This window comes from Mustela erminea, chromosome 19 (assembly GCF_009829155.1).
Source record: "Mustela erminea isolate mMusErm1 chromosome 19, mMusErm1.Pri, whole genome shotgun sequence".
In the NCBI taxonomy this organism is placed as follows: domain Eukaryota; kingdom Metazoa; phylum Chordata; class Mammalia; order Carnivora; family Mustelidae; genus Mustela; species Mustela erminea.
Genome location: NC_045632.1, coordinates 3,784,576 through 3,911,337, shown reverse-complemented (window position 1 = coordinate 3,911,337; position 126,762 = coordinate 3,784,576). Strand labels below are relative to the sequence as shown.

At 52.6% G+C, this 126,762-nt stretch overlaps 4 protein-coding genes across 15 annotated transcripts; all 4 read left to right on the top strand.

Annotated features, from left to right (window-relative positions):
- Positions 1-15,530: 15,530 nt before the first annotated feature.
- ZNF541 (zinc finger protein 541) lies at positions 15,531-58,073 on the top strand. 6 transcript variants are annotated; one of them, XM_032326240.1, is made up of 17 exons: positions 15,531-15,610; positions 15,875-16,957; positions 27,633-28,030; positions 31,550-31,793; positions 33,327-35,163; positions 36,870-36,928; positions 37,204-37,363; positions 37,597-37,764; positions 38,641-38,965; positions 46,308-46,371; positions 47,000-47,142; positions 47,524-47,627; positions 48,661-48,736; positions 49,298-49,386; positions 56,707-56,847; positions 57,034-57,215; positions 57,349-58,073. In XM_032326240.1, the coding sequence occupies exons 3-17, from the start codon at positions 27,730-27,732 to the stop codon at positions 57,515-57,517; spliced, it is 4,062 nt and encodes a 1,353-aa protein (XP_032182131.1). In that variant the 5' UTR covers positions 15,531-15,610; positions 15,875-16,957; positions 27,633-27,729; the 3' UTR covers positions 57,518-58,073. The 6 variants fall into 6 exon arrangements, with proteins under 6 accessions (XP_032182131.1, XP_032182134.1, XP_032182133.1 ...); XM_032326243.1 differs by having other exon boundaries at positions 15,533-15,610; positions 16,806-16,957; XM_032326242.1 differs by lacking the exon at positions 15,531-15,610 and adding an exon at positions 15,661-15,747 and having other exon boundaries at positions 16,806-16,957.
- A 4,133-nt stretch (positions 58,074-62,206) lies between these two features.
- Positions 62,207-83,863, top strand: NAPA (NSF attachment protein alpha). Of its 2 annotated transcripts, XM_032324358.1 has the most exons (12): positions 62,207-62,458; positions 70,972-71,051; positions 73,450-73,566; positions 78,187-78,233; positions 78,947-79,024; positions 79,268-79,323; positions 79,410-79,494; positions 80,289-80,393; positions 81,535-81,603; positions 82,116-82,166; positions 82,278-82,357; positions 83,097-83,184. In XM_032324358.1, the coding sequence occupies exons 1-12, from the start codon at positions 62,361-62,363 to the stop codon at positions 83,098-83,100; spliced, it is 870 nt and encodes a 289-aa protein (XP_032180249.1). In that variant the 5' UTR covers positions 62,207-62,360; the 3' UTR covers positions 83,101-83,184. The 2 variants fall into 2 exon arrangements, with proteins under 2 accessions (XP_032180249.1, XP_032180248.1); XM_032324357.1 differs by lacking the exon at positions 82,278-82,357 and having other exon boundaries at positions 62,210-62,458; positions 83,097-83,863.
- A 2,657-nt stretch (positions 83,864-86,520) lies between these two features.
- KPTN (kaptin, actin binding protein) lies at positions 86,521-93,854 on the top strand. Of its 6 annotated transcripts, none has more exons than XM_032324355.1 (12): positions 86,521-86,568; positions 87,190-87,272; positions 87,369-87,466; positions 87,560-87,614; positions 88,987-89,062; positions 89,188-89,261; positions 89,614-89,723; positions 89,799-89,876; positions 90,557-90,632; positions 91,339-91,474; positions 91,567-91,749; positions 93,403-93,854. In XM_032324355.1, the coding sequence occupies exons 2-12, from the start codon at positions 87,193-87,195 to the stop codon at positions 93,556-93,558; spliced, it is 1,122 nt and encodes a 373-aa protein (XP_032180246.1). In that variant the 5' UTR covers positions 86,521-86,568; positions 87,190-87,192; the 3' UTR covers positions 93,559-93,854. The 6 variants fall into 6 exon arrangements, with proteins under 6 accessions (XP_032180246.1, XP_032180242.1, XP_032180241.1 ...); XM_032324351.1 differs by lacking the exon at positions 86,521-86,568 and adding an exon at positions 86,575-86,858 and having other exon boundaries at positions 87,382-87,466; positions 93,430-93,854; XM_032324350.1 differs by lacking the exon at positions 86,521-86,568 and adding an exon at positions 86,575-86,858 and having other exon boundaries at positions 87,382-87,466.
- A 2,135-nt stretch (positions 93,855-95,989) lies between these two features.
- SLC8A2 (solute carrier family 8 member A2) lies at positions 95,990-124,447 on the top strand. Its single transcript, XM_032325219.1, has 10 exons — positions 95,990-96,154; positions 100,698-101,387; positions 105,532-106,196; positions 112,062-112,484; positions 116,653-116,756; positions 116,909-116,926; positions 118,337-118,461; positions 118,771-118,870; positions 122,415-122,693; positions 123,945-124,447. Exons 2-10 carry the CDS (start codon positions 100,713-100,715, stop codon positions 124,319-124,321), a joined length of 2,766 nt encoding a protein of 921 aa, XP_032181110.1. The 5' UTR covers positions 95,990-96,154; positions 100,698-100,712; the 3' UTR covers positions 124,322-124,447.
- The last annotated feature ends 2,315 nt before the right edge of the window (positions 124,448-126,762 follow it).

Genomic DNA, 126,762 nt, shown 5'->3' with positions numbered 1-126,762 from the left:
CCCCCACCGCCATTAATCAAAGACATTCATGGCTGCTTCTTCCTGACGCCAGTCTAGTGTTAAAGAGTGCAGGCTCTGCAAGGAGGCCTCTGGCTTTGTTTCCCACCTCTGCCACCTACTGGCTGTGTGCCTAGGATAAGTCACCCACCTCTCTGTGCCTCAGTTTCCCCATCTGTAACAACTGTCCTCTGAGAACAGAGTGGATGTGAAGGGCTTGGGGATGGTACCTGGAGCTTTTGTGTCATTCTTAATGATAAGCCCTGTCGGGTAGGGGACACAGGAACCTAGGGGACACATGGTCCAGTCCTTACGGAACAAGCAGAGGAGATATGTTTAGTGCGTAGTTACACAGCGAGTGATTTAATTATAGTTAAAACCAGAATCTGATCACCTCTGTCCCTACTAACCGAGTCCAGGCCGCTGTTACCGCCTATATGGCAGGGTGCGATAGAATGTTGCTCCAGGTGAGGCTCACGCAGTGTCTGATGTTAAAAATCACTGGGGAGGGGCGCCTGGGTGGCTCAGTGGGTTAAAGCCTCTGCCTTCGGCTCAGGTCATGATCTCAGGTCCTGGGATGGAGCCCTACATCAGGCTCTCTGCTCAGCAGGGAGCCTGCTTCTTCCTGTCTCTCTCTGCCTGCCTCTCTGTCTACTTGTGATCTCTGTCGTCAAATAAATAAATAAAATCTTAAAAAAAAAATTTTTTTTTTAAATCACTGGGGAAACCTTGGTGGGGAGCTGGGTGTTCACAATCTCGAGGCACCCCCTCCCAACACGGGCTAAAGAGGAAAGGCTCCTTGGATGTTGAAATCCGTCTGTGATTTTCGGGTCCCCCTTCTAACCAGGGTGGAGACATTCCCATCTGCCTTTTTTCTTTTCTTTAAGATTTTATTTATTTATCTGACAGAAATCACAAGCAGGCAGACAGAGAGAGAAGAGGAAGCAGGCTCCCCACCAAGCAGAGAGCCCGACGCGGGACCCAATCCCAGGTCCCCGAGACCATGACCTGAGTCAAAGGCAGAGGCCCAACCCACTGAGCCACCCAGGCACACCCCCGCATCTGCCTTTTAGAAAGGACCCCAGCAGGTGGAGGTAAGGCTGGACTGTCCTGGGAGGTGGAGATGAGGGAGAAAGATAGGGAGAAGATGGAGAAGCTGATGTCAAATAGGGAGAGAAGTGGAAGGAAAGGGAAGAAGAGAGGAGGGGACGGAGAATGGGGATAACTTTGATCCAGAGGGGACGCAAGCCGGGGTTTGGGGGTTGAAAGGGAGGGGGGCACAGAAGGGGAAGACGATGAGGGGCTTGTGCACTGGGGATGGGCAACAAGGGAATCCGGCTTCATGACTTCAGTTTGCCCACAGGGAAGTGTGGGACAGGGTCATCAGCTGGAGGGCAGGTGGAGGGTGTGGGAGGACTGCAAGGACACCTTCCTCTTTTGAGCAAGCAGGCACCCGAGCCTATGGCGAGGATGCCCTGTGCCTGTGTGAGGTCTGTGATTTCTCCGGTTCAGGTAAAACCCGTTGGGCTGGCTGGGTGGTTTCTTCCCACCGCGTTCAGCTGGCGGAGAAGACAGATGGTTGGTGTTTGGCCAGGTGTGTACTGCCGAGGAAGAGGGGGCAAGGAGTGTGGAGGTGCTTGAAGGAAGTGAGTCAAACATGCAAAAAGGGGAGGAGGGCTGAGTCAAGCAAAGACGTGAAGAAAGGGTGGCGGAGTGGAGAAACCAGGGGTCAGGGTGGACCCCTCACTCCTTCTGGAAAGGCTTTTTCCTTGGCTTCACTGGGGTTCCTTCCACTTCCCTGCTTCCCCCCTTTGCAGTGTCCTCACTGACTGACCCCTCCAATGCCCTACACTTTTCCAAGTGCAAGTCAGCCACCTCGCCTCCCCTTTCCTGTGCCTTCCAAGGGTTCGGTGACCACAGATAACTTTGATCCCAAAGTGAGAAGCACTGTCCCAACCTGTTGGAAAGGTGGTCTGCAGGTAAGTGGGGGAGTGGTGGGAGGCGAAAGGACCATGGGGGCAAGCCTGTCCACCAATACCCCAGAGAGAGCGCGGGGAGGGTTTGACTTCAGAGACAGGAAGGTTTCCTGTGGCCATTGCAGCGACTTCCAAACCTGACTATACACCAGAGTTGCCCGGGCAGCTTAAAAACCGAAAAATGCTGGGGTGTCTGGGTGGCTCAGTCAGTTAAACGTCTGCCTTTGGCTCGGGTCATGATCTTGGGGTCCTGGGATGGAGTCCCACATCGGGCTCCCTGCTCAGCAGGGAGTCTACTTCTCCCCCTGCCCCTCCCCCTGCTTGTGCTCCCCCCCCTTAAATAAATAAATAAGAAATCTTTAAAAAACAAAACAAAAGAATGCCCAGGTCCACACCTGCTCAATTAGTTCACCATCTCTGGGCCTGAGACCAGGCTGGCCCTCGAACAGTGCACTTGCCTCCTTTGCCATTCTGTTTGGGGTTGGTTGTGCAAAATTTGGTCACACCAGGGAAGAAGCTATTGGAAGGTGGTGATTTTTCCCTCCCCTCCCAGATTCTCCTCTGCGATTATGTATAATCAACCTTGGGACAGCTCTCATTATCACCCAGCATATTATTAATATTAATATTTTTAAAAATATTTAATTTATTTATTTTAGAGAGGAGGGGAGGAGCTGAGGGAGAAGGAAGGAGAGAGAATTGCAAGCACACTCCGAAGCCCAACATGGGCTCAGTCCCCGGACCCGAGACCACGACCTGAGCCAAAATCAAGAGCTGCATATCCAACGGACTGAGCCAACTGGGCTCCCCTTAATATGAATATTTTTTTTATTAAGATTTTATTTATTTATTTGACAGAGAGAAATCACAAGTAGTCGGAGAGGCAGGCAGAGAGAGAGAGAGAGGGAAGCAGGCTCCCTGCTGAGCAGAGAGCCCGATGCGGGACTCGATCCCAGGACCCTGAGATCATGACCTGAGCCGAAGGCAGCGGCTTAACCCACTGAGCCACCCAGGCGCCCCCTTTTTTTTTTTTTTTAAAGATTTTATTTAATATGAATATTTTTAAGGTGAGATATTTGGAGGAAAATTGAGGAAATATGAATGTGGACAATATATTAGATAGAAACCACTGAATGAGTCTTAATATGCCCATTTATTTTCTGGTCAAGCCTGACCCAGAACCATACATGGAAGGAAAGTACGAGAAACGAGAAACGGGGCTCCAACAGAGCTAAGCTTCACGGTATGAAGCCACAGCAGGCCCAGAGGGGCATTTTTGTAAATGTTAATCAGATTGTGCCCCACCCTCCATGTGGCCTTTCTGTGTATGTGGTGTGAGCTATCTGAACCCCTTCCCAGGGCCCAGCAGGGGCCATCACCTGCCTCCCTAGCCTCAGACAGTACCCCTGACCTGCTTGCCAGAACCACTCCAGTCCTGGAGTGGCTGGAACTCCTCAGACCTCTTCCTGGTGTCATGACCTTTGGACTTGAAGTTCCCTTTGCCTGGAATTTGTGCTCTGCACGCTGCATGACTCTTTCAACCTTTGGGTCTCAATTCACATGCCACCTCCTCCAAGAAGCCTTCATGGGTCGCACTACCCAAGGCAGCATCTCTCAGCCTTCAAGGTGAACATGAATCCCATGGGAATCTTTCTAAAATAAAATGCAAGGCCTCCTAAATCAGGGGGTCTGGGATGGGGCTGAACTTGTGCCTTTCTAGTGCTGCTGCTGGTGTGCACACACTGGTTTGAGGAGCGAATGCTCTGAAGCTGTGTGTTTCTTCCTTTTATAGCTCTCACTGTACCCTGGAGTTAACCTGTTTCTTTTCTTGCTGATTTACGCCTACAACACAAGAACTTGAACCCAGGAGGCCGCAGAGAAGGTCTGCTTGTTCATAGCAGCGTCCTGGCACGGAGCAGGTGCTCCGTATTCATTAAATGCCTGACTGCAGGGGACTCAAGGATACAAAGAGAGGGTCCCCAACCAGAGGATAGTGAAGGGTAAACTCACACTTACAGTGAGATAACGGAGGTGTGGCAGAGTACCGGGAAGGCTTACCAACAGGTCATATTTCTTCTTAATTATTTTCTTAAGTAAATCTCTACATCCAACATGGGCCTCAAACTCAGGACGCTGAGATCAAGGGTCACACGCTTCACCAACTGAGCCTGCCAGGCACCCTGAGGAGGATTATTTTTAAAGAAGGCTAATCTTAACTTTGATACTTAATCTTTATTTTATATATATATATATATATATATATATATATATATATATATATAATTTTTAAGATTTTATTTATTTATTTGAGAGAGAGCGTGCGTGAGCAGAGGGGAGGGGTAGAAGGAGAGGGAAAAGCAGTCTTCCCTGTTGAGCAGGGAGCCTGATGCAGGGCTCAAACCACCCTGAGACCATGAGCTGAGCCGAAGGCAGACGCCCAACCGACTCTGTCTCTTTTTCTCTCTGAAGTCTCTCAGTCATAAAGTTGGAAAGGGTTGTCTTAGCCCATTTGGGCTGCCAGAGCAAAAAATATCATAATCTGGGTAGCTTACAAACAATAAACATGTACTTCTCACAGTTCTGGAGGCTGGGAAGTCCAAGGTTACGGTGTGGGCAGAGTTTCTGCCACTATTATCTCACGTGGCAGAAAGTGTGAAGGAGCTCTCTGGTGTCTCTTAAAAGGGCCCTAATCTCATCAGTGAAGCCTCAGCCTCCTGCTCTAACCATGCCCCGGGTCCCACATCCTGATACCATCATACTGCCGGAGTAGGTTTCAGCAAAAGAATGGGGGGGTACAAACATTCAGCCCAGAGCAGGGTGGGTCCTTTTCTCTCATCTCCTATGAGGTTAGCACATTACTGGAGGCATAACTGGACACCAGTAAATACGTGCTCAAATCATGTTTATTCATTAAGGTGCCTGAAGGTCACACTTGAAAAAAATTTAATAGCAAGTGATGGTTGAGCATTGTCGAAGGCAAATATCACGTGATCCTCTTTTAGTGCAATATCGTTGGTTTCCCCTCTCCCCTGCCCTCAACCATCCAGTTCATACAAACTCCCAGATGCCCCCATGCACAAATCCTGGGGGAGAGGGAAAAGCCTTGGGTCCAGGAGTCAGGACAGATGCACCTGGCTCTGTTTCTGCCACGGACTTGCTGTGTGACTTGGGGCAAGTCGCTTGCCCTCTCTGGGCCTCTGTTTCCAGATCTGTGCACATTGAAAATGTTGGACCCAAATGGCCTCTCTGCTCCTTTCCAGTTCTATGTCCTATTCCATTTTCCTAAACTGAAGTTAGTTTTCTCTGGCGGTTTTAGGGGAATTCTGAGGCTGTGCCTGGGAGAAGAGGACATGTCCTCAGGGTGGGAAGGACCCTGGCCTGAGGAGCTGACCCCCTAGAGTCATGCTGCCAGCCAGCACTACGAGAAGAGATCAATGACATACATTCAATATGATTCACTGAGGGCTTTCTACACAGTCTTCCCGTTTCCCTGAGACCTCCTACTCAAATGGGTCGCTGTCCTCAGTCTCTGGGGCAGAAACTGAGGTTTGCCTGAGGCCCATAGAGCCTGTGGGTCAGGGCCTGGGTTCAAATCCAGATCTTTGCAGCCTGACTCGTCCATTTACTAAGTTCAACTTTCTGGGCCTCAGTTTATGCATCTGGAAAATGGGGGTAATAATAGTTTCCGCTTCAGAGGGTGTGTATAAGGACTCAATGAGTTAATATATGTAAAGCATTTCAAAGATGGAGCTCGAGTGATCCCAGATCTCATGCCCCTTCTACCAGGCGTCCAGTCTCTGGTGGGAGGCTGTTTATCCCCTATGCTTTGAGCCCGAGCTCAGTCCTATCTTCTCACTCACCTCTCCGATCACCCCTTGTGCACCAGGCACTACGTTTGGTATCTTCACATACGTGTTGCAAGACTTGTCATGATTACAAGGGGATCATAACCATGGACCACAATCACGGGAAAATGTTATTTCCTTTAACACTTTAAAATTTCACTTAACTTAGGGGTGCCTGGGTGGCTCAGTGGGTTAAGCCACTGCCTTCAGCTCAGGTCATGATCTCAGGGTCCTGGGATCAAGCCCCACATCAGGCTCTCTGCTCAGCAGGGAGCCTGCTTCCTCCTCTCTCTCTGCCTGCCTCTCTGCCTGCTTGTGATCTTTCTCTGTCAGATAAATAAATAAAATCTTAAAAAAAAAGAAAACGATTAAAAATTTTTCATTTAACTTAGCTTTTTATTTTTATATTTACTCTATTTTAATTTAAATACTAATAAGGTTTAATCCAACAGCTGAATAGTAAGTTCACTTTCATGAGCACATTTTCATTTCATTTCAATCAATATTTCCAATTTAATTTTAATCAATGCACCTAAATTAATACCCTTTAATTTAATTTGACAGTGTGATTTGATGTAATTGTAATTAACAAGTTTTCATTTATTAATAGGTTTTTGCTTAATTAATAAGTGTTAATGTAACTTTAGTATGTTTTAATCATTATTCATATATGTTAGTGTAATTAACGCATTTTGGTTTCATTTAGTACATTTTATTTAAAATTTTAAAATTTTGTAGAAAATTGAAATCCTTACTGATTATGCTGACGTCCTCCTCCATCCATCTCCCATCCCAGTCCCCTCCTCGGAAGGAACCACCATCATTTCTGGGTCCTCTGACAGCCTTGTACGCATTCGCAAGCATCTAGCGCCCCCCCCCCCGTCCCCCCACACCCCTGCCAGAGCAAAAATAGTATCTTCAGTCGTAGAGGTGACAGATGCAGCTGGCTGCCCACCCCAGGGCCATCCCCGCCTTGTCTTTGCTTACAGAACCTCAGTTTTGTTTGGGGGCAGTAATCCCTGGACATCGATCCTGATTGGCCCAAGCCAATCAGCTCTGTCCCATTCCTCTTGCTTTCTCAGCCTCCATGCTCCTGTGTTTGGATATATGACCCTTCTTCCACAACCTACCCCTACCCTCTCACTCCCCCACCACCTCCCTGCTCTGTCCAAGACCGCTTGGAGGAGTTCCGAAAAATGCAAATCAGTTATCTACCGCCACTGTAATGCTGCGTGAAATACCACCACCCAACCTCAGTGGAATGCAGTATTAAGCATCGATTGCTCATGCTTCCGGAGTCTGCTGGGAATAAGCTAGGTGGTTCTGCTGATCACCGCGGGGCTCATGCGCATGTCTGGTGGCCAGTGAATGCTGAGCGGTGGACGCTGGATCAGGCGCCTAGAGCAACTTGACTGCTCCACGTGCCTCTCCTTCTCATCTTCTAGCAAGCTAGCCTGGGCATGTTCTCCTGGTGATGGCAGACGTTCGACAATGCAATCTCACATGCCCAGTTCAAACTTCTGTTGGTGTCACATCTGCTAATATCCCATTGGCCAGGGCAAATTCCATGGCAAAGGGCAGAGTGGGAGGGCACTACAAAGTCCACAGCAAGCACACAGGGGAGAGGAGGAGAATAGGGCAGTTGTTGCAATCTGCCCCAGCATATCTTCCCACCTAAAAATATTGAGTCTCTTAAGAAGACAACCATTTGCTCTTGCTCTTTGTCCTTCCCACTTGGGACAATGGAGTGAATATGTAACATGGAGAGCTACAGCAGCCACCTTGTGACCATGAGGCAACAACAAGGAGGATCAAAAACGCTGGTACTCTGAGGACAGCACACAGCAGAAGGATATGCAAATCTGTGAGGATATGCCCGAGCTGTGGAACCAAGTCACCTACATCCAGTAACTGGTAGCTGAATATTCTTTCTTCTTACAGATGAACTCATCCTAATGGAAATAGTTTGATTCCTGAGCTCTGAGCATGCCCCTTATCGAGAAACACCTACCTCTACCCCGCCTCTACCTCAACACTTGACATTCATATTTTCCAGATATAACCACAACACCATCTACCATCCTACACTCTTACAATCTCTGACAATGTGACTTTTGCTTGCTTCCTATTAACAGTCAGGTTTGTATGTTCCTTCCCTTTGGATCTGGGAAGGTTTAGGACTATAGCAGAAGTGATGTGTTATCCATTGAATTACATCCCCTCCCAAATTTCTCCACTGAAGTCACAACCCTCAGCATCTCAGAACAAAACTTTACTTAGAAATAAAGTTAGGGTGTGGTTATACTGGAGGAGGGGGGACCTCTAATCCAACATGACCAGTGTCCTTATGAAGAGGAAATATTTGGACACAGGCATGCACAAAGGGAGGGTACTATGTTAAGGTGAAGGCAGAGGTCAGGATGATGGAGAAGCAAGGAGCACCAGGGATGTCAGCAAACCCCCAGAAGCTGGGAGACACACAGGGACAGATCATCCCTTCCTCTTGAGGGTTACCCTACCAACACCTTGGTCTACCCTCTCGACATCTTGATCTTGGACTTCAAGCCTCTGGAATTTATAAGACAATAAGCACATTTTTGTGGCTTAAGCCACACTCTTTGTGGTCCTTCCTTACACCAGTCCTAGAAAACTAATACATGGATCCATGGGACTTTTGGGGAATGGTCATAAAAAGGCAAATAATATTTGTTTAGCTCTCTTGGGATGTGGCCTTTGGAGCCCTGAGCTGCCATGTACGAGGTTCCAGTGTCCTGGGGCCGCCATATTGGGAAGAAGCCAGACCACATGGAGAGGAAGTGTTGGTGTTCTGGGCCAACAGCCTCTGCGGGTCCTGGTCAATGCCAGCATCAAACACCAGCCGGCAGTGATTAAGCCTTGGAGACAACTCCAGCCCACCCACCATCTGACTGGAACTGCATGAGAGGTCCCGAGCCTGAATCCAGCCAATCCCCCCACATAAGACTTGTGAACGAAATAAATGATTGTCATTATTTAAGCCACTGGTTTGGGCAGTTTTAAAATTCGGTAATAAATAATCAGAACATTGGCTAACTCCTAGACTTCCTTAAAATGTCACTCAAATATCCCTGGCTAAGAAAACCTTTCTTGACCCTCCAGTCTTGACCAGATTCTCAAGGCACACCCTCTCCCTCTCATGGGTGCTCAGTTTCTCCTTTGTAGTGCTTGTCACCATCGTGATCAGCTGCATGATTATTTGTTTAATGTCTGTCTCCTCTGGGGGCTGTGTGGGCAGAGTCTGACAGACCTAGTTATTTACAACTCCAGGACCTAACTCATTGGGTCCAAACATGTCCAAAACTGAGCTCATGGCTGTCCCCCACTCTGCCATCTGTTCCCCACCTCCCGCTAGCACTCCCCTCTCTGTGGCTGGCACTACTCCTCATTCACCCAATTGCTTGGCTCGAAAATTCTGGAATCAGCATTGACTCATCTCATTCTCTGTCCTCAGCAAATCCTCTACCTTCGAAACCAGCCTCCCCTAGAAGTTAGAAGCAGAACTTCCATGGGACCTGGCAGTTCCACTCCTGGGTGTATGCCCAAAACAATGAAGACAGGTGTTCAAACAAACACTTGTACGTGAATGTTCATAGCATTGCTCTTCCTAGTCAAAAAGGCAGAACCAACCCATTGTTTTGAAGGCGCATCCATGTTGCAGCGCGTATCAAGCCTTCGTTCCTTCCTATTACCAATTAAGACCCACTGTATGGTTCCACTGTGTTTGTTATTCACTTATCAGCAGATGGCCATTGGGCTGTTTCCACCATTTGGCTTGGTTGAAAAACACTGCCATAAACATCTGTGTACAGATATCTGTAAGGACATTACTAGGGGTTCTTAAATAGGCAAGAGTGACAACATCAGGCCATGTTCTTAGATGAGAGGAGATGATGGATCTCGAAAGAACTTTTGGTGGCGGGCGCCATAGCTAATCAACTTTGAAATTCCAGGTCCCAGCACCGCAGTGACTGGGGGTACTCGGTGTATGATGGCGGAGGGCACTAAAGTCCAGAGAGGGGTGCATGAGCCTATAAGTGACTTCAGAACCATAAACTATTTACATATCAGAACTCCTTCTGGGAGCCAAGCATCTTGCAGGCTGCCCCCCACCCCCCGCCGTGGAGAAGTTGTGGGGGGCTGAGCTAATCTGACGTCACCATAGGTGTCGAGACTGGTGAACAAGGAAAGGATGTTTGTGTTGTTGCTGTGGGTTCAAATTGTACTTTGGACCTATTCACACAGGCACAGGGCTGGAGAGGAAGGAGCCTGGATTAAAAGACTGGAAAACGGGCTCCAAACCTTGCTCTGTTCTTGTATGGCATAGACTTAACTTGGTAGCCTGGGATGTTGCACGCTGTACAGGGTAAAGGGGGATTTAGCTCTTGTCCCTGGCTCCTAGGAGGTAAAACCTTTAAGCCCTTGGTCTGTCTGGCTTCAGGTTTTTTGTTTAACCGCGGTCTTAGCTCACCTGGAGGTAGCTTGACCTCTGGGGGAGCTGGAGACTGAGGTCAGGCATCCAGGAACGCTGCACGCCGAGGCTCAGTGGAGCTTTCCTAGTTGGCAACAGCTCATGCCTGTTGTCCCACATCGTGCCTGGGAGAAGTAAGCCCTGTCTGTTCCATTGCAAAGGACAGCTGGGAGTTTGTGCCTGGTGTCGCTTGAACCTGAGCTCCTTTTACTTTTTGCCTCTCCCTTCTACTGTCCCATGGTAACCATGGGTACAACAGGCTTGCTGGGTTCTGCCATCCTTCCAGCCAATCATTAAGCCTGAGAGTATCCTTGGGGACTCCTGGAGTCCAGTCCAGTCCTTAACATGCTGTGTCATCTCTTTCCCATTCACACCTGTCCATCCCACGGCCTCCCCATCCCCAAGCCCTGTGAGAAAGCTCAGAGTGATTTTTTTCCCCCCTCGGAAGACACTTGGCAAGGTCTGGAGGCAATATGCTTGTCACACTGTGGGGAGAATGTGCTCCTGGCCTCTAGCAGGGAAAGGCCAGAGATGCAGCCAAACATTCTACAGGACAGTCCCCAAAACGAAGAAGAACCTGACCCCCCCAAAATGACAACAGCACTGAGATTAAGCGCTCTGCTCAGGGAACTCCCCATGGCCTACAGAACACGGTCTGCAACTCCTCCACCTGTCACTTTCCATGCAAAGTCTTCCCTTCCATGAAACAAGGTGAGTCATGGTACTTGCATCTCGGGCTTAGTGGGAGGATGAAGTGAGATTTGCATATTAGAACGTAGAGAGGAAGGCTTGGTCCATGACACGCACTGTTGAAATATTTCTTGTTACGATTGCTGCTGTGGTTACTATTTATTATTATTACTATCATTGTTATTGTTATTATTATACCTTCAGTCTTGGAGCATCAGTTTGCGGCTACCGGATCTAAGTCTGGCCAGTCTTTGAGTTTCCCAGCCTCATTTTCCCTTTCTTACCCTTTGTCCAGGGAGATTTTCCCTTTTCCCCCAACCACACATCCTCCACGGGCATGTTTCAGCCAAGTGTCTGGTACATGGGAAGCAACTGATAGTTGCTGGGCCCACTGATTCCATAATTCACTGGTCCTTTAAGATGCAGATTAGGTCTGGGACTTTTTTTCCCGTTGGCTTCAGTCCTCATAACATTGTCTTTCCTCCTACAGCCCGTGGAAGCTCAGCTCCTCTGTTAGCAGTTAAGCAAATGCCGCTGGTGTTGTTCTTTGAACATTCTGAGCTGCGCGACGTCACATTGGTTTACGACAGGCGGGCGTGCCCAGCCCTGCACAGTTACAGAGATACAAAGATGAGTAAGAGTGTGTTCACTCTTCAACTAGATTTTATGGTCAAGTATGAAGGTACTAAGGATTCTCGATTTATTCTCTCAGTTGACAAATACTAAACACCTGTGGTGGTAAAAAGGATGGGTTTATTCCTGTGTCTGCCTCTTCCTAGCTGTGAAAACTTGAGCAAATTACTTAACCTCTCTGAGCCCATTTCCTTATGGGAAATGTTGTGAGGGTTAAGTTAATACAAGCAGAGCTTGATAAATGCTTTATATTTATATTACTCATTATAATTTGGGGGACCAATGGTCAAGCAAATTCCAGTTTGCTTGGAATTGAAGAGCTTCGGGAGGACATGTGGTTTTCAGGGCTGAAATCAGGAAAGTTCTGGGCACCTGGGACTGAGTTGGTCATCCTGATAGAATCCTGTATTTTTATTTTTATTTATTTATTTTTATTTTTTTTTAAAGATTTTATTTATTTATTTGACAGAGAGAAATCACAAGTAGATGGAGAGGCAGGCAGAGAGAGAGAGAGAGAGAGGGAAGCAGGCTCCCTGCTGAGCAGAGAGCCCGATGTGGGACTCGATCCCAGGACCCCGAGATCATGACCTGAGCCGAAGGCAGCGGCTTAACCCACTGAGCCACCCAGGCGCCCAAGAATCCTGTATTTTTAATAATAGTATTTATTATTATAGATGATAATGTCTAAAATAGCTTATATTTATTTATTATAGATGATAATGTCTGCTGAGTGATGCCAGACCACACTTTCAAAGAACATATAGTCTGGGAGGAGATGCAAAAGAATGACAAAAATAACACAAAATATTTAGTAACACATGAAAAAAGCTAGAAAGGTTACTCAAATAAAAATACCTACCCTAGGAGGCACCCCAAAGAGTGTTTCGCTCGAGCAGAGAGTCGAAAGTTATTTGTTGAATGACTTGCAAGATGGTCGAGCACAAATGGAGGGCTCCGTATTTATCGGGTCAAAGAAGCTGTTCTAGTCCCCTCCGCCCCGCTTTTTTTTTTTAAGTCAGAGGAATGGTGTTCTATTCCCATGGACTTGGATTTCCATGGCTAAATATTAAGAAGCAGGGATGTTTGCTTGCTTGTTTTTTTTTTTTTCCCCTCTCTTGGCATTAGGGTTGTTCAAGTCCTCATTTCAATGAGAAACATCTCGCCAGTATCCCCAAGTACTGTGTTTCAGGGTAGGGGAAAGCCAGTCATTTTGATCCTACAACAGCCCTCCCACTGATTCATTCGCTTCCCAAAGGTGAATGTGCACTGTGTTCAGAGCGCGGCCACCCTTCCCTTGAAAGTGTCTAACAGAGCACCCCCCAGTGTTAGATTCTTGGAACAAAAATAGTGATTCTCCAAGTGTGGCCTCCCACCCAGTAGCAGCCACATCACTGGAAAACTCATTAGAAATTTGCATTTTCCGGTCCCACATCAGACCTCCTGAGTCAGCCCTCCAGGTTCACTTTTGAGAAACACTGCGCCAGACAGAAGAAGCCAAAGGAAGTCTTCTGTGAAAGAGATGTAGGTGTGCTTTTTTACTCTCCAAAGTTTAAAAATACTGAGAAGTTCAGTTTTTATTTAATGAATTTTTTAAAAAAGATTTTATTTATTTATTTATTTGACAGAGACAGAGACTGGGAGAGAGGGAACACAAGCAGGGGGAGTGGGAAAGGGAGAAGCAGGCTCCCCGTGGAGCAGAGAGCCCGATGAGGGGCTTGATCCCCGGATCCCAGGATCATGACCTGAGGCGAAGGCAGAGGCTTAACCTACTGAGCCACCCAGGTGCCCCAGTGTGTTCACCTATTTTAATGTTAAACCTATTTTTGATGAATGAGTTAAGTCATGGTGCTTTAAGGTTAAGCACTTCACTCCTTGTATGGCTGGATCTTATTCCATTACCAGGATCTACCATGTTTAGCTTATCCACTCATTGGTCCTTGGACATTTGGTTGTTTCCACCTTTTGGCTATCCTGATGAGTGCCCACAGGGGCTTTTTAAGGCATCTTTATCTGGGAGGGTCATCTTGATGGGAAATGCCCTTCCACACACAAACTATAAACATCAGTCTCCACTAGAAAATGGGGACAAAAGGCCATCCGCCCAGATGCCAGCCTTTCCCCTAGAGAGAAGACAGCCATTCTGAGACGGGTTCTAAAGACCTTCCTCCCCTTAAAAAAAAAATGATAGAGACACGGTGAGAGAGGGAACATAAGCAGAATGAGTGGGAGAGGGGGAAGCAGGCTCCCCACCAAGCAGGGAGCCTGATTCAGGGCTCGATCCCAAGGCCCTGAGATCATGACCTGAGGCGAAGGCAGAGGCTTAACCCACTGAGCCACCCAGGTACCTCACTTTAACTATTTGTGAAAAAAATGAAATGTCCTAAATTGAAAGCAGGTGTTTAATTCCTGTCTTTGCAAATGGAGCCACATCTTCCTGCCTTAGGGCCTTTGCACTTGCTCTTCCCCCAAATATTTTTATAGATTCCTTTCCTCACTTCCTTCAGGTCGTTGCTCAGTGTAACTTCACCAGAGAGACCTTCACAGACCTGTATCAAATAGTATCCTCTGACAATCTCCATCCTCTTTCCTTATTTTTTCTTTCCACACTGCATTCTGAAAGTATTTGCCTGTCCTCAGTACTGGAGCCACTAGCTACCTGTGGCTAACCTTGAAATGCCACAGGTCTGGATTGAAATGTCCAGGGTTTCAAAAAAAAATAGGCAACTTGCTGAAAATTTTGTATTGGTTACATACTGAAATAACCTTTTGGGTTAAATTGTATTATTAAAGTTAATTTCATGTTTTTGTATTGTTTCATTAGGACAGCGCTACTCCAAAACATAAGCTAGAGCAGGGTTGTCTGTCTGACTCAGACGCAGGTCTAGCTTGGAAAGAAGCTCAATAAATATTTGCTGAACAAAGGAATCCAAAAGTAGAATGCCGGTCTTTTTCTTCTCCTTTCTGTTCTGTCTACCCCAGGGACCCATTTTCGAAATCAACTAAACTTTACTGAGGTATCATTTATGCAAACGTCACCCGTTTTAAGTGCACAATCCAAGAATTTCTAGTACATCCACCCTGTTGTACAACCATTGCCGTAACTCACTTTTAGAATCTTCCCATCACCCCAATCCGATCTCCTCGTGCTCAGGTACGGCGGATCCCCAGTCCCCAAACCCAGGCAACCGCAAAGCTATTTTGTGTCCTAGGATGTTCAGCGTTCACCTTCTAGGGTATGAATTCCCGTCTCCGCTCTTCCAAGGTTCAAACTCCTGGACCCGTCAGCGCCCTCTGGACACTGCTCACCCCGTTCCCACCCCTCCCTCAACACGGCCCAGCACCGTGCCGGACCCACAGACGGCTGGGAGCCGGCACGTCGAAGCGCGGCAGCCCCGAATCGTCCCAGCCCACTGAAGGGCCGGTCTCCGTGGCTCCCACTCGCGCAGTGGCTGCCTCGGGAACACAAGGGGCTGCCTCGCTGGGCTCCACTACCCGGCCAGGGTGGCCCCCGCCTCGGAGCTCCCACCGCCGGCCACCGCCTCTCGGAGCAGCCGCAGGGAGTCCGAGTGCCCTGCCACTGCGTTCTAAAGTCGCCCTCCAGGAACAATGGCCGGGGCTGCCGGCCTCCCGACCTCCCGGCCTCCGTGTGGGTGCGGGTGTTGGGGGGCCGGCCCCTCCCCCCGCCGCCCCTTCCCGGGCTCCGCCTTGACACTCTCCCGCCCTCAACGGCCCTCCTCGCAAAATGGCGACCAACCGCCTCCTTTCCCGCCCGCCGCTGGTCACCTGACCGCACCAAAGCCCCGCCCCTCGCGTGGCCCCGCCCCTCAGCGGAGGCCCAATAGCTGCGGAGACTTCGCCACCGGGCGGCACGCGCCGGGAGCCCGGGCGGCGCGAGGGGCGCGCGAGGCCGCCCTGGGCGTCGTGAGGCGACCCGCAGCCACGCACGCGCGCCCGCGCCGCGGGTGAGCCGGCCGCTCCGGGGGGCCGGCCGGGGTGCGCGTGCGCGCCCGGCCGGCGGGCAGCGCGAGGGAGGCAGGGGGCCGCTGGGAGGCCCGCCAGGCGCGAGGCTCGAGGCCGGCGCGCGAGCCCCCGGGGGCGGGTAAAACCCGGTTGCTGCTGCCCTTGCCCCTTCCCTTTCCTCCCTACCCCCCCCTTCCCGCCCCTCCTCACTTTTCAACCCCTCCCCCCCTCTTAAAATCTAATTCGTTTATATATTTGTTTTTTAGGGGGTCCATCTCCTTTTCGAGGAGCGCAGCAGGCGCCGCGGGCACCCCTCACCCCGCGTCACGCACGCACCTTCTGCACCCCAACAGCTCCGGGCCCCGCTGCACCCCCGCAGCCACTTCCCCCTTGGAGAAGACTCTCCTCTGGGGTCCCTGGTCCGCTGCATGCCCTTTCTTTCCTCCCCCGCCCCGCAGGCCCCAACTGCCCCCTCACAGCTCCCCAGCTCGCGCCTCGGGGCCCTACCGACCTCCGCACTTTTCTGCACCGAGGCCTTGCATTCACCCTAGCTTCCAGGCCTTCTGCTAAAAATCCCCTTTTTTCTGAATAGGAGACCGAGATTTGTTTATTTATAGGATCTTCCAGCAAAAACAAAAATCCCTCCTCTCTTATTTGATTATACCCCTCATCCTCCTTTTAGGAACTTCCTCTAGCCAAAAAAAAAAAAAAAAAAATACATATATATATATATATATATATATATATATATATGTATATGTATTTTTCATTTCCAGATTCTTCCTCCATTAAGGATCACTTTTCAACAAAAATTGTTTCTTCCCACCAAGAGTCCCCCTTTTTGTAGTCTCTTTCCACTGATAACAGACCAACTCGGTTCTTCCAATATCTCATGTGATATTTGTTTTTCCAACCCTTTTCAGCAAAAATCCTTTTTCATCACCAGTTCTACCCCAATTAGGCTTTTCCCGGCAAAACCCTCCAGGTCCCTTACCAAGGAAGGACAATAAGGAAAGGAAGAAAAAAATAGATTTCCCTTAACAACAAAGCCCCTGTACCATCTAGATTGCCCAGATTTAGTATTGCTTTCTTCCTTCTTCCAAATATTGCCCATCTTTCCCAATTTCACACCTGTGTGCTTGCTTCTTTGGGGACCCAAGTTCTGAATGCCTCTTCCTTTCCACCACCTGCTTTCAGGGCAAAAGAAGTTGGATGAGTGTCCTGAATTTACTACCCAGAATTCCAGGAGGAAATAGCCAGTGGTCTGCCGATTGCCTGAATCCCCTCTCTGAGGGGCTTAACCTGGGCCCTCCTGTTCCCTGGAGATTCACTTGTTTGCTCTTCTCCTGGTGAGTTTTCTTCTTTTGTCCTTGTCCAAAGATTGTCAGATGAATTCCTTTCTTTCTCAGAAGGGTTTCTAATCGATCCAAGAGTCTCTGTAGGGATGGTGAAACAATTACAAGTTGCTGCTTTGGGAAGTCAGATAAGGAAAAGGTTATTTGTAGTGCAAGCTGACTTCTCTGGAGGAATGTAGACATTTATTAAACTGATGTATGTTTCATTGTTGATTGCAAAAATGCTACCCCCCCAACCCCCTGCCATGGCTCAGGGTAGCAAGTTAGATACCTCCAGGGACAGGCAGGCAAAGGCCTGCAGTGTGGTAAGCCAGACTGTGTGCCCCATCTAAGTGATACCTACCAGTCAGTGCAAATGCCAGGACACTGTTGCCAGAACTTAATTTCGTTTTTTGTTGTGGTGGTGGTTTTTTGTTTTGAGACGAGACCAGAACATTTTCTTTATTTGAAGCCTTAAATGGTGATCATGAATTTCAAAGGCATTTAAAGACAGCGTGAAGCCCTTACAAAACATGCCACTGGCCATCACTATGGAATATTTGCTTTAGGGTTTCTTTCTGTGTTAGCCACATGTGCACATGCAGGACTTTTCCTTTTTAGAGCTGCAGTTCTCAAACTTTTTGGTCTTAGGAGCCCCTTATACTTAAAAATCATTGAAGACTCCAGAGAGGTTGTGCGTACAAACTATATATGCTGATATTTGGTGCATTGGAAGTTTAGTAAGTTTTTAAAATATTTATTCATTTAAAAATAACACTAATAAACTCATTGTATATTAACAAAGTTGATTATTTTAAAAAAATTTTTCAGAAGACTGTATTTCAGAACACAAAAAATTTGGTGAGAACAGTGACATTGTTTTATGCTTTTAGAATCATTTGGAATCTCATATCTGCTTCTGCATTCACCCTTTTGAGGTATTCCCTGTAGCTTCTGGAAAGTTTCACTGAGAATGAAAAAGGCAGATAATGTCTGAATATTATTATGAAAATAGCTGTGACCTTGAAGACTTGCTGGAAGGCTCTTGAGGACCCCAGGGCTCCCCACTCCCACCCACCTCCCTTTAAAAACTGCTGTTCTAGATGTTAATGCTTTTTTGCATTTTATGCTAGGATCAGCTTTTGGAATGAGAAGCTCTGAGGTCTCTTTTCCTCCCTTAGTTAATTCTCTGGTAAAAAATTTTCCTGGAAAGCATAGTCCTTGCCTTCTGATTCCTCCATGTCTTCTTTCTCTCTCCTGATAAATCTTCTTTTATTTTTTTTCTAAGGTTTTATTTATTTATTTGACAGACAGAGATCACAACTAGGCAGAGAGACAGGCAGAGAGAAAGAGGAGGAAGCAGGGTTCCTGCTGAGCAGAAGCCCTATAAGGGACTCGATCCTAGGGCTCTGGGATCATGACCTGAACTGAAGGCAGAGGCCTTAACCCACTGAGCCACCCAGGCGCCCCTAAATCTGCTCTTTTAATGAGCAATCAGAGGAGAAGAGTTAACCCTCTTGTTAGAATTATTTTGGTTCCATGGCCAAGGGGAGGGAGTGTCCTTTGGTTGGTCAGCTTAAGAAACTAGCTACAGAATGTAGGGCAGAAGTCCCAGGCTCGGGGACGGAATCCTCGTGTACAGAGTGGTTACCTGGCAGGGCTTTGACATCAGATTCCCCCGGGTAGTCAAAAACCTTGATTTTGAAAACAAAACAAAACAAAAAAACCCAAAACCTTGATTTTGGGCAAGTTACTTTACTTCTCTGGACTTAATTTTCCTCATCTGTAAAATAGGGTTAAAACGAGAGGATGTGCCCGAAAGGGGCGTTGTGGGGATTTGATGATCCACAAGTGATTGAAGGAGGGCCTGGCACATGGCAAAGCCAGGGAAGTGTCTGCTGCTATTGCTGGGGTTTGTGATGATGATGAAGATGACAGTGGCCAGGCAGGAAGAAATTGAGGACTGTGGCAATGTCTGTTAGGAGGAGGCAGTTGTCCCTCACTTCTCTCCTACAGAGAACTCTCAGGAAATGCAAAACCTAACAATTTTCAAGAGAAGCCAGACATTAATATATTTAGTTGAAATATCCCCATTAAGAAAAATGTCGGTGACAAACCCAATTGCAAAAAAGAAAGCACCACGTAGGCTGAACAGAACAGGCCTATAGTGGCAATAATGTTTGGGGTGGGAAAACAGGGAAAGAATTTGCACCCCCAGGGTAAAAGCTGCAAGTCGCTCTTATTTCCCAGCTTCGGGTATGATCACTTTCTTCGTGGTAACACTGATGCAGAGAGGGAAAGGAGAAAATGGTGCTTGGCGGGGGAAAGGAAGGAAAGAAGGAAGAAAAATAGGCAGAATAGCAGGTTGGAGCTTTTCAAAAAGGAGTGGGATTTTGTCACTCATTGGCAAAAGGAAAGCAGAAAGCTATCTTTGACCAGAGTTAGTTCCGTGCCAGGCAAGATGCTGTTGAAGGGTTTCATTTGGTAAAGCTACTCAGAGAGAGGTTAGTCCTAAGGAAATCAGGTCCTAAGGAAATCAGGGTCCTAAGGAAAGAGCTCTCCAGGGGCCTGGCAGGGCATAGAAATGAGTGAGGTGGGAGAGGGTGAGAGATTAGGTTTTGGTGGGGACCCTGGCAAACCGGACAGTGTCTGCTCAGTCCGAGCAGCTGCCCTTCTCAGCTCCAGCTGTGGCTTCATTGTAATAGCAAAGCTTCTCTTGAAAGTTGTTATTGCAATTGACAGAGCCTCAGGTTTTCGTTGTTGTTGTTTTAGCATTAAGACTTATTTATTTATGGTAAGCTCTATGCCCAACATGGGGCTTAAAACTCAGCCAGGAGATCAAGAGTCACGGTCCCCAAACTGAGCCACCCAGGCGTCCCCCTTCCAAGATTCTGAAATAGAAGTCGGAAAACATGCCTCCAGTAAGAAAACTGCAGAGCAGCACACGTCCAGTGTGGTAGCTGCCAGGCACTTGTAGCTGTGTACACTAGCATTTAATGACACTTCAATAAAATACATAATTTAGCTGCTCGGTTGCAGCTCCTGCATTTCTAGGCGCCCATCAGCGGCTTGTGGCTGGCGGCTGTCGTCACACAGCGCCAATGTAGACGGTTTCCATCAGCACACAGAATTCTTTAGGACAGCGAGGCTCAGTCCAAAAGAAGTCTACGGATTTTTCGACTTGATAACAAATAGAAAAATATTCAGATTAATTGTGGGTGAAATAAAATCCCTTCATACAGGCGGTGTTTAGATTGTTCCCTCCTTTCCATCCAAACGATGCCCCAGTAAATGTTCCTTACCAGAGTGTGTACCTGTTACTGCAGGCTAGAATGTATGGTAGACTAATTTCCCAAGAGGCTGTAGCTTTTCACAGGAGAATCCCTGTCTCCTTACGCTTCCTCCGGTCATAGAATGACAGGCCTTTTTAAAAAGAAAAACATTAAAATTGCTTCGTATCCCTAGTGTTGGCTTAAGTTGTTTTTTTAAACTATTAAACAAGGCATAAATGATGATAAAACAAGGCATATGTTCCTAAAGCTTACAGTTCTTGTGGCACCATAAAGCCAGAATCAATTTGCAAATTAAATGTAAAACAAAGCAACCAAACCAATGTAATTTAAATTACAAACATCAGTTTAGTGGGAGGGGTGCTATTTTGCTAAAACCGAACAGCTTTCTTGAAACAAACATCTTGTCGAAGGATGTACTGGGCCGCTGTGGGTTTAGCAGACCCTGTGATGTCTCAGGTCTCCTGTCCTTTTCCTCAGTTCAAACTGCCACAAGACCTCCATTTGTACCCTAATGTCTGTTAGCTTTTAGGTGACCCCAAAGACCTTGTTATGAGCTAAATCCACCTCTGTCCCCTTCTCATTAGCCTGTGGCAATTAAAATCATCCCTTTTGGCATTCATGCAATTATAAACATACCCCGGGTGTGGAAATCACATGGTAGTACTGGGTTATGAGGTAGTAGACCAATAATTCTCATAGACTGATTTTCTTCTCTTAGGTTGTTCTCTGAATGAAAACACTAAATTATAAAATTCTTGGAAAGAATTGGGAATGTCAGCAAGGTTCCAGGAGACCACAAACCCTGCCCCACAGGGATTAACAGGGAGCCCTGTATCTAGAAGGTGCTAAAACTTGTTGAATTGAATTTATCTGTTGACAGAACAAGAACAAGTTCAATATTGGCTGAGCAGGGGGTTGTTTTACAACCTGGAAAAGGATGTAAATATCAAAACATGGCCTTTGGACTTCGGGCATGCCTGCCCCAAGTGGTAATGAGACCAGTTTGTCCTGTGGACTATGGGAGTGTGCTGGAAAGCACATGACTTGGCCTGTGGGGAATTCTGCCCCATCCAGAACCTTTTGCGCTTTCTAGATTATTTGGTGTAATGCAGTGTAAATTTATTTATGATGAATTAGTATTGTGTAGTGGGTAAGAACACAAGCTATAAAGTCAGAATCTGGGTTTAAGGTCCAGCTCAACACCTCGTTAGACATGTGACTTTGGACAAATTACTCAGCATCTCAGAGTCCATCATGTCCTTTCCTTCTTTGTAAAATGGAAGTGATACAGCTCCAACCTCCAGGTTGTAGAGAGAAGAGAGTGAACTTGTGCATGGAAATCTCTGAGAAGGAGGAAAAATGCTTCATATTTTATTTTATTAAACATGGTTTCATGTTTATTTTAAACAACATTTTCTATTTTCTTTTATTAGCTCGTTTTTATTATTGGAATCTGAAAAGAAGAGATGGCTTCTTTCCTCTTTGTAGTGCTGAAGAAATTTGTTTTGCCTCAAAATATAAGTTTCTATGGCCCACACTCCCTTCTCTGCAATTTGGAAACCAGAAAAATTCTGACAATGCCACAGGGTCGCAGACCTACTGGGTGGGCAAACCTGAACTCACAGGTTACCTTTTATAGTATTTAAACTCTGTTCACTCAGAGTCATCACAGGTGTTGATGCAGAAATAGTGATTTGGTTACCAGGTGCTACCCCAGATCAACTGAAGTTTACTTAACATACAGTGTTTTTCATTGATTTACCCATATTCTGAATTCTAGAACTCACTTGGGTCGCAGAGTTGTACTCTTGTGGGCCTGTGTTCCCCTTTTGAGCTCCCCAATAGGCTCCACACCCAGATTGCAGGTAGCTGCATGAAATGCAGGTGTTCTGGGCATAGCTGTTCGACTACGTTTCAACCTGGAAAGTTTAAAAACAGTAGAAAACAATAGCCTAGGAGTCTGGACCCGAACTCCAGTTACTCTAGGATCTACCAGATTTGTTACCAGTGAGTCATCAAGGATTTCCTAAATGTTTAGGCGAGGATGGAATTATTCATAATAGCCCAAAATGGAAACAGCCCAAATACGCATCAACAGATGAATGGATGAAGAAAATGTGCTATATGCAGACGATGGAAAATTGTCTGTCCGCAAAGTCATGAAGTAATAGTGCACGCTGCAGAGTGATTTACTTTGAGAATGCTATTCTTCCTGAAAGCAGCCAGACGTAAAAGGCCAATACTGTTTGATTCCATCGTTTGTGTGAAACAGTTGGCCCTCTCATTGAGCCATACTTTGTTTGCCCACCTTGTAATTATTTTTGTTGAGAAAGTGGACATTTTTAATATTGTAATGTGGTGACTCTTGGAATCAGATTCTCCTTCCCCCTACCCCAAGTTTTGTTGCTGGCCACTCCTTATGAGTTATAATGTTTGGCTAGTGACTTTTGTAGACGCTCGCTGTAGACTGTATTCTTTGTCGTGCACGGTCAGCAAAGTCTCTGTTCTGTTAGTCTGCAGTCAGCTACGATTTGTCATAGATTTCCTTAAGTGCCTGGAGTCAAAATACATCTGGTCGTTGCAGTGGGGCTGTATGTTGAGAGTTGGGACACAACTTCTGTGCTCAGCAGGAGTTCACAGACCCAAAGTCAGCCAGAAGTAAGAGCTTAGAGCCTTCACAAGTGTTTTCTGAGCATGTGCCTGCCCTGGACACATGGCCTTCTTGATTCCTTGAAACATGTGGATGGTTTTTTGTTGTTGTTTGTTTTTCTGGTTTTTTAAAAGATTTTATTTATTTATTTGACAGACAGAGATCACAAGTAGGTGGAGAGGCAGGCAGAAAGAGAGGAGGAAGCAGGCTTCCTGCTGAGCAGAGAGCCCGATGTGGGGCTCGATCCCAGGACCCTGAGATCATGACCTGAGCCGAAGGCAGAGGCTTTAACCCAGTGAGCCACCCAGGCACCCCAATGTGGATGGTTTTTATTTATTTATTTTTTTTTTTAAAGATTATTTATTTATTTATTTGACAGAGAGAGATCACAAGTAGGCAGAGAAGCAGGCAGAGAGAGAGAGAGAGGAGGAAGCAGGCTCCCCACTGAGCAGAGAGCCCGATGCGGGACTCGATCCCAGGACCCTGAGATCATGACCTGAGCCGAAGGCAGCGGCTTAACCCACTGAGCCACCCAGGCGCCCAGGATGGTTTTTATTTTTAAAGTTTATTTTATTCTTAGTTAACTAGAGTCCGTAGTTTACATGAGGATTCACTCTTTGTGTTGTGCAGTTCTGTGGGTTTTGGCTAATGTATAATGTCTTGTACCTACTGTTACATGAATCACACAGAGTAATTTCACTTCCCTCAAAGTCCCGTCTTGCTTTACCTATTCATCCCTCCACCCTCCTCTCAAACCCTGGCAACCACCAGCCTCTGAGTGTCTCTATAGTTTTGTCTTTTTCAAAATGCCATATGGTTGGAATCATATAATATGTAGTCTTTTCAGATCAGCTTTTTTCACTTAGCAACATGCATTTAAGTTTCCTCCATGTGTTTTTGTGGCTCGACAGTTCCTTGGCTTTTTTTTTTTTTAAGATTTTATTTATTGAGAGAGAGAGTGTGAGCAAGCACAAGCTGCGGGGAGGGGGAGAAGGGCAGAGGGAGAAGGAGAAGTAGGCTCCCCACCAAGCAGAGAGCCCAGTACAGGGCTCAATCCCAGAACCTGAGCTGAAGACAGATGCTTAACTGACTGAGCCACCCAGGTGCCCCTAGCTCCTTGGTTTTTATTGCCAAATAACATTCCATTGTACACAGGTGCCAGAGTTTGGTTATCCGTTCTCCTATTGGGAGATATCTTGGTTGCTTCTAGTTGTTTGCAGTTACAGATAAAGCTCCTATAAACATTTGAGTGCAGGTTTTGTGTTGACATAAGTTTCCAGCTCACAGGCAGTTACGGAGGAGTGTGATGACTGGATTGTACAGTGAAACCATGCTTAGTTTTTTTTTTTGTTTTTTGTTTTTTTTTTTTTTAAGAATTTTATTTATTTATTTGACAGAGAGAGATCACAAGTAGGCAGAGAGGCAGGCAGAGAGAGAGGAAGGGAAGCAGGCCCCCTGCTGAGCAGAGAGCCCGATGCGGGACTCGATCCCAGGACCCTGAGATCATGACCTGAGCCGAAGGCAGTGGCCCAACCCACTGAGCCACCCAGGCGCCCCCATGCTTAGTTTTATAAGAAACTGCCAGCATGGAAGCTTTTCAGAGCCCTGACTCTTCAAAGCCTCTCACTGTCCAGCTCTTCCTCCCTGACTTTCAGTGGCAAATTTGTTTTTGGCTCTGATTAATATCCTTTGCCCTGGGCTGCAGCATCTGCCGCATTGTTTTTATTTTTTATTTTCTGAGCATTTTTTGTTGAAGTATAATTAATATACACTTATATTAATTTTGGGTGTACAATGTGACCTTTAATATTTTCAACAAATGCCATCCTCATGGCTGTTCTCTCCTGAGAAATTCCAAGTTAGGTAAAATCAAGGCAAGACCTCCGTGTTAGATCTCCATCTGACAGGTCAAGACAGACAAGCTCAGGTGTGAGAACAAGATCTATGCTGCCTTCTGCACTAGGATCCCACACCAGAATGTGGCTTCTGCCTTCAAAACCACAGCTGGTGGGGGGTGGGGGAAGGGGGATGAGACAGGAATAAGTTAAAATGCCACAGGACCATGTTTCATTCATCTTTGTCTTGCTAAGGGTTGGTTTGTTTGCAGTAAACCATTGGCTATTTTCCAGAGTTCCAATAAATCTGACTTTTTTCATTGTTTCTGCGGTGGCATGGGTAGGAAGTTTTTAAGTTACTAACTTAATCTTTTTCCTTCTTACAGGGCTATGCAGATAGTCTCTTTCCTCTTGGGTCAGTTTGGTAATTTGTGTCTTTTTAGAATCTGTCCATTTTTCTCCAAGTTACCTTCTTTGTTGGCATGCAGTTGTTCATAGTAATCTTTTATAGTCTTTTCTGGTTTTGTTTCTGCTTTAATTGCAAATTTTAGTCATTTGAGTCTTTTTTCTCTTTTTGGGTGTGGGTTAAATTCTACTAGTTCAGATGTTACATAGTTTATTCCTTTTCTTTTGGTAGTTAAACTTGGATCTTTTTTTTTAGCATGGGTAAAGTACAAAGTTAAACCTTGTCTTTTCTTTCCCAAATGGTTCAAAACCTGTATTAGCCTTTGAGCCAAGGTCTATGTGCAACCTCTTATGCCTTGTCTGAAAACGTCTTTGTTGCACACTCTTAATACTAGTTTCCCTGCATGTTGAGTTCTGAGCTGGCTCTCACCCTGCCTTCATCTGCTGGCAGTGCTATTCCTGGTCTCCTAGACTTTGCTCTTTTGAGATGTTTGCCAGCAGGCTAGTCATCATCCCTTTGTAGACTGTCTGCCTCTTCTTTCTGGTCCTTTGTAGGGTTTTCTCTCTGTCTTTAGTGGTCAGCAGTTCTACTGTTGTGGGTTGAGGAGTGAATTCACTTTTACTTATCCTGCTTGTCTTTGCCCCACTTGGTATTAACCAATTATCTTCAGGAATTATGAGCTTAATTCTGGTGTCCCTGCAATTCTGGAAACTTCTCCGCCAATATCTCTTTAAGATGTCATTTCTCCTGGGGCGCCTGGCTGGCTCAGTCAGTGGAGCCTGCCACTCTTCATCCTGGAGATGTTCGTTGTGAGTTCAAGCCTCACACTGGGTATAAAGATCACTTAAATACAAAATCTTTAAAAAATATATGTCATGTGTTCTGTGTTCTCTCCTCTTTGTGGGAGGGACGCCTATCAGACACTGTTAGTCTTTTGCATTTGCTTCTCTGTTTGTACTCTCTCAGCTTCCAATTTGTGTTTTCCATTTCTTTCTCTCTCTCTGCTGGATCCTGGGGGTACTTCCTCAGATTGCTCTGTCGATTCATTATTTCTCTCTTCAGCCCTGTTTCTTCTGCTGCTTAGCCCTTCTAAGTGAGCTCTTGGTTTAAATGTCTTCATGAGTGTTTCACTTGTTTCTTTTTAAAAATGTTTGGTCTTGCCCTGTACTGACTTACTCTTTTCTCATGCTGGGTTTTATTGTCTCTCATTGCCCATTTTCTTCCTGACTCTTGGGGGTACACTCTGGCTTGTGTGCAGATTTTTCTTCTTTTATTTTATTTTTTTAAGATTTTATTTATTTATTTGAGAGGGAGAAGCACGCTGAGCAGAATACCTGACATGGGACTCGATCCCAGGACCCTGGGATCATGGCCTAAGCCAAAAGCAGATGCTTAACCAACTGAGCTACCCAGGTGCCCCATGTGCAGAGTTTTTCTTTTTGATTGTGTAGTTTTCCCATGCATGGCTGGGCTCTTCCAAGGTCCCAGATCTCTACTTCCTGCAAGCTCAGGACCCTGTTTCCTTTTCTCCTGTGTCAGTTATGGCCCTGGGTTCCAGCTCCCTGGATAATGCTCTTTAATAGTGATATAATATGAATCATATATATAAAGTTTTTTTTAGGATCCACATTGAAAAACTAAATAGAAGAAGATGAGATTCATCTTATAACATATCTCACCCGCTGTATCCAAGATATTATCATTTTAACATGTAGTAATATAAAAACATACTAAACTTATTTTTTTTTAAATACTAAGTCTTGGGGTACCTGGGTGGCTCAGAGGGTTGGGCCTCTGCCTTTGGCTCGGGTCATGGTCTCAGGGTCTTGGGATCTAGCCCTGCATCGGGCTCTCTGCTCAGCAGGGAGCCTGCTTCCCCTCTCTCTCTGCCTGCCTCTCTGCCTACTTGTGATCTCTGTCAAATGAATAAAATCTTTAAAAAAAAATACTAAGTCTTCCAAATCCAGTGTGTGGGTTAGACTCATGGCATGTCTCAGTTTGGGCCAGTCCCATGTCACGTACTTCACAACCCTGTATGACCAGTTGCCACCATATTGGACAAGAGGCTTAGTATCAGAGTCTGACTTTGCCCTCTGGCTAACTTGAGCCTACACCTCTGAGTTTCCTTTGCATTTTCTCCCTGTTGCTGGCACATGGGGTTTTGCCTCTCTCTTGAGCTTGGCTACGTATTAAAATTTTTCTTTTGTCATATTTCTCTGTGTTTATAGCTGGAGAAAGAGGTCAGTTCTGTCCACCATGTTGCCAGAAATCCTTCCATTTATTCCTTACAATAACCTTATGATGGAGTTTCTCTTATGCCCAGTTTACAGATGAGGAAACTGGGGCTCGTGGAGCTTAAGTGATAACTTGGTGCCCAAGTTCCCATGGCTGTTAAGTGGCAGAGAACAGACCCAAACACAGGTCTGTTTGAACTCCCAAGTCCATGCTCCATCTGCCATGCTACATTGCCATCTCATAATTTTGATTCCTCCTCATTCATTTTCAGGAATTAGACAGCACCAAGAGCTTTTACTCCCTGACTCCTTACACAGCCTTGCTTGTCTGGAGAGTAGCTCTTGGCCAAGACCTGGCAGTGGAGAGCCATGGACCAGTACAGCTTCGGGGATGAGGGTGCCCTCCCTCCAGAGATGCATCTCCCTTCATTTTCCGAGAGCCTCAATTGCAGCGACACCCTCAACCGGGATCTGGGTCCCAGCACACGAGACCTGCTCTATGCTGGCCTGAGTGGTTTGGACCTGGACCCCAGCCTCCCAACGCCCGACATGACCAGTGAGGTGCTGGAGGACAACTTAGACACCCTGTCCCTCTACTCAGGGAAGGACAGTGACTCTGTGAAGCTGCTGGAGGAGTTCGCAGACCCAGAATCTCAGGCTTCCTTACAAGGTGAGGCTGTCTACCTGGGTCCGAGGGCCTCGAGGGTTGTGCGAAAGCTCCTGTGGCCAGCTAGGGGTTGCTTCTGCGTGGATTGGATACGAAAATTTGTATCCTCCACAGGTGACTAGGAAACAGGGGACAGTCAGTTTCTTTTTTAACTTGGGAATTGTTTCCAACTTCCTAGTCAAGGAACTAAACATTGATCTGGAGGAATAATGTTGAGAAACTGGGCCATTCGTGGATGTCCTGATCTTGTGTGTTGTGTGGGCAGACATTTGAGTTCACAGGAGATTTTCCCACTGATTACATCTCAGAGGCCCTTTTCACGTTTACAGTGTGACGTGGGATCCCGTCTGTCACTTGGTTGGCTAAGCTTCCCCAGCCCCAGTGTCTCATCTGTGAAGTGGAGGGATGATAGTGTCCACTCTGCTTCCCTGCAGAGTATCAGCAGTCAGAAGCAAGAAAAGAAAGGACTGGAAAATCACTGCACAGACTGTAGAGCACGAGACAGATAGCAGTCATTTCCATCAGTGTCAGTAGAGCTCATCTCAGACTCAGACAAGTCTTTCTCTCCAACAGCAGAGGAGCACAAAGAGAACAGATGCAATAGTTAAATGGCTTGGTGCAATTTTTTAGGTTTTTTGGTTTGCTTTCAGTCTTCCCCAACAAGATAAATCCAATTTTCAAAAATTTTTAAAAAGATGTATTTGTTTCTTTGAGAGAGGGCATGCGTGGGGAGGGGCAGGGAGAGAGAGAATCTCAGGCGACTCCCCGTTGAGCACAAAGCCCACCTCGGAGGCTCGATCTCACAACCCTGAGTTCCAGACCCAAGCCCAGACCAGGAGTCGGGTGCTCAAGTGACTGAGCCACCCAGGTGCCCCAAATTCAGTTTCTGCTAACTCTTCCACTGGCTCGTTGGTCAGTTGCTCAGATGGGTTGACTGAGCTAGATAGAGCCCTTTGGTGGTTCCATTCACACCACATGCATGGAAGGCCATGTCTGTGGTGGCTCTGCTGAGTAGGGATTCAGTGAACATCTGCTCCAGTAGCAGCTCAGGGAAGGTCCTGAGGACTTGCCAAAGTGAGAAAGTCCCAAAGCCCCTCTCCACACAAGACACAGTAGACAAGGGCTCAGCCTTGTCCCCTTGTTGGAACAATGGCCAAGGTGGACTCCTGGAATCATGGGACAGGTGCAGTGTTGTAAGCACAGGGCCAGGCCTGGGGGTGCTGCAGGAATTAGGGTTCTCGACTCCGGCCACAGAAACCACCTAAAGAATGCTTGTAGTGTGAATATGTGAGCATTTTGCTGGGCAGAGAAGTGGCAGCCTTCGCCAGGTTTTCAGGGGGTTCCGCATCCCTCCCTGCAAAGTGTGTTACCAATCATTAACCTAGTTCAGCTTTTCCTGATGCATTTAAAGAGGAGTCCATTGCCCATCATTACGTTCTGTCTCCTTATACTTCTCCAGCTTACATTCAGGACGATATAAATGCATACACTTGGTTTGTCGTCTTAATCAGGAAAGTAACACACAGTTATTAAAGAAAACTTAGGAAACAGAGAAAAGTCCCATCAGGAAAACTCCCTAGCCAGACCCCCACATGTAGATTTTGGGAAACACAAGTGAAGGAGCTCAGAAAAAGCCTAGCTTTGCATGGGGGCATCAAGGGTGTGATGCGATTAGAGGTTTTTTCAAACCGACCATATTCGCTTTCTTACGTGAGGTATTCCCTTGTCATCACACACTGCTCCATCGTACTTGACCGCACTCCTGCTCATTAGACCACTTGTGTTTCTGTAAACAACTTTTCACATGCTGCGCTTCCTTTTGGATGAGTTCTCTGAGCCCACTCCTCCAAGTAGGTCTGCCCATCAGAGAACGTACGTCCACCGTTTTCCAATACTCTCCTAACACTGCCTTCTGTGAAGATACGGCCATTTCCCAGGCCAGTGACCCTACCAGATTGTCCGTGTCTTTGCCAACTTTTTGAAACGATGTTTTGTTTTCCGGGTTCGTAGTTGCTGTAACAAGCATTTTTACAGTAGCTTGGCAGAGCTGAGGACTTCTCTGACAGGAATCCTTTTCTTCCGCATTTAACCTGCTGGGATTAGTCAAACACTTGCCGCAGTAATTTCTTACTCAACGAGGAGGAGAGCAGGCATGTTGCGGGACAAACAGTCCGGACAGAGCTGGGGGACTGTCATCCAGGCTCCTTCCTGCCCTCTCTCTCAGGTTGCATCTGCTGTGCTCGCTCCTGCCCCCAACAGCTCTCAGGAGAAGTGGCGGTTTCTTTTTTTTTTTTTTTTAATTTATTTTCAGCACAACAGTATTCATTACTTTTTCACCACACCCAGTGCTCCATGCAATCCATGCCCTCTATAATACCCACCACCTGGTACCCCAACCTCCCACCCTCCCGTCTCTTCAAACCCCTCAGATTGTTTCTAAACTTGCCATCTCATGAGGCAGTCCGATCCATCATGAAGACCAGTCTAAAGAGCAGGGATTTCTCCCACGGTTGGTCTGTCCACCAGATGACTGTGGAAGTGCCCGTGAGTGTGCTGGGAGGGAATTCCAGGCACTGGAGACGGCAGGAGCCCACAGCGTCCTTGCATCCATCACACCTGTGTTTCTGGTGATTTGAAATCTGCTTCTGTTCAGTCGGGCACAACCAAACCTAATCTCTGTCCCTTGGAGCAGGACAGAAGCAGGCTCTTTCCTCCCCACATGCTGCCCCTTGAGATGCTCTCCCATCCCTCTCTCGCCTGAGCATTCCCTGTCCCTTCTTGGGTCCTGGTGAATGGTTTGTAAACATTTTACCCAAAGGGATACAGAAAACACAGAAATGTAGTCAGATACACGAGAAAAGGAAAACAGAAGTGTCCCAGAGTCCTCCCAGCCAATGCCATGCTTTCAGCTTGTTTTCTATTCAAATTGTTTTGTCTCCTTCTGTTCTGTAACGGGTCGCTCTTCTCTCACTGAGTAGCACAGTGTGAATATCCATTCATGTCGTCAGATATTTTCCCCCAGTTTTATCTTAAATGCTGTGTCCTAGACCACTGAGAGCGTCCTGCCTGCCCTTTCATCAAATGCTAGGAGGTTTCTAACAGGAAAGGCAGTGCTGCTGTTAACTGCTTTGCCCGCTACGTTTTCGTACAAATCCATGTTTGTTCCCTTAACATCCCAGAAGTGGAATTGGCTGCCAGGAAGGATCTGTGCTTTGCTGAGGTCTTGGACTCTATTTTTCTGGCTTGGCCTTCTGAGAGCACCACGGATGGTCTAGCCATAAATCCTGGTCACCTTGTCCCAGAAGTGCTTCAGATTCCGCCGCCACCATCCCTCCAAGTGCCATCCCGGGGGTCCCTTCTCCCCCTCCCCCTTCTCTCTGTGCGCAAAGCTGCTGGAGTTGGATGACACAGACGTGGTCCCTCTGCCCCAGCAGGCTGCAGCCCCAAGACTCACTGAGTGCCTTACCCATGCCCTCTGACTTCCCCACATGTCCATAACCTGTGCTCTCTCCCTCTGTTTAGACCTTGGGCTTGGTGCCCTCAAGGTACCTAAGGAGGCTGATGATGGAGGCAGGGCCACCTGTGGGAGCGCCAGGAAAGGCAAGCGGCAGCACGCTTCCCCCCAGAACCCGCTCCTGGACTGCAGCCTCTGTGGGAAGGTTTTCAGCAGCGCCAGCTCCCTGAGCAAGCACTACCTGACGCACAGCCAGGAGAGGAAGCATGTCTGCAAGATCTGTGGCAAGGCCTTCAAGCGCCAGGACCACCTGTATGTCGGAGTGTGGTCAGGGGGCTGGTGGGGAATGGGCGAGCTGCTCCTGGGTCCCCCTTACCCCAGACCAGGCCCCCCAGCCAGTCGTCCAGCTCCCTGGATGGCTGGGAGCTGTGCACGGACGCCCCTCTGTTCTTACACTGCCCGCTGTGGAACGTGGGGCCCACACAGCCTGGGACAGGTCCCTCCGCCCAGCCGGCATGTTCCCACCGGGATGGAAACCGCTGCCTTGATTGCAGGCAGGACCCTTGTGGGTTTCAAGACATATACGGGTTCGCTCCAAGGCAATTTTGTCATGCAGGGAATTGGGCGAACTATATAGAGAAATGCTCGGAGTCCCCAGCAGGTGTCCAAGGAGGACAGATCTGTGTCTCATGAGGCATGTGTGTGGGACTAATTCAGGGGCATGAGAGATTCCGAAATGCCTGTTTCTAGAATATGGCAATGGAGCATTGTTTTTTCTTACTCCTTTAAAAACAAACAAACAAACAAACAAACTCTTGATTTAAAAAAAAATAAAGCCTCTTGTAAGAGTTAGAAGCCAGAATTCCTTTGTTCTCAGTATCTTGGAAATGATGAGCCTTTCTTGCTAGCGAGACAGGACAGACTTTTTTCAAACCCAGAGACTTGACAGTGGGAGATGGCAAGCCCTTGCATTTTTAGGAGGCTCCTAAACTCCTTCTCTTCAGCTTCCCTCAGAAGGGTTTCGGGAGGAGGGCTTCTAGAGATAACCCTATGTGCCATGCGGTTACTGTCCAGGTTAGGGCTGTTGGGAACCTAGGGCAGGACTGACTGACTTACTTGTTCATGCTTGTAATATGCTAACATAGCCAGAAGTAGGATGTAAATGTAGAAATTACAGGAGGCACATTGCTAGAAAGTTTTTACCGATGGGGCATCTGTAATCTTTTTTCCCCGGGGCGTAGGCTCCAGGTAGCAGTCTCCTTGGAGGAGTGCTAGGAGAAAGCAATGACTCTTGGGCTAAAGGAAGGGTTGTGGGGAAGTAAGCATCTCCTTGAGCATATCCTGCAGAACCTTAGTCCTTAGGGACGCTACAAGAGGCTATTTGAATAAACGCTTCTGTGGACAAATAAGTCCGAGAGACATAGGAGGTGAAAGAGGGGTTTGTCTCCCTACTGTGTGGCTTTCAAATTTGCTGCTCTGATCCTCCAAGGAGCAAATAGTGTTTGTTCAAAACTTGCTTGCCAGCTGAGCCCACGTCCTCAGGGAGCCACTCTGGGGGACTGGTGTTCCTTGGGAACTCACTTTGGGGAACGCAAGTCGGCCTTTCATTGATTTTTTTTTTCCCCTCCGACGAAGAGTCTGCTTAAGGGTGAGGGACAGGAGTGCCCCTTGCATTTGGCCATCAGTGGCCGCTTGGGTCTCTCCTCATGGGGGCGGGGGGCAGAGCATGTATAGCTTCTGATATGGCCGCACCACTGCCCCCTGGGGACACCCTTGGGGCCCCCGGGGAGCGGCAGCCGAGGCAGCCGCTGACTCACTGCCCCCCCCCCCACCGTGTGGCTGCAGGACCGGGCACATGCTCACCCACCAGAAGACCAAGCCGTTCGTGTGCATGGAGCAGGGCTGCAGCAAGAGCTACTGCGACTACCGCTCCCTGCGCCGCCACTACGAGGTGCAGCACGGCCTGTGCATCCTGAAGGAAGCCCCCCCGGAAGAGGAGGCCTGCGGGGACTCCCCGCACGCCCATGAAGCAGCCAGCCAGCCTGTGCCCGCTGGCCTGCGCACCCCAGCACCCCCGGAAGCCCGGTCCCCCGGCTCCCTCTTGCCCAACCGAGACCTCCTGCGCTGCATCGTCAGCAGCATCGTCCACCAGAAGATTCCCTCGCCAGTCCCGGCCGCCGCAGGGCCCGCAGACGGCGGAGAGGGCAGGACTGTGGCCTGTCTCTGTGCACCCTCTTCCGGGGCCTCCTCCTGCACCTCAGCAGGCATCCCTGCGGCTCCTGGGAACCTGGGCACGGACGTTCCGGAGGAGCCTCGCCCCCTGCGGAAGGAGCCTGCCGCTGCCATGTTCACGGCTGTGCACTCGAGAGGCGTGGAAAACGGCGGCTCCGACTCCACTGAGTCCGAGCCGGTGCTCCCACTGCCGCCCAGCCTGGAGGGCTGGCCTGAGGGTGGCCCCCTGCCTGCCTGCCTACCTCTTTTCCGAGGCCAGACTGTCCCTGCCAGTTCCCAGCCAGCTGGCCACAACTTCCAGTGGCTCCGGAACCTGCCTGGCTGCGCCAAGAGCAAAGGGAACAACGTGTTCATGGTCCACAAGACCCCGTCGATGCCGTCCCGGGAGGGTGGCGAGTCAGGCCCGGGGCCTAGCAGCATCTCCCCCACAGGGGAACCCTCGCCCAGCCCAGGGACCGTCAATCTTGAGGACACATTGCCCTTCCCTGCCACACTCTTGAAGGCGCCTGGGGAGGCCTCCGGTGATCCCCGATACGCCGGCGGGGAAGACGACACCTGGGTTTCCAAGAAGAGCAAGTTTGACTGTGACTCCTTCTCGTGGCAAAACCCCGGGGAGCCGGGCCTTCAGGATGCCCAGAAGCCGAGTGGGCTCCCGTCGGACGGCACGCCTCTCTTCCGGCAGCTGTTCCTGAAGTCCCAGGAGTCTCTGGTGAGCCACGAGCAGATGCAGGTGTTCCAGATGATTGCCAAGTCCCAGCGGATCTTCTCCCAGCTCCCTGGGTCCGAGGGCAAGCAGGCCGCCCTAAAGCCCCTGCCGGGGCCCTGGCCGCAGCAGCCAACGCCGCTGGCACCCCCCGTCGACTCTCTCCATGCTGGCCCCGGAAACCCGGAGCCAGAGGGGTCCCCAGCCCGCAGGAGGAAAATCACGCCTGTGTTCCCCAGGGAGGCCTCCCCAGCCAGCACCAGACGGGACTCAAAGGGAGGACCCAAAGGGGCCATCGCTCCACCGTCCCTCACGGCCTCATCGTTGGACACCCCCGGCAATCCAGACATCTCCTCTCTGGCCAAGCAGCTGAGATCCACAAAAGGGACCTTGGACCTGGGGGACATCTTCACCCCTGGGGGCACACGGCAGACCCAGTTAGGTGGGGAGGAACCCCTCGGAGCCCCGCTCCCAGGGAAGCAGGCCCAGGCAGAGAACAGCACGTCATTAGGGGCCACAAAAGGGGAAAAGAGCCAGGCCTGCGCCCGGGGCGGAGGCTACAGGCTCTTCTCCGGCAACCCCAGGTCCCAGCGCTTCTCAGGCTTCCGGAAGGAGAAGGTGAAAATGGATATGTGCTGCACAGCCTCCCCGAGCCAGGTAGCCATGGCCTCCTTCTCCTCGGCCGGGCCCCCAGCAGAGCCACCCCAGGACTCCAAGTCCAAGCTGACCATATTCAACAGAATCCAGGTACCTGGGCTCTCCCTCACGAGACCCAACACCTGCCTGTGCTCCAGCCCGGAGTCTCATTCCTGACTTGCTCCCGCATTTACTGGTTGGTCGGGCATCATGTTTCATCTCGGGGGTTCCTCCAGGGCAGGTTTAGAGAGGCGGAAAGGAACGTTCGTGGAGACTGTGGTCCCTCCTGCCCCCTGCCCCCCAAAGAGCTGAGAACGAGGTCTTTCGAGTTGTCAGATGCTTTCTCCCCAAAGCTTTTCCTGCTTGCTTGCTGTTTGCTTTTCACTTCCTTTTGGATTGGCCTCCTTCAGTTCTTCAGAGGATATAAAGGTAGAGAGCCTGCCCCCGTAAATATTTCTGCATGCAATACCGTCTCTCTCCTGATGAGAGTCATGGTCACGACCCCGGCTGGCCCTGCCGAGCAGTAGTAGCCTGGTTCTTGCTGGTCCTTGCGGATGGCGCAGGGTCTGGGCACAGAGAGGGGGGCCGCTCTGTCTTACCCCGGCCCGAGGTGCAGCACCCTTCCCGCCACCCCCACAGCTGCCTTTTTTTTTTTTTTTAAAACAGCCTGTATCATTTAACTCACCATTTAAAGTGTATCCTCCAGTGGCATTCAGTATATTCCAAGGTTGGGTGTCTGTTATGGCTCTTCGCCAGAACGTTTTTGTCACCCCCAAAGAGGCCCTGGACCCTTCGTTGTCCTGCCCAATCTCTCCATCCCTCCTGGCCCCTGGCAACCATGAACCTATCTTCTGTATCTGCAGATTTGCCCCTTCTGGGCATTTCGTGTAGTTGGAGTAGTTGAAATCACACACCGTGTGGCCTTCTGTGCCTGCTTCTCACGCTTAGGCTGGTGTTTTCAAGGCTCGTCATGCTGTGGCACCTCTTGGTGCTTTGCTCCTTTTTGCGGCTGAGTGACACTCCCCGTACGGCTGGGTCATGTTTTGTGAATGTGTCCGTCAGCTGTCGGGCGTTGTTCCCGCAGCTCAGTCTGTGTGACTGCTGTGAACATTCCAGGTCATACAAGGTCAACATACAAGGTCCACGTGCACGTAGGTTTCCCTCTCTCGGGAAATACCGAAGCGGGGCATCGCTGGGTCATATGGTGACTCAGTCTGAGGGACTGTGGGACTTTTCCAGAGAGGCCACACCACTCAGTGTCCCCACCCACAGCACAGGAGGGCGCCAGCCTCACGGCCTCATCAGCCCCGCTTGTGCTCCAGTCTTATTCACCCAGCCGTGCTTGCGGCTGTGACTTGGCACCTCGGTGCCACTTGCCCCGGCGACTGAAACTGCCCAGCACCTTTTCATGTGCTTAGTGGCCATTTGGAAAGCCTCTTGGGTTATGTGTCTTTCAGATCCTTTGCTCATTTTTAAGTTGCGGTGTTGGACTTTTCATTGCTGAGCTGTGTAGGAGTTCTTTATATGTTATGAATACAAGTCCCTTGTCAGGTCATGACCTGCAGCGATTTTCTCCCATTCCAGGGCCGTCTTTTCCCTCTCTTGATGGGTCCTTTGACGCATGGCAGTTCGGACTTTTGATGAAGTTGAATTGTCAGTTCTGTCTTTCTGGTTCAGTGCCCCCCACCCCCGGGGCACTGAGTCCTCCTCCAAGGTCACGGAGAATTGTACCTGGGCTTTTGTCTCAGAGTCTGACCGTTGGAGGTCTTGTAGGCCTCCTTTCCAACATGGTGGCTCAGATGTGTTTTCATCTTCAGGGTGGAAATATCTACCGGCTCCCCCATCCGCTGAAGGAGGAGAACGTGGCAGGTGGATGGTAAGTTCAGAGGACACACCCCGCCCGGCCTGGGGGAACTCAGGCCCTCCGATTCCTCTGGTGGCTCTTGTGTGCTGGGCCTGAGTCACCAAGTTCTGGATGCTTCAGTCCTGAAGAGGTATGCATCCGGCCATGAAGATCGGGGCACCCCCTCTCCACTTCCCAGGGTTTATCAAGTGTTAGCAGGGTATCAGACTTAAATAAACAAAGAGAAATTAGTGATGGGGGCCGAGTCTCTTTCTCCTGTTCTTCCCTCCTGCCGTGTTTCCCCACAGTAACCAGCAAAATGGGGGCCCTGCAGACTGGGCAGAGCCAAGGAGCACTTATGTCTGCAAGAATTGCAGCCAGATGTTTTATACAGACAAAGGGCTGAGCAGCCACATGTGTTTTCACAGCGACCAGTGGCCATCACCTCGAGGGAAGCAGGAGCAGCAGGTGAAGTGTTGCGCAGTTGGCTCTGTGCTGCTGGGGCTTCTGGGAGGTTTTCAGGGGGTAGGCGACCGACCAGACGTCACTTATCTCAGGATGGAGGTGTGCCCCTTGGGGGAGCCTGGGCAGGGGGCCAGGAGTCAGGTCTGGGCTGCTCTGGAGCGGCCTAGCTGGAGGCGCTCTTCTTCCTGTCCTGCCCACCAGTGAAGCTTACAGAGCCGTCGATTCTCTGCATTCAGGTGTTTGGCACGGAGTTTTGCAAGCCACTGCGACAGGTGCCGAGGCCAGAGGGGGATGGGCAGAGTCCTCCAGGAGCTAAGAAGTCCTTGGACAACACGGCTGTGGCCCCTCCGGGGATTCCTGTGCCTGTAGCTCCAGGGAACCGACCCGTCGGGAGCACCGCCAAGGTGGGTGCCGGTCAGGCTGCTCTCTTCCTGCTGCTTCCCCTGCCTGCTGGCCGAAGTGGCCGAGGGAAAGTCTGGCCAAACGTCCAAAAACTCTTTGAGTCTCGGAGCGAGCTCATTCAGTCACTAACACCCTCTGCTCCGCGGTGTCCGCCTATGGGAGCAGCGCTGCAGACTCTGGTGACTGCGCCTCCCCGGGGCCTGTTGGTCCGGTAGTGAGTAGACCTGTCCGCCAGGCTGTGAGGGGGACTGGAGGGAGCAAGAGAGCATCCTGAGGGGCACCAGGGATTCAAACTAAGGAGGTCAGGGGGTCTTCCCAGACGAGGTGTGGGAGCAGAGACCTGGAGGAGAGGAGGAGTGGGACTGGCAGAGAGGAGCAGAGATCGCATGGAGGTGACAGAGAGCATTGCAAGTTCACATGCCCGGTCTCTTCAGCCCATACTGGAGGATCCCGCCGGACAAGCCCGGGGGCACGGGGACGGGTCGCATGGATATCTTTGCTCGTCTTGCAGGACCTATTGCTATTTTTCATTTGCTCAAGCTGTGGCCCTCTCTGCCCCCCACTATCTAAGGGCCAGGCATTTTGACAACTGATACTGGCCTCACCTATTTTCAGATTCCCCTGAGTCAAGGCCTCTCCTTGAGGGCACGGGTGTGGGGAGGAATCCTGTGGCTTAGTTAGGGTCTGGGGTCTGGCTCAGGTGCAGAGGCCCTGTTCTGCTCCCTATTCTGAGGGCCCCAGGCATGGACGTGCTAGGCTGCAGGTCCTGTGTCCCTCTGTCGTGGGAGTCCGTTCCCTCTCGCCCGCTATCCTGAAGACATCTGTGTGGCGGGGTGCCTCAGGAGATCCCCTGAGTTCTGAACTCTCTTCTTCCGCAGGGACCAGAGAAAGATGGGGAAGAGAGAGACAACAAGGATGGCAGTCAACACCGGAAGCGGAAGAAGCGCCCCCAGTCCAAGGCATTGTTCATCCCTCCTCCACCCTCGTCCTTTGGGGATCCAGGCCTGGGGGGATGCCACCAGAGCTGTCTGCGGTCTCCGGTGTTCCTGGTGGACCGCCTCCTCAAGGGACTGTTCCAGTGCTCCCCTTACACGCCGCCCCCCATGCTCAGCCCCATCCGGGAGGGCTCAGGGCTGTACTTCAACACCCTCTGTTCCACCTCTGCTCATGCCGGGCCCGACAAACTCATCAGCCACATACGTGGTGAGTGATGCCGGGCATGACTGTGGTCTCTGCTCCAGGTGGGGCGGGCCTGCGGGGGGCCGGGTCCCCTCCCTCCCACCGTGCCGGGCCTGCTACGTGAGCTCCACGGCTGTTCGGGAGAAGCCCAGCAGCCCCTGGGACCGGCAGCCTTCTAGGTGCAAGAATTTTACAGCCAGAAAGAAAACGCAGGGACTGTTGACCCTGACCACCGTCCTGCTCGCCCTTTGAGTAATTTTACCAGTTTGGGCCAGAACAGAATTCATACACCATACAAATCACCCACTGGAAGCAGACAGTGTTTCTTTAGTATTCTCACAGCTGTCTAATCCTAGGGCAGTTTTGTCGCTCCCAAAAGAAGCACCAGATCCACGCAGTCACACACACCCTGGGGCCCCCTTTTCCCCCCTGCCCTGAACAACCACTCCTCTACTCTTTCTCTCTATGGAGCTGCCCATTCTGGACATTGTGTATAACTGGGCTCATACCGTGGGGGACGTTTTGTCTAGCTTCCTGCCTCAGCCTCCACAGACATCCATGTGACAGTATATGCCACAGCCGCACGCCTCTTTAGGGCCCGATGACATCCCACAGTCTGGACAAGGCACGTTCTGCGTACCTGTCCCTTACTTGATGGGCATTTGGGGCATTTCTGTCCTCCGGCTGCTGTGAGTTATGTGCTCCTGAACACCGTGTTCAGGTGTTTGTGGGACATGTTTCCTTTTCTCCCGCGTATGTTCCCAGGAGGGCAGTTGCTGGGTCATAGGGTAGCTCTGAGTTTAACCACTTCCGTCACCACCAGACCGTTTTCCAAAATGATGGACATGTTTTAAATTCCCTCCAGCGTCGTATGAAAGTTCCAGCTTCCCCACATCCTTGTCAGCTGTCGTGGTCTTTCTTCTCATGTGACCATCCGCTATGTGTAAGGTGGTTTCCAGCTGCATTTCCCTGATGGTTCCTGTGACTGAGGGTCATTCTGCGTGCTTACCATCTTTTTGTAATCTTTTCAGATCCTTTGCCCGGATTTTGAATTGCGTTGTTATCTTTTTATTATTCAATTGTAAAAGCTTCTTCTCTATTCTGGAATGAAGGCCTTTATCAGGTACATGGGTTTGCAGACTCTCTCCCATTTGGGCATTGCCTTTTCATTTTATTTGTGGTCTTGTTTGTAGCACAAAAGTTTTTAATTTCAATGAAGTCCAATTTATTTTTTGTCACTTGTGCTTTCCTTGTTGTATCTAAAGTTTTGCCTGAGCAAAGATTGCAAAGATTTGTCTCTCTGTCTTCTTGTAAGAGTTGTATCATTTTAAGTCTTAAATTTATGTCTGATCCATTTTGACTTTTATGTATTGTGTAAGGTGGGAGTCCCAACTCATTCTTTTGCATGTGGCTGTCCATTGTTCCAGCGCCACTTACTGACAATGCTGCTCCCGGGGCGCCTGGGAGGCTCAGTGGGTTAAGCCTCTGCCTTCAGCTCAGGACATGATCTCAGGGTCCTGGGATCAAGTCCCACATCGGGCTCTCTGCTCAGCGGGGAACCTGCTTCCTTCTCTCTCTCTCTGCCTGCCTGTCTGCCTACATGTGATCTCTCTCTCTGTCAAATAAGTAAGTAAAATTAAAAAAAAAAGAAAAGAAAAGAAAAAGAAAATGCTGTTCATTTCTTCTTGAATTGGCTCTGCACCTTGTGGAAAGCCAATTAGCCATAAATGACTTGAGATTTTCTGTTTTAATGCAGACATTTACAGCTATGAATTTCTCTCATAGCGCTGCTTTAGCTGCATTTTACAAGTTTCAGCATGTTGTATTCTTATTTCATGTATCTCAAAGCATGTTCTGATTTTTTTATGTCTTTTATAAAAATTTTATTTTTGAGAGATTTATTTATTATTCAAGTGGGGGTGGGGTGCGGCAGAGAAAGAGGGGGAGGCAGACTCCCTGCTGAGCAGCGAGCCCGATGCGGGGCTCCATCCCAGGACCCCGGAATCATGATCTAAGCCAAAGGCAGACACTTAACTGACTGAGTCACCCAGCCGTCCCTGGTTTTTTTGATACAGTGATTATTAGGGAGTATGTTGTTTAATTTCTGCCTCTTTGTGAATTTTCCAAGTTGCCTTTTTAAAATTGATTTTTAATTCTGTTGTGGTCAGAGAATATACTTTGTATTAGTTCAGTGCTTTTACTTCTTTTGAGGCATTTTTATGGGCTAGAATACATTCTGTCATGGAGAATGTTCCGTGTGTACTGCAGAAGAATATATTCTCCCAATGATGGGCAGAAAACACTGTAGATGTCCGATATGTGCCGTTAGTCCAAGTATTCTACTTCCTGTTGGCCTTCTGCCTGGTTGTCCTGTGCATCATTGAAAGTATTTATGTATTTAAGCTATTTTTTTAAGATTTATTTATTTGAGAAAGAGAGAAAACACATATGCGCGCATGAAGGGAAGGGGCAGAAGGAGTGGGACAGAGAGTCCCAAGCACACTCCGCATCAGGCACAGAGGCTGACTTGGGACTCGATTCCACACAACCTCGAGATCACCCCCCGAGCCAAAACCAAGAGTCAGTCAGTCAACCGACTGCACCACCCAAGTGCCCCTCCAACTATTATCTTTTAATTGTTCATTTTATTCTTTAGTTCTATCAATTGTTGCTTTATGTATTTATGGAATCTGATTTAGGTGCATTATTTTTATATAATTGCCATATTTTCCTGATGACTTGACCTTTTATCATTATGATAGGATATCATTTATCATTTTTACAAGAATTTTGTCATTTTCTTGAGTAATATTTTTTGTTTTAAAGTCCCAGTTTGCAGGGGCACCTGGGTGGTACAGTCAGTTAAGCATCCAACTCTGGATTTCGGCTGAGGTTGTGAACTCTGGGTGATGAGGTCACCCTGTGTTGGCTCCACACTCAACAAGGAATCTGCCGGAGACTCTCCCTCTCCCCCTTCCCTACCCTGCTCCCTCACTCTTTCTCTGTCTTGCAAATAAATCTTAAAAAATAATAAAGTCTAATTTTCCTGACATTAGAATAGCCATTCCAGGGCTTTTATGATTGTTTTTCACTTGGTCTGATTTTTCCTGTTCTTTTACCTTCACCCTGTGTCTTTGAAAATAACACGTGTCTCCCACAGACAGCGTCGGTTGGATCATATTTTTATATCAGTCTGAGAAACTGCCTTTTGATTGGTTTGTTTAAGCATTCTCTTTTATGAGCCCTTCATGCAGTTAGATTTATATCTGCCATTCTGCTTTTTATTTTCTATAGGTCTCATGTCATTTTCTCCTTCTGTTCACCCTTTTCTGCTTTCTTTTGTATTCAGTGAATATTTCCTTGTATAACACATCGTTTCCTTTAATTTTTCACTTTCTCTTAGTCATTTCTTAGGAGTTGCTGTAGAACTTAAAAAGATACATCTTAATTTATTAGAGTATGCTCAGTTGTATATTAATTTAATCAAATATAGAAACATAGCTATCTAATTCCATTTCTTCTAACCCTTCTGCTATTATTGTTGTATGGCTATATATAATATTGTGTTATATATGTATATACACATATATATTAGAAACTCAGAAATACATTGTTGTAATTATTACTTTATATAATTTTGTGTTATAATAAAGAAGACAATAAAGGAAAACAGGCATTATTTATAGGGGTGCCTGGGTGGCTCAGATGGTTGGGCATCTGCCTTCGGCTCTGCTCGTGATCCTGCCCGATTCGGGCTCCCTGCTCAGCATGGGATTTGCTTCTCCCTCTCTCTCCCCACTGTCCCCCCTGCTTGTGCTCTCTTGCTCTCTCTGTCAATGGAGTCTTTAAAGAGGAGGGGGAAAAAGGAAAGCAGGCATTATTTATAGAGTTTGTTTTATTGCCCTTCTCACTTACCATTACTGATAACTTCATTTATTCCTGTGGATTCAAGTCACTGTCTGGGGTATCCTTTCTTTACTGTAGTGCAACTCCTTTTTATCGCCACACATAGTATATTTCTATATTTTATAGGCCCACAATACATACTGTTTTATGCGATTGTTTTTTGAGTCAATTAAAAAATATGTCATTATAATCTTAAAATTACCCATATAATTACCTTTACCAGCACCCTTTGTTTTTTTGTTTTGATTTACTTACTATCTCGTATTGTTTGTTTTCAGTCTAAGCAACTTTCTTAGGTGTCTATTATCAGTATGGAGATACAATTTACATAAAATTTATTCCTTTAAAGCATGGAATACAGTGGGTTTTATTACAGTCACAGGAGACCTGTGCAACCATTGCTACCGTCAGGTTTCAGAGATTGTCAGCACTTCCAAAAGAAGCCCCACACTCCTTAGCAGCCACTCCTGTCCCTGCCCCCCACCCCCACCCACAGGTAACCTCTAGTTTACTCTCTGTCTCTGTAGATTTGGCTAATCTGGACATTCCATATACTTGGAATCCTGCAGTATGTGGTGTTCTCTGACTGTTTCCTAGCATAATGTTTTCAGGTTCCACCTGTGTCGCCGGGTGTGTCAGTATTCCATTCCCTTTTATGACTGAATGATATTCCACCTTTCTTTCTTTTTTTTTTTTTTAAAGATTTATAGAGGGCAGGGGGCAGGCAAAGGGAGAGGGAAAGAGAGACTCTCAAGCAGACTCCCCATTGATCATGGAGCCCAACTACGGGGCTCAGTCCCATGACCCTGAGATCATGACCTGAGCTGAAACCAAGACTCAAGACACTGAACCAACTGAGCCCCCCAGGCTCCCCTCCCCTTTACTATTTCTTATAAGACAGATCTGATAGCAACAAATCTCAGTTTTTATTTATCTGAGAATGACTTTATTTCACAGTTATTTTTGAAAAGTAATTTGCTGAATATGATTCCTGGTCGATAGTTTTTTATTTTCAATGACTTGAATATGTTATCCTTCTGCCTTCAGACCTCCGTTGCTTCTGACAAGAAGTCAGCTGTCAACCTTACTGGGGTGCTCTTGCGTGAAGCAAGTTGTTTTTCTCCTTTTACTTTCAAGATCTCTATCTTTGGCCTTCAGCATTTTGCCTGTGATGGATGTGTCTAGACAGAGCCCTTTGTGTTTATTCTCCTTGGTGTTTATAGTTTCCTGGCTGTATATATTGGGGTTTTGTTTTTGTTATTTACCAAATTTGGGCAGATTTCAGCTGTTGTATCAATGCCATGATACTTCACATGTTTTGTCGTCCCTTCCTTGTCTTTCTCCAGTACTCTGATTACACGTATTTTGCGGCACTTAATGATGCCCCCCATTTCTCTGAGGCTCACTCCATTTTTCTCCATTCTTTCTTCCCGTCTTCAGATTACATAATCTCCAGTGATCTATCTTCAGATTTGCTGATCATTTCTCCTACCAGCTGAAATCCGCTGTTGAGCCTAATCTTGGTTATTGTGCTTCTTTTTTTTCCTGAAGATTTCTTTCTTTTTGAGAGTTGGGGGAAGGGCAGAGGGAGAGAAGGCATCTCAAGCAGACTCCCCACTGAGCTCAGAGCCCCATGCGGGGCTCAATCTCATGACCTTGAGATCACGACCTGAGCCAAAACCAAGAGTCAGACACTTAAGTGATTGAGTCCCTCAAGCACCCTGGTTATTGTGCTTTTTTAATCCCCAAATTTTCACTTGGTTCTTTTAAAAATCTTCTGTCTCTTTACAGTATTCTCTCTTTGATAAGAAGTCATCATACCTCCCTTTAATTCTTTAAGCATGGATGCTGCTGAGAGAAGAGGTCCCTCTCCTTGGGTGCACCTGCCTAGGGTGAGGCACTCCACGTAGAGCTTCTGTTAATGGAGCTTGGCCTCCAGTGGGGAAGTGATGGTCAGATGCCATAGACTTTCACTGTTCTTACCAATATTTGGTCATTTTCTTAAATGAGTATTTCCTAAAATGCTGTATGCCTTTAGGACAGCTTCCAGAGACCTTAGCTTCCTGTTCTATAAAATAATTTTTAATCAGTTAATTTGTCATCTTGCTGAGTTCCTCTGCCTCTTCCTTGCAGATTTTTCTTTAAATTATGTGTTATCAGGGCACCTGGGTGGCATGGTCGGTTGAGTCACCACCTCTTGGTTTCACTCAGGTCATGATCTCAGAGTTGTGAGATTGGGCCCCATGTCAGGTTTGTGCTCAGCCCCAAGTCTGCTTAGGTTACTCTCTCCCTCTCCATCTGCCCCTCTCCCCTGCCTTCTCTCTCACGTAAATAAATCTTTCTTTAAAAATTGTGTTTTATGATGATAAGAAGTTAACATGAGTCTCCCTTAAGTGAGTAAGTGCTCAGAACATCATTGTTGATTATAGGGACCACGTTGCACTGTGGACCTCTAGAGCTTACTCATCTGGCTTACCCAACACTTTATGCTCATTGATCAGTAAATACCCACTCCCCACTCTCCTAGCCCCTGGCAACCAACATCCCACTTTTGATTATATGAACTGGACTATTTTTTAAAGATTTTCTTATTTATTTAGAAAGAGCGTGAGCATGCATACGGGTGGGGGGAGGGGCAGAGAGAGAAGGAGAAGGAGAGAATCTCCAGCAGGCCCCGTGCCGAGGGCAGAGCCTGATGTGGGGCTTGACCCCAGGACCCCGAGATCATGACCCAAGCCAAACCCCAGAGTTGTATACTCAGCCAACTGAGCCACCCAGGTGCCCCTGAATTGGACTATTCTGGATACTTACATAAGCAAAGTCATGCAGTATTTCCTTCTCCATGCCTGGCATGATGTTCTCAAGGTTTATTCGTGTTGTTGCCTATTGGAGGTTCCTCTCAAAAAAAAAAAAAAGGTTGACTCGTATTCCATCCTATGTAAATACCACATTCTCTTTACCCACTCCTTTGTCGAAGGACATCAGATTGTTCCCACTCGGCTGTTGTGAATAGTGCTGAGTAAACATGGAAGTGCAGTTATCGCTAAGATACTGGTTCGAGTTCTTTTGGATAAATACCCAGGGTGGGGGTGGGGCGCCGCCTGGGTGGCTCAGTCAGTTGAGCATCTGCTTCTGGCTCAGGTCATGATCCCAGGGTCCTGGGATTGAGCCGCCCATGGGGTGCCCTGCTCAGTGGGGAGTTAGCTTCTCCCTCTCCCTCTGCCATTTCCCCTGCTTGTGCTCTCTGGCTCCCTCTCTCTGTCAAATAAATAAATAAAATCTCAGAAAAAATACCCAGAAGTGGGATTGCTGGATCTTACAGTAGTTCTCCTTTTAATTTTTCGAAGACTCTCCCTACCACACAGCTGTAAAGAGCCGGTTTTTAGCTGTGCCATGAAGGCAGGCAGAAGGGCCTTATGGTCAGTCTTCCTGAGGCTTTTGTTCTTGTCACATTTTCCAGATCAAGTGGACAGCTCTTTCGGCATTTGCATGGTAAAGGATGACACCAAGATCAGCATTGAACCGTAAGTTGGAAAAGACTTAGCACTTGAGGGTGCGTCCTTCCAAAGTGGGGGTGCTTCTACCTGCCTTGTGGGCCTGTATCAGTTTTCCCGGGGCTCCTTCGTCACAGGAGATCAGGTCTCACTATGGAGCCTCCCTAAGAGAGAAGTGCACTTCTGTGGGTGTAGGTGGGAAGCTCCCCTAGTATTCTTTCTGTCTAGACATACCATAGCTGGGGCCCCGGGGACAGAATGCCCAGGACCCTGGGATTCTGGGTAAAATTGGTGGTGGTATGGTCCAGACTTCCGAGTGTCCATAGGGTGTGGCTGGATAGTATGGCTGTGGGTGTAGAAGCATGAGAGCTATCAGCATGTACTCCCCTGTCCTGGACCCGCAGCGACACCTGAGGCCAGAGATATGGCAATAAGGAAAATGAGAGGAGGGAAGGAAGTACTCCTTTGAGGGGTTTCTGGAATGCCTGTACGTATCTGTCAGGGATGATGGACACTGAACACGTCTGGCAGATGGCACAGGGTTTGCATCGGGCAAGGCTGTGGTCTGAGAGAAGGGAATACCACCTGTATCTGTTTCATTTCCCGTCTTAGTCACGGGTGTCTTTCCCGCGTGTCTGTGTGTGCGGCCTTGTTTCAGACACATCAACATAGGAAGCCGGTTTCAGGCTGAGATCCCAGAGCTCCAGGAGAGAGCGCTGGCAGCTGCTGACGAGCACGTTGCTTCTCTGGTCTGGAAGCCATGGGGAGATGTGACGACCAACCCAGAAACGCAGGACAGAGGTGGCTGAGGCTCTGGGGCCAAATTCCAGTGGGCCCTGCTCCTAGCCCCCACCCCATGTCTGAGGACATCTCCTCCCAGTTCTCCCCTCGGGCCCAGAAGCAGTACCCGGGGTGAGGAGGCGGGAGGGCGCCCCTTGGTGCTGCACGGCTTCTGCGCAGCTACAGTCTCCCGCCCACAAGCCCGGTCGGCTGTTTGGCTGTTTGGGGCAGGGTTTGTGCCTGTCCTTCTTGTCCCTCCCTTCCCTCATCCCACTTTCAGCGGAGATGTAAGGGGGCCAGTGACAAGGAGCCCGCCCTCTGTGCTGTCGGGGAAGTCTCCCCAGCACTTGCTGACTCCCCGTCTCCTCTCTCACACTCTGCTGGGATGGCTGCCGGACACAGTCACTGAGCTCTGCAACGTGGCCTGCTCCAGCGTGATGCCGGGAGGGGGTACCAACCTTGAGCTCGCTCTGCACTGCCTGCACGAGGCCCGGGGCAGTGTTCAGGTGAAGTGGAGGCAGGGCCAGGGGCAGCGGCCGGGGGTGCCTGGGGGAGCTGGAGCGGCAGGTGCATGCCCTGTGCGGTCTGCTTGGGCAGGCCACTGTCCTTCTTCCCGGTGGCTTTGGGATCGGTGTGGTCCTCATGAGCTGCAGGGGTGGGCTCTGGTGTGACAGCAGTGCCGGGCTCCACCAGCACACCCAACTCGGGTCCTGAGCTCATCAGGTTTCTTACTGAGCTTTCTCTCTTCGACTAAAAACCTGTGTATGAAAACTGCTGGTGCATTAGAATTGCCTGTGTCTCCTCTGAGGACCCTCCTCAGTTTGCTGAGTAGTGGGAGAGGAAGAGGCCCATCACCGAGCCAGTGCCACGGTCCTGCTCTTTCTTGAGCTGAGAGGCAGCGGCTGGCACATAGTAGGTGCTCAACAGAGCAGGCAACCCACCTTTCTGGGGTTCCGCTGAAGGCCTGGTAATGAATGTTGTGATGTGGGGGCCGGGGCCAGCTTTGGGGCCCCAGTATTGCTTTCATGCTCATGTTGTCATCTTGAAATCCTTAGTAAGTTTTGGACAAGGGTTTTCATTTTGTGCTGGGTCCCACAGATGCCACAGCGGGCCTGATGGGTTACTCTGGGGAACAGGACAAAGTCCCTTTCTTTATGGGCTTACATTTGAGAAGAGCCAAAACAGCAAATACGTTCCGGAAGGTCGCTGGATAGCGATTAGCGCCATGAAGGAAACAAAGGGGGCAGTGGGCAAGGGCAGGGCTGTTCCAAATGCTGGTCCTTGATGGCAAGAAACGTGCACCACAGGAGCAAACCCACACAGCCACTGTCTCCTGGTCGGGAGCACCTTCCCGGGAGTGTCCACGGCAGCTGCGCTCAGCGGTCACAGGTGTGGGCTGGTCCGAGGACCCACCCCACTGAGTGTAGGGCTGGGGAGAGTCTTCGGGAGAGCTGGCGGTGCTTCGGAAGGAAGGAAGGAACAGAGGCGAGACTCTTCCTCCCCTCTGTGTAAAGTATCCTGCGGCCCCTCTTGTTCCAGGTCGCCCTGGAGACCCTCTTACTGCGCGGGCCCCAGAAGCCACACACTCACCCGCTGGCCGACTACCGCTATGCAGGTGACTGGGCGGAGGGTGTGGGCGTGGTTTCTGCCCGGCTGAGACCTCGTGAAAACAGTCCTGACAGCAAGCTTCACCTGTGCCTTTTGGGAGTTCTCTTGGGGCCTTCACCTGCCTTTCCAGAAAGGCCTTCCCTCTCCCTGGGGTGGTGGGGGGTGAGGGGACGGGACTCCGTGGGCATGTTTTCTGCTAGTTACATCCTGCCTTCCCCCTTTTCCGTTGATTCCCTTGGGGGGTCATGCCCAGCCTGGAAGGGGATGCCCCCGGGCCAGGGAGGGGAGGAGGCAGACTGAGCTTCAGGGGTGAGAGTGGATGCGCCAGCCCTGGAGTCAGGCAGTCTGGACCCTCACCCAGTGCAGGCCTCCGTGGCTGCCTCGGTAAAGCACAGATCATGAGGGCCCCACCCGCTGAGGTTTTGTGAGGACTGTAGCTGATGAAGAAAGTAAGGGGCTTAGCAGAATGTTTGACACATGATCATGCTTAGTGATGGCAACTTTGGGAAGGACGGTGGTCTGCACGTCAGCCCCATCCTGTCCCCATGCTTGACTCTTTCTCTGATAGGTTCTGACATCTGGACCCCCATGGAGAAGAGGCTTTTTAAGAAGGCATTCTGTGCCCACAAGAAGGACTTCTACTTGATACACAAGACGGTAAGGTGAACGCGGGTGCGCTGGCATAGACAGGGCCTCGCCTTGCGCAACTGAGCCCAGCTAGAGCAGAAGGCCCTGCCATTCACATTGTTGTGAGTACCTCCAAACAGTACAGAAATGTGTCAGTGCTCAAATAAATGAATGCTCACATTCTCAGCTTGAGGAATGCTCCAGTAAAGGGCTCCGTGTCCTCCGCAGAGCCTCCTCCTGGCGGCTCACCTTGGCCTGTCTGCTTGTGAGCCTCAGGCTTGGCACGGTCTGTATGCCTCTTTTGCTCGCCCCTGCACGTCCTTATGAAGGCCGAGATCCTTCTACACCAGATGTCCTGCGGGGTTGTTCTTTCGTTAACCTGATGACCACCGACCGACCCATGATCCAAGTGTAACCTTGGATGTTTTCGTATACTTACACTCACACAAGACCATCACCACGGTCAAGATCACATCAGTCCCCCCCCCATTTCCCACACCCCTTGGTCCTCTTTCATGCCACCCCTGTCCCTAGTCAACTCCTTGTCTCCTTTCTGTCCCTGTAAATTGGTTTGCATTTTCCAGAGTTTTTTCTTTGAGTGGAATCGTCGTACGACACGTGCTCTGCTTTGGCTCCTCCTGCTCAGCATCCCCGAGCTCCATCCGGGTGGCCGAGTAGCAGTCACTCACCCCCGTTCATTGCCAGGGACCGTGTCACTGTGTGGGTGTACCACCGGCTATTCGGTCTGTCGCCTGTGGATATCTGGGTGGTTTCCAGACACTGGCACTTAGAGATGAAGCCGCTGTGAGCCCTGAGGCGTGTGACAAACTTCTGTAGCACTGTTTCCCTGTGGGGTGAACGCCTAGCAGGGGGAGGAGAGCATTGTGGGGTGAGGGTCATGTTTCACTTTGAAGAAGCTGTCGAACGGTCATCCAAAGCCATCGTGGCACTTCACATGCCCATGGGCAGCTCAGGAGACTTCTAGGGGCCCCTCGCCCTCCTCAGCGCACCCCACGGCCAGGCCTCCTCTAGTCACCTTTCTGAGCACACGACACGGCCTTCGCTCCCTGCGCTTTCGAGGGACTGACGATGCTGGGCATCTTTCCCCCGGCCTGTGTGCCGTCCTCACACCCTCACGTGCTGAGCTGTCTGCTCCCAATCTTTTGTTTATGTTTTTTTGGGGGGATGGGTGTTTGTGTTTTTATTAAACTGTGGGAGTTCTTCATTCCGAACCAAAGCTCTTCTTCTAGATACCTGCCCTGCGTATTTGCTCCCGGTGTCTGACTTCTCAGTGTCCGTTCAACAGTGTCTTTTCAGAAAAAGTTTCAGATGCTGAGTAAGCTCAGTTCATTAATTTTTCTCTTAGGGACCATGGTTCTGGTGGCATCTCTAAGAAAGCTTTGCCTACCCAAAGTCACCAAGATTTTCCCCTATGTTTTCTTTATAAGCTTTATGGTTTTCAGTTTTACGTTTAGATTTATGATCTGTTCTGGGTTGACCTGCCGTGCAAGGTACGGATTGGGTTCATTTTCCGCACACGCACGTTTAATCCTTCTAGTACCTTTTGTTGAAAAGAATGCATTTTTCTGCAGCCAACAGCCTTGGTACCTCGGTCAAACATCAGTTGGCCGTATACACACGTGTTTGTTTCTGGACTGACCATTTTGTTCAGTTAGTCTATTTGTGAACTGTTAAGCTGTTACCATGCTCTTTATTGCTGTTGATTTGTTCTTTAACCCTGTTATTCTTTTTCAAAGTGTTTTCTATCCTGGGTCCTTTGCATTTCCATGTGAATTTTAGAATTAGCTTGTCAATTTCTTTAAGAAAATTTTGATAGGCTCTTGTCTGGTACGGCGTTGACTCTCCAGGTCAATTGCAGACAATGGATATCTTTAGTCTTCCTACCAACGAACAAAGTGGATCTGTTTATTTAAGTCTTCAATCTCTCTCCATGGTGTTTTGAAGGTTTGGGTGTATAGGTGTTACATCCTATTTATTCCTAAGTATTTCTACTTTTTATGCTGTTATGGAAGGCTCTTTTTAATTTTGTTTTCCAATGGTTTCTTGCTGGTATATATAGAAATAAAATTGAAATAATATTGATCTTCTGTTCTGCAGTCTTGCTAAACTCATTTATTCGTTTTCGTAGCTTTTTTGAAGATTCTGTTGGATTTTCTACATAGACAATCATATCATCTGCAAATAAAAACACTTTTAATTCTTCCTTGCCTTTCATCTTTTCTTGCCTCACTGCACTATGGAACCTCCAGTAACTTGTTGAGTAGAAATGGTGAGTGGACCTTCTGGACTTGTTCATGATCTTAGCGGGAAACCAGCCCCTATTTTCCCTCCTAAGTGTGATATTAGCTGTGGGGTCTTTCCAGATGTTGCTTATCAGGTTGAAGAATTCCTTTTATTCCCAGTTTGCTGAGAGTTTGTTTCGGTGAAGGATATGAGGTTGTATCAATAGTGCTTCCTTGGCATCTGTCGAGATGCTCATATGGTTATTGTTTTTCATTTTAGCATGACCAGCTACACCGATTTTAGATTGTTAAATCGGCCTCACATTTCTGGGATGAGCTCCACTTGGTCCCAATGTCTTGTCCTTTGTATATATATTGTTGGAGTCTATTTATTAAAACTTTGTTTAGAAGTTTTCGTCTGTGTTCAGGAGGGATATTGGTCTGTAGCCTTTTTTACTTGTAGCATCTTTGGCTTTCGTATCAGGGCAATATGGCCCTTACTGAACGAGTTGGGAAGTATTCCCTACTCTTCAATTTTTTGGAAGAGCTTGTTTAGAATCAGCTTTATTTATTCCTTAAATATTTGGTGGTGAAGTCACCTCAGCCTGCAGTTTTCTTTGCGGGAAGGTTCTGAAATGCAAATTCAGGTGTTTTATAAATGTAGGGTGATTTGCATTGTCGCATCTTCCTGAGTGAGCTTTCGTAGTTTTTCTCTTGAGAAATTCATTCATTTCTTCTAAGTTGTCTGATATATTAGCAAAAATTGCTTGTAATAGTCTCATATTGTCCTTTTTATATTCATTGACTATAGGGATGTCACCTCTCTCATTCCCGATACTGGTAATTTGTCTTTTTTTTTTATTTTTTCCTGACCAGTTTGGCTAGAGATCTATCAAATTTATTGATTTTATTGATTTTTCCTCAAAAAGCAGCTTTGGCTTGTTGATTTTTTTTCTGTTTAATTGATTTCTGCTCTGCTGTTTATTATTTCATTTTTTCTGCCTGCTTTGAGTTTAATTTGTTCTTTTCTAGTTTCAGAAGGTGGAAAATGAGATCATTGTTATGAAACCTTTCTTCTTCCCTCATATAGGTATTTGGTGCTATAAATTTTCCTCAGAGTACTGCTTTGATACATCTTGGTATGTTGGGTTTTCATTTTTACTTAGTTCAAAGCTTTCACTTACCTTTTGATTTCTTTTTTGAGTAAGTTATTTATTTATTTGGCACAGAGAGAGAGAGATCACAAGTAGACAGAGAGGCAGATAGGCGGGGGCGGGCGGCACGGAGAAACAGCCTCCCCGCCGAGCAGAGGGCCTGACACAGGGCTCCATCCCAGGACCCTGAGATCATGACCTGAGCCGAAGGCAGAGGCCTAACCCACTGAGCCACCCAGGCGCCCCTGACCTATGAGTTATTTAGAAGTGTGTTATTGAGTCTCCAGATATTTTAGGATTTTCTGGAGTTCTTCTGTTACTGACTTTTAATTTAATGTCACTGTGGTCAGAGAAATACTTCATGTGACTCGAATCCTTTTAAATTTTTTGATCCTTGTTTAGTGCCCAGAATATGGTCTATATCTTAGTATGGGTCCTGAGTACTCTTGAAGAAGGTGCATTCTGCCGCTGTTGACTGGAGCTCTAGAAATACCAGTTCAAGATGGTCGATAATGTGGTTTGGATTTCCCATACCTTTACCATCTCCTTGTTCTAGCCATTATTGGGAAGGTGTTATTAAAATATTTGGCTGTAACTGTGGATCTATTTTTCCCTGTAGTTCTCTCAAGTTTTTCTTCGTGTATTTGAGGCTCTGAGTTAAGTGCATAAACATTTAGGATTCTTATGTCCTCTTGATCAGTTGTCCTTTTTATCATTATAAAATGATTTCCTCTATGTCTGGTATTATTCATTGCTCTGAAGCCTATTTTTCTGCCATTACATTATTATATATATTATATAAGAAAGCCAACTATTCCAGCTTTCTTATAATGGGTGTTTGCCTGGTATATCTTTTTTCATCTTCTTACTCTTAACCTATTTGTGTTTTTATATGGAAAGTGTGTTCTTATAAGTAGCATGTGTTGGATGGTGCTTTTTAATTTGTTTTAATTAAAGTATAATTAATATACAGTGTTATATTGATTTCAGGTGCACAATATAGTAATTCAGTACTTCTGTACATTGCTCAGAGCTCATCAAAGTAAGTGTGCTCTTATTCCTGTCACCTATTTCCCCCGTCCCTCCACTCACCCTCCATCTGAGAACCACCAGTTTGTTCTCTGTGTTTAAGAATCTGTCTTTGGGGTGCCTGGGTGGCTCAGTGGGTTAAAGCCTCTGCCTTCGGCTCAGTTCATGATCCAGGGTCCTGGGATCGAGCCCTGCCTCGGGCTCTCCGCTTGGTGGGGAGCCTGCTTCCTCCTCTCTCTCTCTGCCTACTTGTGATCTCTGTCTGTCAAATAAATAAAATTTTAAAAATCTTTAAAAAAAAAGAATCTGTCTTAATTGTCTTTTTTCTTTTTTTGTTTGTTTTGGTTTCTTAAATTCCACACGTGAGTGAACTCATATGGTGTTTGTCTTTCTCTGACTTCTTTCACTTGGCATTATACTCTCCAGATCCATCCATGTTGTCATAAATGGCAAGATTTCATTCCTTTTTAGAGTTGAGTAATATTCTGTTATACGCTTAAAAAAAAAAAAAATCCAGCCTTGGGGTGCCTGAGTGGCTCAGTCGGTTAACCTTCTGCCTTCTGATCAGGTCATGATCCCAGGGTTCTGGGATCGAGTCCCACATCGGGCTCCCTGCTCCATGGAGATCCTGCTTCTCCCTCTCCCTCTATGATCTCTCTCACTTTCACACTCTCTCAAATAAATACATCAAATCTTTAAAAAAAAAATCCATTCTTTTAATGAGGGCATTTAGACCATTCACATCTAACATGATTACTGGGCTGGTGAGCTTTAAGTTCGTCACCTTGCTGTGTGTTTGTTGTTTGACTCATCTGTTCTTCGTTTCTCCTTTCTGCAGTTTTTCTGCCGCCTCTTGGATTACTGTAGTAAATTTTAGGATTCCATTTTATCTCCTTTGCTGGCTTATTGACTACAACTATTAGTTTGGTAGTTGCTTTAGGGTTTATACTGTGCGTCATTAACTTATCAGGCTAGAACCTGCAAGTGATTTGATAGAACTCCATGTGCAGTACTTCTGCACATGAGAACCACAGAGTAGTGGCTTGGTCTCTCCTCCTGGCCTTTATACTCTTACTGCTATGCCTTTTCTATTTGTTACTAACTGTGCAATGCCTTGTTACTGTTTTTGTTTGAACAGTCAATTATGTTTAGAGAGATTTAAGATACAAAGCCTTATATTTTTACCCACATGGCTACCATTTTTACTGCCTTACATCACTGTGTGTAGACCAGTGAGAACAACTTGATCCTTTTGGATATTGCTTTTAGGTTTTTAATGGAGGTACCAGAACAGCTTTTTTTTTTTTTTAAGATTTTTTAATTTAACTATTTGACGGAGAGAGAGAGATCGCAAATAGGCAGAGCAGCAGGCAGAGAAAGGGGGACGCAGGCTCCCCACTGAGCAGGGAGCCTGATGTGGCACTTGATCCCAGGACCCCGAGATCATGACCTGAGCCGAAGGTAGAGACCTAACCCAATGAGCCACCCAGGCACCTGGAACAGCTTTTTTTCTAGGGCTAATTATTTCTCATTTCTGAGGCAAAATCCTTCTCATTCCTCTACCAATGCCACACGAATTAGGAGGTTTTCCACCCCTAGCTGGTGGGGACAGGCACTGTGTCTGGCCCCTGAGAGCCACAGGCTGCTTTCCCTCTGATCCCTTATGATGGGTCTTTACCTAGCATTGGGTTCTCTTCACACGCATGTCCCTGAATCCCTGAGGGGAACCCTGTCCAGATCTCTGGCATTTTTCTCCATGCTGCTGTCTCCTCTACTGTCCTTTGTCCTGTGGACTCTTACCACCTCGGTCTCCGCAGGCACTCACCTTGCTTTCAGCTCAGGAGTCTGCTGGGCTCTGCCTGGGTCCCTCCCCCTTGGCTGTGGCCTGGAAACCATCCCAAGGTAGTGGTGTATTTTCTGCCTCTCAGAAAGCTGTTTTCAGACCGATGCCTGGTGTCTTACCAACCACTGTTTCCTGTGTCTTCTCGTTTCAGCTGGGAGGGAGACCCAGCTCCTCCTGTTACCCTGTTTTGTTTGGAAGCACAAGTTCAGCTTCTTGGCTTTTTTTTTTTTTTTTTTTAACTTAGTGCCATTTCCTAGGACAGGGGATGTCCAGGTTTATTGCACTGGGGAAAGAGGAGTTCTCTATTGTTCTTCAGGTTCCCCCATTGGCAGGTATTTCAGCCAAGGATGTCCTAGGAAATGGACAGGGGGTGTCCTAGGAAATTTGATTCTTACTTTGTAAAGGCCCACACAGCTCAAAAAAAACTCACACAGAGAAGGAATGTCCTGAAGTGAGCTCCAGATACTAAATGGCCAGTTGCATTTACCTGAGAAACGTTGTCTCCGGGGCAATGAAACTTTTCCATCCTGTTTTGTTTTCACAGAAGGTATTGTTAACGGGATCACTTCTTAGTGGAGGGAGGAGCACATGGTGGGGGTCTGCATGGCCAGGATCTAGCCGTGCCTTCAGAGCCCCTTCCTTCTCTCATGGGCCACTTCCTCTGGACTCCATGGCCCTGCATCACTATCCCAAAGGCTGTGTGGCCCCCACTGCCTCAGGGCATTCTGCTGTCATTGGTCCCAGCTGACAAATGCGAGGCTCCTGGGTGTGATTTCCCTGTGAACACCCTAGTGGTACACCTTCCAGTGCACCTTCCCACAGGGGAGGATCCCTGCCCCCTGGCGTGTGCAATGCTGACCGGTGCTAGTGGCGGTGTCTGCAGTCTGAGCCGCTTGCCACCTACAAGGACTTGTGATTCACTGCTCCTTGCTCCAAAGGGGCACGCCAGGCCATGCAGAGGGACATTTCAGGAAAGCTTTCCAAAAGTGGCCTCATGGGGAAGGTATTCAGGGCATCATGGCAACACTCGAGGCTGCTCATGGGGTGTTGTCCACAGCCGCCTTCTGTTTTCCCTTGCTAGATCCAGACAAAGACTGTGGCCCAGTGTGTGGAGTATTATTACATCTGGAAAAAAATGATCAAGTTTGATTGTGGTCGAGCCCCAGGACTGGAAAAGAGGGTCAAGAGAGAGCCAGATGAGGCAGACAGGACAGAAGCAAAGGTAGACGGTCTGGGGGGAGGTGGGGCTGGAGTTTGGCCCAGATTGGGATGTCGCTGCCCGTCCAAGTCAGGGAAGGGGGAAGGGGGAAGGGCGCCCGCTGGGAAGGGCTTCCCTGCCAGGCCAAGCGGATCCCTGAGAAGTGTGGAGGGTTGGCACCCTTCCATCGTCGTTTCTGCCCCTCTGCAGGTCACTTGCAGCCCTCGGGAGAGACCCAGCCACCGTCCTACCCCTGAGTTCAAGATAAAGACCAAGAGTTACAGGAGGGAGTCCATTCTCAACTCTAGTCCGAATGCCGGCCCCAAGCGGACCCCAGAGCCACCGGGGAGTGTGGAGGGCCAGGGTGTCTTTCCCTGCAGAGAATGTGAGAGGTGCTACTCCTGTCCCTGGATGCGCCCACACCACCTCCTTTCTCCCCACCGCCCCCTCCCCACTGGCAGCTGCCCTTGAGCCACCTGCCCCCCAAACCCCACTCTGACCTGTGTCATTCTGGTGACTCCTCAGGGTGTTCGACAAAATCAAGAGTCGAAATGCCCACATGAAGCGCCACCGGCTTCAGGACCATGTGGAGCCCATCGTCAGGGTGAAGTGGCCCGTGAAGCCCTTCCAGCTGAAGGAGGAAGAGGAGGAGGAAGAGGAGATAGGGGCTGACATCGGCCCCCTGCAGTGGTGATTGGGGCGGGGGCGGGGGCTGGGGCGAGGCCGCAAGTCTGGATGGGGGCCTCCAGCCTCGTCAACTATGCCCTCGGCCTCTCCAGGGTGTTTGGGGCACCCCTCTGCCTCCCCCCCCCATCCTTACTGTCCCTCCCTGGTCAGCCCTGCTCGGAAACATGGCGGGGATTTGGCTAGAAGTCGGCAGGAGGAGCTCCCGGTCGTCAGACCACTGTCGGCTGATGCCAGAGGCTCTGTTCTCTTTAGGTTTTAATTAGTCTCTCCCTTTCTTTCAGTTCCACTCCTTGGAGAGCAGGGAGGCTTGGGGAGGGAACGAGGTAGATCTGGGTAGCTCTTAAATCTTCGCCTCAGTTTTGGGGTTTGGTTACATTTGTTCGATAAGGCCAAGACGTAGAGAATCAGTGGGAAGATACCTTCAGATCTCCAACATGTGGGGCCTCCTCACCGGGGGAGTCTCTGCGTTCCAGATTCAGTCCCTAGTCTTGCAATGACTTGTACATTGTTAGGTTTTTTTTGTACGTGTCGACTTGTAAATCTTATTAAATTGGGTTCTTGAGCAGCTGTCTCCTGGCTTCCCTGGCCTGTTGATCTGACAAAGGCGTTTGAGCCCCTGCTACTCGCTGGAGCCACGGAGATGAGTCAGGGGACCCCTGATCCCGAAGGAGAGAAGCCAGGGGCCCCATGCGCTCAGCCAGAATTTAGCAAGCGCCCACCGTAGAGTGTAAGCCCCAGGGAGCCCAATCTGTGCAGTGGGGCTACAGGGACACAGGAGAAACAGAGCCCCTCTCCCCGCAGAGCTTCCTTCGTCAGAGTGGGAGAGTCGCGGTGATAAAGGAATGGAAAGGGGATATGGGATGTGGAGGGACACGCAGGCTCTGGTGCAGGGATGGGTGGTGGCCCCCCTGGGGCTCAGCTGTGAGGTCAGGAGCACCCACAGGGGGCCTGCCACAGCAATCACCTCTTTCTACTCTAACACCCAGACCTCTGGAGGCTGCGGGGTAAAAGAACATGGCCCTCTCCGTCCCTTCCTCCTGTCCCTTCGGAAGGGCCAGGAGAGCTGGTAGCAGCCCCCGGCAGGATGCCTCTTTTGTCCTGCTGGCTAACTGTAGCCCCTGCCCTTTATCCACGGATCCCTGACAGCTGGAAGGAAGACAGCCACGGTTTTCCCGGACACTCCGGCTGTGTCTCCAGGAACCGGGGGAACCCAGTGTTATCCCTCAAGTTTGTTACCACCAGGTCAAAACTGGCATTTGGTTTGCCAGAAAAAGAAGGGGCACAGAGAGGGCTACTGGGCAGGGAGACAGTGTGTCTACCACAGGGTAACATGAAGAAAATAAAGTGGGGGGGCCAAGTCCTAGGCCGTGTCTGGGAAGTGGCAGACGGTGGCCAGCCAGGGAAGGCCACACCGAGGAGGCTGCTGGGGCCATGGTCTGGGTTCCAGGCTGTAGCACAGCTGAGCACCCTGGCGCAGGGGCGAGTGGAGGATGGTCTAAGGTCCCCCGGCTGCTTTGTGGAGCTTGTAGGAGGCAAGAGGGCAAGCATAGACAGTAGACACAGTGGTGAGAACGTGCGACGGTGGCCTGGGCTGAAGAGAGACAGAAATCTGGGGAGTAGGGAAGCATCTTGGGGGAAGACTCCACCTTGCTGGCGGGTCCCCTCCCAAGGAGAGGTGGTAAGGGAGAGGTCAGGGCCGACGTGGCAGCTCTGGGGTTTGGCGCCTGAGTGGATGTCAGTAAGTCAGACAGGGAAGAGCAGGGATTCCTCAGAGGACTGATTGCCTTGAGGTGCGATTGTGTCAGAGCAGAGCGGGTGCTGCATTCAGAGGGACTGAGGGATGGGGTTGGGGGGTTGCGGGCAGAGGGCGGTATCAGGAGCCATCCCAGGGGGCCACAGTGTGGCTAAATAAATCTTAAAGCCAGGACAGGAGTGGGAGCAGAGGAGCAAGTTGAGTTTAAAGCACTGAGGACCCTTGTGGTTAAGGGACAGGGCTCAGGCGCCGGAATTCCTTGGCGCCAGAATTTACAGCCTGACTTGTCTTTCTTTGTGACCTTGGACAAGTCACTTTCCCTGTTTCAGCCTCCGTGTTCTCAGTCTGTACAATGGGATGGAAAGTACCTGCCCCCACGTCCTGGTTCAATGAGAAGAGGTAAACACTTTCTGCAGGGTGCACCACGGGAACTGGGCAGCAGCTGTTAAAAGCGCCCTCCTGCTCTCACTGTTTACATCCTGCCCAGGAGGACAAGCTCAGCTGCTGGAAATGAAAGACCCTGACCTAACGGGTGGGTGATGGTCTGTTAGTTCTCTGGTGCTGCATAACAAATCGCCCTGAAATTAACAGTGTTAAACAAACTGGAGCTTTTATAATAGCCCCGCTCAGACCGACAAGGAACCAAAAATGCCTGTGGCAATCCAGACCCCCCCCACCACCACCACCCCCGCCTGATCTGTGGTCAGAATACAGCAGCCACCGCAAGAAGGTGTTCCAAGAGAGTCTCTGAATGTCAGAGCCAAGGTTTCTTGTGAACTACTCCCCCTCAGCTAAACCCCACCCTCACCCCCCAAATAACAGCGTCGTCTGAGTCATCTGGGAGCCCTGTAAGAAAATTCGTATTCCTGGATCCTGCCACCGGCTTTCACAATTGGAATTGCTCTGGATAGGGGGTAGGGCTCTGGAACTTGAATCTTTTTTAAAGAAGATTTCATAGTAGAATCATTTTTAGATTCTTCAGAAAGATTGTGAAAATGGTACCGAGAATTCTCATATACCCCACACCCAGGCCCCCCTATTTTTTTTAAATTTATTTATGACAGAAAGAGCGAGAGAGGAAATACAAGCAACAGGGGAGCTGGAGAGGGAAAAGCAGGCTCCCCACCCAGCAGGGAGCCCAATATGGGGCTCGATCCCAGGACGCAGGGATCGTGACCTGAGCCGAAGGCAGACGCTTAACGACTGAATCCCCCAGGTGCCCCCCCCATTATTTTTTAAAAGATTTATTTATGTGAGACAGAGTGAACTTGAGCATGGGGAGGGGCAGAGGGAGAGGGAGAGAACTCTTCATGAAGACTCCTTGCTGAGTGCAGAGCCCAACTGGGGCAGGATCACAGAACCCTGAGATCATGACCTGAGCTGAAACCAAGAGTCAGACGCTTAACTGACTGAGCCACCCAGTCAGTTACAATTACCGAACCAACACTGACATGTTATTAATAACTAAAGCCCATACTTTATTCACATTTCCTTAGTCTTTACCTAACATCTTTGGTTTCAGGTTCCCACCTAGGACACCAGATTACATACAGTGGACACATCTCCATAGACTCCCCTTAGCGATGACAGTATCTCTGACTTTCCTTGTTTTTAAATAATTTGTCAGTGTTGAGACATCCTGGTGAAGTGTTTCAAAGAATGTGCCTCAGCTGGGGTTTGTCTGATGTTTGTGATTCGATGGGGAGAGGGTCGTGTCAGGAGCCATCCTTCACCGAAGTGATGTGCCACTCATGTCACAGTATTGAGAGCACATTCTATCAGTGTGATTCACCACCGTCGATAGTAACCCCAGCCACCTGGCTGACCGGGTTTCTCGGGTTTCTGCGCTGGAAACAGTCCTGCCATCCCCGTCCCATACCACACTCTGGACCTCCACAAGCAGGAGTGAGGAGCCAAGTTCCACGTTCTGGAGGGAGGAGTCCACACGAACTAGGCAGAGCTCTTCTGCATAAAATGTTTGTCGATTCTCCCCGTCTATTCGTTCGTTCGTTCATTTATACCGCGTGGGCTCAGGGACGTTTTATACAGTGGACGACAATCCCGGACTAGTTTAATGTGTTGCTGAAATTCTTCCAGCTTTGGCCATTGGGAGTTCTTCCAGTTGGCTCCTGTGTCTCTGACATATCCTACCACTTGTGTGTGTGTCTCTCTCACACAGACACTTCCTTTTTGGCACTACAAGATGCTCCAGGCTCATCCTGTGTAATTTCCTGCCCAAGACTCAAAGCAGCCACTTATCAAGGAGTCCTGGTTCCTTTTATTGGGGAATGGTATTAAAGATCTAGTCTCTGAGTGTCTGAATTTTTGACACGCTCTCTCCAGCCCTTTTTTTTTTTTTAAATGAACGCAGGGAGCCCTCGCTCAGTTTTGTTTCCCCGTCTGGTTACTTTACTGGCCTTCCCAAACCAGTTCCAGTATCCGTCAGCAGAGGGCGCAAGAAAAGGCAGAGCGCTTTCCTGACCGCCGACGCCTCTCCTAGTGAAGAGCCCCGCGAGAAAAGGGGCGAAGGCGGGGACTGAGCAGCGCGCTGGACACCTGTCAAACCCGGAGGAAGGCGGGGCGTATCTTCCGGCCGGGGCCGGGAGCTGTCACGTGAGGGTCAGTGGTCAGCTGACGGGGGCGAAGGTTCCGCGAGGAGGGACGGACCGACCCGGGGAATGCTGGTGATTGGTGAAGCAGGAGCTAGAAAAAAGCACCTCGGACAGGGTCTGGGACGGTGGGGAATACGACTGGCTTAGACGAGTCACGTGGGATTTCGTGGAGCGCACCAGGAAGAGTGGAGAGTCTTACGCGGAAGTACGCGCAAGCGTTGAATTATCGCGTCGCTCATTGGCGGCCTTGAGTCACGGGGAGGTGTGCGGGGCTGGCGGGGGCGTGGCCGGTGGGGCTCGCCCCTCCCTAGCGGTCCGCTGGTTGGCCGGCGCACGTCACATGGTGTCGAGCTGCGGGCGGCGCGCACCGGTGCGACGTCAACGCAGCCGTCTAAGCTTCCCCGACCTGTCTACCGCGGCGGGGCCTCGGCTGAGTCCCCCGTGGGCCCGGGTCGGGCCGTTTGCTGAGTACCTTTGGGGCCGTCATGGACAACTCCGGGAAAGAAGCGGAGGCGATGGCGCTGCTGGCCGAGGCGGAGCGCAAAGTGAAGAACTCGCAGTCCTTCTTCTCGGGCCTCTTTGGGTGAGAACCGCGCGGAGGGGTCGGCTGGGACCTGCGCTGAGAGGACGAAGGAGTCAGGGCCTGAAGCGGCGGCTAGAGTCGCACGGCTCGAGCCTAGAGAACGGAGGGCATTCCGGGAGGAGGTAGTAACAGAGGCGACACAGGCTAAGGACAGCTGACCCCGGCAGTGGTAACACGGTTGGAGGAGAGACAGTCTGCGGTGTTGGGAGGGCCCCGGGCTGAGGGCACCCAAACCGAGGCCACACCGTCTGGGCTGAAGATGGGCCAAGGGGCGGGAGGAGAACCTGCGGGGAGCCAACACGGTCTGAGGCCCTCAAGGGGACCGGCCTGGGAGAGCAGACAGGTCAAGGAGTCTTTTGGAGTTCTAGGAGAACCTGTCTGAAGGCTCCCTGATGGGCACGGGGGCGGGGGACGCCGGGACTGACACCTGGCCGGCGGATTGACCTTCCCAAGGCGCATCGCAGTGGGTTTCAGTGAACTCTGGATGATGGGGGTCAGGGGGGTTAAGGCTAAGGTGATCCTGGGAGCGATGAGCCCAAGTCTGAGGTGTGTTGAGGCGCCTGAGAGAAAGCTGCCTGAACTGGAGAAAAGGCGTGGACTCGAGGTGCTGGAGAACATTGAGGATTTTAATGGGGGTAGTCTTACTCTGTCTGGGCCTCTATGACAAAGTACCCTAGAAGGGGTAATTTATCTCTGACAGAAATTTATTTCTGACAGTCTGGAGGCCGGAAGTCCAGGATCTGGGTGCTGGCAGATTTCGTGTCTGATGAGAGCCTGCTTTCTCATAGACAGGGAACTTGTCACTGTGCTCTCTCATTGTGGAAGGGGTGACGGAAGGGATGAGCTAGCATCCTGGAGTCTCCCATAAAGGTGTTCATCCCAGTCAGGAGGGCTTTGCCTCATGACCTAATCACTTCCCAAGGGCGCCCATCTCCTAATACCATCATTTTGGAGGTTGGGTTCTTGACACATGAGTCTTGAGGCGACCCATTCAGTCCAGAACAGGGTCACTCTGGGAGGGCTCTCATTGGCCTTTTAGAAAGGACTGCAGCAGCTGGTGTGGGGGAGAGCAAAGGCCGTGACGGTCATAATACTGGATTAGATTTATTAAGTTCTATGATTCTGAGTCAGACTGGGTCAGGCACTTCACCTGTGTCCTTGTATTGCATCCTCACAACATCCCTGTGGAGATGGACAGATTTACTTGCCTTGGACCTCAGTAAGTGGGAGACCTGGGCCTGTCTGATCCCAGAGCTATCTTGCTGCCACACGCATTTCTCCCCGAGGGTTGTGCCCATTTCTGGACCCTACGCTTAGGGAGGATGTTGACAGACTTTCCAGTGTCTGAGGGGGCTCTCACCCCTGTAACTCTCCCTCCTTCCCTGCCTCACATGGCAGTTTTCTCCAAACGTTCGAGAGAGCCGGTGTATTCCTCCCAGTCCCTTCCAGCTCCAAAAGCGGTTGAGATGGTGCTGAGAGGGGAGTGGGCAAGGCGGGAGTAGAGAGCAGAGGGACTGACCAGAGCCTGTCTGAGAGCGACAGGTCAGCCCAGACACTCCTCTCGGCCAGCAGCCACTCTTGGCACCTCCTCCCCTCTGGAGCTGGGATTTTGTGTGTTCAGCATTTCACAGCTGCCTTTTCTTGTGGCTTCGGGGACCACGGGAGGCGTTCTGGGGCTCAGCTCGTCCCTCGTGCTTTTTCCTCCTCTTTCAGAAACCTCAGCGGTACCATTCCAGACTGAGAGTCCTCTGGTCACATCAGAGTACCAAGTGGGATAGCGCCCACCCGGGATTCAGGGCCAGCCCCGTATCCTTGGATGTCAAGGCCTTCTGTGTTCTTCCCTGTTCCTGGGCTCCTGGACACTAGAGGGCTTTGGGGCACCAGCAGCCCGTGAGAGAGGAGGGAGGCGGTATCAGCCAGTTAGCAGATCCAGTTAGCAGATCGGAGCTCCTTGTGTCCCTTTCCTCTGGCTCCCTCCTCCTTCAGGCCCCCAGCCAGAGCACGGGCCCCTGAGGTGCACCTGGGACAGGGAGCTGTGGGGAATGAGGAGGGGGGCAACCCAGGCAGCTCTCTGGAAGCAAAAAGATGGAGAGTTCCTGAGTAAAGCACAGTGAAATCACCGGAAAGGGGAGGGGAAGCACGCTTTCTCCTCCTTCCCACCCCAAGGCTTCAGATGGGTCCAGAAACTTCACCACTGTCCCCCCTCGGGAATGGTACAAGCTCTAAATGGTGGTTGTGTTCCCTGGGGCTTGTCCTCATCCCTGAAAACTCCACCCTCGTCCCCCATCTCCCACCAACTGAAATCCAAGACAAAAACTTCTTTTCCACTGGGATACCAGTGTTGATAGGAAGTTTCTCTGTCTGTGAATGGAAAATCATAGTAATACCTACTTCACGGGATGGTCCTAAACAGTAACTGGGAACATGCTTTGTGGTGAGCACACAGCGCCTGGCCCTGGTGAATGTTTAAGTACTTGCTGTTATTAATACTGTTACTGCAAGTTGGGCAGGAGGCGCCAGGGAAATAGGAATGGTAGCAGGTTGCGCAGACCGAGAGCAGGTTCCTGAAGATAGAGTGTGAACCAATCAGTTCCTGTTTAAACTGCCTGTAGGCACCAGCACTCCCCAGGAGCCCTGGAGGCTGGTTTGTGTAGAGGAAGAGTGGGTGCCCAGGTCAGGTGGGTGGGCCCTTAGCCCAGCCTGGTGTAGGAACCTCAGCTTCTGGCCATGCCTTGGACAGCCTTTCTGCCTGTAGAGCCTGCCCACGGCCCGGCCTGCCTGTGTCCAGCGGGCACTGCGGTGACAGAGCTCCCTGCCAGCTGCTGGCACGGAGCTGCTGCTCCACGACCGAAAACTTGGGGGTCCCTCGTCCAGTCTCAGAGTGGAGTCCTTCCCTAAGGGATGCAGGGTCTGGGGTACCCCGGCCGTCATTTTGCAGTGGTCCCAGGGTTCTGCCTGTCAAGGCGGAGGGTACCTTGCCACCTGGCTATACAGAACTTCAGTGCTCCTGTTTGGGATGGGACAGCTGAGAGTTCAGGTCTTTCGGAAACGTCTGTTAAGGCAAGGAAATACGTTCAGTTCCTGGGCCATGGTGAAGTCATCTTGTCGGGGTGCAGATGCATCCATAGCAGAGCTAGAGGAGTACCCATCCCACTGTGCACAGGCGTGACCCCTGCCATCGAGCTTATGGTCAGGAAGGCGGTGGCCCAGAAACAAGCTTGGTCAGCAGGATGTAGGAAGGAGGGGTGGGGAGGTTGGAGGCCTCGGGGCTCTGTGGAAATCAGAGTGGGTGCCCCTTTGCCAACCTGGGGGGCAGAGGAGGTTAAGCTCACGCTGAGATTGGAAATAGGTAAACATTTCTAGAACGTGCCCTCTCTGCCAGTGCTGATAAGAGCCAGGCTGAGCACCTGCCATGCAGCGGGCACTCTCCCAGGTACTGCCCGCGAGATTGCAAGAGCCTCCAGTGGCCCCGTCAGGTACAGTGTCTCCCACCCCCACCCCCCCACCAGGGTCACAGAAGGTTCTGTGTTTGAGTCCAGGCCTTGCTGCAGTCCCCGATTTTTTCTACCACCCCCTCGTGACTCTAGAATTCCCCTTGCCAGGTGGCTGGCAGCCCTCGGAGCGCTTTTCTCCTCCTTCACAGAATAGCAGCCGTTTGAGCACCTGCCCTAGCTCTGCCCTTTGTGCCAGGCTGGGCGCTTCTGTTCTCTCTGATCCCCACAGGGCCGCTTCTCAGATTGGGTTCCTTGCCTCTGTTCTACAGATAAAGCAACTGAGGCTCCGCTGTTGCTAACCCAAGGTCACGCCGCTATCACAGTGCCTGAAACTGGGCTCAGCCCAGGTCCCTTGGCCCCCAAGTCCATTCTGTTTCTGCTTGTTGCCCATTACAGACATGTCACAAGAGCGACCTGAGGTGGTTGCGGAGTGCAGCAATTAGCACGTAACTTTATCCTTTCATTGTTGCGGGGGCCTGTGTGTGCACTCTGGGGGCCCAGGCCCTGCCCCGCAGGAGCTCATACCCATGGGGTAGGCGGGGGGGGGGGGGGGTACACACTGCAGAGCCCAGTAGGGGGTGGGAGCTGTGGCGGTGAAGAGCTTAGCCTCACAAAGGGGGGCGGGAGGAGATGCCCAGGGATTCCGCGGCTCTGCTCTGACAGCTCAGTGTCGTCAGCAGAGGAACAGGGCTGGTGGCTGCCCACTCACTGTGCCAGGTGGTCCTTCGTGTTCTCTGCTGTTCCTTCCACTTTCAGCCCTGATGGGGGCCCCTGTGGGGGGCCTGGTTACCGCCTCCCTCCCTTGCCTAGAGGCAGCTCTGTGTGGCTCCAGCAGAGAGCAGCGTCTGCCCGTTGGGTGAGGGAGATTGGCCCAGTGTTGGCTGTTTACTCTAGAGCAGGTGGGGACCGTGGTCCCCTTCTCATTTTCCAGAAGACCCTTGGACGTGGGGAAGGAAGCCTCCAGATCACTGAGTGAGAAGCAAGGCAGGACTTGATCTCCAGGCCTGGGTCCTAGTTCTGGGCCTTGTCACTTTCTGGCAGTGTGAGCGTGAGCTGGCCCCCCAACTCCTCCAAGACCCAGCTTCCTCCTTGGTGGAGCAGAGGTGACAGCCAGGGCTTCACTGTCAGGAACTCGGCACTCCTAGCAAGCAGTTCTAGTCACGTGATAGGGGTGTATAAACCGTGAGACACAGTAAGGGTGGGATGGGCCCTGGGGTCCCTTCTTGCCCACCCAGGACACTGCCCGGAGAAGCAGAGCCAATTGAGGACAAGGACAGGACCGAGGGGCAGTGGCTGTGGCCCTCTGGATGCACGGGAGGCCCAGGGCTGCCCGAGGACCTGCAGTGGGAGTTACTCCATCCGGCCTGCCCTTTGCAGCCCTTGGGAGAGTGCCGGTGGGCCGGGTGGCATGTTTCTGGGAGCCAGGAAGTGCCCAGGGGGTGGAGGAAGGAGCGAGGGAGGCTGCGGCTCTGCCCTGCAGACCCCCCTCCACCAGGCCTGGGGCCCACTGGACCGTCTGTGCATCGCTGGCACCGCACGCGCCTCTCCATATGGCAGTCGCCGGAGGTTGGTGGCTGTGCCTGGGAGCCCTGAGGCTGCTTCCTCCACCCGGGGAGGGGGCAGAAAGCAGAGCTGAGTGGGTAATTATAGACAGCCCTGCAGCAGGCCAGCCCAAACCAGTTCCCTCTATTCCCGGCGTGACTCGGAGCCCGAGCTGCGGGATAGGGAGAGCCAAGCAGAGGCAGCTCGGGGGAGGTCTGTGGGGGAGGGACTGTCAGCTGTCACTGGTGCGGCCACTGGGCTCTTCAGGAGGGGCAGGCCCAACTAGCTTTTCTGGATCTCCTGCAGGAGGCACTGGAGGAGGGCTGGTTTCTTCCCAGAAGGGAGTTTACCGCGCTTCATGGGTGCTCCAAGAGCTACCCTGACCTGGGGGAGAAGTCCTGTAGTCAGCTGTAGCTTCATCCTGCAGGGCGGCCCCTTGGTAGAGTGCTTGCGCAGACTTCTTCCTTCTGGTCACTCTCCCTGCCAGAAACCTCCCTGTCATGTTATATAAATAGGGCCTCACCCCTTCCCCCGGCCTCCTGTATGGGGGTTCCCCACCTGCCTCTCCGCCCTCCCTGCACTGTGGCCAGCCTGGCCCGCTGCTGTTCCTGGAACTGGCTGTGCCTGTTTCTGTCCTAGGGCCTTTGCACATGCTGTGACCGCTCTCTGGAATGGTCTTCCCTCTTTCTGTTGGTAGCTCCTTAGTCATCTTTGGGGACTGAGCTTGAACTTCCCGTCCTCACAGCAGTGGCCATGATCTGCCCGTGCATAGAGGCCCCTCCTCCCCCAGTCCCTCCAGGGCTTACTCAGTCTGAAATCGTCTTGCTGATTTCCTGTTTACCGAGGGCCAGGTCCTTCTCCTTGGTTTACTGTTAATACCTGCGAGTGTCTGGCACATAGAGAATGCTCAGATCTGTTCCCCAGGTGAGTCAGTGGCTATGGGAAGGGCTTCTGTTTCAGGATCTGCCAGTGACCCGAGGCAAGTCATTTGTCCTCTCTGGGAATTCCACTTCCATCTCTTAAAGAAGATGATGGAATCCCAGAGATTCCCCTGTCATCATATGGCATGGAAATGGCCAGGACCCAGGTCCTGAGAGGAGGGAGGAGGCAGGCCTGAGCAGACATTAATCCCTCTGGTTTTCCCACTCTGCAGTTAGAATCATTGACCTGGTGCAGGGCTGGCCTGTGATCACGGAAATTTCAGCCTGGCAGCTGCCGGCCTTTGTGTGCTGTGTTCTCTCTGTCCCACTGAGCTGAAACACACCAGCTGGGGCTGACCCTGTCCATTGTTGGTCACCCCTCTTTGGGCCCCTCAGTGGGTCGAGCTGTTTCTGCTCATGGAGCCTGAGTTTTTTTCAGAGACTGGCTGAATCTGGATAGGGCTTCATTGTTCTCACAAAGAAGGGAAGGAGGAGCTCGGCACGGGGAGACCCGATTTTGGTCTGTGAGCGCATCCATCTCCTTTAAGTCAGAGAACGTTCTAGAGAAGGTCCCCCAGAGGATTTTGTAGCCAGGCCCCAAAGGTCCCGTACTGCTGGTGCAAGTTCCTCTTTTCTCCCAGGCCAGTAATGGGTTCTACAGAAGTCACTCCAAGCAGGAGCCCCGAGCCCAAAGTGTGTCGGCCCTGCTGGGGTGAAGCTGGCCTGGGAAGACCGTGAGACCCAGCAGAGTGAGCACAGGCATGCATTACTCTGTGGGGCCGCTTCCTGTGGAACAGCAGAGGCTAGGGAAGACGGCATCAGCATAGCTCTGGAAGGTAGAGACTTTTCATCCAAAGAAGAACTTTACCTTCTGGGATGTAGATCCTGGAGGCCGGGCTTCCAGTCCTCCCCAGCCAGCTAGCCTGCCCTGGAGCGGGGGGCATATTACCAACGGAAACAGCCTGACTCCCAGAGAGAAGAGTGAGCCATGGGTATAGATCAGCTTTTTCCTCCCGAACTCACTTGAGCTCTCCGAATCCCCTGGGCCCACTGTGTAAAAAAGCCTGACTCCAGGCCCCACCCAGACCCACTGAGTGAAATCTTCGCAGAAGGTGGCTGGGGGGGGGGTCTGTTGTGATCATGGTAACCATCCACTCCTGTGATGCAAAGGAAGGGACCGAAGGAAGGAGCCCTATGAACAGAACTTCCAGAATTACCCCGGAGGCCCTCCATAACCATAGCGGGGGGCTGGCTGGTTTCCAGGGCCAGTGAACACAGGTGTTGGGGGGAGGACAGGAAGGCTGATTTGTGTGGCTTTCTGTTAGAAAATACCTCACTTTTTTCTTCATTTAACACAAAACATTGATGTCAGCGAAGAGAGAATCTGAAATCCATTTGGTGGAACTCGGTGTGTGGGGTGTTTTCTACTGGTGGATGTGGGCATGGGAATTTGGACAGTTGCAGAGACCACAGACCTCATGAGCCAAGGCGGCGTTGCATTCTTGGAGGTGGACAGAAATATGGTGGGGACTCACAGGGTACACATGAAGGGCGCCCCCAATTCCGGACAAACTTCCAGTGTACAGCTTGGAGATCAGGAGGGCAGAGTAAAGCTGCCCCAGCGGAGTGCTCTTTATTTGATTTTTTTTTTTTTCAGATGTACCTCTGTATATCTCTCAGAGCCCTGCTCTGGCACAAGAAGGTCTTCGAAGGTGGTTTTGTCATTTTAATTAATTCTGCACTGAACATCCTTGCACCTTCTCTGATTAGTTTTTTGGGGTAGAGTGCTAGAAATGTAACTCATTGCTGGACCACAGAACCAAATGTAAATCCTGATATTTAAAACGATTTATATATATCTTTTCTGTGTTCTATATAAATACGTTTTAGCAGATAAAATGGGCAGAAGATAAGAAAATTCAAGCAGTACAAAGGAAGAGCGTGTGAAATCTTTGTCTGTCACACCTGGCCCCCCCAGTCCTGTAGACCCCACCTTAAGAGAGGAAAGGCAGTGACTGGTTTTCTGTGTATTATCTGCTCCTACCTGAAATAGTAATGGCACACACGGGAGGTCTTCCCAGAACACCTGCAGCGAGTAAGGCATGGGCTTGAGGCATTGGGGGATAGACAAGATGTCCAGAGTGGGCTCCTCCCCCAGAATGCTTTGCGATGTGTTGGTGGGGTGGGGGTGGGGGGTAGTTTGCGTGGAGCCTGGGAACCAGCGTTCAATGAACAGAAGTGGAAGAGGCCATCAGAGGCTGGCCTTACAGGAAGGCTGGGAAGTCTTCCCCCTCCCCAACCTACCCCTGCCGTGTGATGACAACCTCGGCTCCCCTGGCTGCCCAGGCACCTGCAGTGAGTGTGCCTTTGTGCAGGGGGAGCGGGGACCATGGGCTCGGTCTCCCCTAAGCCATCAGCAGAGGCCTGGGCTGCAGAGGGCTTCACAGGGGCCTTATGGGGGTAGGGAGTGCAGGTACCCACCGTCCCCAGGACAGAATGCGGGCTGCTGCTCACTGCCTGACTCGTGCGTCTCATCTCCTTTTCCTTCTTTCCCCAGAGGCTCATCCAAAATAGAGGAAGCATGCGAGATCTACACCAGAGCAGCGAACATGTTCAAAATGGCCAAAAACTGGAGTGGTATGTGATCTCTGCAGAACCCTTCATGCTCCTTTCTTCTCCTTTCTCTCAGCTTCCAGTCCTGAGGGCCTGGCTCTGGGGCTCAACCCTCACCACCCCCTCCCCATCTCTCTCTGCCATCTGTGGCACCGGAAACCCATCGGCCTACCTTCGGGTCACTTTGAGCCCCCTGGTTCTTTTACTTGGGCCATGGGGCCTTGGCAGGAGGACTATAGGGATAATACATTATTGAATCCGGGTAGCTCTTGGAGGGCTTTCTCCTTAAACCCAGAATGTCCAGTTTGCCCCGGAACCTCCTCCCTAGTGCTTTCATCAGGTCTGAGTTCTAGGCCTGAGGGAACGTTCCAGCGGTCCAGTAGTCACCTTAACCATCGGCCATTTATTGAGGGCGCCCCTAGGTGCCAAGCATGCGTGTTGAATGGAACTGGCAGGGCAGCTCTGTGAGGGGCGCTGCCTCTAACTTCCCCGTGGTGGGAAACCGAGGCTTGACTCAGCCCCGGGGCCTCAGGTGCTGCCCCTAGTGAGGGACTGAGAGCCAGAATTCAGAAGGCAGAGCTCCGATTCTGGAGTGCGGTGCTCGGCCGGCCTCTTTGCAGCTTCAGGACCTCCGCAGCCGGAGAGACTGAGGTTTGTGGCACAGCTGGAGCCGGCCTTGTGACCCCAGGCACCATCTGTCGCAGCTGTGAGCACTGCCCCCGCCCCGCCTTGGGGTGGAAGCTGAAGTGCTCACAGGACTCTGGTCCACAGACTAGCAAACTTCCGGAGCGGCCACAAGGTGCCCGGCACAGCCTCCCGTGTGCTCTCGCTCCGACTGGGGGAGGACACACTGTGACAGTGTTGCACACTGCTGCAAGGGCCTCCATCCTTGAGGGGAGGGTGTCCCAGCTCCCACACCTCCGGGGATGCTCACGACCTGTGTTGGCAGGCGGAACGAGCCCAGAGTTACGACTCCTCTGACTTGGCTGTGGGGCTGTGGTCCGGCTCCGGCAGGGCTGGCTCTTGGCGGGTTCCGCGGAGCCGAGGTGGGGTGGGCAGGCAGGCAGGCAGGGGCTCCTAGAGGTGGGAGAGACCAGAAGAGGTTGCCAGGAGCCACCTGAGGGCCTGGAGGAGAGCTTGGAGAATCTGGCGTGGCGTGGAGCTCATCGGGCCAGTTCCGGGATGTGGCCTCCAGCCCCAGTAAGACTGAATCCAGGAAATTGGGCAAAGACAGGTTTGGGACCCTGGGAGGAACTTTCTGACCAGAAGGAGACACAGCCTGGCATGGGACCCTGGAGGCAGAGGTGTGGAGGCCTGGGGTGAGACGGAGTCGCCTCATTTCCTGAGCACACCTTTGGTTTCCTGGAAACTAGAAGGGTTTTTCCTGAGCTTTCACCAGATATATTGTGCACAGAGCCACACGCCCTATATAGTTTCATGGTCCCAAGCTAACGAGGTGCCATCAGAGAAGGAATATTTACTTCTCGATCGCATAGGTGTCGCTTTGCCCCTAAAACGTGTTGCTTCCTCCCCACCCCTAACTAGTCAAAAAAAGTCCTGGGCTCTGTTTCATTTTTCTCCCTATGATACTGCTTTTCTGGAAATTTTGCACTCACGTTTGAGCCTTTAAAGATAATATATCCTACATGATGGGAACTGGGCTGCATTTGTCTTTCTTGCTGCTCTGATGTCCCAGGATGGGTCAGGCCCTCCTGTCCCCTTCCCGCTTGGAAGTCTATGATTCCGATGTGGCCAGAAGAAGACAGCAGTGGGCATTGGAGCTTCCGGTCAGGACACTCCCACCCCCCACCCCTGCTCTGCAGCCCCATAGGAGAAGCGATGCCAGGCAGCTTAGGAGTCACAGGTGACTGCAGTGGCTTGGGAGCAGCGCAGGAAGACCACATGCAGCCAGGGACAAGACAGACTGGGCCTCCGGTGGTGTCTGCACCGCCCCTGCCCCGGGAGCACTTGTCCCCTGCACCTGATTTCCCGCTGTCCCCCGGGGCCATTGCTGGGGTCAGCTGGGGATAGTTTTTGTTTCCTGCGTAGCTCTCAGCCCCATTGGCCTTCTCCTCAGATCTTTAGAACCAGGTGGCCCTAGAAATACTGCCAGAGGCTGGGATTCAGACTGTGGGATCATAGCGGGCCCCCACCTGGCTCTCTCTCTCTCTATATACACAGGGCTCAGGGGCCACCCCCAGGGGGCCGCTTCCTCCTCCCTCCTTGTCCACGTCAAGGCCTTCAGGAGCCTCAGCCCTGTCCAGGGTCAGGAAGCCTGAGGTCAAGGCCTTCACCTCCACTCCCCCGGGGCCAATCTGGAGCCCCCCTCCTCCCAGGGGGACAGGGTTGTGGGGGGCATCGTCAGGGCGGCTTCTGACGGGCAGAGCCCCACTCAGGCTGCGCACGCTCTCTCCTGTTCCAGCTGCCGGAAATGCTTTCTGCCAGGCAGCCCAGCTGCACCTGCAGCTCCAGAGCAAACACGACGCGGCCACCTGCTTCGTGGATGCTGGCAACGCATTCAAGAAGGCCGACCCCCAAGGTGAGCCTCTGTGGGTCCCTGGGGCCCGGCGAAGCCCTCTCCCAAGAAGTCCTCAGGTGTCCGGCCCAGGGCCGGCGGGGAGATACTTGCGCTTGAACTTCATGATTGGCTCCCTTCCGGCTGGCATTTGCATCCCGCTCCAAGCCTCCGCCTCCCCCTGCTGCTTTGTGCGCGCAGCTGATGCTTCCCTCCTGGAGCCTGGAGCATTTGGGAGTGGGAGTTACACCGCAGACCCACCGCATGCCAAGGAGAGAGGAAAATCTGTTCTGGTGTCAGAATTAACATGCAGAAGGGGGGTGGGAGGGGGTTCTGAGACCAGCCAGGTAGGAGTTGCTGCCGAAAAAGGAGCGGAAATTATCCTAACCTGGCTTCCCTACCCCCTGGGGGGGAAATCAGAGCAGAGCCCAAGATGGGAGTTGCCAGAGAACAAGTTACTTAAAACGAGGGCGTGCTGGGGAGAGAAGCCCGCTTTGGGACTGACTCACAGCAAGAAAACCACTTGTCCCACTGGGTTCGTCCCGACGCAGGAGCACAGCCCAGTGGGGACCAGAATTTTGGGTCTCGGGAAGCTGGAATTTTAATTTCTGTTTTTCATCTCAGTGCCAGACACAGGTTGCTAACTTTTTAATTTAAGCAAGCCAAGATGCTTTTTTTGGGTGACCATCTATTGCTACTGTTCTCTCAGAAGAGAATAGGGAATACGTGAATGTTTTAAGGGAAAGAAAAAAAAAAAGATGCCTCATCTTGGAACAAAGACCAGCCCTTCCCAGGAGAGAACAGTTTGCAGCTGGGCATCGAGGTGCCTGCGAGGCTCAGTGAGCGCTGGTTCCTACCCCCGTGTGGGGGACTTGGTGGCCGATCCACTACGGCCACCAGGGACCTGTCGTTTCTAGGCCGGGATCGGGTGTCTCGATAGAGCAAGTAGTGTCTCTGTGTCCCCAGACTTGACCAGTCCCTGCTGTGTACCTGGGGGTCTCCCAGAGGTTGGCGTGAGGGGTCACATGGTGGGCCCAGGCTCAGCAAGGACTGGAGGGAAGGCCTTGTGGCGGGGTTGAGCCACGGCAGGCCGTGTGGGTGATGGGAGGAGGACCTAGGGCAGCCTTGAATCACCCAGGGATGTCTGTCCCATTCCCTGCCCCACCGCTCGCCATCACCGTCAGCCTTCCCTCTGCTCCCTGAGGAACTGGTCTTCCTAGAGCTGTCACCCTAGGCCTGTGTGATGGTCAGCTGCTGCTCCAGAGTGACCGGAAGGACAGGTCTCTGGGGGCAGGAGTCAAGTGCAAACAAAGGCCAGTGCTTCCCTGGGACGGGCCCCCACCCGGCTCCGCGATGTTGCGTCTGTGATGTTGCGTCCTTGGGCCTCAGGTGGCTTTTGATCTGAGCTTCTCCAGCCAGAGGCAGGGCTCTGCAAGGGGTGGGCTGGGTGCTGGGGCTCAGGCCAGGGTTGGCGCCCCGCCTCAGGAGCTGTGCCACAAGAGTGGGAAGGCAGCAGTCGTTGGGTATGCTCACGTGGCCATCGTGAGGCCCAGAGGCCAACTTGGTTTCTCCAGGGATCAGCAAGTGCAGTTTGCTGCCTGGATGCTGAGTGCGGTGGTGGGGCAGAGGTGGGTTTGGGGTGGGAAGGACCTTTCAGGCAGCAAGAGGAGCAGTGACGAGGAGGGGAGCCTCATCTGGGCACGGCCTGGAATGGGTGCCTTGGCCAGAGCGCCAGGTTCTTGGTGCTGAGCAGGGAGGGGCCCCGGAGTAGTGACCCTGCACCGCAGCCTCGCTGACTCCCTGCCTGAGTAATGGCTCATGCGACGTGGGGCTCGGCGTGCTCCCGAGTCTGGACCCAGCCCCTTTCCCTGTGACCTCAGGCTGGCAGTCACCTCATCTTTTGGGCCTCCGTTTCCTTGTCTGGCAAGGCAGAGGCCACATGTGAGAAGCACAGGCTCAGCCAGCCCAGCACCTGGTGTGTAGCAGATGTCTGGTGTGGGGTGGCCCTTGGCTCCCATCAGAGGCCCGGCCTCCCCCGGCCTCCTCCCCGTGGCCTCGTGGCTTATAAAACAGAGCCAGAGGGCCCGCTCAGATCCCCCACTGGACTGCCCCAAGCAGGTAGCCAGCTCCCTGGGGCCTTCCTCCCTGAAGGCTTCTGTCCTGTGTCAGCACCTCCAGGAGTCCTGGAGGCCCACTCCCGCCGCCCCTGTGAGAGGCCGCTGGCACCCAGCCCACACAGAAGGCCTGCCAGAGCTGGCCAGGATGGAGGGAGGGGACTTGGCGGCTGTCAGCATGCCCTATGTCTGCCAGTCTGCCTGGAATGGTGGACCGGGGCTGCCTGCTGCCCCCTGGGTGGCCAGGGGTGGGGCCGCGATGCCCCTGGCTGTGGGTGCTTCCCGGGGGTCCCAGCCTCTGCCTGCTACGGTGGAGGGACTCAGCCAGGGAGGTCTCTAACCCCAGCCACCCAAGAGCCAGGCCCGGGGCTGCGTGCACACGCTACTGGATATCTCCTGCGAACCAGACATGGCCACAGCTTGCTTTAACCCAGGCCACTTCCCTGGGGGCCTTTGCCATCTGCCCCCATTATACCCAGGAGGGCTGAGTCCCAGGCTTGATGTGGGAACCAGCAGCCAGACCCAGAGGCTGCTGGAGCCCAGCAGGTAGGGCGAAGGCCCTGGGTTGCACGACTCCCGGTGAGCCTAAGCGAGCACCTTCCCTGCTCTGGACTGCAGCACCCCCCACCCTGGGCTGGATCTCATCCAGGGGTGCTGTAGTCTCATCCAGGGACCTGGTACCTGGAGATAAGCCGGTTATGTCCTGGGTGCCAGTGCTCCCCGGGGTGTTCACTGGCAGCTTGCCGCTTGTCCCCGAGCCAGGAGCAGGAGTGAGGGGGCCTTAACCCCATGAATCCATGTTGCTGCTGGGGGTGGGGGGGTTGATCTTCTGCCCCCTGCTGCTGCTCCAGGGGCCGTGCCTTGCTGACAGCCCTGTAGCACCAGAACAGCCACTGAGAGAGCCTGTCCTCCGGAGGAACTCGCAGCCTCTCCCTGTCTCCCTGTCCCTGTGCTCCTTGTGGCGGGAGCAGGCACAGGTGTGGGGTGGGCCTCCCCCCCACCACGCTGTTCCAGAAGGGGGAGCCGGTGAGAGGCGCTCCCCTGTAGCCCAGCCAGCCAGCTCCTCCCCAGCCTCAGCACTGGGTTGCAAGCAGCCCCTTGCCGGTCACCCGGCTCAGAAATGCTGTTGCAAAACGTGTGTGTGTGTTCAAGCGAGACCGTTTCTGGCTGTAACTTGGGCCCTGTGTTCTCTCTCTCTGCCTTCATCTCATTTTCTTTTTCTCTGGTGCCCCGGGCTTCCAGCGGTCAGCCTCAGAACCCCAACGGAATGCTGTTCGTTCTCTGAATGTTTCTGGCATCTCAGGAGATCTCTGGCATCCAGTTTCAGAATTGGACCAAACCTACAGGCCCTCCCTTCCCCAGAGCAGTGCTCACAGACACCCAGCTTTTGCATGTAAATTTAGGGGGGCCTGTGGACTCCCTGAAGGCCCAGCCACAGGTCTGAGGCAAAGAGCCTCTCTTCACATACCCCCCACCCCGCCCCGCCCAGGTAGTGAGACCTTGGGCCTTGTGAGAACAGGCACCAGCTTCGGCCCTTCTCCGTGGCCTCTCCACCCAGCGGACCTGGCTGACTTGGGGTGGGGGGGTAGAGTAGCCCTGGAGGCAGACCAGGAGCCTGCAGGGTGCCTGGGACGTCAGGACACTAGCCCCAGCCCAGCTTCGAGCCTGTGTCCTCGGTCTGTCCAGGCTCTCTGTCCTTCCCCCCGCACCTCCCCCAACACCTTTTCCTTGGAGATGTGTTTTAAAAAAAAAGCCACCCTGAGAGCTCATCTCTGTCTGCTAGAAAATGCCTCCCACTCATGCTGCTCACTCTCCTCCAAATAACGTGTCAAAAAAAAAAAAAAACCATACCCGAATTTCAGGTCTTAGAAGAGGTAGTACCACAAAGGTAGCTGAATTTCTCTCCTCGTGGGCCTTCCTGGTGTTTGCTGCGTGGTTTCAGGAGTGGGCGGATGGCAGGGGGAGGGACGAGAGCGGAGGGCTCTGCTGAATGCTGACATGTGTGCATGAGACGGTGACGGAGGTCACAGCCCCAGGGGCCTGGGTGTCCTAACGTCCGGCTCCCCTCATGTTGTTGACAGAGGCTGGTCAAGTGCAAGGGATGTGGGGCAGTGTCAAGGTTCCAGGGCCCTGATGGAACCTAGGGGTCCCTCACATGTCAGGCCTGGCTGTCTCTTGTCCCCCTTGCCAGCCCCTCTTGTCTTGGCAGGTGGGGCCCTCGCTGGCCTGGCTCCAAAACCCTGTAGGAGGCTGGCTGTCGGCCTGTGTTCCGTGCCTGGCGTTGCCGAGATGACAGCCCTCAGCGGGTCATGGTCTGCACCGTCCATGGTTCTGAGCACATTCCCTGAGGCTCAGGGATCCCTTCAGACCCCCGGCCCAGCCACAGGAATGCAGCCCTGGCAGCTGCATGAGCCCGATGTTCTCCACAGGCCCCTGAGCACCCGCCCGGCCACCCACTCCTCTCCAGCCTTCTGCCTAAATGACTTCTTTTTCTCATTTTTGCTCCTCACTTACCTTTTTCTCTCCCCAGAGGCCATTAACTGTTTGATGAGAGCCATCGAGATCTACACAGACATGGTAAGGGTCGCTGCCCGTCCTGTCCCCTTCCTGTCCTGCCCTATTGCTCCAGCCTGCTGTCCCCAACCGCAGCACCAAGAGCAGGTGCGAGGGGCAGTGGGAGTGAGGGGAGTGTGGTCCTCTGGGCCAGCCCCTGCCCCAGGGAGCCACCCCCACAGTAGGTGAGGCCCAGAGGCGGCTCCACCAGGGACCCAGAACCCAGGACCTAGACATGCTATGTGTGTCTTTGGGGGAAGATGGGCACTGGCCTCCGTGGCCGCACTGGGGACCCAAGGAGGCCAAGAGGGGCTATTCTGTCCACAGTGGGAATGGTCAGACCATCAGCCTGGTTTCTCCAGAGCTCTCACCAGGCAGTTCTAAGCTGGTCCTTCCACCTCTGTGGGCTGTTAAATGCTTCCCCGGGCCAGGCCCTCTACCGGGTACCCATGCCACCATTACCTCTGGCGTCGCCTTGTCTGCCCGTGTCCCTGTGGACAGGATGGACACGGAGGCTAAATGTGGAGGGACATGCACAGGGCTCCCCCGTCAGGGCAGCACCCAGACCCATGCCTCAGCAAAGCCTCCTCTTGAAGGCTTGTGCCCTTCTGGCTCAGTGGTGTGGCTGAGGGGCAGGGACCCACCAGCTTTAGTGACCTGGAAGGGTGAGGAGGGGCTGAGGTGAGGCGCTGGGGCCAACACTCGTCACAGAGAGCTCTTTCCCATGTCCCGCCCAGGGCCGATTCACGATCGCAGCCAAGCACCACATTTCCATTGCCGAGATCTACGAGACGGAGCTGGTGGACATCGAGAAGGTGAGGGGTGGTCAGCGGCCATGCCTGGCCAGTGGTGGGGGAGGACCGCGGCAGCTAGTCCCCTTGGACTGGGGCTCGTCTCACTGCTGTGTGCACTTGGGGAGTCCCCTGATGTCTGAGTACTGGAAGAGGGCGTGGGGCTTGGGCCGAGCTTGTGTAATGGGCCCAGGGCCCGGCCTGTGATGGGCAAGGGCTGCACTGCTACCCCCTTTTTCCCTCTGCGCCTGCCCCATGTCTCCCCAGGCCATCGCCCACTATGAGCAGTCTGCAGACTACTACAAAGGGGAGGAATCCAACAGGTATGGGGCAGCGGGCTCCCCTCCCCAGCCCCCAGTAAGCCCCTAGGCCACTACTGACCTCTGTCTTCCCTGCCCACCCCACACAGCTCAGCCAACAAGTGTCTGCTGAAGGTGGCTGGTTACGCGGCACAGCTAGAGCAGTATCAGAAGGCCATTGACATCTACGAGCAGGTGGGGGCTGGTGGGGCTCTGAGCCCTGCTCTCTGGGAGGGCCCTGCACCCGTGCCTTCCTCTCCACCTCCCTGCATCACCTCCCTGGCGCTCTGTCCTGGCCTCACTGGCTAAACCTTTCTCCACACACGACCCACACGGTGTCACCGTTCTCTCCCTGTACGCTTCTCACAGGGAGCTTTCTGGGAGGCCTAGGGTCCCGGAGGGAGTGGGCAGAATCACTGAGGCTTGGGCGGGGGGTTGGCCAGAGGTGGCCAAGGGGCCTCCAGGAAGGTGGCCAGGTGGGAGGAATGGGGAGAGAGTGTCCTTTGGGTGCGCAGGCTCCCTGGGGTGTGTGGGGAGGGCTGGGCGGGCCAGGCTGTCCTGGTGGGTTCAGTTTGGCCAAGAGAATGGCAGGCAGCTGGCCTCAGAGGAGAAGGGGGGCGGGCACCACCTCTCATGTTCCCTCAGCCTGCCACCCCTCTGCCCACCAAGAGCCAGCCTCCCGTGGGGCCTGACAGCAGAGCCGCCTCCTCCCAGTGTCTTGGGCACCTCGGGGGGCCCACGGACACCTGGCTTCAGCCCTGTGGCAACACCCACCCCCTGTCAAACCCTGGGCCTTGGCTGCTTGTGCACCACTGGCTGACTTCCCTGGGGCTGGTCCTTGGCCTCCCTGCCCTTGGGGTCCCAGGTTAGAAGGGCCTCACCTAGGATACAGATGCTGCTCCCCGCTGGCCCCTGTGTGCCTCTGGCCATGACCCTGACCCTCTGGCTGCCTGCTGCAAGCCCATGGCACCGCCTCCACATGCCCACAGGTGGGAACCAACGCCATGGACAGTCCCCTCCTCAAGTACAGCGCCAAGGACTACTTCTTCAAGGCAGCCCTCTGCCACTTCTGCATCGACATGCTCAATGCCAAGGTGAGCAGGGGCCCCATCAGCCTGCCCAGGGCTTCCCCCGCCTCCCCTTGACCATCTCAGAGCATCAGGGCTGTCACTGAGCTAGGTTACTGCCTGACCCCTTAGTGGGTGGTGAGCCCCACCCTCACATCTGGCCCCCCAACAGTCAGCTGCGTGTTGTCGCTGCTGTGTGGCCATCCCTGGCATCCCCCGCCCAGTCTCTGCTGCTTTTGAGTTTATCCAGCTCCTGGCTCACGCAGTGCCTGGTGTTGTTTCAGCTGAGGGCACATTTTGAGTCCTTCCTGCCTCCTTTGAGGTCAGCGTCACTGTCCCCTGTCCTACAGATGAGGATGCTGAGGCTGAGACCAGAGACCCTTATTCAGGGCCTCATGGCCAGAGTCCAGATCTTTCTGGCTCCCAGTGTCATGATCTGAACCACAGCTTGCGCGCCCTCGTCATCCGTCTGCAGGGCTTCTTGGTGATAGAGGGGTCAGTGCTGGGCGAGGGGGCAGGGAACGGCGGGGGGGGGGGACGGAGCTGGAGTCTCGAGGGGCCTCCAGCCCCCTGCCCTCCGCCCTGCCTTTTGCCACACGGGGTGTCTGAGCACCACTGCTCTCTGCTCCCACTGGGGTAAGAGCCCAGGCTCTGGTGTCGGGCCGGTTTGCGTCCCTGCCCCCATGAACTCTGTGCCCTGAGCAGGTTATCGGGCGTTTTCCACTTTCAGAATGGGGGTCACTATCATTCAACCCTCCCTGGGTCCACGTGATGGTTAAATGTGAGACGAACCCAGCACTAGTCCTGGCACGTAGGAAGGACTCACACGAGGCAGCGGTCATTTACGCCCTACCCTGTGCACCGGCCGGGCATTTGCCCTCTACCCTGCACGCCGGCCTGGAAGACCTTCTCCCTCCCCTCTACCCCCACCTCAGTTTTCTTCCCCACAAGCTGTCTCTGCGGCCAGGCTTAGCCGGGCACAGTCCCACGGAGGTACCTGCGGGGCACAGAGCCAGGTGATACTGGAGGCTGGCGGAAGGGCACAGAGCGCTGACTCGGGGCCAGGTGGCTCAGATCCCCTTGGCTGCCAGGCCGGTGGCTCCCATGTCCCATCTTTATTAGCCTGTCCCCTTCCTTCCTTCCTTCTTACCACCCTGGCGATGTCCAGCTCGCTGTCCAGAAGTACGAGGAGCTGTTCCCCGCCTTCTCCGGTTCCCGGGAGTGCACGCTGATGAAAGTGAGTGCCAGGCGCCCCGCCGCCCTCTCCCTGCCTCTGAGCCTGGAGGGCTCAGCCAGGACCCCGTTGGGGGGCGGGATCCAGAGGCTGGGACTCTGGGTATTACTGGCACTGTCACCATCACCGTCACTGTCGCCGTCACCGAAGTTTGTACGGCGGTTCTTCAGGGTCTTTCGTTGGTTTGTTGTTTTTCCTCTTCTCCTGTCTGGGCCTCCATTTTCTAGATGCGAGAAGTAAGGCTCAGGTTATGGTGGAGGTGGGAGCAGAGCCAGGAGACCGCGTGATCTCTTGCACGAACACGTACACACATGCACACGTACACATGCACGTGCACACACGCACCAGGCAGAGGTAGAACTAGCTCCTTCCTCCACCCTCCCCTCCCCCACCCAACCTACAACCCCCAGATGGAGTGGGTGTGTGTCTTATCAGGCCTCAGTGATAGGACTCTGGTGTCAGGCCTCAGGCCAGTCTTGGCCCCTGACCCCTGCCTGTCTGCTGTCTTCTTACAGAAACTATTAGATGCCCATGAGGAGCAGAATATTGACAGCTACACTGAAGCGGTGAGTGGCTGGGGCAGGGGCAGGGGCAGGGGGCGTCCTTCTCAGACACGCTGTCCTGTGAATCCCACCCTTGGTCTGGGCCCGGCCCTGGCTGTGAATTCCTTTCTCCAGTCACCCCAGAATTCTCACGGGGAGCCCCAGAGGTACAGGAGGTGTTCCCCGCATACCAGAGATGATGACACCGGGGTGAGGTGAGGAGACTCATCCTCGGCCTCTTGGGGGCAGAGTGGGGAGGCAGACCCACATCTGTCTCTCTGTTCCCCGGGCCAAGGTCTTTGCACCAATGAGTGCCCCCCATGAGCAGTGGGGACAGGGAGAGAGGGAGACAAGTCATGAAAGGGCCTCCCCTTCCATAACCACCTTCCCTGGTAGAAGCACCCTACAGAGGTGTTTCTCCCTTTTCTTACTCTCTGGAACAATCTGGGACTCGGTTGGGCCCAGTTCCGGTCCTAATGCAGTTGTGTAGACTGTGTCTGTCCAGTGGTGTCTCCTGGGAGCTCCTCAGGAATCCTACACTATCAGTGATGACAGATACTGAAGTCCCTCTGTTCCCTCCTGTCTGGGACAATGGGCTGGACGTCAGGAAGCTCCAGCGAGGAGAAGGGAGGAGTGGGGCTGCCTCTAGGCAACAGGGCACTGGTTCTCCCTCTGGCCTCCGTCCCTGTGAACAGGCCTTCACACCTCCAGGCCTGTTTCCCACCCATAAAACAAGGAAGCTGGAGCATTTTTATGCTGCGACATCTTTTCCTCTTCCCAAGGCAGCCTTAGAGGGAACCCCCTCCCTTTGCTCCTCTCTGGGAGGCAGGCTGGGACACACATAGAGAATTTGGGGACCAGAGACTCTGGAACTGGGGACAAGGAGGGAATCAGGGCCAGGGCCAGCTGTGGGACCGGCCCCTTAGACACCCCCCCGCCCCCTGTGTGTCCCAGGTGAAGGAGTACGATGCCATCTCCCGGCTGGACCAGTGGCTCACCACCATGCTGCTCCGCATCAAGAAGACGATCCAGGGGGACGAGGAGGACCTGCGCTAAGCCCCACCCAGCCCCCTGGCAACTGTCTTCCTGCCCCGTCTTCTCTCCCCCGCGCCCCTCCAGTGCGTGAGCCCAGAGAGAAAGGCGGGGCGAGACCTTGGCTGTGAGACCTTCCCTCCCTTCCCGCAGAGGAGTCTCCCCAAGCCATAGTGTGGGTTCAGCCCTGCTTTGGAGCCCCTGAGGCGGGGCCTGCTGGCCGGACAGTCCCCCTCTGTTCTTGCTGCACCCCTTGCCTCCTGCCCATTTATTTAAGCCCCCCAAAGGTCCCCTTCTCTGCCCCAAAACACAGACTCTGACACAGACCTTTTTGCTGTGGGTGCTGCCAGGGGTGGGGGTCAGTGTCTGGTCCCCCATCTCCTGACCAGCTGAGGCGCGAGGCTGGTTTCTGCTGTTCCCACTTGTCCTCCAGCCGAGCTCTGAGCACATGTAGCTGCTGAGATTTGCTCTCACCTCGGGGGGTGGGCCCCTCCCCCTCCAGTGCCGGGAACCACCCCCCCACTAAGCCTCCTGCAGCCCTGACCTCTCAGGATAGACCGTAGGCCCTGGAGCTCAGGGTCATCCCTGCATTCACCCCTTCTTCTGCTCCTTCCCTAGTGCTTTGAGGTTTTATGGTCAGAAGCTGCAGCTGGCCTAAGAAAAAAAATAAAAAAGAATACTTTGCATGAGTCTCCCTTCCTCCTCCTCACCTCTGCTGCCCCCTTCTCCCTTCAGGGCTGGTGTCCTGTCTCCCTACCCCTCCTGGTCCCCGGCTTGGGCTCTGGACACACTGGGTGGGAAAGAGGGCAGGTGTGACCAGAAGACAGGGCTGGGGTCAGAGGTCCCCAGGGAGGCCTAGGGATGAGTAGGCTCGGGAGTCCAGGAGTACCCAGCTTAATCCTATGGCCTCTGAGTTCTGTGGGCCTGAGTTTCCTCAGCTGGGATGGCGGGTGGCAGTCCCAGCCCTCAGCTGGCTGGAGAATGGAGGTTAAGGACAGTGGTAGTAAGGAGGCTGAAAGAGAGTCCCCTTGTGCCCAAGTCTGCCTGGAAGGAGGGTTGAAAGCCCCACTGCTATTTGGTCCAGGCATCCCAGGACAAGGGGGGAGACAGCTTAGGTGGGCAGTGCATGAAGACCAAGCGGGCATGGCAGTGGAAGAGGAGATGGCAGGAGCCCTCTGCCCAGGGAAGGTGGGCAAGAACCACCAGCCTCCACCACACGCCACAGTGGAGGCCTGTGTGGAGGTGAGCAGTCTGATGTGCATGGGCTGTGCCTGGCCCTGGGCTGTGGGGTCACTGAGCTGGAGGAAGCTCTGCCCAAAAGGCACAGTTGCTATGGGTTGGGATGTCAGGAAGTGAACTGGGGGCTGGGAGTGGGGCAGATGCAGAGGAGGGGCTGCCTGGGAGACCAGGTCAGGCTCCTCAAAGAGGTGCTCCAGGCCAGAACCCGGAAGAAGTCCAAAAGAGGTTCAGGTTCAGTGTCAAGTCCATTCTCTATGGACTACTGTAGGAGGCCCTGCTCCTGTCCCCTTCAGCTCCTCCCACAGCTCAGATGGATTGATTGATGATGGCTGCCTAGGGCTCAGTTAAGACTCCTGAGACCCGAGATCGATTACCAATGTCTGCCACTGGCACAGGTTTAAGGATATGTAGGTCAGAATTTTTCTGCCACCCTGACCTCAGTAGTGAGTCTTGACCCTGGCTGTGCTTAAAATCATTTAAAGTACACAAGCTTGGGTCACAGCGTGATAAATTGAGATTTGGGTGAAGCTCCCCACCCTTCTGGGGGGTTTTGGTTTTTTCCTGGAAATTCCACAGCTGAGTCACATGTGCCACAAGAGGTGGAAATCACTGAGCAGGACACTTCTTTCCTTCCCAACATATAACTTTATTTATTCACTTAACAGATGTTAAGTGAACATAGTTCAGAGGCTACCATGTGAGGGAGAAGCAGCCTGAAGAAAACATTCTTGAGAAGCAGAATTAGACCCCACGTTCAACTGACACAGCGAGTATCTACTAAGCACCTACTGTATGCCATGCCTGGGCTACGCCCTGGGAATACAGCATGAAACCACACAGCCAGACCCTGCCCTCCAAGATTTGGTCACCAAATCCCAAAGTCGAGAAGGGACACAAACTCCCCTTCACCACCCTCCAGATCCCATGTGCCTTCGAGAAATTTCCCCTTGTGTCTCTTACGTAACGTCCCTGGTGCTTGGCAAAGGGGCTGGCACAGAGTCTTTGGATTTCCAACACCTATATACTGAATGCTTAACTTTGTGTCCAGCCTTGTGGTCCAGGACTGGGGATCTGACTGTGACCAAGGGACATCTAGTCACTACCTTCATGGTTCCCGCTGTCCTTGTTTATTGTGTGCACGCACGTGAGCTTTCTACCGTGTGTGTGTGTGTGTGTGTGTGTGTGTGTGTGTGACAGATCACTCAAGGTGGCCGCACAGTTGGCCAACTCATGTCTTCTGGAAATGATGTACAGATGTATACAGAGTCCTCAAATTCTTGATGCCCTTCTAGGTCAAAAAAGAAAAAAAAAAAAAAAAAAGAGGCACGTATGTGAACCCCTGAAGACCCCAGAGTCAGAAACACCGGGCTGACACCCGTCTCCACCACTTTTGAGTCCTATCAGAGCCACAATTTCATCTTCTGTAAATTGGGATAATGAAGTTCTTTGCAGAGTTGGAAGGGTTTGTTGAGACTGATACATAAAGGATGACCGGGCACACAGGAAGTGCTCAATAAATGCTGAGTAAATGAATTCAGAGTAACCACAGCCTGGGGGTTGTCAGCATTCCGTGACAATCGGGGCCAACGTGCCGGCACCAAGTAGGTATTCAGTGAAGGAGGTGGTTATTTGCTGGGACAGACAGCCAGATCCTTCTTCGTTGAGTAGGAATCCATTTAACCACTTTAAAGGGAACGTGATGAAGACAACAGACTGTGAACTATCTTGTTTGGATTCCACTACTGCTGCTTACCAGCTGTGCGATAGGACGCAGATTACCTCGGGAGCCTCGATTCCTTCGTAAAACCTAGTAACTGCCTCAGCCTGCTTCTGAGTTTGAAATAAATAAATAGATGGAAAGCGCTTAGAACACCTCCTGGTACGTAAGGACGAATCGGAGTTTTAGGATTACTACTCTACCTTCCACACTGCACTACGAGACCGCCCCCCAGTTCAGGCCACAAGCGGCAGCCCTTCTCCGCCACTCAGAAAAGGAGCGGAGAGGAACGCGCACGCGCGGTGGGGCAGTCATGGGACGGAAGCCCTGGCCGCCCGGCGGGTGGCCATCTTGGTAAAGGGCAGCGACGGCAGCTTCTTTACGTCATCAGTCTGCGCGACGTGCGGGCACCCGGCGGTTCAGGTCGCATAGGGAGCGGTGGGTAGATGGGGAGGGTGGGCGGCGGCGCCGGGCGCTGTCGGGGGGTGAGTGGTTGAGGGGCGTGATGGGGGAGGCGGCCGTGGCCGCAAGGCCGTGCCCGCTGCGCGAGGATAGCTTCACGCGTTTCTCGTCGCAGAGCAATGTGTACGGGCTGGCGGGCGGTGCGGGCGGGCGCGGGGAGCTGCTGGCCGCCACCCTTAAAGGCAAGGTACTGGGCTTCCGCTACCAAGACCTCCGACAGAAAATCCGGCCCGTGGCCAAGGAGCTGCAGTTCAACTACATTCCCGGTGCGTGGCGCCATGGGGTTGGGGGGCCTCGAACTTGGTGTTGAGAAGGTTTCTGAGGCTCTGAGCTGGGTCACCGCAGTGAGAGAATGGGATCAGTGTGACTGAAAGGTATCAAGGCTGATAATCGGGAGGCATCTTGTCAATGGTTAGGGTTCAGGATTCCTGAGACCCGGAGGTTAGGATCCCTTGTACCACGGCTGTGATCAGGATTCACAGGGACCAGGAGATGATGGTAATTGCCATGGTCAGAGATTAGTGAGTCCTAGAGATCAGGGGTCACCATGATTGCATATATAGGGTTCTGTCTGACGTGCACTTTGTCCCCTCCCAGTGGATGCAGAGATTGTCTCCATTGACACCTTCAACAAGTCACCCCCAAAGCGGGGCCTGGTGGTGGGAATCACGTTCATCAAGGTATCCAGGCCCCCTCCATCTACCCATTCTCTCCTTACAGTCCCTGTACGTCTGACCCAAATCCCTCTCACTGCCCCTGCTCTCCCCTGAGGCCAGTTTCCTACCTCAGGATTCAGGGGACAAGGGCAGCCCCTTCCTTAACATTTACTGCGACTACGAGCCTGGCTCTGAGTACAACCTTGACTCCATTGCACGTAAGTGTGGCCTCGAGGGAAGGAGGGTAGGGGAAGATGGGAGGGGGCACCTGTCAGGTGCCCGGTCCCCATCTGCTTGTGCTCCCCTTACAGAGAGCTGCCTGAACCTGGAGCTCCAGTTCACTCCTTTCCAGCTGTGCCATGCAGAGTACGTAAGCTGCAGGTGTCATACAACAGAGAGAGAGAGAGAGTGTGTGTGTGTGTGTGTGTGTGTGTGCACACAGTGGAGGCTCCTGCCAACAAGGCAAACCTGCCTGTAGACAGTCACACTCCAGTTTTGTTTTTTAGAACATTGTGCTTTTTTTTTTTAATATTTTATTTATTTATTTGACAGACAGAGATCACAAGTAGGCAGAGAGAGAGAGAAGGGGAAGCAGGCTCCCCACTGAGCAGAGAGCCTGATGCGGGGCTTGATCCCAGGACCCTGGGATCATGACCTGAGCTGAAGGCAGAGGCTTTAACCCACTGAGCCACCCAGGCGCCCTGAATATTGTGCTTTTAAAGTGTCTGTGGACCAGCCTCAGCCCCGAGCTAGCTAATCTGAGAGCTGATTGAGCACCTTTGTTCTGGACATCTAGAATCTTGGGTTCCAATGTGCTAGATTTGGATCCTGCAAGATCCAGAGATACTGAGATTTCTAGAGTCACAAGTTCTGAGATCCCAAGATTTTAAAATTCTGCAGTTTGGTAATTCTGAGATTCTTTAGTGATAAAGTCATTCTCCTGTTTTATATTCTCATATTTCAAGAATACAGACCATCTAGATTGTGAGGTTTCTAGAATCCCAAAGTGTGAAAATTCCACTTGAGCTCTGAGTTCCATTTTAGAACACCAGTGGTCTAGCACAGTGAGTAGCCAAGTTTTTCTGTTAAGGGCTAGATCCTCTCTCTCTCTTAATAAAGAGAGAGATCACAAGTAGGCAGAGAGGCAGGCAGAGAGAGAGGGGGAATGGGCTCCCCGCTGAGCAGAGAGCCGGACGCAGGGCTTGATCGCAGGAGATGACCCTGAGATCATGATCTGAGCTGAAGGCAGAGGCTTAACCCACTGAGCAACCCAGGTGCCCCTAGATCTTCTCTCTTATAACTACTCAGCTGTGCCACTGTAGCAAGAAATCGATACTTTGTAAATAATTGGTGTAACTGTGTTTCAATAAAACTTTATTTATAGCAATAGGGGGTAAGTTGGATTTGGTCTGTAGGTCATAGTTTGCCAGCCTCTGGTCTAGCAGGTGAGAATTCTAGAAGCTGATGTTCTGGATTCTAGGATTTGGATGTTCTGCTCTTTTATGGTGGCAGTTTCTAGAAATTCGAGTATTTCAAAGGAAGTGGAAAACAGAACTGCTGGAACACTGGAGTTCTAGATTAAAGAGGTTCTGGTATTCTAGAATATAAGAGCCCCATGTTCCGTGCCTGAATCCACAGCCAGAATGAGGGTTCTAGCAGATGAGGGCTCTAGAAACAGAAGGTTTCTGCGATTCAGAAAGTTCTACCACACTGGGGCTCTAGATTTCTCTGCTTTCAGGGTCCAGGTCGGGAATCAGCTCGAGACAGTGTTTCTCCTGAGTGGGAATGACCCAGCCATTCATCTGTACAAGGAGGTGAGGCAGAGGGAGGCACGGTGGGCAGGGCCCTGCCCAGGCTGCCACGGGCTGGTGCTGGGTGTGAGGCCGGCCACTGACTCCCAGGTCGGGGGTTGGGTGGGGGTTGGTCTTGGTTCCCCCAGAACGAGGGGCTGCATCAGTTTGAAGAACAGCCCGTGGAAAACCTCTTCCCAGAGCTCACGAACCTGACCAGTAGGTAAGAGAGCCCCTGGAAAGCGAGGCCCATGGGGATGGGAGCAGGGAGCCTCAGAGAAATCAGGGATAGCGGGGATAGAGATCACCTCAGAGAAATTGGGCAGGAGAGGGGACTTCAGCAAACTCAGGCCACTTAGGAGAAGCTGGTCAACGGTGGTGTCCACAGAAAAAAACACAAAACAGACTCAAGGAGATCTGAGAAAGCGGGTGGTACGGGTAACCTCAGAGAAATCAGACTCCCCAGCAGGGTCCCAGGGCTACAGGAAGGGGGTGGATGCTCCTTGAGGGGCAGAACATGGGGCCAGGACCCAGTGATGCCCTCCAGCCATACTGTCCACCTACCCACCCACCAGCGTCCTCTGGCTTGACGTCCACAACCTCCCTGGCACATCCCGGCGACTCTCCGCCCTTGGCTGTCAGAGCGGTTATGTCCGAGTTGCCCACGTGGACCAGCGAAGCCAAGGTGACGGCTGGGATGGGGGCAGGGCAGGGGGCTAGGGGCTGGGGACAGGGCCCTGAATCCCCCCTTCCCCCACAGAGGTCCTGCAGACATGGACGATCCTGCAGGACGGCCCCATTTCCCGGGTCATCGTGTTCAGCCTCTCGGCCCCCAGGGGTGAGCTTCGGGCCTGGTGGGGGGGCAACTCCACAGGCTCTGCCCCCCACACCCAGATTCATGCCCTTTGGGAACAAAGTGTCCGATCCCTTGGCATGTCCCCCATCCCTCCCGGGCCCACTCCCTCCCCTTCGTGCTCTCCTACTGTACTTCAGTGACTTACCACCCTATGGTCTAATCGAGACCTAACCTGGTGTTGAACTTCTGCCTTTCCCTTGGTGGTCTAACCCACAACCTGCAGACTTCCTCTGTTCCTACACCTCCCCACCCCGCCAGCCTCTTCATCTGTCTCTTGCTGCAGTCTAAGCCTGAGCTCTTCTCCCAGCCCCACCCCCAATCCTGGGGACTCCACGCTGCCCTCCTCCTTCTCCCCAGGCTCCCCTTTACCCACACCTGTTGCTCCATTCCTCTTGCTGGGCCCTTCCCTGGCAGCTCCCTTCACCTGACATTGGCAGGCCGCCGTCTACCCCCTGGGTTGGTCTTCACTTCTCTCCCTCCTGCTCTGGCCTCACACCTGCTCCTCTTCCTGGCGTCTCCCCTCCCTCCACCTCTCATGATCTGACCTCGATGCATCCTTCCCTAGCACAGCTTCAGGTCTCCGCCCTCACACGGGGGTGAGGGGGATGTGAGGAGCCTGAAGACTGTCCCCTCAGTGCCCCCCATCTGTGTCCCTTCTCCAGAGACCAAGGACCCCACAGAGCGGGAAGAGTACAGCGTGCTCGTGGCCAGCATGTTGGAGCCGGCAGTGGTATATAGGTGAGGGCTTGTTCCAGGTGGGGCGGGTCAAGGCGGTTGTGCCCCCCGGGAGGGGAGCGTCAGTGTTTGGGTCTGGAACTGGTCGGGGCTGCATGGCGGCCTTGGGATGAGAACGGAGATGCCCACTACCCCCAGACAAGTGTGTGGGCAAGAGCTTATGAGCCAACTCGGTGCGTAAGAAAGCCTTGATTCAGAGGGTGGCCAGTTTTGGGGGCGTACCTCTTCCCACCGTGGTGGGTTTCAAGTCAGCTGGCAAAATTTCTGAAAATGTCCCAGTCTGCTCTCAGGAGCCAGAGCCAGCCAGCCGTGGCTCCCCTGGTGGGCAGCACAGGTGTCCAGGTGGGGTCCGAGCCCCCCACGCCAGCTTCCCAGAGGCCTTGTGCATGTCCAGACTGGAGGCAAGGGTGTTGCCAGAAAGGGCAACAGGGTCCTCTGTGCAGGGGTGAGATGGCCCCGCCTCTAGGGGGCAGTGTGGGTGGGTGTCCCTTCTGGGCAACAGTGAACAGTCTGAGGAAATGATCTGGGTTCCCCTTGGTGGATATGCAGATGGCCAGGCTGGAGACGAGGGGGTCTGGGTGTCGGGAGGAACAGCATGGCCGAGACCCCGGAAGGGGAAGCACTGTGGGCCCCCAGCCCGGGCCTGCCGCCTAGAGGGGGCAGGCACTGTGGTGACTTTGGTCTCCCCGCCGCATCCGGGGACCCTCAGGGACCTGCTGAGCCGGGGCCTCGAGGACCAGCTTCTCCTGCCCGGCAGTGACCAGTTTGACAGCGTCCTCTGTGGCTTGGTCACCGACATGGATCTGGATGGGAGGCCTGAAGTCCTGGTGGCCACCTACGGGCAGGTGGGGCTGAGGGATGGGACCACCACTGCATGTCCCCTCCCACTGCCGCACATCCCCGTGTGACCCTCGCCCCCCACCCCCATCCCCTGCAGGAGCTGCTCTGTTACAAGTACTTCGGCTCGGAGTGCGGGCTGCCCCAGGCTGAGCACGGATTTCGCCTGCTGTGGCAACGGGGCTTCTCCAGCCCGCTGCTGGCCATGGCGCACGTGGACCTGACCGGGGATGGGCTGCAGGAGCTCGCCGTGGTCTCCCTGAAGGGCGTGCACATCCTGCAGGTAGCTGGGCTCCCCACCTTGGGTTCCCCTCGCTGAGCCCGACCTTGGGGTGGGGGTGGGGGGATCGGTGCACCCCTGCTGTGTCAAGGGTGCGCTCCCCTGGAAACATGGAAGGGGACGGGGAGGAGCCCCACGAGGAGATGCATTCAGGGGCCTGACCGCACAGGAGCTCGGCAAGCCTGAGCCTACCTTCCGAGGGGACACCTTGGGCCGCCCCCACCCCCCGGAGGAAGGAGTAACTGTTTCCAGGAGGCAGGTCCTGTTGGCCAAGGACAAGTCCTGAGAGACGGGGCAGACGGGGCAGCCAATCGGGAGGGGACTGTCTTGCCAGAGGGAACCCGCCCGGGCAGCTGTCCGCCCCCAGCCACCCTCAGTCTCCCTACCTTCAGTCCTTGGCTCCATGCCTTTTGTCTGACTTTCTCCTTTTGCCCTCCCTGCAACTCCTACCCCCTTCCCTGTGACCTAACCTCAGTCCTTCCTCTGGGGTCTAACCTCTGCCCTCCACGGCAGGCAGGGACTTACTGTCCCTGTAGTCCAGCCTCCAGCCCTCCCGCAACCAGTCTCTGCTTTTCCCCTGGCATCTAACTAATCTTGAACCTTCCCGCTTTGGCCTAATCCCTGAACCTCCTGTAGTGAGCCAGCCCTTGAACCACGGGGTCTGTCGTCCGGCCTTCTGCAGTACCTAGACCCCCTCACTCCCACCGCATAGCAGCCCAACTGCCATAACCCCCACTGGGGTCTAGTACCCAACCGCTCCAGTGGTCCAGGGTCTCACCCTGACCCCCACTGCAGCTCATCCAGTCTGACCTCTCACCTTTCCCCTGTGGCCTACCGCCACCTCTCAGGCTGTACTCTGCCTTGTTTCCTGGTGTGTTGTTTGCCTTCTCCTTGCCTCTGGTCTACCTCCAAGGCCCTGTCTCTGTGGTCTAGCCTGGGTGCTTTCTCTCAGAGGTCAAGGGTACTGGCTCCTCTGCAGGCTTTGCCTGGGTCTTTTCCTACATTCTGTACCTCAATGGAATGGTCGAGGTTAGACCTCAGCAGAAAGGAGAGAGGATGGACCCCAGTGGAGGGGTCTGAGGTTAGAGCCTGAACTGAAAGGACATAGGTTAGATCCCAGTAGAAGAGACCGGGGTCCAACCGTGGGACAGAGGACTTCCCTTTTCTGTGGCCAAACCATCCCCTCAACCCTCTGCCTCATTCAAGGCATGTCACTGTAATCTCTTCTGTCCCTTCTATTAGGGTCTAGCCTGAGACCCTCCAACCAGGGTCTCATTTTGTCCCTCATGTGGTGCCACATTCTTCCCTTTTTCACTTTGCTGGTTTCTTCCTGCCCCTTATTAGCCTGTCCTTTGTCATCAAGGTCTCACCTTTGTCTCCCCTACTATGGGCTAACCTCAGCCTCACTACCGTACAATGTGTGTCTCTCCCGTGTTTTGGTCCTTCCCTGTCCCTTCTGAGTTCAAACCTCACATCCACACATTTCGGCCGGGGCTCTGTCCCTCCCACTGGAAATTCACTAAAGGCCGTCCTCCTGGGTCTAACCTTCACCCCATCACAGAGACCTGTTCCCACCCCACACGCTGGTCCACTCTCCGACCTCCCGCCGCCGAGCTCCCGTGTGGTCTAACCTGCACCCCTCCTGATCTTTCTCAGCACCGGCCCCCCTCTCGTTCCCCACAGCACAGCCTGGTCCAGGCATCAGAACTGGTTCTGACCCGGCTTCGGCATGAAGTGCAGCAGAAGAGACATCAGTCGCAGAGGACTGGGGACAGGGCGGGTCCGGGGCCCACTGAGACCTCGGCCTCCTGAGCTCCCACCCACTGCCCGTCCCAGGCCCAGGGGCAGTCACTGGAGTAATTGCCTCTAACCGTTCACAGTGGCGAAGCCTCCTGAAGGAAGGGAGGGTCTCCCCAGGCCCCCGAGGATGGTGGAACTGGGAGTCAGTGCTCTGACTCTGCCCCCTTGTGCACTACAGGCCTGGCTGACACACTCCTGTCTCTGTACCTCAGTGTCCCCGTTTGAAAAATGGGACAGTCTCACCCCCCTGATCACCCCCATGGAGACTTGGTCAACCTGTGATTATTTATATGTCCAGAGGAAGTGGACTTCAGTTGTCTTCATTCTTTTGTTCTGGCAAGTGTTTGACAACTGCCGTGGGCCAGGCTCGTTGTTGGGTGCTGGATTCGCCCAGAAGAATAGGAAAGAGGGGCACATGGGGGGAGAAAAATCCAAGGTTCAACCTAGAACCGGGACTGTGGTGAGATCCTAGTGTAGACCTCAGAGGACAGAAATGAGGACCTGCCATAAAGGCTGAAATGAAACCAACGTGGAAGGTTACAGAAGCGGAAAAGGACTGAGATTAGACCCCCCTGGGGGAAGTACAGAAATTAAGCCTCAGAGGAAGGACATAGGTGGGAAGGGCTGTTGTGGGAAACTGTGGTCAGATTGCAGCAAAGGGTTTGAGGCTAGACCCCCACCACCACGACCATGAATAATGCTGAGGTTGGACCCCCAACAAATTACTATGGTTAGACTTTGTGCCAAGGGCCCAAGTCAGACCCCAGCAGAAAGCAACTGAGTTTAGATCCCAGTTGAGGCATGCTTAGATGAACCCAGGAGGGAAAGACCCCTGGTGGGCCATGCTGAAAGGCCCAGGATTAGACCTGATTGGACTGGAAAAGACTGGAAAGCCCAGGCGATCCAGGGACCAGGAAGTCTGAAACAGGGCTGATTTCCCTGGCCCAAGGCTGGGAGGGCTTTAGAAGTTGCTCCCTCCTGTGGCCCTGTCTATGGCAAGGGAGAAGGAAGCAGCGGCCTCTATTTGCAGGACCAGTGGAGGGCAGGAATCAGGAGAACTCTCGCCTCCCCCACAGGCCAGGAATAGCTTCTGTGGGGCGGGGCGGGGGGGTTGTTGGGGAAGAAATTCCTGAGTGGGATCCAGGCTGGTGGAGAGGGTGGGCTTTTTCGTCCGTGGGACAGGGTTTGGGTGGGACTCCTGCTTCCCGGGGCAGAGGGGGCAGATCCCCCAGGCATCCTGGCCATCTGTCTACCTCCTACCAAGGAAGTCCACCCCATGGTTTGACCACGCACACAGACCATAAACACCAAGCCACCAGCTGGGTTTTTAGGGAGGCAGGAGCCCACCAATCCTTGGCCGCCCTTGTCAGCTCCCAGAACCCTGGACGCAAGCGTGGGAAATTGCAGGGAGCTGAACTGCCTCCCTCTTGCTGGCAGCCCGCCCAAGGCTGTCCAGCCTGGACCGGTGTTGGGCACAGTGGCGGGGGCGGGGTCTCCTCCCTCCTGCCGCGGGCCTCAGCTGCGTCCCCTCCCGTCCTGGGTGGGAGTGGGACTCTGGCGTGGGATTTTGATGAGTTTAGTCAGTGATGGTGTGAATATGAAGCGTGTGTCCCCTTCAGGGCTCAGGATTGTGTGTTTTCAGGACTCGGCCCCTCGCCCGGCTGTTGGCTGTTCGCTGACCACTCGTCACTTGCTCCCGCATGTGGGACCACACATGCCGTGGAGTGGTTAAGGGTGTGGAGCCCAAAGCTCCGCTTGGCCACTCTGTGCCTCGATTTCCCCATCTGTAAAATGAGGCTAATAATGTTACCTCATGGGGTTGTTTGGAGGACTAGTTGTGTCAACACCTGTCAGTCACCCAAAAAAAAAAAAAAAAAGTGTTTAACACCGCCTGGCACGTGGTAAAGGGGGTATGAATGGCAACTGTTGTTACTATTATTAATGGGTACCTTTGTGGTTGTTTCGGGCCCGCTGGGAGAGGTTCTGTCTGGAGGCACAGCATGTGAATTTGGATCTGACTATGGTTAAACATTCTTGCCCTCCCCCTGGTTCTGTGAGCCTGTAACTATTTGTAGCTGTTCGTGCCTCTCTGGCCCTTGTATGGATCAGAGTCTGTGTGTGTTGGGGAGGAGGAGGGATGCCTCTGAATGACCCCCAGCCCCTCCCAACACGCACACACCGAGCACCCTCCGCCGCTGTCCCTGGTCTGTGGTGCTGAACCTGAAGGGTGGGTGGGAAGCTCCGGCTCCCCCCAGCCTCCTCTCTCCAGGCCCCTCCCCTAGCTTCCCCCGCCCCGGCAGCCTCCCCTCTCCCCGCCTCCTCCTCCTCCCCTCCGTCTGTGGCTCCTCCTCCTCCCTCCCAGCACTCTCCCCCGTCCCTCCTCCTCCCTCTCTCCCGACTCCCCCTCCCCCGTGTCCCTCCCCCCTCTTCCTCTCCTCCCTCTATCCCCTCTCCCTCCCCTCCTCCCTGGCTCTCCCTCTCAGTCTCCAGCTCCTCTCTCTCTCTCTCTCTCTCTCTCTCTCTCTCTCTCTCCCTCTCTCTGTCGGGCGGAGTCGCCCACCACTGCCAGCCCAGTGCTAGGGGGACCTGCTCCAGGCTGCAGCTGCAGGTAAGAGACCTTCGTTGGGGAGGAGGGGCAGTGTGGGAGAAGGATGGTGTTGCCTGGGCAGGCTGGTAGAGGGGGACATTTCAGGAGCCAGGAGCGGCTTTTCCCTGAGCTCGTTTATGGAGGTTGGGGGGGTGCTGCATATCCCGGGTGGGGATACCAGGTTCCTTCCGTGGGTTGGGGGCGCCACCAGCAGCCAACATCCTCAGTTCCTCCTGTGTTCTAGGGAGCATGGCCGGCTGGGGAGGGGGTGCCTCCTGGCTCTGAGGGGGCACTGAGGGGGCACTGAGGCACCATCTGGGGCAGTCCCCCTTCGCCTTCTCTCCCTCTACCTCCGCCTTCCTGCATCTGGGTCTCGTCTGTCTGTCTTTCTACATCTCTTGGGGGTCCTGTCCTGCAGAGTCTGGCCGCCTCTCTGAGTCCCTTTGCCTGTGTCCCTGTCTCTCAGTCCCTCACTCTCGCCTCTGTCCCTCTGGTTCCTTCTGTGCCGGGGTCTGTTCTGTGTCTTTTCGGGGTTCTTTCTCTGAGTCCCTGGTTTCTTTCTGCCTTCCTCTTTCACCATCTGTGTGTGTTGTGTGTGTTGTGTCCCTGTCTCTCTCTCTCCCATCTCTCCTCTCCTGTGTCTATCTCTTCTGTCTCTGTGGGTGTCTCCCTCTCTCTTCCCTGCCCCTCTCCCTCCTTCTCTCCCTCTCCCTCTGTAGGTATGAGGTCTCTGTTTCTCTGTCTCTGTCTTCCCTGGTAGCTGGTTAACTCTCCTCCCACACACCTTTGTCCCCGCCTCTGGCAAGGGGGAGACCTGGAGGAAGAAGACTCCCCCTCCCAGAGAGTGGGCTCCCCCAGAAGGTGCGGAGTCCCCCAAAGTCCTCTCCCTTCTTCAGCCGAGCTCCCGCCCATCCTCCTGGCTGGTTTGTACCCTGTCCCTTCCATGAGAACAGAGCTCCTCTCCTCTCCCCTGCCTTGTATCTGGCATCCGGAGGCCAGTCCTTCTTGCAGTCTACCCTCTACTCTTTGTGGTGGAGACTGCAGCAGTCCTCCCATCTTGCCTTCCCATTCCTCCTCGTAGAGACTAGACCGGTCCTTCCTACAGTCTGACTGCTACGTCTCTCACCCTTTGTCCATTGCTTGCTTCACTCATTTGTGCCTTGGACGATTACTGAGCACCTTGCGTACTCCAGGCACAGCACTAGGCACCGGGGTGGGTCAAGCCAGTCCTTTGTGCAGCCTTACTTCCATCCCTCTCCTGGCATGTCAGCCTCAGACCTCTCAGTGGGGGGTGGCTCTCCAAAGCTACTCCACCATTCCCTGGGGGCTCCAAGAGGGCCCCTCTGAGTCTGGAGGTCCCTGGCCAGTACATCTTCTTTCCTGGGGAAAGTGGACCCTAGAGAAGCTGGGAGAGAGTTAGTGACCAGGGGAAAGGGGAGAGCCTACCCTGTAGCCCTGGCTGGGATGGGGTGAGGTCCTCAAGTATCCACGTGGGGCCCAGCTGGGTTTGGAAGATCACCAGCCTAGGAGCTCCATGCCTTGCCTTTCCATCCTCCCCTGCTCCTGCCCCTGATTTGAAGCTGCTTCACCCGGCCAAGCTTTTTCCCCCCTCTGGACCTCAGTTTACCTATCAGGGTGTCATGGCCCTGAACACTGAGACTATGTGTGTGCCCCCCCCATCCCAGGCCGGGATGTGGTGTGGTGCTGGGAGAGCCTGGCTCACCACCGGAGCAATAAGTGGGTGTGTTTAGAAGCCTGTGTCCCCACCTCGAAATCCCTCCGAGGGGTGGCGGGCAACACTTGCTCCCACCAGACCACAACCAGGAACAGCCACCTCCCTTGCCAAGGTAAGGGAGAGGAGGGAGGGAGGAGGTCCCACCTGCCAAGCCAAACTAGGCTTTCCCCCACTTAACGCCTACAGTCCTGCTCTAGGCAGAAGGTCTCCAAGACCCCCGAGAGGCATGTGAGGCAGACCTGGGGTACTCGCCACTGACCCAGCTGGCTGCCTGCCCACGAGGGTGGGGAGAAAGGGAGAGATGCCACTATCGGCCCTCCTACCCTGGCCTCAACCCGATCCTTTTGCCCCTGGGTTCTAAACTCAGATTAGGTTTCAGGGCTGCTGGCGGATGGACTGAGAGAGGCAGAGGCGGGTGCGTCTAGCAGAGGAAGCCCAGCTGTCCCCCGGCAACAGGACTCAGAGCTCTTGGTTCTTCATTTCACAAATATTTATCTCACGCTTTCTCTGTCTGACCCCTCCTCCCCTAAGGCCTCAGTGAGAGAAAACCAGGTTTTACCAGAAAAGGGATTGAGGCAGGCTTCTTTGCCCAGCCCCTGAGCAAGGAGGGCAGGCATGAGGACACCCTTTGCCAGACTCTGGTCTCCCTGGAGGACCTCACCAGCAGGGACGGGTGGTTGGACTTGAGGGGGCACTTTCCAGGCCAGGGCCCTCCCATGATAGAGGGAGTTCGATGCTCGAGATGAATTCCTGACTCCCAGGTGGCCTTCCTCACTCCTGAAAACCAGGGAGAAGGGAGGGAGAAGAGAGTGAGTCTTTGCTTTGGATCCTGGTGGGTTTGTAATTATGCCTAAGTTGTTGCTAATTAGGGGGCCGCTAATTGGATGTATCATTAGGGGCCTTGTTGAGGGGCTAATTGTGTGGTGGCCCTTTAAGAATCCCCCTCGCCCCGCCCACACACACACACACACACACACACTCCTCAGGGAAGTTCTGCCAACATTCTGCCTCCCTCCCCCAGGAGCCAGCTCCCTGCCCGTGATACGTGGGCGTGTTTTGGGGGCAAGCTATGGGTTAGACTCAAAGAAGAACTTTCAGACATGATATCCGGTACCTGGAGGCACTGGCCAAGACAGGATCAGGAAGTTGTGGGCTCAGACGACCGTCTCTCTTCTCTCAGTACCCCCCCCCCCGCTTTTTTTAATAGGGACGGGGTTACCAAGGCAATGCAAGAGTGGGCAGAGGAACTGGGAGTTCAGGCCACTCTTAGAGAGGGAGTTGAGTTGGTGCCGGGGGCATTGAATGAGCTTTTGACCTCTGAGCCTTGGCCCTCTCCACTGAAGAACCAGCTAGGGACACCCTGAAGTGGAGTGGTGTCACTTTTAATCGAGAGCTCAGGAAGGTGATGGCTGGGTGGAGAACCGGAGAGGAGAGAGTGAATATGTGGGGAAGAGCATCCCAGGAAGGGGAAATAGCAGGTGCAAAGGCCTGGAGGCAAGAACTTGTCTAGTATGTGAGGAGCCTTGAGGTGGCAGGGGCCAAGCAAGCAAGGGGGACAGGAGGAGACGAAGCCAGAGAGGGAACAAGTGGGGCAGATCCTGCAAGACCTCATGAGTCAGGACGAGGGCTGTGGTACTCTAGCTGAGACTGAGTTGGGAGCCGTGGAGGGTTCTGAGCAGAGGGAAGAGGTGAACTGACTTACATTTTTTTTTCTTAAAGATTTCATTTATTTATTTGAGAGAGCGAGAGCATGAGCTGGGGAGAAGGGCAGAGGGAGAGGGAGAAGCAGACCCTACTGAGCTCAGAGCCCCACATGGGGCTCGAACCCAGGACCCTAAGATCATGACCTGAGCCAAAGGCAGATGCCCAACAAACTGAGCCATCCCAGATGCCCCCTAGTTTGCATTTTTAAAGGGAACTGAGGCAAGACACAGAGATAGCCACTCAGAGCCAGGATCGGAGGCTGGAGGAGAAGTACTGAAACCGTAGAGACCCCACACCCCACAACCCACAAAGGAGACCAAAAGTCCAACACAGGGCCTTATGTCACAGCTGCTGGAGACCCGGGCACCTCACAGAGACCTGGGGGCTCCTGGAGAGAGACACCTGCCATCGTTGCAGGAACGAAGTGAGTGCGAGACCCTCCAGCAGCTCCTCCCCAGCCCCTCTCAGACAGACAGACAGATGTCCCAGACCCTGAACAGGAGCCCTCTGGGGGCCAACTCAGAAACCATGAGACTTACCTCATGGGAATTGAGGGCCTCCAGCCCCTCGCCTCACCCACTAAATTATTCACTCTGTGTTCTCTGGGGCCTGGCTTCATTCCTCCCTTGTCTGTGGGATTCGTCTGTGTGGCTGGGCAGGCCAACAGCCTGTTCCCTTTCCCTATAACATTCCTCGGTGTGAGGGCTCCGTGCTGGGCTTCTCCATTTACTGCTGAGAGGCATCTGGGTTGTTTCAAGACGGGAGCTGTTAAGACATTCTCGGATGTGTCTTTTGGCAGACACATGACCTAGGGCTCCCGGGTGCGTATGTACCTGGGAGTGGGAACAGCTGAGTCCTAGGACACGGCATATTCAGCTGTAGTTCCCCAAAGTGGAGAGACCAATGTACACTCCGCCAGCAGCGTGTGACGCTCCTCTGTCTTTTTATCTTTCTCCCCTGGTCTCTGTCTGGCCCTCTCTGTCTCTCTGCATCTCCCTCTGTCCTCATCTTCCCTCTGTCAGTCCTCTGCTTGTCCCCCATGCCCCACTCCCAGCAAGCCTTGGCTCCTGTGCAAATGGGAGGGGTCCATGCCCCTCACCCACATTCTTCCTCCTCCCCCAACAGGACCCAACACCCTCCATGGCTCCCCTGGCCTTAGTGGGGTTTGCACTCCTCCTGGGGACAACCCCCTGCTCGGCGGCGGCCACCCCAACCCCCTCACTGCCGCCTCCCCCGGCCAATGACAGTGACACCAGCACCGGGGGCTGCCAGGGCTCCAACCGCTGCCAGCCAGGGGTCCTGCTGCCCGTTTGGGAGCCCGATGACCCGTCCCTGGGGGACAAGGCGGCACGAGCTGTGGTCTACTTTGTGGCCATGGTTTACATGTTCCTGGGCGTGTCCATCATCGCCGACCGCTTCATGGCATCCATCGAGGTCATCACGTCAAAGGAGAAGGAGATCACCATCACCAAGGCCAACGGTGAGACCAGCGTGGGCACCGTCCGCATCTGGAATGAGACAGTGTCCAACCTCACGCTCATGGCCCTGGGCTCCTCAGCCCCTGAGATCCTGCTGTCCGTCATTGAGGTCTGCGGCCACAACTTCCAGGCGGGCGAGCTGGGCCCGGGCACCATTGTGGGCAGTGCTGCCTTCAACATGTTTGTGGTCATTGCCGTGTGCATCTATGTCATCCCAGCCGGTGAGAGCCGCAAGATCAAGCACTTGAGAGTCTTCTTTGTCACTGCCTCTTGGAGTATCTTCGCCTACGTCTGGCTTTATCTCATCCTGGCTGTCTTTTCCCCGGGTGTGGTCCAGGTGAGCAAGGACCCATGGACACCTTCTTGGTGCATGTATGTCTGCAAAATCCAGAGGGGTGGCCCCCTGGGCTTGGAGACCTGATTCCTGTATTTGCAGAAATGCATGCTCACATCTGGGAGGGCCTCCCGGTATGGTTGTGCAGGTTGTACACTGCACGAGGGCATGGGGTATTGAAGGCAAGTTGGGGCTGGAGTCCATCGAGTATGCCCAAGCCATGTCTGGATGGCTCTGCAGACCCTGGAAAGGGCTTATCCACCCAGAGAGGGGTGACATTTTACACTATATCCATTTGGAAGGGACCTCTTTAGCTCTCACTTTGGTGCCGTATGTGTTAACAGAGTCCTTGTGATCTGTGTAACGTATACCACACCCACTTCATGGTCTAGCCAGGTATTTGCCAGGTAGGTTCACATGTTTTCTTACCCTCCCTGTCTTTTGCATAATTTATTCCTGTCTTTATAATAAGACCACCTCATTTGCATAATTCATGCCATAGTTGCATAATCCAGCCTTGTATTTTCTGATGGTGCTAATCAACTTGGGTAACTTGGTACAATTTGCATAATGTATCCATGGGCCTGCATAGACGTTGGCCCACATCTGTGTAATCTAGCTCTGTATTGGCCAGATATGCAATTGTGATTTGCATGATTCATTCATTATTCATAATTGATTGCTGATGGTAGGATAATTTATGCCACATCACTGTAATTTATATGCAATCCTTCCAACATAGGTATAAGCCCAGTCCACTGCAAAGGCCACTTTCCATAATCTATTCCAACAAAATTTAGCCCCACCGCTCCATAATTTACACCCACGTTCCCATAATCGTTTGCCTCTCGTTTGTCCAGTGTCTTAACCACATTCTGCTTGGTCTTCCTTTAAAACATGTGCCTAATTCATTTCCCACAACCCCAGGACTGCCATCTGCATTTGCATAATTTATTTATGGGCCTGGCCTAATTCATTCGCACACATGCATAATTTATTTGAGGCTACCCAGAATTCCTTCACACATGTGTATAATCTCTCTGCGCAAATCTATCTGGTTCTGCCAATTCTAGTCTCTTTCCAGGAAGCAGCTGAAGTTAGAAGTATAAAAATTCCTTGCAGGTGATGTAAAAGCAGAGGGAGGGACCAGAAATCACAGGTGAGCTAAGGGGGAGACGGTAACATCAGGAGACAGGGATGAGAGAGGGAGAGAGATGTTTACTGTAGCTGAATAATGACTAGAATGCTGAGTCTCCTGGCAGCCGTGGTGAAAAGTACAGAAGGTTGCGTCACACGGTTCTCATGAGCTTATAGAAAGGATGGTATACTGGCTTGGGTTTTCAAAATGGTCTTTGATGAGGAGTCACAGCAAAGCTATGAAGAGAATTTTAGATACCATGAGCGACAAGTGGGTAGGGATGGGGGTGGAGGAGAGAGCTTCTCCCCACCCCGAGAAGGAGCCAGGCTCAGACTGAGAAAACAAGCTTGAAAATATCACAGCTCTGGGTGGAGAAGTCGCCATGGGGGATCCCTTTGGGAGTAACGCGGAGGCCAGGCTTATGGGACATTTTCATGAAATAATGAAAGGAACTGGCATGAGATCAAGATAGTGCCACTTCCTCCTCAATGGAAAGAACTGGAGCAGCAAGATGGGTCTGGCTCTGAGTTTTCTCCCCAAGTGCTGTGTGACTTCAGGCAAAGCCCATACCTTCTTGGGGCCTCAGTTTTCATATCTGAACCATGGAAGGGGTTAGACCGGATCCTTGGTTCTTGACCCTTCATACTGAGTGCTCCCTTTTTCTAGCAAATGCTTTGTTACCTTTTACTTGGATGTGAAATTCTTAGATGAGAGGAGAGAGGCCTTCTTCCCCAGTAGCCAAGTGCATGGACCCTGGACCAACACACTGGGTTCAAACTCCACTTCTGCTGCTCCCCAGCTGTTTCTTGGGCAAGTTCCTCACCTTGTCTGTGCCTCAGTCTCCTCAGCTGTCACCTGGGCGTCAGCATAGCACTGACTCCAGAGGGTGGTGTGGGGATCAAACAAATTACACATGGAAGGGCTCAGAACAGCAAGCCTAGGACAGAGTAAATGTGAGTGATTCCTCCCATTAATGAACTTGCCTGTGCTGTTGGCTATCCGAAAGTCTGTATAATGGCCAAACTGATATAAAGGAAAGCGATGTCTCACAGCTACGTTAAAAGTCATGGTGTGGGCACCAGATGCCAGCACCTACTTTCACCGAATAAGTTTGGGTTTAAGAGAAAGAAAAAGATCAGGAAACGTTCCATGCAAGGAGCCGAGCAGAGGAGTGGGTAGCCACAAGATTAAAAATAAGCGCATTCAGCATATATTAGAGCATCAGGAAAACACTTCATATACATGTAACAGAGCTGAGTTCTAGATTCTAATTATTAGAAGCAGGTTTTTTCGCCACTGCACATGTCCAGCGGGAGGTTCTGAGGTCAGGCAGGACGTGGGACAGGTGTGCATTGTGTGGGGCTGCCCCATGAGTCGCTGGACCAGATATCCCCCGCCCACAATTGTGGTGGCAGCTCACAAAGGACCCCAGATTGGAGACGCCTCCTCTTGGGGGTGTTCTTGTCCACAAAAGCTGTCTCACTTCCCTCCCAGGGTGGGCAAGTCAATATGCCCTTACGCAGTAGGTGCCCTGGAAGGAAGATATAAGCCTCCTAGATTTGCCTTTTATTTACCTGCAAGGGGGGGGGGAGCAAATCTTAGGGGTTGGAGGCTGTCTGGGAGAATCCTGTTGCAATATACACAGTGACCAGTGCAATGAACACAAGGCCAGAGTTCATTTTACAGCTTGTGTAGAAAATTCAGCTTCTTTTCAGACCTGCCTGGTGGCCTTGTGAGGCTGTTTCCAAGTCCTGCCCTTCTCTCTGAGCCATCAGTAAACACAGCGACAAGGTGTGTGGGCATTGGATCGGAAAAGATATTTTCCCTTTTGGGCCCATTTTAAAGACACCTCTGGGGGCCCTCTGATGGTAAATAACCTTTAATGGTTCCTTCTTTATCTTTAATGAGAAAGGTAACTACTTGCAGACTGAGTCCTGGACCTCAGTGAGTGTTAGTATAATAATGGTAATGTTAATTTCACATTCTGAGTCTTTTCCAGGTGTCAGGAACCGACAGTGCTAAGTGTTAGGGGTACATAAGCTCATTCAGTCTTGGGGACGCCCCCACCTTACAGGCAAGAGGCTGAGCCAGACCTCCCTCTTCTAGAACCAGGATCTGGACTCAGCCTTTCCTTGTTTCTCTGGGGAGGTAGCATATAAACATGGGAACTTGCTGTATGAGGCTGTAAGGGGAGCCAACTTTTGCTTCTTTTAGAGTCAAAGTCCTGTCCCTAAGGGCCAGATTCTAAGGAGAGTCTGGCAAAGGCTGTAGTCACTGGTCCAGGGAGGGGGGGGGGGGCGGGAGAGGGGAAGGGAGAGGGAATCAGGGAGCTTTAGTAGGAGGTAGAGTGGAGAGCAGGCCCTAGGTGATGGGTGGCGTTTGGACAAGTCAGGGGCATCCCAAGTGAGGAGGGGTGGAGGGGAAGTGGAACAGGGAGAAAAAAATGGAAGGAAAGAGAGGCAGGAAGGGACACAGGCTCTGCCCCTTGAGGGGAGCTGGGTTCCCGGCACTGGGGCAGGTGGGTGTGGTTCTCAACGTGATAAAAGGCGGATGGGTGGATGGATGGGTGGATGGATGGATGGATGGACGGACGGATGGGTGGACGGATGGACGGGTGAGCGGATGGAGGCATGCATGCATCAGGCGACCAGGAAAGAGGCGGGGGGGGGGGGGGTTGGGGAGAGAAACTGCGAAGCATCTCACAAGGGAGAGAGATGGGTATCTACAAAAGATACAAAAGGCGGACAAGGGGACAGAAGCAACAAGACAGAGGAAAAAAGATTCAAAAACCGACCGGCGCCGAATGGGACGGAGGCAGGGAGAGAAAGAAGGAAGCAGAGAGGGGACGAAGCGGGGCAGGGACCGAGATGCGGGGAGATGCGGAGCGGAGGGGCTGACGGGGGGCGCCAGGCGACCACCGGGAGGTAGACGCGGGGGGCGGCCGGGCGGTGGGGCGGCGAGCGCGCCCCCTGGCGGCGCGGCGGTCCTGACCCACGCGGCCACCCGCAGGTGTGGGAGGCGCTGCTGACCCTCGTCTTCTTCCCCGTGTGCGTGGTGTTCGCCTGGATGGCCGACAAGCGGCTGCTCTTCTACAAGTACGTGTACAAGCGCTACCGCACCGACCCGCGCAGCGGCATCATCATCGGCGCCGAGGGCGACCCCCCCAAGAGCATCGAGCTGGACGGCACGTTCGTGGGCGCCGAGGTGCCGGGCGAGGTGGGCGGCCTGGGCCCGAGCCCCGCCGAGGCCCGCGAGCTGGACGCCAGCCGCCGCGAGGTCATCCAGATCCTCAAGGACCTCAAGCAGAAGCACCCGGACAAGGACCTGGAGCAGCTGGTGGGCATCGCCAACTACTACGCGCTGCTGCACCAGCAGAAGAGCCGCGCCTTCTACCGCATCCAGGCCACGCGGCTGATGACCGGCGCGGGCAATGTGCTGCGGCGACACGCGGTGGACGCGTCGCGCAGGGCCTCCCCGGCCGAGGGCCCCGGCGAGGACGAGGACGACGGCGCCAGCCGCATCTTCTTCGAGCCCAGCCTCTACCACTGCCTGGAGAACTGTGGCTCCGTCCTGCTGTCCGTCACCTGCCAAGGCGGGGAGGGCAACAGCACCTTCTACGTGGACTACCGCACCGAGGACGGCTCCGCCAAGGCCGGCTCCGACTACGAGTACAGGTGGGTTGGCGGCTCTCAGGGCGGAGATCCACCCCCACCCCGGCCTCCGCGATCTCCCGGCTCCGGGCTGCCTCCAGCACCCATCCATCCGCGGCTTTCATTCATGGTTCGTTCATTCATTCCCGCTGAGAGCCTTCTTGGCATCGCACGCTCTTCTAGCGCTTGCCAGTTAGCTCGGCTGTCCGGTCTCCCCGGCGTACCAGCTACCTGTGGGTTCTTGCGCTTGACGCCACCTGCGTTCATGATTACAGCTCATTCTATGTGGTGTTACTGGATAGGACAAGTCCCCCATCACCACCACCTAACACACCATGACTAAAGTAAAAATGTTTATTGAGCAGCTACTGTATACCTGGGGGTGTACCGTGGTGAACAAGACAGCTAAGGCCCCTATCCTCAAGTTGCAATAAAGCAATGAACTATTAAATAGATTAAGAATATCAAGGGGTTTTAAGTGCTAGGTGGGAAAATTAAATGGCATAAGAGGGAAGAGGCGGGACCCAAATTATCCCCAGGTTTTTGTGGCACCTTCAAGAAGCCCCCCCTTTGTACCCTCCTGTATCTCTCTGCCCACCCCCACCCCCGTCCCTCTCCTCACCCCTCTTTGAGGAGATCTGTGATCTTCCCTCCTTCAGCAGTTCCTGCTGAATACCTACTATGTGTCAGGTACAACCTTTAGACACAGAACAGTTAGGGTGCCTGGGTGGCTCAGTGGGCTTAAGCCTGGGACTCTTGATTTTGGCTCAGGTCATGATCTCCCGGTAGTGAGACAGAGAGCCCTGTCTGGCTGGGCACTGGGCGTGGAGGCTGCTTAAGATTCTCCCTCTCCCTCTGCCCTTCCCCACCTTAAAACAGCAACAACAAAACACAGAACAGTAAACAAGATAACTTCTCTATCCTCACATGACCCACAAAAGTCTTATCTGTTTGTAGTTCTTCTGTCCATACCATACTCTTTCAAGAATGATAGTTTTACAGTGTCATTTGTTGACCGATGTGCAGTCTGCCATAGTTCTCTATAATAATACCATTTATCACGGGTCTACTATGTGCCAGAAACAGATCTGGGCCTTGAAGACCAGCAGTGAATGAAATACATCAAGCGTCTGCCCAAAAGCAGCTGACATTCTCGTGGGAAAGACGGGCCATCAGGGAGTAGACACTGAAGACAGAAAAATGTCAGCTGTGAAGAAATTAAGGCAGAGGACGGGAGAGAGTGTTGATGACTGAGCTTCTCCCCGGTTCCACCTGCCAAGTAGTCTGCCATACCTCCCTTTCATCCTCTTCCCTGGGTAAAGCTAAGGCGGACCTAATTGTAGATCTTCAGTTCTGCTCGCCCTCGTCCCTTTAACTCTTCTCTCGCTGGGGCCGAGTTTCTGGGTTTCACAAATCTTCAGCTCCGCCACTCTGCTCCAGCCTCCCCCTGCCTCTGCCGAGGCATTTCCAATCTTTCAATATTTTGGCAGATTCAGGCATTTGTAGATCATTCCCTCCACCTCGGGTCAGTCCAAGGTCCTTTGGTCTGCCCATCCCCATTCATTTCTCCCACCCTCCCACCTCTCTCCCCCTCCATTCTGCTTCCCCTGAGTGGAGCTCAGGATCTTTGTCCTGTCATCCTGTGACATGGGATCCCTTTGGTCACCCATGACCAAACGCCCCCTCTCCCTACCATCCTCCATCTCCCAGCTTCCTTAGACTGAAGAAGAAGCATTCACCATACTGGGGCCTGCTGTCACTCAGCCTCTTCACCCTTCCACTCCTACCCACCCCTCTAGTCTGCAGCTGCCCCCACCAAAGGTTTTGCAGGAGGAAGTGAGGACGGGTGTCACCTGCTGGGATCAGAGGCGCCTCTCTCGCCTGCAAATGACCTCAGTACTGAGATGTCTGAAGTGTAGGAGTAAATGCTGCTCAGTGGTGGAACCAAAGAGCTAGGCAAAGTTGACACCTTTCTCTTGTCCCTGCTTTCCTATCCCAGGTGACGATCACAGGCCTGGCATCGCTTATCAGTGCAGCTTAGGTCCAGGACTGGGAGGCAGGACAACTGGGTTCCAGTCCAAGTCCTGGAACCTGTTTCTCGAGCAAGTTCCTGCTTCAGTGTGGGCATTCAGGGATGTCATGTATGGTTATTAAGGTTGTGCACTGCCTAAGAGTACCAGATCTAAGAAAGCTCTATTCACGTAGTGGACATTGTAGATTTGTATGTCTATTATGACAATGTCCTGATTCATGGAAATAAAGGGTCTTGAGGGAGGGAAGCCATTTTCTGATTTGCCCACAGAGATCATATGGATTAGGATCCATGGGCCTCAGTTTCTTCAAATTTAATATGATCTCCGAGCTACTAGAAGAGCACACCTGTTCCAAGATTCTGAGATTTAAGCACCTATAATCCTAACATGCTAGGGTCTAAAGTTTTAAGATTCCAGGATTCCCACATTTGGGTATTCTACTCCACACCTAACCAGTCTCCCATGTGCTGGTTCTCACATTTTCATCTTCTCAGAATTTGTGCATCCAGTGTTGAAACACAAGTCCATCTTCTATATTTCTATCATACCTGGTTTCTAAAATCCCCATGTTCTTTGTCTTTCTGACCTTTGATTTTGGAAAAAATTCACGCCCACAGAAGGGCTGCAGAAATGGTTTGGTGAACCCTCATATCACCTTCGCCCAGAGTCACCAACTGTTCATTTGCTGTCCTGTTTGCCTTCATTCACCCTCCCTAATATATACTAGTATTAATCATTGTGGAGCTAGATGGGAACGGCTTGCAGACAGCATGACCACTCACCTGTAAATACTTGAGTGTGCCCCTGCTAAGATTTATGACAGCCACCTCCCCCCAGTCACAATCTGACTGCCACACTCAGGAAATGTAATACTGAATCAATATTATTGCTCAGACTGCGGTCCCTGTTTGTATCCCCACCACACCCCACCCCGCCCCGCCCGTCGTCCCTGTAACATCTTGTGGCTGTGTTTTCCCTCCCTTCCTCTCTTCCAATCTGATCCAGACCCAAATGTTGCATTTCGTTGTCATGTCTCTTTAGAGTTCATCGGTCTGGATCCATCCCTCTGCTTCTCTAGGACTTTCGTGCCCCTGACACTTTTGAAGACAGGCTACTTAGTAGAACAACCCTCAATTTGGGTTGTCCAATATGTCCTCATGATTAAATTCAGGCGATGCACTTTTGGCCAGAATTCATGCAAGTGGTGCAATGTTCTCCTTGGTCCATTATACCAAGAGGCCCATGACTCCCCCCGTCCCACTACCAGTGATGTCCCTTTAACCATTTGTTAAAGTTGGTGCTAAAATCCCCACCTAAGCTAACATCTCTAACATCCCATAACTGTAGGATTCTAAGATTCTAATCTTTTTTTAAAGATTTTATTTATTTATTTGAGAAAGAGAGAGAGAGCATGCAGTGGGAAGAACAGAGGGAGAGGGACAAGCAGACTCTGAGTGAGGACCCCAACGTAGGGCTCTATCTTACAGCCCTGAGATCATGACCTGAGCTGAAACCAAGAGTGAGACACTTAACCCACTGAGCCACCCAGGTGCCCCTAAGATTCTAATCTGAATATGCAAATATCACTAGCTAACTTGTGCTGAGTGCTTTCCTTGTCTTATAACTCAATCCTTGTAACACCGCCCGCTATGAGGTAGACACTGTTATTAGTTCCACTTTACAGAAGAGGAGCCTGAGGTTCAGAGGGCCGCAGATCCTAACCGCCGAGATCACACAAGCCAAGAGAGCCTCGAGACCCTGCTCAGAGCAGGTGGGCTCACCGGGCTGGGTGACTCAGCTACCATGGACGGCGGCTCCAGGGAGGAAGGCTACAGCCACAGGGAGCTCCTTACCTGTCTCCTCCCAGTCTTATCATCTGATTCTACCTCTTTGCCAGAACCTTGGGGTCTCTGACCACACACACACACACACACACAGAGCTGAAGTTTTTTGGGAGAACTGGAGCCCAGGACCTGTTTCTTATCAAATTGATCACAGTAATGATAGAGAACACTCATGGATCATATAACACCTTTCAGAAATGGGGTCGCTGGTGCATGCTGGGATGGATTGGGAGAAGAAATTGTAGATTTTCAAGGTGCATTTACATCCCAGAGTCACTTTGATGCCTACAGCCCTGCCAGGAGCCCACTCATTCCCTGTCCCCCCAAAGTTTCACTCTGACTACTCTGCCATCATTATCTCATTTCTTCCCCTGCCCCATTATAGAGCATCTCACATATGTTCAGAGACTTACACAACTGATGCTCATTTAGGCCTAAGCCAGCTCATATCCTTCCCCTCCTCAGAGGCCCACCATGCTTCCCACCCTACTTGGAATAAGCACCAGATTCCCAGCTGGGGCCCCTGACATCTGCCCTGTTACCTCTGTGATGTCATCTGCCTCATCTCCTTCCTCCCACCCTTGCTCCCTCCACTGGGGCCACACTTGCATCCTCAAATACTCCAAGCTGCTCCTACCTCAGGGCGTTAGCACTGGCTGTTCCCTTTGCCAGGGATACTTTTCCCCAGATATCCTCCATATGGCTCCCTTCCTTACCTCCCTCAAGTCTCTGCTCAAACGTCACCCCTCAGAAAAGCTTTCTCTGACATTCTAACACAACATCTCACTCCCTACCCTTTTCCCTCTGTTTTCCTCTATTTTTCTCCATAACACCATCACTACTTGACATTTTATTATATGTTTGTTGTTTATCCATCTCTTTTTTAAAAATCTATTTCTTTGAGAGAGAGAGAGAGTGAGAAAGAGAGAGCATGAGAGGGCGAGTAGGAGAGCAAGAAGCAGGCTTCCCACTGAGCAGGGAGCCCATGTGAGGCTCTATCTGGGGACCCTGGGATCATGACTGAGCTGAAGGCAGACGCTCAACTGACTGAGCCACCCAGGCGCCCCTCTGATCTGGTTTTGCTGCTGTTTCCCCAACACTAAGAATAGTGCCTAGCACACAACAGCTGTTCAGTAAATATTTGTTGAATGAATGGACTGTAATTAAATTATTAAATGTGTAATTGTCACCACGATATGGCTCTCCCACGGGCCTGTGAATGTGGTGAGCCCTGTGAAGACAGGGCCTCATCACCCTCTGTTCCCAGCACCACCCAGAACAGGGCACAGAGAAGATACTCAGGGAGTCTTTGTTGAATGAATGAATGAATGAATGACCCCAAGTTAAGGAGTGTGGGCGTTCTCTTGAGAGTACTCAGGAGGACTCAGAGGTTTTCATCAGAAGCGTGAATAAGGTCAGCTCTGGGCCCCACATCCCTGCTACTCCCAAGTGTGGCCCCTGTATCCTTCGTGGGAGAGTCCACATCTGTGGGGCGACTTAGAAATGCAGTCTTGAAACCCAGAGCCGCTGAACCGACCTGCATTTTAGCAAGACCTCCCAGGGGATCTGTATGCCCCTTAAAGTTGGAGAAGTGTGTTTATGGAACACTGCAGGCTCTCTCCACTCTGGGATTTTGCATGTGCTGTTCCCTGTGCCTGGAGCATTGCTGTCCACTAGAAACACCCCCAGGAAGCCGGCACTGATCTCATCTTCAACATTATTTAATGCTGGCGTTCCTAATCCTCATGGGTTCCATGATGGAGGGACCCACTCTGTCTTATCCCCCTTTGCTGCCCCTTCCCTCCCACCCTCAGAAGCCCACCCTGATTCATCCTCAGTATTTTTTTTTTCATCCTCAGTGTTATTTACGTAATGCCTGTCCATCCTCATACTCGGGAGTTTTCGGTGGTGCCTTTCCCTTCTCCAGGAAGCATGCCCTGACTCCCCTCCTTCCCACAGAGGGGACCCACCTTCACCCCTTTCTTTCTCCCCCCCCACCCCTCCCGCCGCAGTGAGGGCACGCTGGTGTTTAAGCCGGGCGAGACACAGAAGGAGCTGCGCATCGGCATCATCGACGACGACATCTTTGAGGAGGACGAACACTTCTTCGTGCGGCTGCTGAACCTGCGCGTGGGCGACGCGCAGGGCATGTTCGAGCCCGACGGCGGTGGGCGGCCCAAGGGACGGCTGGTGGCGCCACTGCTGGCCACCGTCACCATCCTGGACGACGACCACGCGGGCATCTTCTCCTTCCAGGACCGCCTGCTGCACGTGAGCGAGTGCATGGGCACCGTGGACGTGCGCGTCGTGCGCAGCTCGGGCGCGCGGGGAACCGTGCGCCTCCCGTACCGCACGGTGGACGGCACGGCGCGCGGCGGCGGCGTGCACTACGAGGACGCGTGCGGCGAACTCGAGTTCGGCGACGACGAGACCATGTGAGCACGCGGGGACGGAGAGAGGATGGGACTCCGCGGGGAGATGGGGCGGGGCCGGAGACGGGGGCGCGGCCGGCCAGTGGGTGAGCCGCAAGAGTGGGCGGGGTCGCAGGACGAGGGCCGGGCCTCGGCGGAGTTGGGGGGCGTGTCTTGTGGCGGGCGGGGCCTGAGGGGAGGCGGGGCACCGCTCAGAGAGGGGGCGGGACAGGGGCGAGGGGGGTGGAGACAGGAGTGACGGGGCGGGGCTAAGAGGAAGGGACGGGGCGTGGGAAGGGCAGGGGAGAAAGAAGCTGGTTTGAGGAGAGGAAGGTGGACCCGGGGAAGTAGGGCCAGGTGAGGAGAGAGAGGAGAAGACGGAGGACAGAGGCCTGGGGAGAGGAGTGTAGAGGATTTAATTGTGGCTAGTGGGGATGGAATGTGGCCTGAGGAGAGGGGCCTCGTGGACAAGAGGGGAGGTTCCAATCGAGGTGGGGCGGCGCCTATGGAAATGCAGAAGCAGCTAGGCCTAAGCCGATGGATGGGGTCTGGGAAGGGACCCAAGGAGTTGGACGAGGAAGGCGAAAGAAAGCGGGACCTAAGCGGAGAGGGTGGAGCTCGGGGCAGGACTAGGGAAAGGGTGGAGCTTGTGGGTAGGAAGACACTTGAACCTGGCGAAATGGCCCGACACTTAAGGGGAATGTGGGCTAGGCTTTGAGAAGAGACCGAGTAGGACTGTGGGGGCCTGGGAAGGTAAGTGCAGGGCCAGGGGAGACACAGAAGACACTGGATTTGCGGAAGGTGGCGTGGGGTCTGGGGTAGTGCGCTGGATACAGACACACCCAACGCACACGCTGGCACATGCGGAATCACTAAGTCACAGACACGCTCACTAAAACACGGCGTCAGGGCTGGTCTCACGCCCAGACACCCGGCCACCCCCTTACACAGATGCCCGAGTCTCCCCACTGTGTGCCTGCAGCCTCACGTCCCCCGCTGCCTGCCTGGGAGGCAGACGGCGCCTCCCCCCTTTGCCTGAGCCCTTCCGCCCCCGCATGCCCGTCTGTCTCCCTCCTCCTGCCGCCCACGCTCCTCCCACCGAGCACAGCCCCCACCGCACTCCCTTCCCCCTCCTCCTCCTTGCCTCTGTGCCCTGGCCTCCGCTGAGCTTCTCACTGCTCTCCCCGCCTCTCCATCCCTTCCTTCGCGTCTCGATCCTGGCAGTCTATCTCTGGGTCTCTCTTAATCTCTAGATCTAGGTCTTCAGTGTCTAGCTCTCTGACTCGGGTTATGTTTCAGTTACGGACTCTCCGTACCTTTCCATCTCTTCTGTTTCTGGCTTGAGCTGAGAACTTGGCTGAGGGCACCATCCCAGACCCTATCTATCACATTCAAGAGGCAGAGGCAATGGGGAAAGGTGTCTTTCTGCTCATTCTGGTCCTTCCTGTAGTCTAACCTGTTTCCCTCCTGCTGCTGCGACCCCACAGGCCCTCTCCTCCCCCACACGGCTTCCCCAGGCTGGGACGCCCTCTGCTGCCGCCCCCACCCACGCCCCCGCCCAAGCTTCCAGCTGTGGCTTCAGATGACAGAGAACAGGAGGCTAATTAGCGATTAGGGAAACACATCCTTCCTCTCACCGGCAGGCGCTAATTAGAGGTGCTTGGAAGCAGCCGGGCTGGAGGGGCGGCCCCAGGCAGGATCAACACCGAGGTGGAGGAGAGCCGCCCCAAAACGGGGTGGTGGGGAGAGAATGGGAGAGAGAGAAAGAGACAGAGAAGATGAGAGATAGAGATGGAGGGACAGAGACAGAGTTAGAGAGAGGAAGACAGAAACTTTGATACAAAGGAAGAAGGAAACTGAAAAATTTGGGGAGAGAGGGTGCCAGGGAGATTGAAAGGCTACAATCCAGGAAGCCTGAAGGGAAGTGAAATGTGGGGAAGAAAGAGAGACCTTCTTCCTGAGAGAAACTCAGTGGGACTCAGGGAAGGAGAGGTCCTCTTGATGCGACAGAGAGAAAAGAGTTTGGGTCAGAGAGAAGCACAAGAAACAGGATACAAAGAAGCCTGGTTCGAGATCAGTGGCTGCAGAGGGTGGGAGAGCGGGGTTTCCAGGAAACGGGAGGCAGGCATGAGGGTGACAGAGTGACAGACTGGGGAGAAAGGCTGCTTCCTCTGATCTCAGGAAGTCCTGCCTTTGTCAAGCTCGAGTCCCTCTTGCTGTCTCCTCCCTGGGTCCCCTGAGGGCACGCCTGTCAGGGCGCCCGTTGGCACACGTGTCACTGCGTGTCACTCACCGCATGTCAGCGGATCATGGCGTGTCTGCAAGAGTGTGAGCGTCGGAGGTATGTGTGTGTATCACCCTGTCTGTCAGCGTGCCACCGGGTCGGCAGCTGTCTGCATGTCACAGTGTGTGATGAGAACGTCTCCAGAGACCCTGCTTCTTGCCACGGCGTTCCAGCACCTTGGACAGTTCCCAGCCCGCTCCTGAGGTTGGGGGCGGCCATTTCTTTTCACCCACAGAAAATTTAAAATATCCTGAGACCAGGAGGGGATGAGGGTGGAGGTGGGCATACGTCTTCACATGACTGTCTTGTGTGCATCTGTCTCGCCATGGGTGTCTCTGTGTCCTGTGCCTCCGTTTGTTGAGATGGGTCCACTGAGAGACTGTATGATTGAGAGCCCCTTGCTTGAGTTGTGTTGACTTTGGCAATTCCATCCTATGAACGTGGAGAGACAGAGATGGGAAGAAAAGAACACAGATAAAGAAAGGCAGAGAGCTGGGGGAGAGCCTGAGACAGAGAGGGTCAGAGATGGAGAAAGAGAGAGACTGAAGGGAATAAAAATAAACAGACACCAAGAGGCAGAATGAGGGAGATATAAGGAAGGAGAGTCTACATGGTACCACAGCGGGGCTCTGCAGGTTGGCGAAGTCTCGAGGCTGTGGTGGGGGTGTTGTGCTAACAGGCATCTGGTCTGTGCGATTTTGCCACTGCATAGGGAATGGCTGCGGGGTGCGATGGTGTGTGGGTGTGGGCGGTGTGATTGGCTGAGCTTCCTCTGCCGGGTGACTGTGTGGGCTGGGTGTTTGTGTTTCTGGGTTCTGGGGCCGGGCCTCGAGGTTCCTACAGCTGAAAGAGCTGTTAGTGGCAGGGCTGTGGGCCTTCTGGGGTTAGAGGGTCTTTGTGAGGGAGGGGGTGGTTTATGTGCCTGGAGGGCACAAATAACTTCTGGCTGTTTCTCCCTAGTCACCCCCTGGGTTACCATAGCAGCGGGGATGCTGAGGAAATCAGTTAGCACTCAGTTAACCCTCAGAAGTGGTCAGGACAGAGGGCAGGAAGCAGCGTGTCTCCTGAGCCAAAGGATTAGAGTTAACAAATGTTTCTGGAAGACACACTATGTGCCAGGCACTGTTCTAGGTATTAGAGATACAGAAAAGAATGTAAAGGAACAAGGGTCACTGCCCCGGTGGAACTTACATCTTAATGTGAAGAAGCAAATGGCAAACCATAAACAAACAAACAAAAAAACACACATTAGGTGGTTTGTTAGAAGGTGATACAGAACAAAGAGGACATAGAGCAGAGTAAGGGGGCCAGTGTGCTGGGGTCCAGGCAGGGCTGGATTTCAAAATTAAAGAATGTGGTGGGAGGGAGCTTCAATGAGAAATTAATTTGAACAGAGATGCAGAGAAACTGAGAGAATGAGCCCAGGGAAGAGTGTTCTGGGTGGCCAGAACAGTCAGTGCAAAGGCCCTGAGGCACAAGCAGGCCTGGCATATTCAAAGAACAGTGAGGAGGCCAATGTAGCTGGAGTGGGTGAGCAAGGGGGTGTGGGGCAGGGGGCCAGGAAGAGCCACATTGCATGGGGCCTTGTGGGCCACTGTAAGGACTTTGGTTTTTATTTTGGCTGAGAGAGGAGCCATGTGAACATTTTGAGCAGAGGAAGGACCTACTCTAACTTTGGTTTTACCAGGATCCTTCAGGTTGCTATTTAATAAACGTCAGCTTCCTTAGTTGTTTCCAGGCTTGTTTCTGTCAAGCAGGAATAATAGAGAGCCTTCCTGTGGGGGCAGTTGTGAGGATTAACTAAGATTAGGGACCCTGGGATGGAGGGCTGCTCAAAAAATGGGCCAGTGGGTGAGTTATCTGGGAACTTGGGGAGGGGGCTTATGCTGTGCTCTCCCCCCCCCCCAGGAAAACTCTTCAGGTAAAGATAGTCGATGATGAGGAATATGAGAAAAAGGATAATTTCTTCATCGAGCTGGGCCAGCCGCAGTGGCTTAAGCGAGGGATTTCAGGTGAGGGGTGATGGGTGGGCTGTGGGAGAGGTAAGGGGTTCAGGGTGGGAGGACCCTTGAAGGCTCCATTAGTGGGTACTCCTTCAGGCTCATGGATCTGAGCTTCCCAGGGAAGCAATCTCACCTTCTCTCTGTCCTCTCTCTCTCCCCAGCTCTGCTGCTCAATCAAGGTGAGTAGTTACCTCTGGGCTTTGACTGGAGGGGGGACACAGGAGGGAGGTCTCAGGGGAGGGTTCCAGTAGCTGGAGGCTACTCCTCCAGGTCGCATTTGAGGCAAGTTAGAAGTGAGATAAGGGCAGATTCAGGGCTGGGTGAGAGTTGGAACTGACCTCAGAGTTGGTAAGACCTTTTGAATTTGGAGTTACAATAGGGGGTTTGGAGGCCAAGATCATGGTTTTGTTTTGTTTTTGAGAGAGAGAGTATATGTTGGTAGGGAGGGTCAGAGGGAAAGGGTGAGAGAGAATCTTGGGCAGGCTCCATGCCCAGTGCAGAGCTCAGTGTGGGGCTTGATCTCATGACCCTGAGATCATGACCTGAGCTGAAATCAAGAGTCAGACACTCAACCGACTGAGCCACCAGGTGCCCCAAGATTGTGTTTTGTTTGTAGTTAAGGTTGGGAGAATGGAAAGGCAGGATCCCATCTGGGTTTATGGTGGGGTCAGATTAGAATTGGGGTCAGATTTAGGTCAAAGCCTAAGTGGGGGTTTAAGGTGACTTTGGGGGACTTACAGTTCACACTGGGGCCAGAGTCAGAGATTGGGGTGGGGGTGGAAGCAGTGGGTTGAAGATAAGGGACAGAGCAGTTTTGGAGCTGAGATCAGAATTAGGGTTTGGGGTTAGGACTCAGGTCAGACTAAAGATCGTTTTAGGGTAAGTAGTAGGAACTTCATCCCAGCAGCTTAACACAGTAAAAGTCATTGCTGGCAGAGTTTTCTGAGAGTGTTCCTGGTGGAGGTGACTTTCCACTGAGAATTAGGGTTAAGTTGGTACTGGGCTTGGACCAAAGGACCAACATGCTTTGGGGAGATGAGCTGCGGCTGGGTCTGGGTCCAAGATCTGTACCAAAATTGGGAATCCCTTCTTTCCTCACCACCTCAGACACACTCAAGGATGTTTTTCAGAGCTTGGGTGGTGATGATAATGATGACAGTGGTGATTTTAACAAAGGAAATACCCTTTGGGATTATTTATTGTGTTAGCAGGCACTGTGTTAAGCACCACACATGAATAAACTTCTTTAACCATCACAAGCACCCATGAGGTAGCTACTGTCTTTGTTCCTGTTTTACGGTTATGAACACTGAGGCACAGAGAGTCCAAGGCATTGCCCAAGGTCACACAGCTTCTTCCATATGAAGCTCAGAGCCCACCAGCTGAACTTCATGGACCAGCTGGGTCTTAGGCTGGGGAAGATGGTGGTCAGATGGGACACTGGGGCAGGCTGGGGGCGTACCACCAGGGAGGCTTCCCAGAAGACAGCTGACAGAGTTTTCTTTCTCAGTGGGAACAGGTAGCAAGGGCATCATGGGCCCAGTGAGGTGGGCCTCCCTGGAGTCTAACTCCCATCCTTCATGCTGCAGGAGATGGAGACAGGAAGTTGACAGCCGAGGAAGAAGAGGCTCGGAGGATAGCGGAGATGGGCAAGCCAGTTCTTGGGGAAAACTGCCGTCTGGAGGTCATCATTGAGGAGTCATATGACTTTAAGGTGACTTTCTGGGGCCCCAGCTTCCTCGAGTCATTTCCTTGGGGAGGGTCCAGAAGGAATCAACTATTGGGTTGGGGTGGCCCAACCCAAGGTAGGGGTGGCCAGGGGTCCAAGACCATCCTCCCATCCTTCTACTAGCACCATGGACAGCAACACTCCCTTTCCCCTTCTTGCTATGAACCGGGCTGTGGGGGGTTGGGGACCCCTGAACATGGGCTGTGAGCCTCAACCCCAGTGTTCCGCAGGAAGCCTCAGGGTGCCCTGAGGTGGCCATGGGCAATGATCTCTTCCCCATCCTTTCATCCTCAGAACACAGTGGATAAACTCATCAAAAAAACCAACTTGGCTTTGGTGATTGGGACCCATTCCTGGAGGGAACAGTTTTTAGAGGCCGTTACAGTGAGCGCAGGTAAGTGGGGAGGGAGGAAAAAGGAGAGGGAGAGAGGGATGAAGAGACAGGGGAACGGGGAGAGAAACAGAAAGAGGGATGAGAAGGACAACACGATAGAGAATAGAAAAAAACAATAAAGAAAGAGATAGGGAAAGACAGAGGAAAAGATGAGGAATGGATACAAACAGGAGAGACGGACACACAAAGAGAGATGCACAGAGAACCACGGAGAAAGACAGAGACGTGGAGAGAGCATGAGAAATGTAGAGCGAAGTGCCAAACTGCAGAAGGCCAGAGACAGAGAGACGGAGAGACATGCAGAGAAAGACCTCAGGAGGGGTGGAGGGGGAGAGCTTCAGGCAGGAGCCGTCTGGCAGGGCTTTCTCATCAGACAGCCCCAGGGTGGGACCAGGTTACAAGTCTTGGCCTCCCCGGACAGGCTGGATTCCTCTGTTGCCATGGAGATGGTCACCAGGGCTCCCAGCTCTCTCCCACCTGCGCTGGTTTCCCTCCTTAGGTCTCGGGCGGGCCCACACTGCCCCCTTGTGGCCAGAGACACCATGACACTTGGATTCACAGACAATCCTGAAGACTCACACTGGCCCTTTGTGATACTGGGGAAACTGAGGTCCAGAGGCAGAGGAGGGACTGGCCTGAAGTCCCACAAGGAATTCAGAAAGAGCTGAGGTGAAGCTCAAGGCTTCTGTCCCTTATACAACCTCAGATTTCCTTCAGGGAGGCCTAACTGGTAGGAATTGAAAATACACCAGGAATTGTGGTTGTTCGGTGGGATCAAAAGAAACCAGGCTTCGGGGATGGAAAAGTAACAGGTAGCAGAGCTGCAGACACCAGCTCAGAGGCCTAATAGAATCGAAGTGGTGTCTCTCTCTGAAGCCACGTTCTTTCAGTATCTGTTTCAGAGGGATCTTCCGGACTCAGCCCTGTGTAGTACAGTGCTGGGGACAAAGAGATAACCATGACAGTTTGGGCCTTGTTCTCACAGAGCTCACGGTCCAGCAGGGGAGACAGTGACAACCCAGAGTGGGCAGGGCTGGGACAGGGGATGTGGCTGTGGGAGCTCAGATAGGATGCTGACCCAGCCTGAAGGTCAGGGAGGGCTCCCTGCAGGAGGAGGCTTCTGAGCTGAGTCTTCAAGTTGGAATAAGAGTTAGCCAGGAGGAGGGAGGAGACAGGGAGGTGTTCTAGGCAGAGGGAAACCGAGAGTCTGGAAGTCAGCCAGGTCATGGCACAGTTTGCAGGGGAAAGTGGGGTGACTAGTGTCAGGCACAAAGAAGCAGCAAGGGATGAGGCTAGCGGTGGGCAGAGTCCGGACTGCGCAGGTCCTCACGGGCTACAGTAGGGAGCTTGGGTGTCATTTCAGTGCATGGGGGCCCGCAGAACATTTTCAGTGGGGGAGGCTCCAGGAGTCTGTGGAAGGAAGGAGAGGCTGGGGTGGGGCGTGACAATGTGGTGAGGAACTGAACCTCCCATCCAAGAAAGCTGGGAGTCGCAGCCTTCCCTCTGGGCTCAGTGAAGAGGAGAAGGCGTGAGATTGTGGTCACGGAGAGCCAACGTGAGTCACCCAGTGGGTCTGTAGAAAGCAACAGATGAGATCGGAGGAAAGAGTGGGGGGAAGGGGAAAACAGACCAGTAATAAGTAATCAAACTGATGGTGACAGTGATGACGGGGACCGTGGAGTGCCAGGCAGCTGGGAAGTCCATTTCCTGTATGACCTCATTTAACCGATGTTTCCCAAGTATCTGGCTCGGTGTTTGATCATTTTACACTTTGTTCAACAAATGCCTTTCGATCCTTGAGGTTCTGTGGAGAAGGGCGGTTCTCACCTCCTTGAAGGATGAATCGTGTTCCGTCTGGCACATAGAGGTGCTTCTGTCTTACATCCTTTCTGTCCCTGCCTGAACTGTAAGCTCTTTGCAGGGCAGCCTTGGTTTGCAGCATCTGTGACTCTCCCTAGGCACTAGAAGGGGCTTCCAACATTAACCATCACACTGGAGGTGGGCCAGGCTGCACACAGAGTTCTTTCTGGGGCCCTCCTCCGGAGGCTCAGAGAGGTTAGAACCCTGATTCAAGATCACACAGCAGCTTCAGGATTTGACACCAGAGAGGTAGCCCCAGAGCCACAGACATAACCACGAGGCTCCCTCCATGAGAAAGGCTGAAGAAGATGGGAAATACCAGAGAAGTAAGCAGAACCTGCACATTCTCGGATGCCAAGCGCAGGAGTGTGGGCCTGGGTATAAGGGCAGTAGGAAACCAAGGCAGGATATGAAGCAGGGCAGGAAAAGCCCCCAAGAGATGTAATGACAGCAGCCCCTTCCCTCCCAAGAGTGTGTTCTCCCCACTCTGACTTTGGCCATTTCTCACTGTAGCCAATTAGAAATGCATTCAGCTGCAAACACCAGAAAACTCAACCACGGTGGCTTGTGCACGCTAGAGTTTCTTTTTCTCACAGAACAAAGAAATCTGGAGGAGGCGATAAAGAGTTGGCTGCTCAGTAACATCCTTAAATGCCCAGGCTCTTTATTTTTCTCTCCCACTTTCAGCGGTTTGCCCTCATGGTTGCAAGATGGCTGCCACACCTCCAGGTGTCAAGTTCACATTCCAGGCAGGCAGAAAGCCGAAGCAGGGAAGCAAGGAGGGTTACACTGTTCTTTATCGGCATCCTTCCATCTGTAGTGCTTGGCCACTCGAGTTGCTCACTACTGCTCATTCGTGGTTTTATGCTTCTCAGTTTAGGGCAAAGTAGACAAAACATAGCATCTGTGCTTCCCTGTTACAAATCGAAAGCAGGTGAAATTCCATCACAGTGCGTGACACACACAACTGTAACAGTGAGTGAGGCATCCTGGACGAGGTTCAGCCAAACAGATCGGTAACACGGTGCCCATGTCAGGAAAGCTGGAGCCTTCCAGAAACCCTCTGTTTAGGTCTCATTGCCAGACTGGGTCATATGGCCCCTGCTGCAAGGGATGGTGGGAAAGCAAGTATTCAGCTGAGGACAGGACTGCCACTAGCTGCAAGGATTTCCGGGAAAGTGAGTATTTTATCTGAGGACCCAGCTGTTGCTAGTCTGAGCGGATTCTGGGAACATGAATAATGTTAGCTGGGTGTCTGGCGTGCTCTAGCTGCAAAGGATTCTGGGACAGCAAGTACCATTAGTTGAGTATGCGGCTATGGTTAAATGCAGTGAATCAGAGGAAGTCATTATTTGTAGCTACAGAAATGCCTGTCTGTAAATGGTAGCTGAAAAGCCTTCTGAGAAAAAGACTCTTTTTTTAGCTAGGGATGTGGCCACGTCTAGCAGCAAGGGATCCTAGCAAACCTCATATTTTTAGTCTGGCGCACAGCCTCTAGCTTCAAGGGATTCTGGAAAAGTGAGTGTTTTTTTTCTGGGCCCGTGTATTCTAGCTGCAAGGGATTCTGTGAAAGCGGTTAGTTTCATGGAATTCACTGCCTGGAAATTGCCCCAAATGGGAGGGGTCTGCAGGTGAGAAAGAAGGAGGCATGGGTGTGTGCCCCAGCTGGGTCGTGTGCCCACAGGGGACGAGGAGGAGGAGGAGGACGGGTCCCGGGAGGAACGGCTGCCTTCCTGCTTTGACTACGTCATGCACTTCCTGACGGTGTTCTGGAAGGTGCTATTTGCCTGTGTGCCTCCCACTGAGTACTGCCACGGCTGGGCCTGCTTCGGCGTCTGCATCCTGGTCATCGGCCTGCTCACTGCGCTCATCGGGGACCTGGCCTCCCACTTTGGCTGCACCGTTGGCCTCAAGGACTCTGTCAACGCTGTAGTCTTCGTGGCCCTGGGCACCTCCATCCCCGGTAACCCCCTGGGAAACTGCGTGTCCGGGGAGAGTCTCAGAGACATCAGACAGTAGAACCTAAAAGAAAGGTTCTGCAGATATCAGGGGGTGGGATGGAACCCATCACACGGAACCCATATGGTGAGCCCCACAGAGATATGATGGTGGGTTCGATAGAAAGGAGGAGGTGGGGCATTGTAGGGAAAGGTAGGAGAGGGGTCCCACAGAAATAAGGTGGGGACTTCATAGGTACCACTCAGTGGGTACCACAGAAACAAAATGTTAATTACCTTCCCCTGGAGAAACCACGTGGAAGATTCCATCCAACCATATTGGTGGGCATGACAGGAACGAGGCCAATGAGTCTCAAAGCTTTAGCTAAGATGAGAGGGCAGAGTCCCAGCCAGACGTTGGAGGCAGGGGTGCCATGGAAATAAGACAGTGGAGCCTCAAAGACTTTAGTGTGTGTCCCTGGAAACACAATGGCCATGAGCCCCTCTTCCCAAATAAACCTGAGGGAGGGTCTCTTAGAAACCAGGTGGCCCAGACAGAAATTCTTACAAGAGTGGGAAGACCAGATGTGGGGAGCCGGACTCCTTTACTTTTTGCCCACGTGGGTATGCTTGCTCGTCAGGTGGTGGCGCTGTAGGCCTAGAAAGCAGGTGGCGGGTCCCGCAGACTACAGTGAATGGTTCTCCGATGCCCGCATTCCCCCGGGGTCGGGGTGGGAGGGTTGACAGCGACAGCGTCGCGTGTGGATGGAACCTGACACTTATTTTGTCCAGCCTGGTGGCAGTGGGATGATTGGGCCAACAGAAAGTAGGCAGTGGATTCATGCGATGCACAGAGTGGTTCCTATGGAAAGCAGCGAATCCCATCGAAAGTACGCAGCAGGCCCCATAGAATGCAGAGAGGGGGGTCCCCTCCGCCCAAATCAGACACTGAGTCCATAGAAAGCAGGCAGCGGATGGCATGGAATGTAGGTAGCGGATACCACTGAATGCAGACAAGCCCCCTCTAAAGCAGGCAGCGAGTTCCTTAGAAAGCAGGCAGCTGCCTCCGCGGAGAGCAAGCGTAGGGAAGGTGACCCACTTGGCCTCCTGGGTGGGGGTGTCAAGGTCTCAGGGGCCGAGCTGCAGCCGTGGGAGGCGGGTAGGGCCCACAGCGCGATCTGGCTCCTCGGAGCACAGGGATGGCATCGGGTCTTAGGGAAAGCAGGCGGCGGGGACCGGCCAAGCCCCACTGACCGCTGTGTCTCTGCCCCCCGCAGACACGTTCGCCAGCAAGGTGGCGGCGCTGCAGGATCAGTGCGCGGACGCGTCCATCGGCAACGTGACCGGCTCCAACGCCGTGAACGTGTTCCTGGGCCTGGGGGTGGCCTGGTCGGTGGCCGCTGTGTACTGGGCGGTGCAGGGCCGCCCGTTCGAGGTGCGCACTGGCACGCTGGCCTTCTCCGTCACGCTCTTCACCGTCTTCGCCTTCGTGGGCATCGCCGTGCTGCTGTACCGCCGCCGGCCGCACATCGGGGGCGAGCTGGGCGGCCCGCGCGGCCCCAAGCTCGCCACCACCGCGCTCTTCCTGGGCCTCTGGTTCCTCTACATCCTCTTTGCCAGCCTCGAGGCTTACTGCCACATCCGGGGCTTCTAGGGTATCCCCTGCCCCGCCCTAGAGACTCGGCTGCCCCCGCTCCGGACCCTCGTCTCCTTCGCGCTCCAGAGACTCAGCCTCCTCTCCTGGGACTCAGCCTCCCTTCCTCCTGGGAACTGATATCCCCTTCCTCTGTCCCCACTAACACCCTCCTTCTCCCTTCCCCTTCAGGAGTCACCCGGAGGGACCCGCAACTGCGACCCATCCCTGTTAAACACTGTTCACACCCTGGGCACAGTGCCACCTCGAGGCCTGGCCCCAGAGAACCACTCCCTACCCAAAGACCTTCTGGAGAATCTACCATCGGTCTTCCTAGACACCGAGGCTTTCCCTATCCCTTACGACCCCCGTCCCCTAGTGAACCCCCCCCATCACTACCACCCTGTGCCCTAGGGCCTCGGAACCCAGCCCCCCCAGGGGGACCTTTGAAGGAGGCTGATACATCCCAGGATGTCCCCGATCTCGGCCCTTCTCCCCAACCCTCAGGGAGCTCTGTTCAGCCCCTCCGGGATGGGGCGGAGGAACAGGTAGGTGCGTGCATAAGGGGGCCACACCTTCCTTGATTTCTCCACTCAGGCCCTTGGGAGGACACTAATTCTCGAGGCTTGGAGAAGGGAGGGGAGAAGTTTGGGGTTTCAGAGCTGGAGGAGGCACATTTGAACCTGCAACTTCTCACATTCCAGCGCCCCCACTTGCCTCCACTACCTCTGAGAGCCCAGCCACACCTTGGAAGGAGGGGAGGGGGCCTGTGTGTATATATAGTGTGTTTGGGGGAGGGGGGACGAGGGAGGGTGCATGTCTTGGGGAAAGGGGGTGACAGACTTTCCTTTTGTGAGGGCAGCAGACTCCCCCAGCCATGAGAATTGGCTTTGGGGAAGAGGCCAGGAATCAAAGGGAGTCCAGCCATCTCCCCTGACAATCTAGAAGGCTCATTTTGCCCTCAGTGCCAGCCAATCCAGGCAGGACCCTCGAAGAGGAGACCGAGGGTCCCAGAGGACCAATGCTACAAGCCAGCAAATGCTGCCACATCTCTGCCTGATGGGGAGCAGGGGTGGGTGGGAGGGTGGGACTGGGGCCAGGGGGTCTGGGTGGGCATTTTTAACTTTGGAGGCCACCCGTCTGTAGGTAGGCCATCTGTATTTTCTTATTATTGTTTCCTGCCCAAAGGACACACTTGGGGTGTGCGATGTGCTGCCCACTGCTTGGGACCCTGAGGATCACCCTGCAACTCCCGTAACACCCTGCTTCCCACAGGTTTTTAGCGTTCTGTCGTCCTGTTGCGCATCACCCCCAACATCCCAGACCTGTTACCCACTCCCTTTTCTCTACTCCTAGCTCATCAGCACCAGTCGCTGTCTCTTCTCTGTGATTTCTGTAAAAGTTGCCATAAAAATTTGAAATTCTGCCTGAAAAACAGCCTTCCCGTGAGAAGTTGGGATTCTAGAGGAGGGAGCTAATGAGGTCTCTGGCTGAGACTTGGGCAACTGTGGAACAGACCAGGTACTCTGGGTTTTTCCATGCCCCGCATTCTCTGAAAGGACACCCACATGCACCAGCCATACTGAAAGTCCACACTTGCTTCCCGTATCCACACCCCCCTTCACCACCCAGTTTTCCCTAGCCACGCCCCTACGCCGCGCCAGGGATCTTTTAGCCACGCCCCCACTGGCCACCCGGTACTCCCTAGCCACGCCCTCACGCCTCGCTCGGGAGCTTTCCTAGCCACGCCCCCATCCCACCAGCCACAAACTATTCCTCTTCACTGGCCGTCCTGGGAGCACAAAAGAGGACCCAGATTTGTCTGATCAGAGGAGATGGGGTTGATGGGAGTTTCCTGAATAAAGCAAGTGACTTTTCTCAGAATCCTGAAATAGGAGAAGGGGCGTGGGTGTGCGTGTGTGCGCACGTGTGGAAAAGGGCACAGCCTATGTAAAGGTGTACAGACTTGTGAGTTACTGGCTTTTTCATACTCCTGCCAGTGGTTAGCATGAATGGGGAATGGGTGTATGGGGGCAGGGAGTGGAGGGATCTCAGGAGACCTTATCGCCACTCTAAGGAGCTTGGAATTTATCCCAAAAGCAAAGGGGAGCTTTGGAAAGGTGTTAAAGAGGGGGCAGGCAGTTGATGTCTGATTTACATTTTTAAACTTTCCTTCTGGAGTAGGGAGATGGAGATGTGAGGGGACGGTTTAGAAGATAATGGATCAGGCTGGATGAGGGGGTTCAGGGAGAGCCTGCAGGCAGGGCCCTGGCAGGAAAGTTATGGGCGCAAATGAAGTAGGGGGGGGGGGAGTTTAAGGAAAAGCTATTAAGGGATTAAGGGGCGGGCAAGGTCAAGAGAAACAAGCCTGGGGGAAGGCGCAATACCCCGGGGGGCCAGCAGTAGAGGGAGCAGTAACCACCCCGGGCTTGAAGGTGGTAGTACCTGAAGCTGTTGAGCCT

Bases quoted from the DNA above. Each gene is read 5' to 3' on its own strand.
- NAPA (XM_032324357.1), top strand. From the start codon at position 62,361: ATGGACAACTCCGGGAAAGAAGCGGAGGCGATGGCGCTGCTGGCCGAG. The intron at 79,324-79,409 runs GTATGGGGCAGC...CACCCCACACAG, and splicing joins AAAGGGGAGGAATCCAACAG to CTCAGCCAACAAGTGTCTGC. The intron at 81,604-82,115 runs GTGAGTGCCAGG...GTCTTCTTACAG, and splicing joins GGGAGTGCACGCTGATGAAA to AAACTATTAGATGCCCATGA.
- SLC8A2 (XM_032325219.1), top strand. From the start codon at position 100,713: ATGGCTCCCCTGGCCTTAGTGGGGTTTGCACTCCTCCTGGGGACAACC. The intron at 118,462-118,770 runs GTGACTTTCTGG...TTTCATCCTCAG, and splicing joins AGGAGTCATATGACTTTAAG to AACACAGTGGATAAACTCAT. The intron at 122,694-123,944 runs GTAACCCCCTGG...TGCCCCCCGCAG, and splicing joins CCTGGGCACCTCCATCCCCG to ACACGTTCGCCAGCAAGGTG.
- ZNF541 (XM_032326240.1), top strand. From the start codon at position 27,730: ATGGACCAGTACAGCTTCGGGGATGAGGGTGCCCTCCCTCCAGAGATG. The intron at 31,794-33,326 runs GTATGTCGGAGT...GTGTGGCTGCAG, and splicing joins TTCAAGCGCCAGGACCACCT to GACCGGGCACATGCTCACCC. The intron at 48,737-49,297 runs GTGACTGGGCGG...TTTCTCTGATAG, and splicing joins GGCCGACTACCGCTATGCAG to GTTCTGACATCTGGACCCCC.
- KPTN (XM_032324350.1), top strand. From the start codon at position 86,636: ATGGGGGAGGCGGCCGTGGCCGCAAGGCCGTGCCCGCTGCGCGAGGAT. The intron at 86,859-87,189 runs GTGCGTGGCGCC...GTCCCCTCCCAG, and splicing joins GCAGTTCAACTACATTCCCG to TGGATGCAGAGATTGTCTCC. The intron at 89,262-89,613 runs GTAAGAGAGCCC...CCCACCCACCAG, and splicing joins CTCACGAACCTGACCAGTAG to CGTCCTCTGGCTTGACGTCC.